Source organism: Pristiophorus japonicus, chromosome 2 (genome assembly GCF_044704955.1).
Source record: "Pristiophorus japonicus isolate sPriJap1 chromosome 2, sPriJap1.hap1, whole genome shotgun sequence".
In the NCBI taxonomy this organism is placed as follows: domain Eukaryota; kingdom Metazoa; phylum Chordata; class Chondrichthyes; family Pristiophoridae; genus Pristiophorus; species Pristiophorus japonicus.
The window spans coordinates 227,327,161-227,464,735 of record NC_091978.1 but is presented as its reverse complement, the minus strand read 5'-3'; the positions used below and the strand labels follow the sequence as shown (position 1 = coordinate 227,464,735).

The 137,575-nt window shown below is 44.9% G+C and overlaps 1 protein-coding gene across 1 annotated transcript; it reads left to right on the top strand.

Moving 5' to 3' along the window:
* The first annotated feature begins 31,535 nt into the window (after positions 1 to 31,535).
* On the top strand, positions 31,536 to 134,154 carry sdad1 (SDA1 domain containing 1). The gene is made up of 22 exons (XM_070871049.1): positions 31,536 to 31,707; positions 37,755 to 37,859; positions 44,096 to 44,194; positions 46,424 to 46,534; positions 46,623 to 46,694; positions 63,728 to 63,828; positions 66,794 to 66,851; positions 71,125 to 71,199; positions 72,883 to 72,984; positions 73,876 to 73,945; positions 80,334 to 80,437; positions 87,101 to 87,158; positions 87,242 to 87,300; positions 88,474 to 88,550; positions 90,409 to 90,506; positions 96,666 to 96,742; positions 102,951 to 103,065; positions 117,604 to 117,698; positions 120,532 to 120,722; positions 123,166 to 123,250; positions 129,661 to 129,822; positions 133,922 to 134,154. Exons 1-22 carry the CDS (start codon positions 31,618 to 31,620, stop codon positions 133,970 to 133,972), a joined length of 2,055 nt encoding a protein of 684 aa, XP_070727150.1. The 5' UTR covers positions 31,536 to 31,617; the 3' UTR covers positions 133,973 to 134,154.
* The last annotated feature ends 3,421 nt before the right edge of the window (positions 134,155 to 137,575 follow it).

Sequence of the window (137,575 nt, the reverse complement as noted above, 5' to 3'; positions counted from 1 at the left end):
GGAGCACTGCAGTCAGTTTGCTGTGAGATAAATGACCAGATAATCTATTTTAATGATGCTAAATATTGATATATAAATATTAGCTATGACACCTGGGAAAACTTCACTGTTCCTTTTCAAAATGTGCCATGGGATTTTTTATATCCAGCTGAGAGGGCAGACAACGTCTTGGTTGATCTCTGATAGTGCAGCACTCCCTTCTTACTGCACTGAGGTGTTAAGCTAGAAAAGGAATCCCACTGCGAGGCTCTTTCTCCATTGTCCTTTATTTCAATTGCCCAAATATTTATCTAATTTTCCCCTAAAATATAAAAAGCTCACCACCCCAATCAATCTGTGGCAAATAATTCCATTCTCCAACAGCCCTCAACATTAAAAAAATCTTCTAACCAATTTCCTCACTCTCAGTGACAATTTTAAATGAATGGCCCTTTGTCACTAACTCCCTAACTCGAAGATGTAGGCCAGGATATTCTATGGAGCTGCTCCCACTCTGCCACCTTTACATTGCCGGAAGTGCAGTGGAAACCCCGTTTATGCATAAATGGTGGCGGAGTGGGAGCAACACTCAGGAATTTCCTGGCTATAGTCTTTCCCTATTCACTCCATAAAAACATTTCATAATTTATTTTTAAAATCAATTACATTTCCTCCTAGCTTTCTCTGCTCCAGTGGAAATAATCCCAGAAATTCAAATTTCTCCTTATAAATGTAGTTTCACATCCTGGCGAATCTGTACTGTAAGCTCTCATTGCCTTTAATGCCCTTTCTATAATGGGCATCCAAAACTGTACACAGTCCTCTATCTCTTTACTTTTGTACTCTAAGTCCTCTTTAAAAAAAACAAAAATTCTATTGTCCTTTTTAATGGCTTTATCTACAAGCACTTGAATCCTTAAATTATATATTGGAAAAAGTTGTTGGCCTTTGATATAGTCACAGAACATTTTAGCTTATGTGCATGTGATTGTTGTAAAAAGTAAATCATGTGAAATGTGTTTAATGTTAAAGTATAAAATCTGTCATAGATATCCATGTGATGTGATAAGTATCTCCACGAGTGACAAAGTCACAAGAATAACATTTCTGTTCAGAACAAAGATTTAGCACATTGCTGATGACAGAAACTCGGTTTAGCTGTTAACAGATGGATCAGAATCCACCGTAATTTGTATACGATCTGGTCGAGTGTGGGATCATCTTAGCAATGCTTTCTAGATCAATATGTGTTATGTCTTTAATACTCTTATGAATGACCCCACAAGGTCTAGTATTGTACTTGAGCTGTTGTGACCTTAGTCCCATTTATTGTAACTCCAGAGTGAGGCATAAGCATGGTGGGCAGCCTTTTATACTGGGCCCTGCACACCTATGCAGGTGACCCTCAGGTCTCCCACCGCAGTGTCCTCTGGTGGCACACCTTATGTGACTATACAGTTAGTATACATGGCCTACATATATGACATCACTTCCCCCAAGTCTTTAATGCAAATTGACTCGTACATTGATGGTGACCTGGGCTTTGCTCTTCCTGGTTGACCATTGGAGGGTCGCATCTAGCTTGGGTAGGTTGGTAGTGAGATTTGTTGCCAGTAGAGGTCCCCGTGGTTTCTGGTTGTGAGTCCATGACTACTCCATTCTCCCCCCCCACACAGAGATCAGGCTAATGGCCCGTTACATGCAAGTTGCATTCAAGTTCATCACATGGGTTTTACACTTACATCTTGGTACATTTGTTGGGTGGATTACAGTTGCATTTCTTTTTGTGTGGTACATTTACATGATCAGTACAGGCATATCAGTACAGGTACACAAGGAGAGTCTAGTTCCAGCACGGCCGGATGAGATCCGGGTCGTCTGGTGGCAGCGCAACGCTCCATGCTCATGGGTCTGTGGGTGAGGTGAGCTCATTTCGCTCGAGTTGCCGGAGCTCAGGGCTCTTGCCGTTACTCCTAGTGCCGGGCAGGCCCAAAGACAGCTGATGTGTCTGTGACCTCCATGTCCTCTTCGTTTGCACAGTGTCACTGCTGCTCCCTGGGAATCAGTCTGAGCGAGTGAGCATTTCATCTAAGCGACGGTGGGGCTGCCTCGTCTTGTCTAGCAGTTCGCAGGGGACTGCTGACTCACTTTCCTTGAGGGGACCATTGTGAGCACTCTCTAGTTTGGGATCCTGGCTGGTCCAGGTCCCATTCGGAGGAGCCGTTGCGGATGACCCTTCGCTCTTGGGCATTGCCGTGGTGGCGAGTGCTTTTGTGGGCTGCGCCTTTTCCACCCGGGTGGTGGGCGACGGTAGCCGACTGCGAGCATAGGCGCAGTTTACTGTTTCTGGCCCGTGGCGGTTCATGCCATCGGGTGCCTGCAATGTTAAACAAATCTGAGGCAGGGTATCACTACCGGTGCCTCTGCTCTCAGGGGATCGTTTACTCTGCGGCTTGTCTACTTCTTTCAGCTGTGGGGACACTTTATGATACATCATTCTGGTCCCGGGGATGCAAGCTACAGCATTGGGTAGCCCGTTGGACCTGTATACAACCGCTAGGTGTTCGCCCGCTACATTGGCTGATTGAAATTTGCACCCGACATCGCTCAACAACATTTTGCTCATTACAGCTGGATTTTTACATTGGTTACCAACTTCAAGAGTTCATTCAAAAATGGTGGGTTGCTGGCCTCCTTTAAAATGGCCTTACTACTTTTACCCCAATCGTCTTCCTTGCGTGGAACCACGTGTCGTTGCTCCATTAGCGCTGCACCTCATGGTTTGGACGCCATCTTTCCCCTGTCCATGATGTCGACTGACGCAATCTTCTTTCCCAGGGATTCTGCCACTGAAGCTGGGAAGGCATCCTCGGATCCAATCTACCTCTCCAGGAGTCCTGCCATTGAAACCGGGATGGTACGTTCGGGTCGTCTCGGCCGGATCATCGCCACGCAGTCGTGATGAGCAGACTGTGCCTCAGGGGCTGCGCGGATCTGCTCTCCGGTGCCTGGTCCAACCAAAGGTGGGAGCTTGCTCTGCCTCTGAGCATGGGTGACATCAATTGCTGGAGGGATGAAGTCTTCCCAGTCCCAATAAATCTTCCCCATCCATCTTCTTCCAAGTAGCGTTAGTCCATCACCTGAAACAATCCACAATGGTAAATTATGCACTGTGCCATCATGGGATACACTTAGGTCCGCACTACCAACAACTGATATCAGTTCCTTGGTGTAGGTGCGCAGCTTTGCCTGAACCGGGACCAGCTTGGGTCGATCAGCTTGATCGTTCTATAGCCTCTCAAAGGCTTCCTGGCTCATTACTGACTGACTCGCCCCCATGTCCATTTCCATGAAGACTGGAACGCCATTTAAATCAACTTCCATTATCACTGGAGGACAATCTATGGTGCAGGTATATACTCCATACACTTCGTCCTGGTACTGAGCTGCCTCTCTAGCTATCTCCTCATAATCCACGCTGGATTCACAGCCATCTGCTGACACCTCTTCCATGTGGTGAGTCACAGCTCTTTTGCACATTCGCTGGAGGTGGCCCTTTGTGCTACAGCCTTTGCACACATAGTCTCTGAACCAACACTGATGAGCCCTGTGATTACCTCCGCAACGCCAGCATGGTGCTACTCGACTTACGTTTGCACCCCTCGGCGGACTCTGAGTTAAAGGACTCGGGGGCCTGTACGCTCTGCGCTGGGCAGATTCACGTTCAACAGTTCTGCCTGTGAAAGGCGCCATTCTATTTACAATACTTGCCGGGTTTGAGTCCTGAGAGTGAGTCATCATCTGCTTGGAGCTGCAGCTTGAGGTCATGAATGACTGGCTGATGCTGATGGCCTTCTGCAGAGTGACGGTGGTTTCGGCAGAGGGTTGTCTGTGAAGAAGGGCCTCATAACCGATGCCAATTACGAAGACGTCCCGCAACACATCTGCAAGGGATGGGCCGAATTCACACGGTCCTGCCAGCCTCCTGATGTCGGCAGCGTACTTCCTTTTCAGAATGGCAGACAGTGACTAGTGGGGTACTGCAAGGTTCAGTGCTGGGACTCCAGCTATTTACAATATACATTAATGATTTAGACAAAGGAATTGAATGTAATATCTCCAAGTTTGTAGATGACACTAAGCTGGGTGGTAGTGTGAGCTGTGAGGAGGACGCTAAGAGGCTGCAGGTTGACTTGGACAGGTTAGGTGAGTGGGCAAATGCATGGCAGAAGCAATAAAATGTAGATAAATGTGAGGTTATCCACTTTGGTGGCAAAAACAGGAAGGCAGAATAGTATCTGAATGGTGACAGATTAGGAAAAGGGGAGGTGCAACGAGACCTGGGTGTCATGGTACATCAGTCATTGAAAGTTGGCATGCAGGTACAGCAGGTGGTGAAGAAGGCAAATGGCATGTTGGCCTTCTTAGCTCGAGTATTTGAGTATAGGAGCAGGGAGGTCTTACAGTAGTTGTACAGGGCCTTGGTGAGGCCACACCTTGAATATTGTGTTGAGTTTTGGTCTCCTAATCTGAGGAAGGACATTCTTGCTATTGAGGGAGTGCAGCGAAGGTTCACCAGACTGATTCCCGGGATGGCAGGACTGACATATGAAGAAAGACTGGATCGACTAGGCTTATATGCACTGGAATTTAGAAGAATGAGAGGGGATCTCATAGAAACGTATAAAATTCTGACTGGACCGGACAGGTTAGATTCAGGAAGAATGTTCCCGATGTTGGGGAAGTCCAGAACCAGGGGACACAGTCTAAGGATAAGGGGTAAGCCATTTAGGACTGAGATGAGGAGAAACTTCTTCACTCAGAGAATTGTGAACCTGTGGAATTCTCTACCAAAGAAAGTTGTTGAGGCCAGTTCATTAGATATATTCAAAAGGGAGTTAAATGTGACGGCTAAAGGGATCAAGGGGTATGGAGAAAGCAGGAATGGGATACTGAAGTTGCATGATCAGCCATGATCATATTGAAAGGTGGTGCAGGCTCGAAGGGCCGAATGACCTACACCTGCACCTATTTTCTATGTTTCTATGTTTTGCGATTTCCTGGCCCTCGGGACAGAGGTGTGTATAAAATCGATGCCTGGCCGTGAGGATGCTCTCCTTCGGTTTGAGTTGGTCCCGAATTAGCACTTTCAGCTCCTCGTATGACTTAGTCATTGTTTTCTCTGGTGCAAGCAAGGCCCTGATGAGGCCATAGACTGCGGCCCACAACTGGTCAACAGGATAGCTCTGCGCTATTCTGCCAGCGTGGCCGGATCATCGCCTACCAGGTCGTTTGCTATGAAATATTGGTCGAGCCGCTCCATAAATGCTTTTCCAATCTTCACCGTCTGAGAATTCTTCTAATGCACCAATTTTTGCGTGAAAGTTTGTAATCTCGTCGCTAGTTGTTATGTCTTTAATACTCTTATGAATGACTCCACAAGGTCTAGTTTTGTACTTGAGCTGTTGTGACCTTAGTCCCATTTATTGTAACTCCAGAGTGAGGCTCAAGCATGGTGGGCAGCCTTTTATACTGGGCCCTCAGGTCTCCCACCACAGTGCCCTCTGGTGGCACACCTTATGTGACTATACAGTTAGTATACATGGTCTACATACATGACAATATATTTCTAGTTCAACAATGCATTACTTCGTCTTCTAGCATCAACATTGACTTTAACAACTTCACACCTTTTAACTACAGCTCCTATTTTCTCTCTGGCTCTAAGTGCTGGCAATGTGGGATGGATGTGTTAGCATTTCTGGGGATGGGGGGAGGAAATGGGCTACTACTTGGGCTGGGGACCTCTCCGTTGGAACACTATGAGCAGAGAGGTCTGCACCTTTGGTGTCGACATGGTCTTTTTATTCTTCCACCAGACTCCTAGACCACTGGAACTTGCTCCACCTTGCCAGTTTTAATGTTTCCCTTTCTACCAATCTCCCTTTAGCTATTCATATACTTTTTGTGTCTTGCATATATCGTTCATTTCTCTCATTATGCCTCCTTTGGTCTTCTGCTACTATCACTCCTGCCATTTAACCACCTAAGCACTTCACAAGACACTCAATCTCTTTTCCTGTGTGTGAGCTTTTTCCTTTCTCCCATTCCCTTATTCTATTCCTTTTGAAATCTGGTTCTTATGTAATATCCTCCATTCTCAAGGAAGGGTTCAAGACCTGAAACATTGACTTCTGCTTCTCCACAGATACTGCCTTATCTGCTGAATATTTCTATCGTGTTCTGTTCATATTTTAAGGAAAGAAGTATTGTGTGATTTAGTTCTGGGAACAAAGAGATTTGGGAGTAAGAGAACAGCTGAGAAATAGTGACCCCTAGCTGGGTTGAATGTAAAAATAGCAAATGGTAATGAAAAGTTAAAGGTAAGGATTCTGGACTGGAAACGGGCAAAATTCAGTGAGATAAGAGTTCTGGCCCAAACTAACTGAGCAGAAAATCAGCAAATGGGTCAACTGATTAGTAGTGAGGAATCTTCAATTCTGAGATAGATATAATGCAAATTAAATATATTCCTATAAGGCAAAAAGAGGGTGAATCGCAGGATAGATTCTGTGCCTAAATAGAGTGATCAAAACTAAAATGATGCGAAAGGGAAGCATATGATAAAGGGAGAAGGGGAGAGTATCCTGGCCTGGGGAAGAGAGCTGTTATGGGAAGGGGTTGGGGGGTTTTATACGTTCATGGGATGTGGGCTTCACTGGCAAAGCCAGCATTTATTGCCCATCCCTAATTGCCCTTGAGAAGGTGATGGTGAGTCACATTCTTGAACCGCTGCAGTCCGTGTGGTGAAGGTACTCCCACAGTGCTGTTGGGGAGTTCCAGGATTTTGACCTTGCAACGATGAAGGAAAGGCGATATATTTCCAAATTAGAAGGGGAACTTGAAGGGGAACTTGCAGGTGATGGTGTTCCCGTACTCATGCTGCCCTTGTCCTTCTAGGTAGTGGAGGTCGCGGGTTTTGGAGGTGCTGCCGAATAAGCCTTGGCGAGTTGCTGCAAAACATCTTGTAGATGGTACACACTGCAGCCAGGGTGCACAGGTGGTGGAGGGAGTGAATGCTTAAGGTGGTGGATGAGGTGCCAATCAAGCGGGCTGCTTTGTCCTGGATGGTGTCAAGCTTCTTGAGTGTTACAGGAGCTGCACTCATCCAGGCAAGTGGAGAGTATTCCATCACACTCCTGACTTGTGTCTTGTAGATGGTGGAAAGGGTTTGGGGAGTCAGGAGGTGAGACATTTGCCACAGAATACCCAGCCTTTGATTTGTTCTTGTAGCCACAGTATTTATGTGGCTAGTCCAGTTAAGTTTCTGGTCAATGGTGATCCCCATCATCATCCAGGATGTTGAGTGTAATGAATGTAATGACTCACAAGACTTGTTACTGTAAACTGCCTCAGGTGTAAACCTGATCCAACTTTATTCGCACCCAAAGCAACCCGCATGACATGGTACCCACGCTTATATACCAGTGACCGCGCACGTCCGCCAGTGGCGCCCCCTGGTGTCTGGTGACTCCAAGCATAAATACATAACAGTTTCCTTTCAAGATCTTAATATCAGTCTTTTTACAAATTAAGACGGTCTGGGACTTTCCGCTCACAAGTTGATCGTCTTAGTTCAACTTCAGTTCTAGGCGAGCGTTCTGAGTCAGTTGTGACCGAAGGCTGAGTAACCGATCTGATGGGAGTGGTAATGACCACATCAGAGACTGGAGGTCCAGTTTCAATAATGACAGCAAAGTCCTCTGATGAATGAACATTGGTTGGTTGGTTGGTCACTGACTGCATCTTCCTCAAACGGTTCCAGTTCATTCGTGTGCCGCAGTTTTACCTGATCAACATGTTTCCTGCATGTTTGCCCATTCTTGAGCACGACAATAAACACTCTATTACCCTTCTTGGCTGTAACAGTACCGGTGATCCACTTTGGACCTTGACCATAGTTCAGTACATAAACCGGATCGTTGACAGAGATGTCACGTGACACAGCAGCACGATCATGATACCCTTGCTGACTTTGACGCCTGTTTTCAACACAACCATTCAAATCGGGATGAACAAGAGAGAGCTTGGTCTTGAGACTTCTCTTCATCAGTAGTTCAGCAGGGGAGACCCCTGTATGAGGTCAGGTCCTGTAACTGAGCAGTATACAGGACAAGCGAGTCGGCAGTGAACCCTGAGTTACACGTTTCATACTCTGCTTGATCATTTGAACAACACGTTCTGCTTGACCATTAGAAGCAGATTTGAATGGTGCTGACCTCACATGTTTTAATACCATTGAGTTTCATGAACTCTTGAAACTCCAGACTTGTGAAGCAAGATCCGCTGTCGCTCACAACAATGTCAGGCAAACCATGCGTAGCAAACATGACACGAAGGCTCTCAATAGTAGCTGTAGACGTACTGGATGACATGATAATACACTCTATCCCCACTTTGAATATGCATCCACCACAACAAAAAACATCTTTCCCAGGAAAGGGCCCGTAAAGTCAATGTGGATCCTCGACCATGGTTTAGATGGCCACGACCAAAGACTCAGCGGAGATTCCGCTGGTACTTTACTTAGTTGCATGTAAGTATTGCACTAATGCACACATGATTCCAGATCAGAGTCAATTCCAGGCCACCATACATGAGCTTTCATCATGACAATACTGGGATGAGTGCTATGTAAATCACGTACAAATTTCTCTCTGCCTTTCTTCGGCATAACAACACGATTACCCCACAGTAAACAATGTTCATCTTTGTGAAGGTTGTAAGGTTTGGTCTCATCACACATTTCCATAGGTATTGCAGACCAATCATCACTCAGGACACAACGTTTCACAACTGATAAAATAGGGTCATGGCCGGTCCAGATCCTAACTTGTTGAGCAGTGACAGGTGTTCCTACACTCTCAAAAGCATCCATTACTAACAGTAGATCTGCAGGTTGAAGCGTCTCCACCTCAGGTGTGGGCAACGGCAGACGACTCAGTGCATCGGCACAATTCTCAGTGCCAGGTCGATGACGAATAACATAAGCATAGGCAGACAATGTCAATGCCCACCTCTGGATATGGGACGATGCATTGGTATTAATCCCTTTGTTTTCTGAAAACAATGAAATGAGTGGCTTGTGATCCGTTTCAAGTCCAAAACGAAGACTAAACAGGTACTGATGCATCTTTTTGACCCCATAGACCCAGGCCAAAGCTTCTTTTTCTACCATGCTGTAAGCTCTTTCCACCTTTGACATACTTCTCGAAGCATACGCAACAGGTTGTAGCTTACCCGACTCATTTGCTTGTTAAGTACACAGCCAACCCCATACGATGAAGCATCACAGGCCAATACAAGACGCTTACATGGATCAGAATAAACAAGCAACTTGTTTGAACAGAGCAGATTCTTAGCTTTCTCAAAGGCTCTATCTTGAGACACACCCCAGACCCAGTTGTCGCCTTTTCTGAGTAGCATGTGCAGTGGCTCTAACAAAGTGCTTAATCTGAGTAAGAAATTACCAAAGTAGTTGAGTAGCCCAAGGAATGAACGCAACTCTATCGCATTCTGAGGCCTGGGTGTATTTTTGATTGCCTTGGTTTTCGAATCAGTAGGCCTGATGCCATCAGCAGCAATCTTCCTCCTCGGGAATTCTACTTCAGGTGCCATGAGACACACTTCAAACGTTTCAGCCTGAGCTCCGCTTTGTCCAGGTGATGTAAGACTTCTTCAAGATTGTTCAGATGTTCAGTAGTGTCGCGACCTGTGACCAGAATGTCATCTTGAAACATGACAGTTCTAGGAACGGACTTCAGTAGACTCTCCATATTCCTTTGAAATATGGCTGCAGCTGAACGAATTCCAAAAGGAAACCTGTTGTAGACAAACAGTCCTTTATGGGTGTTGATGCAGGTGAGTTTCTTTGAAGTGTCGACAAACTCCTGTGTCATATAGGCCAATGTCAGATCCAGTTTAGTGAACGACTTTCCACCAGCTAGCAAGGCGAACAGGTCATCAGTCTTCGGTAACGGATACTGATTCTGTTTCAAAAATCGGTTAATCATAACCTTGTAGTCTCCACAAATCCTGACAGTGCCATCACTCTTCAACACAGGAACAATAGGACTGACCCACTCGTTAAACTTGACCGGTGCTATGACCCTGTCACATTGGAGTTTGTCAAGCTCAATTTCAATCTTCTCCCTCATCATGTAGGGAACAGACCGAGCCTTATGATAGACAGGCCTTGCATCCGAATCCAGGTGAATCTGCACATTGGCTCCAGTAAAATTACCAATGCCCGGTTCAAACAAAGAATGAAACTTCTTCAACACTTGAGCACACGAAGTGTCATCCACCGATGACAACGCTTTGATATCATTCCAATTCCACTTGATTTTGTCGAGCCAATTCCTGCCAAACAGATTTGGACCATTACCTGGGACGATCCATAATGGTAGATCATGAACCACACCATCATATGACACCTTGACTACTGCACTGCCAATCACCGGTATGAGTTCCTTAGTGTAAGTACGCAACTTGGCATTAAGAACATAAGAACATAAGAAATAGGAACAGGAGTAGGCCATACGGCCCCTCGAGCCTGCTCCGCCATTCAATAAGATCATGGCTGATTTGATCATGGACTCAGCTCCACATCCCCGCCCACTCCCCATAACCCCTTATCGTTTAAGAAACTGTCTATTTCTGTCTTACATTTATTCAATGTCCCCGCTTCCACAGCTCTCCGAGGCAGCAAATTCCACAGATTTACAACCCTGGACTCAGCTTAGGCTTCACAGCCTCAGTGTCCCACATCTTGTCGAACGGCAAGGAAGAGGCATATAAATTGGCCAGAAAAGGCAGCAAACCTGAGGACTGGGAGAAATTTAGAATTCAGCAGAGGAGGACAAAGGGTTTAATTAGGAGGTGGAAAATAGAGTATGAGAGGAAGCTTGCTGGGAACATAAAACTGACTGCAAAAGCTTCTATAGATATGTGAAGAGAAAAAGATTAGTGAAGACAAATGTAGGTCACTTGCAGTCAGAATCAGGTGGATTTATAATGAGAAACAAAGAAATGGCAGACCAATTGAACAAATACTTTGTACGAAGGAAGACACAAATAACCTTCCGGAAATACTAGGGCACCGAGGGTCTAGTGAGAAGGAGGAACTGAAGGAAATCCTTATTAGTCAGGAAATTGTGTTAGGGAAATTGATGGGATTGAAAGCCGATAAATCCCACAGCCTGATAGTCTGCATCCCAGAGTACTTAAGGAAGTGGCCCTAGAAATAGTGGATGCATTGGTGATCATTTTCCAACAGTCTATCGACTCTGGAGCAGTTCCTATGGACTGGAGGGTAGCTAATGTAACACCACTTTTTAAAAAAGGAGGGAGAGAGAAAACGGGTAATTATAGACCGGTTAGCCTGACATCAGTAGTAGGGAAAATGTTGGAATCAATTATTAAAGATGAAATAGCAGCGCATTTGGAAAGCAGTGACAGGATCGGTCCAAGTCAGCATGGATTTATGAAAGGGAAATCGCTTGACAAATCTTCTAGAATTTTTTGAGGATGTAACGAGTAGAGTGGACAAGGGAGAACCAGTGGATGTCGTTTATTTGGACTTTCAAAAGGCTTTTGATAAGGTCCCACACAAGAGATTAGTGTGCAAAATTAAAGCACATGGTATTGGGGATAATGTATTGATGTGGATAGAGAACTCATTGGCAGACAGGAAGCAGAGAGTAGGGATAAACGGGTCCTTTTCAGAATGGCAGGCAGTGACTAGTGGGGTGGCGCAGGGCTCAGTGCTGGGACCCCAGCTATTTACAATATACATCAATGATTTAGATGAAGGAATTGAGTGTAATATCTCCAAATTTGCAGACGACACTAAGCTGGGTGGCGGTGTGAGCTGTGAGGAGGATACTAAGAGGCTGCAGGGTGACTTGGACAGGTTAGGTGAGTGGGAAAATGCATGGCAGATGCAGTATAATGTGGATAAATGTGAGGTTATCCACTTTGGTGACAAAAACATGAAGGTAGAATATTATCTGAATGGCGGCAGATTAGGAAAAGGGGAGGTGCAATGAGACCTGGGTATCATGGTACATCAGTCATTGAAAGTTGGCATGCAGGTACAGCAGGTGGTGAAGAAGGCAAATGGCATGTTGGCCTTCATAGCTAGGGGATTTGAGTATAGAAGCAGGGAGGTCTTACTGCAGTTGTACAGGGCCTTGTTGAGGCCTCACCTGGAATATTGTGTTCAGTTTTGGTCTCCTAATCTGAGGAAGGACGTTCTTGCTATTGAGGGAGTGCAGAGAAGATACACGAGACTGATTCCTGGGATGGCAGGACTGACATATGAGGAGAGACTGGATTGACTGGGCCTGTATTCACTGGAGTTTAGAAGAATGGGAGGGGATCTCATAGAAACATATAACATTCTGATGGGACTGGACAGGTTAGATGCAGGAAGAATGTTCCCAATGTTGGGAAAGTCCAGAACCAGGGGTCACAGTCTAAGGATAAGTGGTAAGCCATTTAGGACCGAGATGAGGAGAAATGTCTTCACTCAGAGAGTTGTTAGCCTGTGGAATTCTCTACTGCAGAGAGTTGTTGAGGCCAGTTCGTTGGATATATTCAAGAAGGAGTTAGATATGGCCCTTACGGCTAAAGGGATCAAGGGGTATGGAGAGAAAACAGGAAAGGGGTACTGAGGTGAATGATCAGCCATGATCTTATTGAGTGATGGTGCAGGCTCGAAGGGCTGAATGGTCTACTTCTGCACCTATTTTCTATGTTTCTATGTTTCTATGGATGTCCTTTGGCTCATTTTCGACTGACTCGCACCCGTGTCCAGCTCCATTGATACAGGCATGCCATTCAGCTTCACATTAATGATTATCGGCTGGCTCTTTCCCAAGAACGAATACAGACCATACATTTCCTCCTCAGGTTGTGTATTTGGGCCAGCACTGGACTGATCATCATCAGCAATGTGATGAGCGGCAGCATGCTTGCTCAGTTGTGGGCACATTCTCTGAAGATGCTCCACTTTCGAACAGCCATTACAGGAGTACTGTTTAAACCAACACTGATGAGGCCGATGATTGCCCCCACAACGCCAACAGGGTGAAATCGGATTCGTACCAGTTGGCGGACTTTGAGCAGCTACAGGTTTCACATAAGCAGTGGAGTAGGCCCTGCCATAAGCAGCTCTGCCAGACGACACAATCTTGTTTACAGTACTTGCTGTGGAGCTCCGACTCTTCGATGATATCTGCCTCAAATTATCATCAGTCATCATGCATGCCTGGGCAGTCGCGATGGCCTTTCTCAAATCCAGCTTCTCTTTGGCCAATAACTTCCGAAGAATCACATCATGGTTGATGCCTATCACGAAGAAATCTCGCAGCATGTCTTCCAACATGTTCCCGAGCTTACACGGCTCAGAAAGACGTCACAGGTTGGTGACGAATCCCGACACATCCTGGCCCTCAGTGCAAACATGTGTGTAGAAGCGATAGCGTGAGATGATGATCCACTCTTTTGGTTAAAGATGGTCACGCACAAAAGCACACAAATCCCCATATTCTTTGTCCGTTGGACGTAAAGGCGAGAGGAGATTCTTCATGAGGCCATAAATTTTTGGACCCCAAACGGCGAGGAAAACTGCCCTGCGCCAAACTGCATCAGTGTCTTCCTCCATTTTGTTGGCCACAAAATACTAATCCAGGCAGTCGATAAAATCCGCCCAATCCTCGCCATCTGCGAATCTCTCCAGAATTCCAATAGTGCCCATTGTACATGCGAAGGTTCTTAAATTACCTCGTCGCCAAATGTAATGAATGTAATGACTCACAAGACTTGTTGCTGTAAACTGCCTCAGATGTAAATCTGATCCAACTTTATTCACGCCCAAAGTAACCCGCATGACATGGTACCCACGCTTATATACCAGTGACCGCGCACACGCGCGTACAGCCCGATAACCTCTGACAGTGGTGCCCCTTGGTGTCTGGTGACCCTAAGCATAAATACATAACATTGATGGTTGGGGATTCGGTGATGGTAATGCTGTTGAATGTCATGGGTTGATGGTTAGACTCTCAGTTGTTGGAGATAGTCATTGCCTGGCACTTGTGTGGCGCAAATGTTACTTGCCACTTATCAGCCCAAGCCTGAATGTCATCCACATCTTGCTGCATGTGGGCATGGACTGCTTCATTATCTGAGAAGTTACGAATGGCACTGAACACAGTGCAGTGATCAGCAAACATCCCCACTTCTGACTTTATGATGGACGGAAAGCCATTGACGAAGCAGCTGAAGATGGTTGGGCCTAGGACACTGCCCTGAAGATCTCCTGCAGCGATATCCTGGGGCTGTGATGATTGATCTCCAACTACCACAACCATCTTTCATTGTGCTGGTGTGACTCCAGCCTGTGGGAAGTTTTCCCCCTAAATCCAATTCACTTTTACTAGGGCTCCTTGATGCCACACTTGGTCAAATGTTGCCTTGATGTCTAGGGCAGTCACTCTCACTTCACCTCTGGAATTCAGCTCTTTTCTCCATGTTGGACTTAGGCTGTAATGAGGTCTGTTCCCGAGTGGTCCTGGCGGAAACCAAACTGCACGTCGGTGAGCAGGTTATTGGTGAGTAAGTGGTGCTTGATAGCACTGTTGACAACACCTTCCATCACTTTGCTGATGATTGAGAGCAGACTGATGGGGCAGCAATTGGCCAGATTGGATTTGTCCTGCTTTTTATAGACAGAACATACCTGGGCAGTTTTCCACATTGTCAGGTAGATGCCAGTGTTGTAGCTGTACTAGAACAGCTTGGCTTGAGGCACAGCTAGTTCTGGAACACAAGTCTTCAGCACGACAGCTGAGATATTATCAGGGCCTTTGCTGTATCCAGTGAGCTCAGCCGTTTCTTGATATCATGTGGAATGAATTGAATTGGCTGAAGACTGCCTTTTGTGATGGTGGGAACCTCAGGAGGCGGCCGATATGGATCATCCACTCGGCACTTCTGGCTGAAGATGATTGCAAACGCTTGAGCCTTGTCTTTTGCACTCGCATGCTGGGCTCCGCCATCATTGAGGATGGGGATATTCATGGAGCCTCCACCTTCCGTTAGTTGTTTAATTGTCCACCATCATTCATGACTGGATGTGGCAGTTCTTGAGCACAGTTTGGAGAAAGAGCTGGGATATTCGCAAATGGATTGATTCGCAAGCAGAGTGAGGAATTTTGTGAGTGCAGGAAGTTGGTGGAGAGGAGGAAGGCAGTGAAGACATCTGAAAAGTAGGAGTGAAGCCACAGAAGCCAAGGTCTCTAAGTTAATAGACACAAGAGCAGACCTGCGGGATAGCGAGAGGAGCGGCCGCAGATAAAGGTAGGCCCGAGAGCCTGGAGAGGGCGCGAGTGTCAGGGAGCGAGGTAAGTGTCAGTACAAGGGAAGGAGCTGATTGGTGAATAGTTGGTGATTGTTTTTTTTTTTTAAGACTTGAGTTTATTTCTGTTTAGATACTTAAAAAAAGAAGTTAGTTAATAGTCGAATAAATAAAGGCATGGCAGGGCAGCTCAGTCCAGTGGAATGCACATCCTGTGCCATGTGGGATCTCCAGGACTCTTCCCGTGTCCTGAACAACCACGTGTGCAGGAGGTGTCATCAGCTGGAGGAGCTCGAGTTCCAGGTTTCGGAACTTGAACAGCAGCTGCCATCACTGCGGTGCATCTGTGAGGATGAGAGCGACATGGATTGCACATTTCAGGAGGTGGTCACCCCGCAGCTAAGGAGTGCGCAGGCAGAGAGGGAATGGGTGACTGCCAAACAGAAGAGGAGGACTCGGCAGATAGTGCAGGAGTCCCTCGAGTGCATCTCGCTCTCCAACCAGTATTCTGTTCTGAGTACTGGTGAGGGCGATGGTTCCTCTGGGAAGTACAGCCAGAGCCATTGGTATCTCAGCTGTACAGTGGGGGAGGAGTAATAATGGAAAGCAATAATGGTAGGGGATTTGCTAGTTAGGGGAGCAGATAGGCCTTTCTGTGACCACAGATGTGACTCCAGGATGGTATGTTGCCTCCCAGGGTTAAGGATGTCACTGAGCGGCTCCAGAACATTGAGGGTGGAGGGTGACCAGTCAGAGGCCGTGGTCCATATTGGTACCAACAACATAAGTAGAAAGAGGGGTGAGGTCCTGTAGGCAAATTTTAGGGAGCTAGGAAAGAGATTAAAAAGCAGGACCTCAAAGGTAGGTAATCTCTGGATTACTCCCAGTGCCATGCACAAGTGAATATAGAAATAGGAGGATAGCGCAGATGAATGCTTGGCTGGAGAGATGCTGCACGAGGGAGGGGTTCAGATTCCTGGGGCATTGGGGACATTTCTGGGGAAGGTGGGACCTATACAGGCTGGACGGGTTGCACCTCAACAGAGCCGGTACCAATATCCTCGCTAGTGCTGTTGGGGAGGTTTTAAACTAAGTTGGCAGGAGGATGGGCACCAGGATGTAGCATTAGAAAGGAGAAACAAAGGACACAAAGGATTGGGAGAGATGGATAGCACTGAAGCAAGAAATAGTAAGGTATTAGGTGGGGTCAGACAAAGAGATAACACAGGATGGTCCAAGATAGGTTTAAAGTTTATGTATGTAAACACACAAAGTGTAGTAAACAAAGTTGGTGAGCTGCAGGCACAAATAGCCACATGGGAATATGATGTTGTGGCAAAAACTGAGACATGGCTCAAAAAAGGTCAGGATTGCGTATTTAATATTCTTGGATATAGGGTGTTCAGGAAAGATAGGGAAAGAAATATAGGAGGTGGTGTAGCAGTATTGATTAAGGAATATGTTACAGTGCTGGAGAGAGGGGATGTCCTGGAGGGGTCAAGAGCAGAATCTATGTGGCTAGAGTTAAGAAATAATAGATATGTCATTACACTACTAGGTGTATTCTATAGGCCATCAACTAGTGGGAAAAATATGGAGGAGCAAATTTGCAGAGAAATTACAGAGAGATGCAAGAACTATAGAGTAGTGATAATGGGGACCTTCAACTATCCTAATATTGACTGGGATAATAATAGTGTAATTGGTGGGGGTGGGGGGGTGAATTTCTGAAGTGCGTTCAGGAGAACTTTCTTGATCAGTATGTTTCCAGTCCAACGAGGGAGGAGGCATTGCTGGATCTGGTTCTGGGAAATGAGGTATGTCAAGTGGTGCAAGTGTCAGTAGGTGAACATTTAGGGAGCAGTGATCGCAGTATCGTAAGGTTTAGACGAGCAGTAGAAAAGGACAGGGACCAATCTAGATTAAGAATACTTAATTGGAGGAAGGCAAATTTCAGTGGGTTGAGAATGGATCTGGCCCGGGTAAATTGGAATCAAAGATTGCCGGGCAAAACTGTTGTGGAACAATGGACTGCCTTTAAAGAGGAAATAGTTCGGGTGCAGTCGCAGTACATTCCCACTAGGGGGAAAGATAGGGCAACTAAAGTCAGAGCTCCTTGGATGACGAAAGAGATAGTGAGTAAGATGAAGCAGAAAAAGAGCATGTTTCTATGTATGACAGATGTCAAGTCGAGAATGCATCTGAGAATCAGGCTAAATATAGAAAGTTCAGAGGAGAAGTGAAAAAGAAAATAAGAGGGGCAAAGGTATGAGAATAGAATGGCAGCGAACATAAAAGGAACTCAAAAATCTTCTATAGACATATAAATAGTAAACGGGTAGTAAGAGGAGGGGTGGGGCCGATTAGGCACCAAAAAGGAGACCTATGCTTGGAGGCAGAGGGTATGGCTGAGGTACTAAATGAGTACTTTGCATCTGTCTTCAACAATAAGAATATGCTGCCATAGACATAGTAAAGGAAGAGGTAGACGAGATACTGAATGGGAATGGAATTGATAAAGAGGAGGTACTATAAAGGCTGGCTGTACTTAAAGTAGATAAGTCACCAGGATTGGATGGGATGCATCCTAGGATGCTAAGGGAAGTTAAGGAGGAAATCCCTGAGGTACTTAGATAACGGAGGTGGTGCCAAAGGACTGGAGAATTGCAAATGTTACACCCTTGTTCAAAAAAGGGTGTATAATAAAACCAACAACTATAGGCCGGTCAGTTTAACTTCGGCAGAGGGGAAGCTTTTAGAAACAATAATCAGGGACAAAATTAACAGTCACTTGGATAGGGGTGGATTAATTAAGGAAAGCCAGCGCGGACTTGTTAAAGGCAAATTGTGTTTAATCAACTTGATAGAGTTTTTTTGATGAGGTAACAGAGAGGGTTGATGAGGGCAATGCGGGTGATGTGGCATACATGGATTTTCAAAAAGCGTTGATAAGATGCCACATAATAGGCACGCCCGCAAAGTTGAAGCCCATGGAATAAAATAGATACAAAATTGGCTGAGTGACAGGAAACAGAGTAGTGGGGAGTGATTGTTCTCCGGACTGGAAGAAGATATACAGTGGTGTTCCCCAGGAGTCAGTACAAGGACCACTGCTTTTCTTGATATATATTAATGACTTGGATGTGGGTGTACAGGGTACAATTTCAAAATTTGCAGATGACACAAAACTTGGAAGCATAGTGAACAGTGAGGAGGATACTGATAGACTTCAAGAGGACATAGACAGGCTGGACGAATGGGCGGACATGTGGCAGATGAAATTTAATGCAGAAAAGTGTGGTAATACATTTTGGTAGAAAGAATAAGAAGAGGAAATATAAACTAACGGGTACAATCCTAAAGGGGGTGCATGATCAGAGAGACCTAGGGTTTATGTGCACAAATCGTTGAAGGTGGCAGGACATGTTGAGAAAGCGGTTAAAAAAGCTTACGGGATCCTGGGCTTCATGAATAGAGGTATAGAGTACAAAAGTGTGCAAATTCTGGGCACCACACTTTAGGAAGGATGTGAAGGCCTTAGAGAGGGTGTATTAAACATTTGCGAGAATGATTCCAGGGATGAGGGACTGCAGTTACGGGGATAGACGGGAGAAGCTGGGGTTGTTCTCCTTAGAGCAGAGAAGATTGAGAGGAGATTTGATAGAGGTGTTCAAAATCATGAGGTATAGACAGAATAGATAGAGAGAAACTGTTCCTGTTGGCAGAAGGGTCGAGAACCAGAGGACACAGATTTAAGGTGATTGGCAAAAGAATCAACGACGACATAAGAAAAAACTTTTTTTGCATGGCGAGTGGTCAGGATTTGGAATGCATTACATGAAAGGGTGGTGGGGCAGACTCAATCACAGCTTTCAAAAGGGAGTTGTATAAGTACCTGAAAGAAAACAATTTCAGGGCTACAGGGAAAGGGTGGGGGAGTGGGACTAGCTGAGTAGCTCTTGCAGACAGCCGGCACGGGCTTAACGCACTGAATGGCCATCTTCCATGCTATATCCATACTATGAGCCCAAGTTTCGGGCCGTGCCTAAAACGGCGCAGCCCGGACCTGGATGCCCGTTTTTCATGCCACAAAGTGCGCCTAAAAAAAATGTACCTATTTTCCGGCTCCTTGCAGGCCCTCTGGAGCTGGGCGCAGCGCAGCACGAGCTGTAGGGGGCGGGGCTAGATCCCTGCGCTGAAAACAGTGCCGGGACCTCTGCACATGCGCGCTACAGTGGCCGCGCATGTGCAGTAGCTCCAGGCGCCCAAAACTGTGGGAAAGGCCCGAAGCACGCAGCCCCTAGCCCTGGCCGAATGGCCTCACTGGGGCTGCGTGAATAAGGCTCCTCCCACCCGACCCGTCCCGACCCAATCTCCGCTCCCCCAACACCCCCCCGACCCGACCCGACCTCCCCCCCCCGGACCTCCGCAACTCCCCCCCCTCCGCGACTCTTCCTCCCCCCCCCGGACCTCCGCGACTCACTCCCGCCACCCCCCCCGGACCTCCGCGACTCCCCCCCCTCCGCGTCTCTTCCCCCCCACCGACCTCCGCGACTCTCCCCCGCCCCGGGACCTCCACGACCCCACCCCACATCCCCCCCCCACCCCCCGAGACCCGACGCCAGCTACCTGTAAATCCAGCCCGGTTCCCCCCCCACTCCCTCCTCTCTCTCTCTCCCTCCCTCCCTCCTCTCTCTCCCTCCCTCCTCTCTCCCTCCCTCCCTCCTCTCTCCCTCCCTCCCTCCCCCTTCTTTCTCCTTCCCTCCCTCCCTCCCTCCTCTCTCCTTCCCTCCCTCCCTCCTCTCTCCTTCCCTCCCTCCTCTCTCCTTCCCTCCTCCCTCCTCCCCCTCTCTCCTTCCCACCCTCCTCCTCCTTCCCCACCCCACCCCTTCTCCTCCTCCACCCCCCTTCTTTCCCCCCCCACTCCCCTTCTCCCCCTCCCCCTCCCCTCGCTGTCAGAAACACAGACACTGACAGACAGAGAGTGAGAGACACACACACAGACAAACAGAGAGATAGAGACACTGACATAGACACACTGGGGGGGGGGCCATCCCAGTACGGTGTTGGAGGACTCTCGGTGCTGCAGTCGGTAAGTAGAAAATGTTTTATTTATTGATTTTTTAAATTTATTTTTTATTTTTTATTAACTTTTTTGATTGATTTATTGGTTGATTTATTGATGTATTTATCATTTATTATTGATGATGGCTCTTTATTTGTAAAACGGAAGTATTTAATGTTTGTAAACTTCCCTTTAAACCCGCCCCCCATTCCCTACATCTAATTTGTAACCTACGCCTGATTTTCTAAAGTGTAGACAAGGTTTTTTCGAACGTACAAAAATCTTCACTTACTCCATTCTAAGTTAGTTTGGAGTAAGTTTTCACTGCCTAAACTTTGAAAACAGGCGTAAGTGGCCGGATACGCCCCCTTTTGAAAACAAAATTCTGTTCCAAAGTGAAACTGTTCTAACTGACTAGAACTGGAGCAAACTAAATGCCGAGAATTCAAATTTCTAAGATACTCTATTCTAAACCAGTTGCTCCAAAAAACAGGAGCTACTCAGGCCGAAACTTGGCCCCTATGATTCTATGACTGCAGAGCTTTGATCTTATCCGTTGATTGTGGGATTGCTTAGCCCTGTTTATAGCATAATGCTTCCATTGTTCAGCATGCATGTAGTCCTGTGTTGCAGTTTCCCCAGGTTGGCATCTCATTTTTAGGTATGCCTCGTGCTGCTCCTGGCATGTGCTTTTACGCTCCTTATTGAATCAGGGTTGGTCCCCTGGCTTGATGGTAATGGTAGAGTTAGGGATATGTTGGGCGATGAGGTTACAGATTGTGGTGGAACACAATTCTGCTGCTGCTGATGGCCCACAGCCTCTCATGGATGCCCAGTTTTGAGCTGCTAGGTCTGCTCTGAATCTATCAACACGTTTGAAGGAGGAAGGGACACAATGGAAAGGAGGGGATGAAGTGGATGGTGCGTATGTGAGACAGATGAGTGCAATGATTCTCTGCCATCTTGCCTACGATGCCAGATGCTGGGATTACCCTCCCAGTGCTGTTAGCCTCCGGGTTTGCCGAAACTCATAATACAAAATTTTGGGCACCCACCCACCCTCTGCTGCCAGATCCCAGAACATCCCCTTTTACGACAGTCATATCTTGGGGTTCCCTACAGTATCCAGATCCTACAATCCTTCCTCTGTCCTGAGCTTTCACATACCCTGGACTCACCTCCCAGTGATGCCAAATCACAAGAGCTCCCATGAGTTATTCCAAATCCCAGGAGCCCCTCTGCAGTCGTACCAATCACAGGGCTCTCATTCAACTTCTCCAAACTACAGCACCACTCCTTTTAAGTTGCCAAATTCATCTCTCCTCATATCGTCTCTGAGCTCATCTTGTCAAAGACATCTACCTCCTGTTCCCTGACCCCATTCCCACGAACACCCAACTTCCCTTTCTGGCCCCTATTCTAATTAACATTGTAAATGGTTCCCTCTTCTCAGGAACTGTTCTCCTCTCTTTCAAAACTGCCATCATCACTCCCTCCTCAAAAATGCAATGGTTTTACTTTCCACCTCTGCACCGTTAGCTCCGGAACCCCCGGGTCAATCCTTGGTCCATCCTCTTCCTTATCAGCATGCTGCCTCTTAGCAACATCATCTGCAGACATGGGACAACCTCCACATATACACTGATGACTACTTCTCTTGATCTCTCCACTGCCACTGTGATGTCTGACTACTTGTTCACAATTTACCACCTGTCCTTGCACCATACTGTCCCATTTGCAATCACCCTTTCCTCTCCAAAGTTCTTGAACAAGTTGTCGCCTCCCAAATCCATGTTCATCTTTTCCGCAACTACATGTTTGAATTGCTCCAATCAGGTTTCTGCCCTGCCACAGTACTTAAACGACCCTAACCAAAGTCACAAATTGTACCCTCTGTGAAAGTGACCATAAGAACATAAAAAACAGGAGTAGGGGTAGTCCATAGGGCCCTCAAGTCTGCTCCGCCATTCAATCAGATCATGGCTGATCTTTGATCTCAACTTAACTTTCCCCCCTAAACTCCATATCCCTTGATTCCCCTGGAGTCCACAAAACTATCTATCTCTGCCTTGAAGATTCACAATCCTCTGAGTGAAAAAATTTCTCCTCATCTCAGTCCTAAATGGCAAACCCTTATCCTGAGATATGCGTCCTAGTTCTAGACTCTCCAGCCAGGGGAACCAACTTCTCAGCATCTACCCTGTCAAGCCCCATCAGAATCTTTTATGTTTCAATGAAATCATCTCTCATTCTTCTAAACACCAGAGAGTATAGGCCCAATCTACTCAATCTATCTACATAAAAGGTTACTGCACAAGATGTTGCCTCCCTGGTGCCAGGATCAAGGATATCACCAAGCGGCTGCAGGGCATTCTGGGGGGAGAGGGTGAACAGCCAGAGACCATGGTCCATTTCTGAACCAATGACACAGGTAGAAAGAGGGATGAGGTCTGCAGCCAGAGTTTAGGGAGCTAGGAGAGAGATTAAAAAGCAGGACCTCAAAAGGTAGTAATTTCCGGTGCCACAAGCTAGTGAGTACAGAAATAGGAGGATAGAGCAGATGAATGCCTGGCTGGCGAGATGGTGCAGGAGGGAGGGCTTTAGATTCTTGAGGCATTGGGACCGCTTCTGGGGGAGGTGGGACCTGTACAAGCCGGATGAGTTGCACCTCAACATAGCCGGGACCAATATCCTCGCGGGGGGGGCTTGCTAATGCTGTTGGGGAGGGTTTAAACTAACTTGGCAGGGGGCTTGGCAGGGGAATGGGAACCTGAGAACAGATTCAGTAGGGAGGGGAGTAAAGCTGGAATTAGAAAGCAAAAATGTAGAACGTGAGTTTGAAGGACAGAGGAAACAAGCAGGAAAAAAGTGTAAAAAAACAAATTTAAAAGCTCTTTGTCTAAATGCACGAAGCATTCGTAACAAAATAGATGAGCTGACGGCACAAATAGGTACAAATGGGTATGATCTGATAGCCATTACAGAGACGTGGTTTGCAAGCTGACCAGGACTGGGAACTAAATATTCAGGGGTATTTGACAATTTGGAAGGACAGACAGAAAGGAAAATGAGGTGAGATAGCTCTGTTAATAAAGGATGGGATCAATGCATTAGTGAGAAATGATATTGGCTCAGAGGATCAAGATGTTGAATCAGTTTGGGTGGAGATAGGAATAATAAAGGGAAAAAGCCACTGGTGGGCATAGTCTATAGGCCCCCTAACAGTAGCTACGCTGTTGGACGGAGTATAAATCAAGAAATAATGGAGGCTTGTAATAAAGGTACGGCAATAATCATGAGTGATTTTAACCTTCATATTGATTGGACAAAGCAAATTGGCTAGGATAGCATTGAGGAGGAGTTCATAGATTCTTGAACAGTATGTTGCGGAACCACCAGGGAGCAGGCTATCTTAGATCTAGTACTGAGTAATGAGGCAGGATTAATAAATGATCTCGTAGTAAAAGATCCTCTAGGAATGAGTGACATAATATGGTTGAATTTCAAATTCAGTTGGAGGGTGAGAAAGTTGGTTCTCAAACCAAGGTCCTAAGCTTAAATAAAGGAGACTACAAAGGTATGAGCGAAGAGTTGGCTAAAGTGGACTGGGAAAATAGACTAAAGAATGGGGCAGTTGATGAGCAGTGGCAGACATTTAAGGAGATATTTCATAACTCGCAACAAAAATAATGAGAAGGAAAGACTATAACAGAAGGGATAACCATCCGTGGCTAACTAAGGAAATAAGGGAGGGTATCAAACTGAAAACAAAGGCATAAAATGTGGCCAAGACTAGTGGGAGGCTAAAGGATTGGGATATTTTTAAAAGCCAGCAGAGAATGACTAAAAAAATGATTAAGGGAGGAAGATAGATTATGAAAGTAAACTAGCGCAACATATAAAAACAGATAGTAAGCGTTTCTACAGATACATAAAAAGGAAAAGAGTGGCTAAAGTAAATGTTGGTCCCCTGGAGGATAAGACTGAGGAATTAATAATGGAGAACAGGGAAATGGCAGAGACGTTGAACAAATATTTTGTATCGGTCTTCACGGTAGAAGACACTAAGAACATCCCAATAGTGAATAATCAAGGGGCTATAGATAGGGAGGAACTTAATACAATCACTATCACTAATAAAGTAGTACTAGGTAAAATAGTACTAAAGGCAGACAAGTCCCTTGGACCTGATGGCTTACATCCTAGGGTCTTAAAAGAAATGGCTGCAGAGATAGTGGATGCATTGGTTGTAATCTACCAAAATTCCCTGCATTCTGGGGAGGTCCCAGCATATTGGAAAACCGCAAATGTAAAGCTCCTATTTAAAAAAGGAGGCAGACAGAAAGCAGGAAACTATAGACCAATTAGCCTAACATCTATCGTTGGGAAAATGTTGGAGTCCATTATTAAGGAAGCAGTAGCGAGACATTTGGAAAAGCATAATTCAATCAAGCAGAGTCTGCATGGTTTTATGAAAGGGAAATCATGTTTGACAAATTTGCTGGAATTCTTTGAAGGTGTAACGAGCAAGGTGGATAAGGGGGAACCAATGGATGTGGTGTATTTGGATTTTTAGAAGGCATTTGATAAGATGCCACACAAGAGGTTACTGCACAAGATAACAGCTCACGGGGTTAGGGGTACTATATTAGCATGGATAGAGGATTGGCTAACTAACAGGAAACAGAGAGTCGGGATAAATGGGTCATTTTCCGGTTGGCAAACAGTGACTTGTGGGGTGCCGCAGGAATTGGTGCTGGGTCCTCAACTATTTACAATCTATATTAATGACGTGGATGAAGGGACCGAGTGTAATGTAGCCAAGTTTGCTGATGATACAAAGGTGGGTGGGAAAGTAAATTGTGAGGAGGACACAAAAAATCTGCAAAGGGATATAGACAGGCTAATTGAGTGGGCAAAAATTTGGCAGATGGAATATAGGGCCCAAGTTTCCACATGATAAAAAACTGGCGCCCCTCTGAGCTGGGCACCCGTTTTTCGCGCCTAAAACGGCGCCGGAAAAAGAACTCGCAATTCTGGAGCGTTCTGCAGCTCTTTGTCTGTTTGGCGCGGCGCCCAGGGGGCGGAACCTACACTCGCGCCGATTTTGTAAGTGGGAGGGGGCGGGTACTATTTAAATTAGTTTTTTTCCTGCCGGCAACGCTGCGCGTGCGCGTTGGAGCGTTCGCACACGCGCAGTGTGAAAAAAACATTGGCACTCGGCCATTTTTGTAGTTCTTTGTAGCTGTTTAATTTTTGAACATTTTTTAATAAAAGCACATTGCCATCAGCACATCAGCACTTGCAGCCTTCTCGCTGTCTCCTTCCCCCCTCTCCCGCGGGAAAGAACGGGCGCCTCCTCCCCCCTCCGCGGGAAAGAACGGGCGCCTCCTCCCCCCCCCCGCGGGAAGAACGGGCGCCTCCTCTCCCCCCCGCAGGAAGAACGGGCGCCTCCTCCCCCCCCCCGCGGGAAAGAACGGGCACCTCCTCCCCCCCCGCGGGAAGAACGGGCGCCTCCTCTCCCCCCCGCAGGAAGAACGGGCGCCTCCTCCCCCCCCCGCGGGAAAGAACGGGCACCTCCTCCCCCCCCCCCCCCGCGGGAAGAACGGGCGCCTCAGGCTGACTGCAGCATTCTCCGTGTCTGAAGCACTTTCACACAGGTAGGAAGATGGTTTATTTAATCTTTTCTTTGCTTATAAATGTTTATTCAGGTTGGATTTATTTGTATAATATTTGTAGAAGTATAAATAAGGATTTATTGTAGAATTTAATGACTTCCCTTCCCCCCCCCCTCGTTCTGAACGCCTAATTTGCCTGATTTTTTAATGTGTAGAACAGGTTTTTTCAGTTCTACAAAAATCTTCACTTGCTCCATTCTAAGTTAGTTTGGAGTACGTTTTCACTGTGGAAACTTTGAAATCAGGCGTCAGTGGCCGGACACGCCCCCTTTTGAAGAAAAAATTCTGTTCCAAAGTAGAACTGTTCTACCTGACTAGAACTGCAGAAAAAAAAATGTGGAGAATTGCGATTTCTAAGATAGTCCGTTCTCCACCAGTTGCTCCTAAAAATCAGGCGCAAATCATGTGGAAACTTGGGCCCATAATGTTGGAAAATGTGAGGTTATCCACTTTGGCAGAAAGAATAGAAAAGGAAATTATAATTTAAATGGAGAAAAATTGCAAAGTGCTGCAGTACAGAGAGACCTGAGGATCTTTGTGCATGAATCACAAAAAGTTAGTATGCAGGTACAGCAACTAATCAGGAAGGCAAATGGAATGTTGTCCTTTATTGAAAGAGGGATAGAGTATAAAAGCAGAGAAGCCCTGCTACAATTGTACATGGTATTGGTGAGGCCTCACCTGGAGTACTGCGTACAATGTTGGCCTCCGTATTTAAGGAAGGATATACTTGCATTGGAGGCTGTTCAGAGAAGGTTCACTAGGTTGATTCCGGTGATGAGGGGGTTGACTTATGAGGATAGATTGAGTAGGTTGGGCCTATACACATTGGAGTTCAGAAGAATGAGAGGTGATCTTATTGAAACATATAAAATAATGAGAAGGCTCGACAAGATGGATGCAGAGAGGATATTTCCACTTATAGGGGAAACTAAAACTATGGGGCATAGTCTCAGAATAAGGGGCCACCCATTTAAAACTGAGATGAGGAGTAATGTCTTCTCTCAGGATGGTTGTAAATCTGTAGAATTCTCTGCCCCTGATTGCTGTGGAGGCTCGTCCATTGAATATATTTAAGGCAGTGTGGCTGTGAGGAGGATGCTAAGTGGCTGCAAGGTGACTTGGACAGGTTAGGTGAGTGGGCAAATGCATGGCAGATACAGTATAATGTAGATAAATGTGAGGTTATCCACTTTGGGGGCAAATACACAAAGGCAGAATATTATCTGAATGGTGACAGATTAGGAAAAGGGGAGGTGCAACGAGACCTGGGTGTCATGGTTCATCAGTCATTGAAAGTTGGCATGCAGGTATAGCAGGCGGTGAAGAAGGCAAATGGCATGTTGACCTTCATAGCGAGAAGATTTGTGTATAGGAGCAGGGAGGGCCTTGGTGAAGCCACGCCTTGAATATTGTGTACAGTTTTGGTCTCCTAATCTGAGGAAGGACATTCTTGCAATTGAGGGAATGCAGTGAAGGTTCACCAGACTGATTCCTGGGATGGCAGGACTGACATATGAAGAAAGACTGGATCGACTAGGCTTATATTCACTGGAATTTAGAAGAATGAGAGGGGCTCTCATAGAAATATATAAAATTCTGACAGGATTGGGCAGGTTAGATGCAGGAAGAATGTTCCCGATGTTGTGGAAGTCCAGAACCAAGGGTCACAGTCTAAGGATAAGGGGTAAGCCATTTAGGACCGAGATGAGGAGGAACTTCTTCACCCAGAGAGTGGTGAACCTGTGGAATTCTCTACCACAGAAAGTTGTTGAGGCCAGTTCGTTAGATATATTCAAAAGGGAGTTAGATGTGGCCCTTACGGCTAAGGGGATGAAGGGGTATGGAGAGAAAGCAGGAAAGGGGTACTGAGGGAATGATCGGCCATGATCTTATTGAATGGTGGTGCAGGGTCGAAGGGCCAAATGGTCTACTCCTGCACCTATTTTCTATGTTTCTATGTTTCAGAGGTAGACAGATTTTTGAGCAATAAGGGAATAAAAGATTATGGGACGCGTGCAGTTGAGTCTATGATCAGATCAGCTATGATCTTATTAAATGGTGGAGCAAGCTCGAGGGGCCAAATGGCCTTCCCTTGCTCCTATTTCTTATGTTCTTATAGCACAATCCTCTCATCTCAGTAATTAATCTATTGAATCTTCATTGCACCGCCTCCAATGCAAGTATATCGTTCCTTAGATAAGGGGACCAGAACTGTGCACAGTATTCCTGGTGTGGACTTACCAAAGCCCTGTGTAACTGAAGAAAGACGTTCTTACTCTTGTACTCCAACCCGCTTTCAATAAAGGCCAACATGCCTTTTGCCTCCCTAATTGCTTGCTGTACCTGCATGGTAACTTTCTGTGTTTCTTGTACAAGAACACCCAAATCTCTCTGAACATCAAAAATGTAAAGTTTCTCACCATTTAAAAAATATTCTGTTTTTCTATTCTTCCTACCAAAGTGAATAACTTCACATTTCCCCACATTATACTCCATTTGCCACCTTATTGCCCAATCACTGAATCTGTCTATATCCCTTTGCAGACACTTTGTGTTCTCCTCACAGCTTACTGTCCCACCTAGCTTTGTATGGTCAGTGAACGTGGGTACATTACACTTGGTTGCTTCATCCAAGTCATGAATATAGTTTGTAAGTAGCTGAGACCCAAGCACTGATCCTTGCGGCATTCCACTAGTTACAACCTCCCAACCTGAAAATGACCTGTTTATCCCTACTCTCTATTTTTTGTCCGTTAACCAATCCTTTATCCATCCTAATATATTACAGGTTGAACCTCCCGTATTCAGAATGCTCTGGACCTGGCCTCTTTTGGATAAGGGATTTTTCTGGATGAGTGGTGGTCACGTTAAATTGGATGGTACAGGTACTGAGCAAGGGGATATCGGAGCTGGCTGGCTGGCTTGGGGCTGGGAGTATGGCAGAGAGATCATGGGAGGGGGTGAGCGGTGGATCGCAGGGTCAGGCCAGCGATTACAGGAGTCAGCAGCGAGAAAAGACTTCAATTTGTTCATGTCAGAATTCTGCACATGTGCCACCCGGGTGGTCGGGAATGGTTCTGGACAAGGGATGGTTCTGGATAAGGGAGTAATGGATAAGGGAGGTTCAACCTGTTCCTCCAACCCATGAGCCCTTAATTTGCATAACAATCTTTTATATGGCACCTATCGAATGCCATTTGGAAATCCAAATATACTGCATCCACTGGTTCCCCTTTATCTACCCTGCTGGTTACATTCTCAAAAACCCTAATAAATTTATCAAACATGATTTCCATTTCATAAAAACATGTTGACTCTGCCTAATCATTTCATGATTTTCTAAATGCCCTTCCTTCATAATAGATTCGAACATTTTCCCCGACGACTGATGTCAGGCTAACTGGCCTGTAGTTCCCGGTTTTCTCTCTACCCCACTTTCTTGAATAGATGTGTTATGTTTGCTACCTTCCGATCCCCTGGGACCGTTCTAGAATCTAGGGAATTTTGGAAGATCGCAACCAATGTTTCCATCAAGCTGCAGCCACCTCTTTTAGAATCCTAGGATGTAGGCCATCAGGGCTAGGAGATTTGTTGGCTTTTAGTCCCATTAGTTTCTCTAGTACTTTTTCCTCAACTGATATTAATTACTTTAAGTTCCTCACTTTCATTAACCCCTTATTTCTGCACTATGTTAGTATGCCTTTTGTGTCTGCTACTGTGAAGACAGATACAAAATATTTGTTTAACGTCTCTGCCATTTCATAATTCCCCATTATAATTTCTCTTGCTTGAAGGGACCAATGTTTACTTTTGCTACTCTCTTCCTTTTAACATACTTGTAGAAGCTCTTAGTCGTTTTTTATATATCTTGCTAGTTTACTCCCATATTCTGTTTTTTTCATTTATCATTTTTTTGGTCATAAAAAATTACCTTGACCATGCTGCACTATCCCTCCTTGTCCTCCTGAATCTCTCTGTAGCCTTTGACATGGTTGACCGTACAATCCTCCTTTAACACCTCTTCTCTTTTGGCCATCTTAGTGGGACTTCCCTGGTTTGATTCCACTCTTACCTGTTTGATTGCAGCCACAGCATCTCCAGGAATGGCTTTACTTCCCCTTTCCACACCAGTCCCCTGATCTATCCTTTGTCCTTCCTCTTCCTCATTGGTGTGCTGCCTCTTGGCAACATCATCTGCAGACATGGGTCAGCTTCCACATATGCACTGATGACACCCATCTCTATCTCTCCACCACCTCTCTCGATCTCTCCATTCATCATCATCATAGGCAGTCCCTCGGAATCAAGGAAGACTTGTTTCCACTCTTAACATGAGTTCTTAGGTGGCTGTACTGTCCAATACGAGAACCACAGTCTCTGTCACAGGTGGGACAGATAGTCGTTGAGGGAAGGGGTGGGTGGGACTGGTTTGCCGCACGCTCTTTCTGCTGCTTGATTTCTGCATGCTCTCGGCGACGAGACTCGAGGTGCTCAGCGCCCTCCCGGATGCACTTCCTCCACTTAGGGCGAACTTTAGCCAGGGACTCCCAGGTGTCAGTGGAGATGTTGCACTTTATCAGGGAGACTTTGACGGTGTCCTTGCAACGTTTCCACTGCCCATCTTTGGCTTATTTGCCGTGAAGGAGTTCCGAGTAGAGCGTTTGCTTTGGGAGTCTCGTGTCTGGCATGCGAACTACGTGGCTTGCCCAGCGGACCTGTGGTCAGTGCTTCAATGCTGGGGATGTTGGCCTGGACGAGGACGCTAATGTTGGTGCGTCTGTCCTCCCAGGGGATTTGTAGGATCTTGCGAAGATATCGTTGGTGGTATTTCTCCAGTGACTTGAGGTGTCTACTGTATATGGTCTATGTTTCTGAGCCACACAGGAGGGCGGGTATTACTACAGCCCTGTATACCATGAGCTTGGTGACAGTTTTGAGAGCCTGGTCTTCAAACATTCTTTTCCTCAGGCGGCTCTCATCGTCAATGTCTGCTCTTGTTGATCGGAGGCTACCAACTCTCCACTGCCACTGTGATGTCTGACTACTTGTACAACATCCAATCATGGATGAGCAGCAATTTCTCCAGCTGAACATCAGAAACTCTGCACCCGTTTCACTGATTACTGCTTAGATTTTTCTCCTCGGGAGGTTTTATCTTTTGTTGTATAATTCAACGTTCCAAAAATAAAAAGCCCACAAACTAATTGGAATAAAGTTTAAAACCAGAACAAAGTTCTGACTCAAATTCCCATTGGGATCTGCTCATGATAATAACCAACGTTGAAAAATATTATGCTATTATTGTGAAATACAAGGACAACAATTTAACAATGAAATTCCCGCATTTGCACTTTTTTTCTTTCTAGCTTGTGATTTCGAAATCGTTTGCTTTTTGTCCCTTCGCGGTGACGGTCAGAGCGTTGCCGGGTCGGGCACATTGCCGAAGGATCGGAGCCATTGCCGCGACCATGTCCGCAAGGAACAACAACAAGTTGCCCAGTAACTTGCCCCAGCTGCAGAACCTGATTAAAAGGGACCCGCGCTCTTATACAGAGGAGGTGAGTGACGATCGAGCAGCCCGGACTCTCGCCTTGTCTTATTTACAATCAGCTGTTATTCAATTGAGTTCAGTGCAAGGCCAATGGATCCTCGTGCTCCCGGCACTCATTGTAAATCCGCAGTTTTTAATTCGTTACTGTATCTCCATCAACGTCAATCAAGCCGTTATTATTAAAGGCTGCCACTTTTTCGGAAATATTAGGACTAAGCTTTATAATTTCATAAAGTGAAAAGTGATTCTCAATTGCAAATCCTTTTAAATTAGTGGAATGCTATCTGCTGTAAAGTGAGCGGGGGATGGGCTGAGCTGAGCTTCCATGATGTTTTGAGGTATTGTCTTGGATCAAAATGGCCCTTTTAGCGCTTCTCAGTCCCTTCAGCAGGCAAAGTCACCACTTCAGGTGTGGGCATCTTGGTCCTATATCCAGACACCCACATGAGCAGGCATCTGAGGAAGCTGGCTGGCAAGGTCACATGATCTGTCACAGGAAAAGAGGATTGCATTATGAAGGCAGACTCTAGAATTATAGAATCGATACAGCACAGGAGGCCATTTGACCCATTGAATACGTGCCAACCTTCTGCAAGAGCATTTCAGCTAGTCCTACTCCCCTTCCCATTCCCTGTAGCCCTGCAAAAGAAACATAAAAATGTTTCTCCTCATGTTGCCTTTGGTTCTTGTCTAGACCCCTCATGATTTTGAACACCTATATCAAATCTCTCAACCTTCTCTGCTCTGAGGAGAACAACCCCAGCTTCTCCAGTCTATCCATGTAACTGAAGTCTCTCATCCCTGGAATCGTTCTTGTAAATCTTTTCTACACCCTCTCGAGGGCCTTTAAAGCCTTCCTAAAATGTGGTGCCCAGAATTGGATACAATACTCCAGTTGAGGCCGAACCAGTATTTTATAAAGGTTCTTCATGTTACTGGCTTTTGTACTCTATGCCTCTATGAAGCCCAGAATCACGTAAGCTTTTTTAACCGCTTTCTAAACCTGCTCTGCCACCTTCAATGATTTGTGCACATATACCCCAGGTCTCTCTGTTCATACACCCCCTTTAGGATTGTACCCTTTAGTTTATATTGCCTCTCCTCGTTCTTCCTACCAAAATTTCACTTCACGCTTTTTTGCGTTAAGGTTAAATTTCATCTGCCACGTGTCCGCCCATTCACCAACTTGTCTATGTCTTCTTGAAGTTTATCACTATCCTCCTCACTGTTCACTGTGCTTCCAAGTTTTGTGTCATCTACAAATTTTGAAATTGTGTCCTATACGTCCAAGTCATTAATATATATCAAGAAAAGCAGTCGTCTTAGTACTGACCTCTGGGGAACACTACTGTATACCACCTTCTCGTCTGAAAAATAACCATTCACCACTGCAGTTACTCTGTTTCCTGTCACTCAGCCAATTTTGTATCCATACTGGCACTGTCTCTTTTATTATATGGGCTTCAACTTTGCTGGCAAGTCTATTAAGTGGCACTTTATCAAATGCCTTTTTTAAGTTCATGTATACCACGTCAACGGCATTGCCCTCATCAACCCTCTCTGTTAGCTCACCAAAAAATTCAAGCAAGTTCGTTCAACACGATTTGCAGTTAACAAATCCATGCTGGCTTTCCTTAATTAATCCACACTTGTCCAAGTGACTACGAACTTTGTCCCTGAATAGCATTTCTAAAAGCTTCCCCACTGCCGAGGTTAAAGTGACTGGCCTGTAGTTGCTGGTTTTATCCTTACACCCTTTTTTGAACAAGGGTGTAAGAATAAAACAAGCAAAAAATGTTTTAACATTTGCAATTCTCTAATCTTCTGGCAGCACCCCCATATCTAAGGCGGATTGGAAGATTATGGCCAGTACCTCCACAATTTCCTCCTTAACTTCCCTCAGCATCTGAGGACGCATCCCATCCGGTCCTGATGACTTATCAACTTTAAGTACAGACAGCCTTTCTAGTACCTCTTTATCAATTTTTTTTTTCTTATCCACTATCTCCACTGCCTCCTCTTTCATTATGATTTTGGCAGCATTTTTTTCCTTGGTGAAGATAGATGCAAAGTAATTTAGTACCTCAGCCATGCCCTCTACCTCCATGCGTAGGTCTCCTTTTTGGTCCCTAATCGGCCCCATCCCTATTGCTCCCCATTTACTACATAAATGCCTACAGAAGACTTTTGAATTCCCTTTTATGTTAGCTGCCAATCTATTCTCATACTCTCTTTTCCCCTCACTTCCCCTCTGAATTTTCTATATTCGGCCTGATTATCACTTGTATTCTCAACCTGACATCTGTTATACGTGATCATTTTCTGCTTCATCTTATTGTCTATCTCTTTCGTCATCCAGGAAGCTTTGGCTTTAGTGGCCCTATCTTTCCCACTCGTGGGAATGTACCTCACCTGTACCCAAACCATCTCCTCTTTAAAGGCAACCCATTGTTTGAATACATTTTTGTCTGCCAATCTTTGATTCCAATTTACCTGGGCCAGATCCGTTCTCAACCCACTGAAATTTGCCTTCCTCCAATTAAGTATTTTTACTCTGGATTGCTCCCTGTTCTTTTCCGTAGCTAATCTAAACCTTATGATACTATGATCACTGTTCCCTAAATGTTCCCCTATTGACGCTTGCTCTACTTGACCCACCTCGTTCCCCAGAACCAGATCCAGCAATGCCTCCTTCCTCGTTGGGCCAGAAACGCACCGATCAAGAAAGTTCTCTTGAACACACTTCAGAAATTCTTCCCCCTTTCTGCCCTTTACACTATTATTGTTCCAGTTTATATTGGTTAATTTAAGTTCTCCAATTATAACTACTCTATAGTTCTTGCACCTCTCTGTAATTTCCCTGCAAATTTGCTTCTCTATATCTTTCCCACTAGTTGGTGGCCTATAGAATGCACCGAGTAGTGTAATGGCACCTCCTATTATTTCTTAACTCTAACCAAATCCTTGATCTCTCCAGCACTGTAACATTCTCCTTAACCAATACTGCCAACCCACCTCCTTTCTTTCCTTCCCTATCTTTCTGAACAGCTTGCATCCAGGAATATTTAAAACCCAACCCAGGTCTCGCCACTAAATCATATACCCATGTGGCTCTAGCCATCGTACGTGTGTTGGGTATAAGATCTGACCAGTGGGAGGGCTGATCTGATGCTGCAGACCTTGAGAGATTGCACTCCAAAGCTCTCAGAAGCTGGTTGCTACCATTCTCTCCAAATCATCCCCCAAAGTCTGAAGACCAATAGTGAAAGTATTTGCATCGGATGCACTAACTGGTTTGGGAGCTTCTTTGTTGGGGAGAGACCGATGCAGTTGTTTATGGTGTGTCCACTTACTCCAGGTAGTGTTGCTTGTGTCAAAGTGAGGAGATGTGTTCCCTGCCATCTGTCTCAGGTCCTCCAAATGGTCCCCAGTGCTTTCATATGCGTGGTCCTTAACCAGGACCCTTTTTAGAGCAGGCTCTTGAAGATCAGAGCCCACAGATTGGGAGCCAGGAGCTGACTCTGCTCCCTATGGTCAGATCCCACTTTCATCTCATTACTCCAACATCTTTTGTCTCATCCAGTGAAAAACACTCATTGGAACGACCTACAATGCTCCCCGGCGTATTTGTTTGGGCTGTGAAAAAGGGTGAATGATGATGTGAGTGAGGATGTGGTTGATAGGGCAGGGGTTGGAAGCCCATTTCCTTCTTTCTTCCCTGTTCTCAGTAGCATTTTGCTTTAGGTTATCTGGAAGGAAAGAAAATGAAGCAATGTTATAATATTAAGTGGCTATGATGACCGTTCCTCTGCATCTTTCAAAAAAGTTGCCCGATTACGTTGCTTTCTACTATGTTTGCACTCCCAAACCATTATACACCAAAACTGCAGAAAGACCAGACAAACCGTTGGCCCTCCAACATCTCAGTTTCCAACAGATTTTACTGCATGGCTCCTCAGGATTTTTGAAGCTTCTACCTCGTGAGGGGTAAAGAGGTCTAATGTTGGGGGAACCAGCACACGTTACCAGAGATTCCTGGATCACTTGCTACTGTGAGTGAGAAAGGAAGAAAACATGAGTACAGCTGTGAAGGCTGGCTCATACAACTGTTGTCTTCCCCATCCCCATTTGCCAACAATTGGTGCCTTAACTCTCCACTCTTTACGTGCTCTCTCACCTGCCTCCACTGCCGGCGTATCTGAGATGTTGTGGCCTATATTTGTACAGCCTCCACACTTCTCAGTGTTTAAAATAATCGTATCTCGTCATTTATGGCAAGGACAGTGATGCGAGTTCATGGCAGGTGGAAGCCCCTTCCTGTCTCACGTCTGGTGGCATAAGGGCGCCATCAGAATTTCGGATGTACAAACTGTAGCTTCGTGTGACCTTCAAACTCTGGCAATCCAACCTTTGAAGCCTAGACAATTCTATTCTACTCATGCCATCTATTTCTTATTTGCTGGTTTGTCCTATTTGAATTTTGTGGGCCTCGAGGTTTGGATAGGGCTGTTGCCTCATTGGTGCATAAATCCTAAATCAGAACAAGAACCTGCTAAAGTGCCACATAATAGGCTTGCCAGCAAAGTTGAAGCCCATGGAATAAAAGGACGGTGGCAGCATGGATATGAAATTGGTAAGTGATGAGAAACAGAGTAGTGATGAATGGTTGCTTTTCGGACTGGAGAAAGGTGTTGTTCCCCAAGGGTCTGGACTAGGATGACTGCTTTTCTTGATATATATTACTGACTTGGACTTGGTGTACAGGGCACAATTTTTAAATTTGCAGATGACACAAAACTTGGAAGTATAGTGAACAGTAACAAGGTTAGTGATAGACGTCAAGAGAACATAGGCTGGTCAAATGGACAGACACGTGGCAGATGAAATTTAACGCAGAAAAGTGCAAAATTATACATTTTGGTAGAAAGAATGAGGAAGGGCAATATAAACTAAAGGGTACAATCCTAAAGGGGGTGCATGAACAGAGGGACCTGGGGGTATATGTGCACAAATCGTTGAAGCTGGCAGGGCAGGTTGAGAAAGCAGTTAAAAAAGCATACAGAATCCTGGGCTTTATGAATAGAGGTATAGAGTACAAAATTGTGCTAATTATGATGAACCTTTACAAAATACTGGTTCGGCCTCAACTGGAGTACTGTGTCCAATTCTAGGCACCGTACTTTAGGAAGGATGTGAAGGCCTTCGAGAGGGCGCAGAAAAGATTTACAAGACCGGTTCCAGGGATGAGGTACTGCAGTTACATGGATAGACCGGAGAAGCTGCGATTGTTCGCCTTAGAGCAGAGAAGGTTGAGAGAAGATTTGATCAAGATGTTCAAAATCATGAGGGGTCGAGACTGAGTAGATAGAGAGAAACTATTCTCATTGGTGGAAGGGTTGAGAACCAGAGGGCACCGATTTAAGGTGATTGGCAGAAGAACCAAAGGAGACATGAGGAAAAACCTTTTTACGTAGTGAGTGTTTATGATCTGGAATACACTGCCTGAAAGGATGGTGGAAGCAGATTCAATCTTGCTTTTCAAAAGGGAATTGGATAAGTAACTGAAGGAAAATAATTTGCAGTGTTGCGGGGAAAGCGCGGAGGAGTGGGACTAACTGAAATGCTCTTGCAGAGAGTCTGTTTAAGTAACATTTTTAATAAAGGTATTAAAAGACAGAGGATAAATTGAATAATGTTATTGTGAAATATGTAATTTTATGAATTATTTTATTGTATAAACCCATATTTTGGATATTAGAAACTCCAGTTACTGAAACAAATGGTAATTAAAAAAAAAAGTCATAAAGCATTTGATTGATTTATAGGAACCAGATGACCAGACTGCGCAATCACATGGTCATGTACTCTAACTATAAAATAGCATGTCACACAGTATGATGCTCTTCACTTATCATGGTGCCACCTATGGGAGTAATGGGTACTGCAGTTATTTATAAAGCTTTTTACAATTAACCACGTATCCTGAATGGAAAATAAAACTTGTTTGTTAATGATTTAAGCTGTATTTATAAACCTTTTTCTTGCCACCCACAGTTTGTACAGCAGTATCATCACTACCAGTCAAATGTACGGATTTTCAAGCTACAGCCTGACAAGCCAAGTAAAGAGCTTTCTGAACTGGTGATGTTTCTGGCACAAGTAAGCACTGTTAACAGGATGTGTCTGCAGTGAAATATATGTGGGACTAAGAACCATGTGAACATGTTCTCTTGTGAAAGTTGAATAGAAGCCTTGTATAATGTATCATAGGGATAAAGCTTTTTGTAGGCTTTCCTGTTGTACTGTAGTACTCTAACTTTAAAGATTTGAATCAAACTTTATATGCATTTCTCATTATTGGACATATTTCTTTTCCTCAAGAATTTACATTCAACTTCCATTACTGGTCCACTCAAATCATTGAGAATGATTTGAGGGAGTTTTATTTGTTTTTTGATAGTTTTCTCTGCTCGCTGCAAACATCGACTTCTTGCGTGGTCATCATCATAAGCAGTCCCTCAAAATCAAGGAAGACTTGCTTCCACTCTAAAAGTGAGTTCTCAAGTGACTACAGTCCAATACGGGAATTACAGTCTCTGTCACAGGTGGGACAGACAGCTGTTGAAGGAAAAGGTGGCTGGGGAGCCTGGTTTGCCGCACGCTATTCCGCTGCCTGCGGTGTAGAGACTCGAGGTGCTCAGCGCTCTCCCGGAAACTCTTCCTCCTCTTAGGGTGGTCTTTGGCCAGGGATTCCCAGGTGTCGGTGGGGATGTTGCACTTTATCAAGGAGGAGTTGAGGGTGTCCTTGAAACGTTTCCTCTGCCCACCTGGGGATTGCCTGCCGTGTAGGAGTTCCAAGTAGAGTGCTTGCTTTGGGCATCTTGTGTCGGGCATGCGAACAATGTGGCCCACCCAAAGGAGCTGGTTGAATGTGGTCAGTGCTTCGATGCTGGCAATGTTGGCCTGATCGAGAACACTGAAGTTGGTGCGTCTATCCTCCCAGGGGATTTGTAGGATCTTGCGACGACATCATTGGTGGTATTTCTCCAGCGATTTGAGGTGTCTACTGTATATGGTCCACATCTCTGAGCCATACAGGAGGGTGATTATCACTACAGCCCTGTAGACCATAAGCTTGGTGCCAGATTTGAGGGCCTAATCTTCAAACACTCTCTTCCTCAGGCGACCGAAGGCTGCGCTGGCGCACTGGAGGTAATGTTGGACCTCGTCATCGATGTCTGCCCTTGCTGATAGTAGGCTCCAGAGGTATGGAAAGTTGTCCAAGGCCCCGCCGTGGATCTTGATGACTGGGGGGGCAGTGCTGTGTGGCGGGGTCAAGTTGGTGGAGGACCTTTGTTTTACAGATGTTTAGTGTAAGGCTTTTGTACGCCTCGGTGAAGATGGTTTGGAGTTCAGCCTCTGAATCTGCACCGATGCAAGCGTCGTCCGCGTTCTTTGTTTGACGACAGAGGATGGGATGGTCTTGGGTGTAGCCTGAAGGCGACGAAGATTGAACAGGTTCCTGCTAGTTCTATAGTTTGGTTCCACTCCAGCGGGGAGCTTGTTGACCATGAGTTGGGGCATTGCAGCGAGGAAGATCGAGAAGAGGGTTGGCGCGATGACGCAGTCCTGCTTGACTCCGGTCCGGACGTCGATTTGGGTCTTTGGTGGATCTGTTGGTCAGGATCACGGCTTGTATGTCGTTATGGAGCAGGCGGAGGATGGTGACAAACTTTTGGGGGCAGCCGAAATGGAGAAGGACGCTCCATAGTCCTTTGCGGTTAACAGTGTCAAACGCTTTTGTGAGGTCAAAGAAGGCCATGTACAGGGGTTGGTGCTATTCCCTGAATTTCTCTTGCAATTGTCGCGCCGTGAAGATCATGTCCGTTGTACCCCGTAGTGGACGGAATCCGCACCGTGACTCCGGGAACAGGTTCAGTTGATCCCCAATACCTTGTCCAACTGCCCGATATTGATGCACGAGCCTTGGCAATGAGTGTTGACAAACTGTTTGACCAGGGGGAGTAGTACAGCAGAACCCAATCCTGTCCTCACCCAAAATCTGCCCACCCGTACTTCCAGCAAGGATTCCTGAATAGCAATCAGAAGTGGGAACCTTAGGGCCCAAGTTTCCCCATGAGTTGCACCGTTTTTTTTGGTGTAACTTTATTTTTCTAGTGTATCTTTTTAGTTGCAAATATAGCCATTTAGTTTGTGCCAGTGTAAGTGAGTTAGTTAGGTTTTTTGTTTGGTCGATTTTTTTTTCAAAAGTGGGCCGTCCCAGCCACTTACACCATTTATGCCAATTTGGCCAGAAAAAAGTTGTACTAAACTAACTTAGGGCAGCGTATGTGTCCACTTTTGTCTGCACAGAAAGACCTTGCTTATAGTTAAGGAATCGGCGCAAGTAACAACATTTCAAGCACTACCAAGCACCAAACAAAGCATAAGCAGTAATAACAATTCAATAAAAAAATAAAGAAGTTAAGTAAAGAATTAAATTAACAAATAAAAGTACTGAATCAAATCCTACCTTAAATGGAACTATGTAGCGGCTGGCCGTGCGGGAGTCCGTTCGGCCAGGTCAAGGTGCGGGACACTGGCAAGCCCTTCGGCCAGGGCAAGAATCGGGAGAATACGGCATACCGGGGCTGTAGGAGGGAGGAGTATCAACGGAGAACGCGGCACGCTGGTGGGGGTGGGGGGGGGAAGTATCAACGGAGAACGCGGCTGTAGGGGGGTGGGTGCGGGGAGAGAGTATCAATGGAGAATGCGGCAGGCTATTGGGGGGGGGCGGGGGGGGGGTGCTAACGATGAGGGATAGAGAAGTCACATGACTGAAGGGGGGAGGGGTGGGGGAAGAACAAAAGACCTTTGGGTTTCTTGCCTTGTTTGGGGAGTGAGAAGAGCTGGGTTATGCTGCCATTTTGCACCACCTTTAATCTTTGAAAGTTTTAATTTTACTTTAAGGATGGGTGCATCAATCTCAGTGCCGCGGATTATTCAATGGTTATGCGCCACTGTGCTACGTAGGAGAGAATTTATTAGAGCTCATCGCATCGGGAACATCAGAACCCGTAGGCTGCTGGGCAGGAGGCGTTACACACCTCCGAGATTTTGAGTCAAACGTTCCTACCTGGACCTGAGTGAGGCAGATTGTGTCAGAAGGCTGCGTTTCTGCAGAGATGTTGTCCATGAGATCTGTAAGTTGGTGAGACCACAGTTAGCCGAGAAGCAGCAGGTGGATTTCCTTGTCTGTTGAAGTGAAGGTTACAGCTGCACTTTCCTTCTATGCCTCGGGATCGTTTCAAGGTACAACTGGAGATGTGTGCGCCATCTCTCAAGGTGCAATACAGATTTCCATTCGCCAGGTCACGGCTGCACTGTTTGCGCAGAGGAATGACTTCATCAAGTTCCCAATGACCGCACAAGAAATGCGTGACAGGGCTGTGGGCTTCTGCAGGATTGCTGGCTTCCCAAAGGTACAGGGCTGCATTGATTGTACCCACATTGCCTTGCGAGCACCTGTGGAGTATGCCGAGCAGTTCAGGAATAGAAAAGGCTTCCACTCCATTAATGTGCAGCTCGTGTGTGACAAGTATCGCATCATGTCAGTCGATGCAAGGTACTCTGGCAGCACCCATGATGCGTTCATCCTACACGACAGCGCTATATCTGACATGTTTGAGCAGCAGCAGCCAGAAGGGCAGAGCTGGCTACTGGGAGACAGGGTACGGCCTCGCCATCTGGCTCATGACACCCCTACGCGTAACCCGGACGGAAGTTGACCATCAATACAACATGTCGCACAGTAAGACATGCAGCATCATAGAGAGGACCATTGGCATCTTGAAACAGCGTTTCCGATGCCTGGACCATTTCGGAGGCAACTTGCAATATTCCCCTGAGATGGTCAGTCAGTTCACTGTTGTGTGCTGCATGCTGCATAACTTAGCCATCATGAGGCAGCAGCAGCTGGTAGTGGAAGACCCACCTGCGGTGAGAGTGCCTGATAATAATGATGTGGAAGATGCAGGTGACGAGCAGGAGGAGGGGGAGCTGGAGGAGGACGATGACGAGGATCAGGAGATCATGCAAGTGCCTGAGGCCGGAGCACGACGTCGTGACTGTCGTGTTCCTTTAACGATTGCTCGAGTCTTGCACGAGCAGCTCATCCGTGATCGCTTTACTGATGCTCAGCGACAACTGTTCCGCTTTGACATGTTTATCTTTTGCAGCTGTTCCTAAATGTTGTGTTGTGTTAATGGAACGTGATTCAGTTTCAATGTAAAAAATATTTGTTGAAAATTTTAGAATGTACTTCACTTTAAGTGTAATAAAATAATTTTGCACCCTCCATCTCAGGACATGGTACATTTCTCCTTGGCCTCGCCCTGGGTCTGTCTCACGGAACCCCTGAGGCACCGGTTGGGATGGTGTGGCCATGGGTGTTGCAGGCTGCATTCCACCAGCACTGGGACCCGGAACCTTAGATGGCAGGGCATTGAGTGTTCCATACTGCATTCCAGCAGCACTGGGAGGTGCAGGCTTGGATATTGGGGTACTGAATGATCCATACTGCATTCCAACAGCACTGGGAGGCACAGGCTGGGATATTGGGACACTGAATGATCCATACTGCATTCCAGCAGCACTGGGAGGCGCAGGCTGGGATATTGGGCCACTGAATGATCCAGACTGCATTCCAGCAGCACTGGGATGCACAGGCTGGGATATTGGGACACTGAATGATCCATACTGCATTCCAGCAGCACTGGGAGGCACAGGCTGGGATATTGGGACACTGAATGATCCATACTGCATTCCAGCAGCACTCGAACCCACAACCTCTGGACTTTCGAAAGCATCCAATGCAGGGACTAGGACGAGCTGAAACCATGGAATGTCGAAGCAGACCCTAAACCACTATGCAGGGACTGGGCTGCGCTCAAACCACGGAATGACGAATCAGAAATCATGGAAGTGCTTGGCAACGCAAGTTCAAGATTCTCCCCTTCATACCTCTCCATGGCCACCCCCTTCCCCCTACAAAGTTGGTGTGGCTCGCCTGCGTCTGAATCATCTTCTGTATCTTCAGGATTGGCATCAGGTTCTGCAAAATATAACAGAACAGTCAAATGGTTAGCAGCAGAGGAGGGGGCAGGATGGGTGGTATGAGTAGGCTCACATGTAGCAGACCAGGTAACAGGTTGATTTGAAGGGCCACGAGTAATTTTCAGTACTTACCCTCTCCCTTGCGTGTGGGCCCAGCTTGTGCAGTACTGATTGCTTTTCTCCAGCTAGGACCCATCAAAGCAGCGACCCTCTGTTCCAAGGGTGTCAGTGGGTGCAGATTTGGCGGGCCTCCTCCTGTTCGAGTTCTTTCCCTTTTCTTGTGGGCCAATTTCTTCTGCAAACATGAAAACAAAACTTGTTAAAGAGGGTGTCTTTCTGCCGGGTGGGACATACAGATGCAATTCATTGACAAATGAAAATATTACTTGCACTATCTGCTTGACCAAGGTCCTGCCATTTCTTTTTACACTGCCTTCCATTTCTCGTGGTATTCACCACTGCGCAGTAATCTTCTGCAACTTTGTTCGAGCGTTTATTAATTTCTTTGGGTGGCACTTTTGTGCGACCTCTGTTGCTCATATCCAGCTCCTGCCACCTTTCCTCGATTACATTCACTAGTACCTCCACTTCTTGATGCGTGAAATTCTTCGTTCTTGGCGCACAGTGTTGCATTGCTCTATTGAATTGACACTCAGTGATTTTTCAAAACACAAAGTCCTTATTTTGCTTGCAGCAATGAATGATTCTCACCTATGCAGTACTCCTTGTGGGTTTTAGCAGCTGATTTCTTGCAGAGTACTCCAAACAACACTCTTATAGCTTTCAAAACATCAAGCAGGCATCCAAAACTAAGTGAGAAGTTCTCCCTTTAAAAATGTCTGATTGCTAATGTTATTGCCCTACTGAGCATGTGCGAACGCTGCAACACGCATGCTTGTGCTGCCGGCACTCTCACAGGCACTCCGATCACGCCCCGCCCCCCTGTCGGCTCTGCGCAGCCAGCTCAGACCTAGCTCCACCTCCCTCTCTGCGCCACGCCACCTCGACAGACGGCCCGAGAATCAGCCATAATTGCAAGTATTTTTTTTGGCGCTGCTTTTGCTCTATAATGTAGACGGGGGGGTCGGAGGTGTATCCAAAAAAACCGGAGGGACAAATTTGGGCCCTTCATCCTTAACCAAGGTGCATCAAGGCTATGATAGCCTGCCCGACTGCCACCCTGTAAAATTGTCACATACTAATTCACTGTTGGAAAGGTGAGCATATTATTTATCATAAAAAGTAAGTGCTTGATGTCTTCCTTTCATTTAATTGAACAGGTTGCTCATTGTTACCCAGCTGAGCTAGCTAACTTTGCCCAGGAATTGAAAGAGCTTCTTTTCTCTCACCACACAATTCTGGACTCCAATCTGCGAATGGTAAACTATTCCTGATACAATTTATTTGTCACGTGTCAATTAAAAACCTTTTTTTTTCTTTTTATGTGGTGGATAATTGGTCCCCAATTGCTATGTGACATCAGAGTAAGATGTTTTGTAACAATTAATAGGGGGCTAAAAGAATTTCAGGATTTGTTGTTCATTATGGTCATAATTCAGGAGATGTGTAATGTGCAGGATGAGCAAGCAATGCGTATTATTTAATTAGGCATGTGAGGTATTCAGGATTTTAAGTTTTCTACTTTGAGTTTATGTTTAAAACTCTAGATATCTTGGGAATAGATTCCTTTTGGTGCTGATCAGATCATGTAGGTTGAGTAAAATAGTCCAATACTTAACAATTTAGTGTAAAATTTTTAAAGTATAAAACAATTTGCCAAATAACTTTTTTTTGAATTTAAAGACTTGTTTATATCTGCATCTTAAATATTTGAAATACCTGAATTATACTTTTATTCAGTTTGAATAATATTAATTAAGATCTGTACTGTTTAATTCACATTATTAGTATTGAGATTAATCAGATAGTCTAACCCGTTCAGTAGTACAGTATTGGCTATCATAATGCATTAATGTTCCGATGTACAGTAGCTGCAGAATGACCAGGGATGGGGGCTGCATTTTATGGCCATAATTCATCATACAATGGAGGAGAAATTCAATTTCAGCAGCAGTACAAAACGAGCAATAGCAAATCAGCAACCTGTTTTACACCAGGCCCGGTTACCGCTGAAGTTGAATATCACTCCCAATGAGTTTTATACAGCTGGTTTGGAGAAATGCAGCAGAGTCCTGGTGCTCTTTCAGAGGGCGGGTGAGCCACTCTGCCACATCTAGCAGCTGGTTACTGACTGGAAAAGGACACCTACCTACTTTCTTGGCTGCTGAAAATGTAGAAAGAACACGGGAGGCAGTTAGTGATCCAAGTGTGGGACTGGAGTCACCTGTAGGCCCAGACTGGGGCAGGGCGGACGGTTTCCTTTGGTAAAGGATATTGGGGAATCAGTTGGGTTTTAACAACAATCCCATAACCCGTGCTCACTTTTACTGAGAGCAGCTTGTGCAAACTGAATTCAAATTCTCAAACTGCAAGGGTGGGATTTAACTGGTGTTCTCTGGATTATTGATCCAGTAATGGAACCAGAACAGCACGTGATCAGACCGGGGGTGGGAAGGATCAGACTGGGGAGAGAGAAAGGGCAGGTGGGGCACAAGGGATCAGACTGGGGTGGAGAGGGATGTGTGCCCTGGGGACGGGATGGTGGAGCGTGGGGGAGCTATAACGTGTGTCCTGGGTTGGTGCAGGACGACAGTGAGGTAATGCATTTGGGGAGGTCTAACGAAGCGAGGGAATACACATTAAATTGTACAACACTGAAAAGTGTAGAGGAACAAAGGGACCTTGGAGTGCAGGTCCACAGATCCCTGAAAGTAACAAGCCAGGTAGATAAGGTGGTTAAGAAGGCATACGGAATGCTTGCCTTTATTAGTTCAGGCATGGAATACGTGAGCAGGGAGGTTATGCTTGAACTGTATAAAACACTGGTTAGGCCGCAACTGGAGTACTGTGTGCAGTTCTGGTCACCACGTTACAGAAAAGATGTGATTGCACTGGAAAAGGTGCAGAGGAGATTTACAAGAATGTTGCCTGGACTGGAGAATTTTGGCTATGAGGAAAGATTGGAGATGCTGAGTCTGTTTTCTTTGGAACAGAGGAGGCTAAGGGGAGACCTGATTGAGGTGTATACAATTATGTGGGGCCTCGATAGAGTGGATAGGAAGGACCTGTTTCCCTTAGCAGAGGGGTTAACAACCAGGGGCATAGATTGAAAGTAATTGTGGGAGGTTTAGAGGGGATTGGAGGGGACATTTCTTCACCCAGCGGGTGTTGGGGATCTGGAACTCACTGCCTGATAGGGTGGTAGAGGCAGAAACCCTCACCACATTTAAAAAAAATGCTTGAATGTGCACTTGAAGTGCCATTACCTCCAGGGCTACGGACCGAGAGCTGGAAAGTGGGATTAGGCCGGATAGCTCTTTGTCAGCCGGCACGGACATGATGGGCCAAAATGGCCTCCTTCCTTGCTGTAAATTTCTAACACATGAATCAAGGGATCAAAAGCTCCAAATACCTTATTTAATCGTTTTAATGTTGCACTATAGTTTTGATCTTAGTGCATTAATTATTTTTCTTGAAATCTTGTTTAGACATTTTGTAAAGCTTTGATTTTGTTGAGAAATAAGAACCTCCTGAATCCTACGGGTTTGCTGGAATTATTCTTTGAACTCCTGAGATGTCGTGACAAACTCCTCCGAAAGGTATGCTACTTGAACAATTTCAGAAGCAAAAAAGTGCAGGTGTTTTGGTGTTCCTGAATTTTAAAATGTTTAATTTTTATATTATTAGACCCTATACATGCATATTGTGACTGATATTAAGAATATCAACGCCAAACACAAAAACAACAAAGTGAACACGGTAAGTTTAAAAAAAAAACGTTATAAACCAGGATCGGTATTGGTTTTCAATTTATGTAGGACAAGATAAAATTTTTGTAGTGAATTTTCTATCTTGAAAGGATTCCTCATCCATGGGTTATAGAATGGTGTCACGTTTTGGCAGCTCTCGGGTTAAATGGTTGTGGTTTTGAATTAAAAACTATAAAATCATCTTAAAAGGTTACAAGTCATCAGATGTTAATATGGAAATATTGCTCAAGTTGTTAATCATGCCAGAGAATCTTATAAATAAGACTCCATGTGAGTATTGTCCTTCCCCTGCCTCCCATGAATGAATTATGCAGTGTGTTTTACATATTTGTAACTGTCAATAATTTAACACACATGTCCCTGCAAACCATTGTCTGAATTGGATGTATCACAATTGAATCATCAATGTTTACCTTCAAAATTAAAAAAAAAGCGTTCAAGTTATATTATACAGGTGCGACGTCCAAAATCCGGAGTTACGGACACTGGGTCGATCTGTGGCGAGGTCATCCGGAAACCAGAAAATGTTCCGAAATCCGGACTCCCCCGCCTCAGCGGCCCGACCTCACCCCGCCTCGGCCTGACCTTGCCTGGCCTTCCCCCGCCACAGCCCGACCTCCGGCCGCCCGATCTCCCCCGACCTCGGCCCTACCAACCTTCCCCGGCCTAGGCCTGCCCGGCCTTGACCCGATCTCCGGCCTCCCCCCTCCTCCGTCCTTGGCCTGCCCGACCTCCCCCAGCTTCGGCCCGGCCGACCTCCCCCGGTTCAAACTCCGGCCGCCCGATCTCCCCCGGCCTGAGCTCAGCCGACACGCCCCGGCCCGACTGACACCCCGCCCCCCCCCCCCCCCCCAACTTCTGGCGGACCAACTGACCCCCCCCCCACCCCGACCTCCGGCGGCCCGACTGAGCCCCCCCCCCTCCCCCGACCTCCGGCGCCCGACCGACCTCCCCTACCTACCTTACTTGGTCCAGGCAAAGATGTTCCGAAATCCGTAAATACCCGGAATCCGGAACAGCCGAGGTTCCGAGGTTTCCTGATCTAGGACGTCACACCTGTAACATTAAAATGCAAGACTCATAAGTGGAGAAACATGGAAGTTGTAACATTGAGCTTGTAGCATAGCCCTGTGAACTTTCCTGTCAGAATTGCAGAATCCTTACTAGAAGTACCAGCAGCAACTAGCTGGAATTTGCAGATTGCCTGAAAAAGGCTAGGGATCTTTGAGTACAATTGTTCCCTCTTTTTATATAGTAGTGGGGAAAATGTTGGAATCAATTTATTAAAGATGAAATAGCAGCGCATTTGGAAAGCAGTGATGGGATCGGTCCAAGTCAGCATGGATTTATGAAAGGGAAATCCTGCTTGACAAATCTTCTAGAATTCTTTGAGGATATAACTGGTAGAGTGGACAAGGGAGAACCAATGGTTGTGATGTATTTGGACTTTCAAAAGGCTTTTGACAAGGTCACACACAAGAGATTGGTGTGCAAAATTAAAGCACATGGTATTGGGGGTAATGTACTGACGTGGATAGAGAACTGGTTGGCAGACAGGAAGCAGAGAATCGGGATAAACAGGTCCTTTTCAGAATGGCAGGCAGTGACTAGTGGGGTGCCGCAGGGCTCAGTGCTGGGACCCCAGCTATTTACAATATACATTAATGATTTGGATGAGGGAATTGAGTGTAATATCTCCAAGTTTGCAGATGACACTAAACTGGATGGCGGTGTGAGCTGTGAGGAGGACGCTAAAAGACTGCAGGGTGACTTGGACAGGTTAGGTGAGTGGGCAAACGCGTGGCAGATGCAGAATAATGTGGATAAATGTGAGGTTATCCATTTTGGTGGCAAAAACACGAGGGAAGAATATTATCTGAATGGTGACAGATTAGGAAAAGGGGAGGTGCAACGAGACCTGGGTGTCATGGTACATCAGTCATTGAAAGTTGGCATGCAGGTACAGCAGGTGGCGAAGAAAGCAAATGGTATGTTGGCCTTCATAGTGTAGAGTCTCTTATATTCTTAGCAGTTGACGAGACTCGAGTCCGGTGATAGTATCCAGACAAACTTTATTGGCTTAGTTACATCTTGCAGTTACTAAGAATAAAGCGCACGCTACCGCGTGTTACAGCTTCAGTTATAATCGTGAACGGGGGGTGTCCCATCCTTCTCTACACGGGCTATTCCCTGATTGGACCCCCTGCTGTTACTGGGGTCAGTTTGTCGACTCCGGACTGGTCGTTGGTTATGACCCAGCTGTCCATTGCAGATAGCAATCGCCTTGGTCATGATGATGTGATTACCACATCATGCCCCCTCCTCCTGCTGTTCACTGTTTCGCAGCATGTTCCTGTTATCTGGTCGGAACAGCACTTAACCCTGTGATTGTGCTTTGGCCCCAACCACGCTGCAACCATTTCCATTGTTAGTGAGCACGTACACAGCACACAGCTACTCTATAATTATAAATTAATCAGGTCCCACAATAGTTAATCAGGTCCCACAATCCCCCCTTTGATTCCCACCTTAGCCGGAATCATAACGCCCCGATTATATATCTTAAGGTGCAGAAGTGGGTGGCGAAAGCCCCCTTCCACATTCCTTATTCCGGGGTTAGTCGTTGTCATCATACGCATAGCCAAACATCTAATCAAAGCAAACAAGCAGTATAATGCTACTATTACAGCAAATACAAATATAATTCCCTTTACCAATGAGCTGCCCATGGAGCCTAGCCATCCTGTGGCCCAGCTGCACAGTGTGGTAGCTGGGGGTTGTTTCAGTAGTTCTATCTCCTTTTTGATGTGATCTGCTAGGTTGTTGATATCCTCGGAACTATTCGGGATATACGGACAACACTTGGTGCCGATCAAGGCACATGTCCCCTCCCCTCTCCGCCAGGATAAAGTCTAAGGCCATTTGGTTTTGTAGGCCACTGTACGAATGGCCACCATTTCGGCGTTTATTTTAAGTAGGGCTCCCGCGGTATCATTCGCCACCTTTTCCAGGACGGATGCCATGTTAATGGACTCCCTTGCTAATTTACCAGTTCCATACCAAGGAACCAGAATGGCGAAGAACCTTTCAGTCTCCGTAATCGCCTGTTTACTCCTCTGTGGAGAAAACAACCCTGGAAGGGAAGTGGAGTGGCGAACATAACCCAAATAACAAGATCCTGTCCAGTTCTGTGGCAGCCAGGAATAAGCCCTGTGGCCGCAAAAAAAGTAGGTACCATTGTATGTGGAATATCGGCCACCTCCTATCACTACCTAAACTTATGTACAGTTCTGGCCCGGGGTGGTCTTATTTGGGAAATGCAGGAAGCTCTGCTTGCTTCCTTTCGTCATATTCATGTTTTGCCTACACATACTATTCCCCATTTCCTGCCCTCCGGTTTGGTTTCTGATCAGACATACCAACCCTTGTGGCCTGAGGTGTTAGTGAGGACCAAGAACGTGGGCTTTAGGGTCTGGTTATAATTGGGCTGATACCACCCCAAAAAGGTGTTTAACCCATAACCCGCCGAACGCCATTTGGCCTTTGGTAATTCTACGTCTTCTCCCAGACTATTGGTCCTGTTTCCGTTCGTATAGTTCTGGCTAAAAAACCATTCCGCCATCTCAGATTCATTGAAGGGGACCAGTCTCAAAGGAATTCCTCCCTTTGAATGGATCGGTACCTGTGTACATACCTAACAACTGGAGATGTTGGCTTCCTTAGCATAGCTATATGACATGTACATAAAAGTATTTACATGTAGCTCCATGTTACACAGGGGTAGGGTCAGACCCATGAGTACAATCAATCCAAACATTTTGTTGAGTTCAAAAGTTCAGTTCTTTTAGTCTGTTTCCGATACGGGTGCCCGTTTAACGTGCAAGGCGTGGATCCAAGCCTTCTTCCCTTGGATTTTAACCGCCGATCGGGTCGTCAGTAATACTTGGTACAGTCCTTCCCGCTTAGCTCCCAGCGATTCTTTGTGTATTTTCTTTACGTATACCCAAATTCCTGGGACGATATCGTGTCCTCGCTCCGGGGGTTCCCTCCAAGCCACTTTTACCTGTTGGGAAGCAGAACTGATAGCATTTGTTAAATTCTGGCAATATTCCAACAATGTGTCACTCATCAGGTGACCGTCTGCTTTTCGCAGATCGATGGTCCCCGGGAGAGATATTGGTCTCCCGGTGATCACCTCAAAAGGGCTTAAGCCTGTGGTTCGGTTTGGGGTGACCCTGATGCTACACAAGACCATTGGGAGTGCTTGAGGCCACAGGATCCCCCCTTGGTGGTACTTGGCCGGTCATTGTTTCAAAGTTCGATTCATACGCTGCACTTGGCCTGATGACTGTGGGTGATAAGGGCAATGTAGATTCCATGTGATGTTGAGCAATCTGCAGACCTCTTGGCACACGGCTCCAGTAAAATGGGTCCCCTAATCAGAGTCAATACTTGCGGGGACTCCCCATCTAGGTATATAGTCTTTGCACAGCACCTTAGCCGTGTGTGTGACGGTGCTCCTTCGGGTGAGTACGGCTTCCACCCACCTAGAGAATCGATCCACAATCACTAAGACGTCCGTATACCCCTGACATGGGGGCAATGAGATGTAATCTACTTGTAAATCTCGGAAGGCCCTGCCGGGGCCAGAGATCGGAGAAGGGGCATTGTAGTGGAGGGCCCGGTGTTATTTTTCTGGCAAGTGACGCACCTGTCCACCATGGCCTGAGCATGTTTCCTAAAACCCCAGCCCCACCAGCTCTTCTGGAATCGAGCCATCATTTGTTGGGGGGCTAAGTGCCCCCAGGAGTGTATTTGTTGGGCCAGAAAGGGCATTAGCGCTTGTGGTGCCACTGGTTTCCCTGTCTCAGGCTGCCTCCACATTCCATCCGCCCATAGCTTTATCCCTTCGCTTAGTCGTCCGGAGACATTCCTCCTGCATTTTTGCCAGGTCCTGTGTCGGCGTTTGGGTCCCCAGTTGACATACAAGGGTGCCCTTCTCTGGTTCCATTAAGGCGGCTTCCTTAGCTGCCTGGTCGGTCCGTACGTTCCCTTTAGCCTCATCTGTATTCTCCTTCGTATGGGCCTTGCATTTCAGGATAGATACCTCCTCTGGCAGCTTCATGTAGGTCGCGGACTTCCGCCCCATTCTGTATTGGGGTTCCTGCTGCAGTCAAGACTCCTCTCTTCTGCCATAACTGGCCGAAATCATGTGCCACCCCAAAAGCGTACCTGGAATCCGTGTATATATATTAGCTGTTTGTCCCTCGGCTACCCTGCAGGCTTCGGCCAGCGCTCTCAATTCGGCCTGCTGAACGGAGGTTCCGGCCGGGAGCCTCCCCTTCCTTACTACCTCATGCAGCTCCACAGATGAGGATCCGTCTGTAAATAGGATCAAGTCCGGATTGGGTAATGGCTCTTCAGCTGCCGCAGCGGCTCCTTCTGCTTCTTCTAACATGCCCTCACAGTTGTGCTGGTCTTCATATCCTTCTTCAGGCAGAGGGAGCATGGTGGCCGGATTAACCGGGCTAGCTCGCACAATATGCAGGTTTGGAGCTTCCAGGACTGACGTCCATCTGGCTGAGGTCACCTGGGTGACCCGGTTCATGGATAGCATAGCATGTACTGTATGGGGACACTTGATGATCAGTTTCTGATCCCGCTGTTACCATTACTGCTCGGCATGTAGCTTCCATGGCCCTCGGGCAACTTCCCCATCCGAGAGCCACTGTGTCCAGTTTGGCCGAGTAGTATCTGATGGGCCTCTGTTGGTCCCCATGTTCTTGAGTCAGAATAGCAGTCATGTATCCTTTTTCATGCACGAATAGGGTGAAGGGCTTCCTGGTGTCCGGGATCCCCAGGGCAGGTGCCATGCACAGGGCCTGTTTCAGTTTTTCCTCCTCAGCCAGGCTGACAGCTTCTTTTGAGGTCCGGTTTCCTTTCAGCAGGTCATTCAATGGTTGTGCCAATTGCGTGTAGGAGTCCACCCAGTTCCTATTAAAATTGCACAGACCCAAGAAGGATCGAAGTTCCTGGATCATGGTGGGCTGTTTAGCTGCGCAAATAGCCTCGGTCCTATCCTGGGTCAGTCCCCGCTCTCCCATTGAGATCTTTTGTCCGAGGTAAATTACTTCTTCCTGGGCTATCTGGGCCTTGGCCATACTGGCCTTGTATCCCTTTTCGACAAGGTGGTCCAATAAGGTCAGCACGTCTCGTTCATGCTGTTCTTCCGTGGTGGACGCCAGTAGGATATCATCGACATATTGTATGACCGTAGATCCCATCGGGGGTAGCTCCCTTAAGTGACCCTGGAGGGCCATGTGGAACATTGTTGGGCTGTTATGGAACCCTTGAGGTAGACAGGTCCAGGTGTATTGCTGTCCCTGGATGGTAAAGGCAAACCACGGCTGCACCTCCGGGGCCAACGGAATTGCCCAGAATCCGTAGACCATATCAATAACAGAGAAGTACTTGTCTTCCGGCATCAGAGCCCAAAATATAGTGGAGGGGTCCGATACCAACGGGGCTTTTTGGTCAATTCACTGCTTGGCCTTCCGGTAGTCCACCATCATGTGCCAGGCATCTTTACCCTTATACACTGGCCACACGGGGCTGTTGGATGAGCTGTGGGTCTTAACCCTTGTTCTTCTAACTGCCGGATGATGGGTAATATTCCTTGGATTGATGTCGGGCTGATCTGGTACTGTTTGGTGCAAGGAGATCGGGTCCCGGTGAAGGTAACCGGGTCCATTTTAAGCAAGCCACAGTCATGTTTGTCCTTGGCCCATATCGGGTGGTCCCTCAGTTCTTTCCTCTGCAGGGATCGGATCGACCATGTGACTTGGCCGTCCACAAAATCCAGGGAGGAGTCTATTTTCGTCAAGACGTCCATCCCGAGTAGGGGTTGTCCCACCGGTCCCACCCAGACCGATGCGGTTACTTCATGTGGTCCCAGAACCAAACACATCGGCTGGGTTCGGTGGAGTATCAGCTTATGGCCTCCGACACCATGTGCCACACGGGTTGTCCCGTCGAGGGGGAATTTATAAGTTTCAGGCATGCACGTCAATTCTGCCCCTGTGTCCAATAAACAATCAATCTCTTGGTCACCCACTCCCACACTGACATATAGTCCTTCCCTGCGCTGATGTATTAATGCTAACAGGGATCCTGCTGGGGAGGGGGTGGGCTCTACGAGTTTTTTGCACACTCCAGCAACTGCAGCTGCTGGTCGAGGGTAAGTTCTTTAAACCGCTCCATCACTGGCCGCCCGTCGGCCTGTTACTGGCCCGTCCCCGAGCTTCCCTGGTTGTTCTGTTTCTTCGCTCGGCACGATCGGGCCCAATGTCCCTCTTTACCGCAATAGTGGCATTTTCCCGGCAGTCTTCCGGACGTCTGTCCCTTTCAACCTTTGGTTTCCATCCAGTCTGCATTACTCGGACCTTTGAAGTTAAATCCCGATCTAAATGGCTACACCGTCTACCAACTGCGTGAAGGAGGTTCCCCGACCATCCCAATCTGCCAGGGTCGCCTTCACTAATTTAGATAGTTCTGGTTTTAACCCCGCCATAAAGGTAGCCTTCAAGGGTCCGACTCTTTCGTCATCCACCTGCTCCGCATCCTGATGCAGACCCGAATGTTCCAGCCACGTGGACTTGAATCGCTCCTCATATTCGAGTACCTCCTCTCTGCCTTTTTGCTGGCACACTGCAATCTTACTCCAATCCGTCCATGCAGACCCGTACTTTCTTAACCACCCTTTCACTTCTCCCCAGGCTGCGTCAATCCCCTGTCCAGTGTCTCCAAGTGCCTCTTTTACTGCCCTCTGGAGTTTACGTGTCGATCGTCCCGGCACCATGACGGTCAGAATCTGGACTCCGTCCAAAGGATGGAGTGTGCAAATACTTTGCAATCGATCTAATTGTTCCCAAGTTCTCGCCCTCCCCCCCTTTTCGGGTGTTGGAGTTCTTTCAGCCATTTATATATTTTTTCGGGTTCCGCGGCTACGTGAACTATCATATTCTCGTAGCTTTGTTTGCGTTTCTTAGTTCCGCCTTCCGTCTTGGTCGTCGTCTCTACTTTAACTCTCGTTGTTTTTAGTGGGGCTAATATAGGGCGAATATCGCGCTGTCCGAGTCCTCGTCGAATGACGAGGAACCCGAATCCGACGTCAATACTCCCGCCTGTTGCCTTTCCAGTTGTCGGTGTTCTTTCCCTACTTGTGCCAGACTTGGATAGACGGCTTTGTACCCCAGACACAGCCCCTGCGTACTGGCTGCGACCGAATCTTTAATCTCACCCTACAGTTTAGTTATCTCTTTCCCTTTCTTCTCTGTTTCCGAATTTTTCTTGGTCACTTGTTCCCCAAGTGCCTTGATTTGATCTTTAGCAGCTTTCAGATCCCAGTCGAATTGGGACTGGGTCATGATTTCTTTTCTCTGTCGAACTTGGCTCATGACGGCCAGGGACCAGCAGGTCCTTTCTTTATCTTTCATGCGCGTGGTTTTCCCCCCATACCCTTTTTATATCGTCCAGGGTCCACTGACCCTTAGAGGTTCCATACTGTTATTCAATTTCGGCACATGTCTTTCGTAAATCAAACCGCTGTTCGATGTATTCCCTAAGACTTTCTAACACTTCCTCGTCTGTGACCTCTGGTGGGGTCAGCCCTCCTTTTTCAGTCGCGAGACGGTTTTTGTTTCCGCCTTCAGCCATTGTGCCGATTTAGAACCCTTAGTTGCGGCGGGTCGAGACGTTGACCATAAGTCCGGAACAGGACCTTATGTACTGTCGAGTGGAGAGCTCTCAGTTACGAGGGTCTCGACCCTAATACTACCCACAGACGGTTCTTTTAAAGATTGCGTGAATGAGGCCTACCGCGAAAAACTTCGGACGAGGACTTTATTTAACAGGTGTCCTTACCCTCGTGTCGACGTGGGTCCTAGGGTCTCCCAGCGGCTGACATTCTGCGATCTTGCCGACTTCGTCAGAATGTAGGGTCTCTTATTTCTTAGCAGTTGACGAGACTCCAGTCCGGTGGTAGTATCCAGGCAAACTTTATTGGCTCAGTTACATCTTGCAGTTACTAAGAATAAAGCGCACGCTACTGCGTGTTACAGCTTCAGTTATAGTCGTGAACAGGGGGTGTCCCATCCTTCTCTACACGGGCTATTCCCTGATTGGACCCCCTGCTGTTACTGGGGTCAGTTTGTCGACTCCGGACTGGCCGCTGGTTATGACCCAGCTATCCATTGCAGATAGCAATCGCCTTGGTCATGATGTGATTATCACGTCATGCCCCTTCCTCCTGCTGTTCACTGTTTCGCAGCATGTTCCTGTTATCTAGTCGGAACAGCGCTTAATCCGGTGACTGTGCTTTGGCCCCAAACCACGCTGCAACCTTTTCCATTGTTAGTGAGCACGTACACTGCACACAGCTACTCTATAATTATAAATTAATCAGGTCCCAGTTAATCAGGTCCCACAATAGCTAGGGGGATTGAGTGTAGGAGCAGGGAGGTCTTACTGTAGTTGTACAGGGCCTTAGTGAGGCCTCACCTGGAATATTGTGTTCAGTTTTGGTCTCTTAATCTGAGGAAGGACGTTCTTGCTATTGAGTGAGTGCAGCAAAGGTTCACCAGACTGATTCCAGGGATGGCAGAACTGACAAATGAGGAGAGACTGGATCGATTGGGCCTGTATTCACTGGAGTCTAGAAGGATTTCGTAGAAACATATAAAATTCTGACGGGACTGGACAGGTTAGATGCAGGAAGAATGTTCCCGATGTTGGGGAAGTCCAGAACCAGGGGACATAGTCTAAGGATAAGGGGTAAGCCATTTAGGAGCAGGATGAGGAGAAACTTCTTCACTCAGAGAGTTGTTAACCTGTAGAATTCCCTACCGCAGAGAGTTGTTGATGCCAGTTCATTGGATATATTCAAAAATGAGTTAGATATGGCCCTTATGGCTAAAGGGGATCAAGGGGTATGGAGAGAAAGCAGAAAAGGGGTACTGAGGGAATGATCAGCCATGATCTTATTGAATGGTGGTGCAGACTCGAAGTGCCGAATGGCCTACTCCTGCACCTATTTTCTATGTTACTATGTTTCTATATACACATACAGCAGGAGCGTTCCATTCCCCAGCCTGTAGATTTCAAGAAAATCGCACAGCTTTGCTGGCAGTCTCATGAGGAGTGCACCAGGTTAATATCTGCCTACCCCTTCCTACAGCCTACTCACTTCATTCAGTTGGATTCTGCAGTACTGTAGATTCCTGAGCCGGATGCTGACTGAAGGAGAGCAGAATTATGAGGTTTGGAATATGCGTGCCAACCCAATCCCCTCTTTCTGAGAAAGCCAGCGATGCTGGATATAATTTAATTTAAAAAAATTCTCTCCAACACACTTGTAGGTTTTTCAGAGGTGAGCACTTTTCATTACAAGGGCTCTTCTCGTGTCACATCCTTATTGCCCTGCTTAGACTGGTAGTGGGACGGAGAATATCCCACTTTGGAGAAACTGACTGACCCAGGCCCACAAATCCTGAGTCTCCAGCATTGCTTCCCATCGTAGTCTCAGATGCAGTGGCCAACGATGCTGCTGCTGCTTTGTTCCCAATTACAGTTGCAGAGTCAAAAAAAGGGAAAAAGAAAAAAGGTTGTGAAAAGCTGAAAGAAAGGGAAAAGATAGAAGTGAAGGAGCAGAAAAAGAGACAGACAGAACTGAAGGGGAGAAGAAAGAGAGGGTTGGAAGTGAATAAGCTATAAATGGGTACAGTCCAAGGATTCTGATGAATGGAAGTTAGGTTGGGAGAGGATATATAGTTTGGTCGTGATTTTATCAGAATCAGCCCGCTCACTAATTATGTCACAAGGCTTGTCCCACTCTTGCTAAGATGGGTCTTCAGTGGTGAGTTACTTCTGTGGCAAATCTCTAGTATGAAAAACATTACGCCGTTGTTGTAGGAGACAGCAACAACCTCCTGGAATGTACTTTTCACTTGCGGTCTCCAACCCAAACTGTTAGCAGTGTAAATGCGAACAACTCACAGTTAGCCGTGTAGGATGGGTCTGTATGTGAGCTAAGATTCCAGCATCGCTGGCCTATGTAGACCTTCTGCTGACAGACTGTAAAAGTTTCTAAAAAGGAAAAGATTAACGAAAGTTATTATATATATAAACCTGTATATACCTTGTGTAGCCACCAGAGGGAGGGCTCATTCCCTGGAGTCCCAAGGGATCCCACAATCCCTTGGGAGCACCAGTACTTAAGGAGGCCTCACAGGCTGGAGAGGCACTCTGGAGACCTGCAATAAAAGACTACGGTCACACTTTACTTTGAGCTCACAGTATCTAGTCAGACTCTTTATTCATACATAACAAAAGTAAATGTGGGTCCCTTACAGACTGAGACAGGAGAAATTATAATGATAAATAAGGAAATGGCAGTGAAATTAAACAAATACTTTGTGTCTGTCTTCACAGAAGAAGACGCAAAAAACCTTCCGGAAATAGTGGAGAACCAAGGGTCTAGCGAGAATGAGGAACTGAAAGAAATTAGTAAAGAAAAAATACTGAAGAAATTAATGAGACTGAAAGCCGATAAATCCCCTGGACCTGATGGCCTTCATCCCAGCGTTTTGAAAGAGGTGGCTATAGAGATAGTGGATGTATTGGTTGTCATCTTCTAAAATTCCATAGACTCAAGAATGGTTCCCGCGGATTGGAAGGCAGCAAATGTAACCCCGCTATTTAAGAAAGAAGAGAAAGAGAAAACGGGGAACCACAGACCAGTTAGCCTGACATCAGTAGCAGGGAAATTGCTGGAATCTATTATTAAGGATGTGGTAACAGGCCACTTAGAAAATAATAATAGGATTGGGCAGAGTCAACATGGATTTATGAACGGGAAATCCTGTTTGACAAAGGTTGTAACTAGCAGAATAGATAAAGGGGAGCCACTGGATGTGGTGTATTTGGATTTTCAGAAGACATTCGATAAGGTGCCACACAAGAGGTTATTAAACAAAATGAGGAATCATGGGATTGGGGGTAATATACTAGCATGGATTGAGGATTGGTTAATGACAAAAACAGGAATAAACGGGTCATTTTCGGATTGGCAGACGAACTAGTTGGGTAGAGCAAGGACCAGTGCTTCGGCCTCAGCTATTCATAATCTATCAATGATTTGGATGAGGGAACTAAATGTAATATATCCAAGTTTTCTGATGATCCAAAGCTAGGTGGAAATGTAAGTTGTGAGGTGGATGCAAAGAGGCTTCAAGAGAATATAGACAGGCTAAGTGAGTGGGCAAGAACATGGAAAATGGAATATAATGTGGAGAAAAATGAACTTATCCACTTTGGTAGGAAAAATAGAAAAGCAGTGTATTTTTTAAACATTGAGAGAACATAAGAAATAGGAGCAGGAGTAGGCCATTTGACCCCCTCGAGCCTGCTCCGCCATTTAATAAGATCATGGCTGATCTGATCATGGACTCCGTTCCACTTCCCTGCCCGCTCCCCATAACCTTTTATTCCCTTATCACTCAAAAATCTGTCTATCGCCACCTTAAATATATTCAATGACCCAGCCTCCACTGCTCTCTGGGGCAGAGAATTCCACAGATTTACAACCCTCTGAGAGAAGAAATTCCTCCTCAGCTCAGTTTTAAATGGGCAGCCCCTTATTCTGTGACTATGCCCCTAGTTTTAGTTTCACCTATGAGTGGACATATCCTCTCTGCATCCAACTTGTCAAGCCCTCTCATTATTTTATATGTTTCGATAAGATCACCTCTCATTCTTCTGAACTCCAATGAGTATAGGCCCAACGTACTCAAATTATCTTCATAAGTCAACCCCCTCATCTCCGGAATCAACCAAGTGAACCTTCTCTGAACAGCTTCCAATATAAGTATATCCTTCCTTAAATACGGAGACCAAAAATGCACGCAGTACTCCAGGTGTGGCCTCACCAATACCATGTACAGTTGTAGCAGGACTTCTCTGCTTTTATACTCTATCCCCCTTGCGATTAAAGGCCAACATTCCATTTGCTTTCCTGATTACTTGTTGTACCTGCATACTAACTTTTTTGTGTTTCATGCGCAAGGACCTCCAGGTCCCTCTGTACTAAAGCACTTTGCAATTTTTCTCTATTTAAATTATAATTTGCTTTTCTATTTTTTCTGCCAAAGTGGATAACCTCACATTTTCCCACATTATACTCCATCTGCCAAATGTTTGCCCACTCAATTAGCCTGTCGATATCCCTTTGCAGATTTTTTGTGTCTTCCTCACAATTTGCTTTCTCACCCATCTTTGTATCATCAGCAAACTTGGCTACATTACACTTGGTCCCTTCATGCAAGTCATTACTATAGATTGTAAATAGTTAAGGCCCCAGCACTGATCCCTGTGGCACCCTACTAGTCACAGTTTGCCAACTGGAAAATGACCCGTTTATCCCGATTCTATTTTCTGTTAGTTAGCCAATCCTCAACCCATGTAATAGATTACTCCCAATCCCATTAATTTTTATCTTGTGCAGTGACCTTTTACGTAGCATCTTATCAAATGCCTTCTGGAAATCCAAATACACCACATCCACTGGTTCCCCTTTATCCACCCTGCTCGTTGCATCCTCTACGAACTCCAGCAAATTTGTCAAACATGATTTCCCTTTCATAAAACCATGCTGACTCTTGCTTGCTTGAATTATGCTTTTCCAAATGTCCTGCTACTGCTTCCTTAATAATGGAATCCAGCATTTTTCCAATGACAGACGTTAGGCAAACTGGTCTATAGTTTCCTGCTTTCTGTTTGCCTCCTTTTTTAAATAGGGATGTTACATTTGTGATTTTCCAATCCGCTGGGACCTCCTCAGAATCCAGGAAATTTTGGTAGATTACAACCAATGCATCCACTATCTCTGCAGCCACTTCTTTTAGGACTCTAGGTTGCAAGCCATTAGTTCCAGGGAACTTGCCCGCCTTTAGTCCCATTATTTTACCGAGTACTACTTCTTTAGTGATCGTATTAAGTTCCTCCCTCCCTCTAGTCCCTTGCTTATCCCCTATTGGGATGTTTTTAGTGTCTTCTACCGTGAAGACGGATACAAAATATTTGTTCAAAGTCTGTGCTATTTCCCTGTTCCCCATTATTAATTCCCCAGTCTCATCCTCTAGGGGACCAACATTTACTTTAGCCACTCTTTTCTTGTACCTGTAGAATCTCTTACTATCTGTTTTTATATTTCATCCTAGTTTACTTTCATCATCTATCTTCACTCTTTATTTTTTTTTCATCGTTGTTTGCTGGCGTTTAAAAATTTCCCAATCCTCTGGCCTCCCACAAGTCTTGGCCACATTGTATGCCCTTGTTTTCAATTTGATACCATCCCTTATTTCCTCAGTTAGCCACAGATGGTTATCCCTTCTCTTACAGCCTTTCCTTTTCATTGGGATATATTTTTGTTGAGAGTTATGAAATATCTCCTTAAATGTCTGCCACTGCTCATCAACCCTCCCACTCTTTAATCTATTTTCCCAGTCCACTATAGGCAACTCTGCCTTCATACCTTTGTAGTGTCCTTTATTTAAGCTTAGTACACTGGTTAGAGATCCAACTTTCTCACGCTCCAACTGAATTTGAAATTCAACCACGTTATGGTCACTCTTTCATAGAGGATCCTTTGCTAGGAGATCGTTTATTAATCCTGTCTCATTACACAGTACTAGATCTAAGAGAGCCTGCTCCCTGGTTGGTTCCGCAAAGTACTGTTCAAGGAAACTATCCCGGCTACATTCTATGAACTCTTCCTCAAGGCTACCCTGGCCAATTTGCTTTGTCCAATCAATATGAAGGTTAAAATTGCCCATGATTATTGCCGTTCCTTTTTTACAAGCCTCCATTTTTCTTGATTTATACTCCGTCCAACAGTGTAGCTACTGTTAGGGGGCCTATAGACTACACCCACCAGCGACATTTTCCCTTTATTATTCCTTATCTCCACCCAAACTGATTCAACATCTTGATCTTCTGAGCCAATATCGTCTCTCATTAACACACTGATCTCATCCTTTATTAATGGAGCTACCCCACCTCCTTTTCAGTCTGTCCTTCCGAATTGTCAAATAGCCCAGAATATTTAGTTCCCAGCCTTGGTCACCTTGCAGCCACGTCTCTGTAATGGCTATCAGATCATACCCATTTGTATCTATTTGGTGATTTTGTTACGAATGCTGCGTGCATTCAGATAAAGAGCTTTTAAATTTGATTTTTTTTACTCTTTTTTTTTCCTGCTTTGACCCCACTTTCTAATTCACTTTTATGTTTATACATTCTGTCCCTTCCTGTCAAGCTCTGGTTTTCATTTCATTTTTATTTCCCCCAGTGCTACCCTACTCTATTGCCTTCTCCTTATTCTTTGACTTTTTAAATTTTTGCTCAGCTGAACCCTCCCCCCCCCCCTCCCCCCCCCCACTAATTAGTTTAAAGCCCTCTCTGCAGCCCTAGTTATTTGTTTTGCCAGGACCCTAGACCCAGCACAATCTAAGAGATTGGGAAATGTTGGTGTTCAGAGGGACCAGGGTGTCCTTGTACACGAATCACTGAAAGTTAACATGCAGATACAGAAAGCAAATGGTATGTTGGCCTTTATTACATGAGGATTTGAGTATAAGAGTAAAGATGTCTTACTGCAATTATATAGGGCCCTGGGGAGAACACACCTAGAGTATTGTGTGCAGTTTTGGTCTCCTTACCTAAGGAAATATGTAGTTGCCATAAAGGAAGTGCAATGAAGGTTCACCAGACCGATTCCTGGGATGGGGGGATTGTCCTATGAGGAGAGATTGAGTAGATTAGGCCTATATTCTCTTGAATTTATAAGAATGAGAGATTATCTAATTGAAATATACAAAATTCTTGCAGTGCTTGACAGGCTAGATGCAGTGAGGATGTTTCCCCTGGCTGGGGAGTCTAGAACCAGGGGTCACAGTCTCAGAATAAGGGGTCGGCCATTTAGGACTGAGATGAGGTGAAACTTCTCTCAGAGGGTGGTGAATCTTTGAAATTCTCTACCCCGGAGGGCTATGGAAGCTCAGTCTTTGAGTATATTCAAGGTAGAGATCGATAGATTTTCGAATATTAAGGGGATCAAGGGATATGTGGCTAGTGCAGGAAAGTGGAGTTGAGGTAGAAGATCAGCCATGATCTTATTGAATGGCGGAGCAGGCTTGAGGGGCCGAATGGGCTTCTGCAACTGTTTCTTATGCTCTTTTCGGGAAGATCCAGGGAGCAAGCGTTGTCGAGCAACTTGGCACTAACTGCACATGCACAAAATTTGAGTATGTGCAGTTGCGTTAGTTGTAATTACAACAAAGGATGAACTACACAAGTGAATCTTGTGTGACCTTTACATGGATAGTAGAGTCAAATTTCACCATAGTACATGCATACTAAAATGTAGTATACTAAAATGCATCATACTGTGGGAATAGTTTTCATTAACCTCCCTCCTTTAAGTTTTGCTGTAGTTTCACGTGTCGTAATACTGGGGCTAACCCAGAAGTTTCCCCATTGAATCTTCAGATCTTGCATATTGCAAGGAGCATGTAGGAATCTAATTTGCTGAAGGTGTAGCTCTTTACTTCTAGACAATAGTGTAACTTTCTGGAGTTTCATGACTCTAGATTGGTTCTTGTACCGGGTGGTAGTCGTGACCCTTGCTGCTTCTATGAAGTAATCTGGGGGACACAAGAACGCTCCCCATCAAGAAATGGTGTAGCAGGGAGGGAGGCTTAACCTTGCATGCCTCCAAGGTGGTAGGAATCGTGGTGTTTCTTTTCTTCTTTTTTTAAAAAAAAAACCCTCCTGATTTTAATTTTTTTCCCCCGCATAAAATGTACAAGTATTTTGAATGAAATTTACCTCACTGTAGACTTTTTTAAAAAAAATGATGTTGAATGCTACTGTGGGATAAGATGATCATTTGTGTTTTTTTATTCTCAGATTTTACAAAATTTTATGTACACCATGTTGAGGGACAGCAATCCTACCGCAGCCAAGATGTCCCTGGATGTAATGATAGAACTGTATAAGAGGAACATTTGGTAAGTTTAGGTGTTCTGGTTCATGAATAGTTACTTATCAATTAGGTTATTTAACTTCCAACTTAATATTTAACATTTGCTTAAAGTGCATTGAAATTTAATCATTAGTTGTGCTTCTCAAATAATTAACATTAGAACCTCAGTCTTAAACCATGTTCATGCGAAGGTCCAATTTCAATATTGAGAGTTTGGCATTAAATGCATTTGGAAAGGTTTCGAATCAGATTGGGAAGCTGCACGTTTGGTCCCAGGGTTACTTGGTGTTAGAAGCTGCTTTCTTTTTGAGCTGCTTGTTTTTTGAGCAAGAGGTATTGTTTCCTGGGAAGTATAAACCACAATCTTTCAATCCTCCTTGAACACGGGAGTGTTGCTAGAGGACTGGAGGATTGCAAATGTTACACCTCTGTTCGAAAAAGAGAGAGGGATAAACCTGGTAACTAAAAGCCAATCAGTCTAACATCAGTGGTGGGAAAACTACGAGAGATCATTGTCAAGGACAAAATTAATTCTCATTTGGAGAAGCATGGGTAAATAAAGGACAGCCAGCACGGATTTATTAAAGGCAAATCGTGTCTGACTAACCTGATGGAGTTCTTTGGTGAAGTAACAGAGAGGGTTGATGAAGGTAGCGCAGTAGTTGTATATATGGACTTTCAAAAGCCATTTGTTAAAGTACCACTTAAGAGACTTATTGGAAAATAGAAGCAGATGGTGTTAAAGGGACAGAAGTAATTGGCTAAGGGATAGGATGCAGAGAGTAGTGGTGAACGGATGTTTTTCTGACTAGATAGAAGTATGCAGTGGGGTCCCCCAGGGGTCAGTATTAGGACCATTGCCTTTCTTGTTTTTTATAAATGACCTGGACTTGGGTATAGGAGTACAATTTTGACGTTTACAGATGATGCAAAACTTGGCAATGTTGTAACTTGTGAGAAGGTAGCAGCAGACTTCAGGAGGACATAGACTGGTGAAATGGGCAGACATAAGTGTGAAATGATGCACTTTGGGAGGAACGACATGGAGAAACAGTATAATCTAAATTGTGCTATTTTAAGGGTGGTGCAAGAGCAGAGGGACCTGGAGTGCATATACACAAATCCTTGAAGGTGGGCAGGGCAAGTTGATAAGGTGGTTAAGAAAGCGTATGGGATACTTGGCTTTGTAAATCGGAATATTGAATAAAAAAACAAGGAAGTCATGCTAAACTTTTATAAATTACTGGTTAGGCCTCAGCTGGAATATTGTGTACAGTTCTGGGCAACGCACATCAAGAAGGATGTCAAGGCCTTGAAGCGGGTACAAAGGATGTTTACCAAGATGATAGAATGTTTCTAGGGCTGAGGGACTTCAGTTATGGGAAGCTGGGATTGTTCTCCTTAGAGCAGACAAGGTTAAGAGGAGACCTAATAGAAGTATTCAAAATTATGAGGGATTTTGATAGAGCAAAACTGTTTCCTCTGATAAATGGGTCAAGTAACCAGTGGTCATAGATTTAAAATAATTTAGCAAAATAACTAGAAGGGAAATGAAGAGAAATTATTTCACACGGAGTTGTTAAGATCTGGAACGCACTACCTGAAAGGGTGATGGAATCAAATTCCATAGGAACTTTCAAAAAGCAATTGGACATGTACTTAAAGAGGACTAATTTGCAGGGTTATGGGAAAAAAACAGGAGCTAAATTGGACAGCTTTTTCAAAGAGTTGGCACAGGGCTGATGGGCTGAATGGCCTCTTTTGTTCTGTAAGATTCTATACTGCCTTGTCTAATTTTAACAAATTACACCTATTGTCCAGTCTACACATTAATTTCAGCCAAGGAGATGTTCATCACCCAGATCATCTGCCTTTCCTGACTGGCAATAAGCAACTTATAAATTAAAAATAGAGGGGGGCAGGATGACTCCAACATATATAATTTAAAATATGCTTTTTATAGATTATCAAAATCAGCTCAAATAATGCAGTTTAAGGAATTAATCAAATGTTTGATTAGAATTTATAATTTGTATCCTTGAATATGTGTTGTATCGGAGACCTGCCTGAGTCATACAGTTGTATCCCTGTGTATTTTTCATGATATTTGGCTCGCTATCAGTTTTCATCAGTGCTTTTGCGAGAGAAGTATTTTGTCAATGTAGCTCACATTTTTACTGAAGGCACAATTGTCAACAAAAGTGACAGGATTAATGTTCCAAGATATATTGATTGTTTCACTGTAGCAGGGGAGGAATTATGTGCAGTTTTGAAAAAAATTTTGAGGCTTCCCACCAACAATGAGGTCCCAAAATTATTCCGCTGTCTTTTTCAACATCTTAGTTTGCAGATGTTTTGCAGGTGAAGCTCCAGCCCCAGTGCCTTAATGAGTAAATGTACTGTGTTTCTTTTTGGTTTACCCCCAACACCATATTTAATCGTCTTTAAACCAACCGATTAAGAAATTCACATAAATAGAGACTCTCTTTGCCTCAAGTTGGATAAGACACACCCAATTTACTTAACCTTGGAGAACTTCAACATAGTCAGGCAAGAGACATGGTTGGGGGAGCACCAGTTGTGTTTTAGTGTATAGACTCCTAGTTTTCATATCTGGTCTGTGCTGAATTAGCTGATCCCATCCAGACCATTGGTGGGGATTTTACAATTGGCTTCAGTGTCCCTCCAGCTAGAAAGTAGAGAGGTTAGGGTTCCTGTTCCTGAGCACTATTCAGTGACCTTTTCTGGATAGTGGGTATGGGTGGATTTGTGAAAATAAGATCAGGCTCAAATGTGATAATTTCCCACGATAGAATAGCCCGCTGATACTCGCTGTTCAGACTCAAACATGAAGAATGACATATTTGACGAATATTGGAAAGCTGGCACTGCTCATGAATCCGTGTCTGTAGAATGAAACAAAATATGTCCAGAATGAGGAAAATCATTAGGCTGAACCTTACTGAAGCAAAGATATGATTTACTTACAGGAATGATGCAAAAACTGTGAATGTCATTACAACAGCTTGCTTCTCAAAAATCACCAAGGTAAGAAGGAATTGACAACTAAACTGTCATGGGGCAGGATAGTTTACTGATGGGAAGTCGGAAGAATTGAGCCATATCCATGAGATTTATCAATTCAATAAATACAGCAGTTAGTTACTGCAATGGGCTTTCTCCAAAATTATTATAAATAAAATAGAAGCAGTGGCCATTTAATCGAACAATGTGCCAATGAGGCGAAAGGAATAAATACAATATGGTTCCCCAAAATTTATGAATGAGCATTGTTAAATGAATTATGCAGCAGTGGGGAGAGGAGCCAAGATAATTTTTTAAACATTAACCTTGTACATGCAACCAGGATTGAGGCTGCAAATATTTTTTAATTAATTTACATTGCAGCTGAGAGTGGGACTGGGAAATATTTTTAAATTAATGTTTATTTCATTCGGGAGTAGTGCTCTCTGTAGAGTCTGGCCTGAGGAAAAGAGCTGGTCTGGGAAGATTTTGCAGCCATTAGTGGGGTCTAAACAACAGAGCTAGTTAAAACAATTTATTAATCGTGAGGAGCTACAATTAACCTTTTTTTAAATTGTTCCCCGGAATGGGGCTGGTCTGGTGGTCTGGCCAGATAAATAAGTTTTATTTTATTCTTGAGAATACGACCAGGTAACTAATATTTTTTGTTCTCTGAAATGGGGACAGACTTGGCATGAGAGCCAGGAAAATATTTTTTTTGTTCTTAGGAAGGCTGGTCCCAGAAAATTTGCAGCCATAGCACATACAGAAGAGGATTTTTTTTTGTTAAATACAGATGGTTTGTTCCAGTTTGTCTTGTAACTTCCAATATTAGTCAATTGGCTGAGAAGAGGAGATTTTGAGCCCTGAGGTCAACTGCAACAGCACTACCTAGGGGTACAATTACAGTGTGACAGACAATCTTAACATAAGAGCCTGGATTTTGAAACTGACCGCAATTTCAGGATTTAGTGCATGCGCATCTAAACGGAAAAATCCTGAAGTTGCGATCGGTCATTCACTACTTCGACACAGGCTGTGCTGTGGATCCCTACCCATAGCCGGCTATCAGTGGAACTAATTTCTCTGTTATACCCCATTAAATATTAAGCCTTGTTGGAAAAGGTGTAACTGGGATTTTGACAGAGTATTGACTGCTAAACAACTGTTCTGGCCCTGAAAAACTAATTTTATATTTGTGAACTGTCAAATTTTTCCATTATGATAAAAATGTTTTTAAAAATTAAAAGGTTTGTTCATGGCATTTCAGCTTCTATCTTATCTCCATTTAAAAGTTCCAATCTTTATTTTGCTTGCTAACAGTTTTTAAAAGTGAGAACAAAGGCTGTTTTTTTATTTCCTGGTTTGCTGCCTATGAGAATTCTTCAATATGACATCACTGCTGCATTACACTAAGAATCCCCTATTCACAGCGCTACAATTAATTATATGTTGATAAACCTCAAGTTTTTGCCACAGAGATCGCATGATCTCTTGTGGATAGTTTTCTTCGAGGTCAACGGCAAACTGCAAATTACATGCCATAGCTTTCCCATTATATACTGTCGCTGAAGTGATTTGCAATATAAATGTTGACACAAAGGAGGGCAAATATTGATGGGCGGATTTTCCAAGCAGCGGGACGGAGTTTTTCGACAGGAAATCCAGAGGTCCGGGTTTCCCTGCATGCTGCGCAGTTACTCCACAGTGTGTGTGTTTTTTTTTAAACAGGATCCCACCCAGAAGCCAACCTAATTGACAGTCTTGGCTCCCAGCCAGACGGGCAGACCGCAATTGCAATTGGGGAGCCTGCAGCTGTTAGTGGAGGTTGGAGGTGGTGGAGCGGGGTGTGATGCTAGGGAAGCAGGTAAGTTTGGGGGCCGAGAGAAGCACTCCTGCTCCTCTTGGCCCACAAGAAGTGCTGCAAAGGCACTTGCATTTTTCCCAAAGCTGTCCTTGCCTCCCTTGAGCTGCTGGGTTTGCCGAGGCCCAGTAAACCCGGCCAACCAGGGTTAAACCTGTAAAACAAGTTAAATATGATGCTCCTAGCCTCGCTATAATATTTAATTGGCCAACCTGCCTCCTGGGACCAGGTTGGCTGCCCGCCCCCTGTCCCGCCTCCGTTAAGTGGGCGCATTGGGGTTGGGTTTGAGATTTTTAAAATGTTTACATCTCACCTGATCCCAAGCCACCTGTTTTTGGGGGTTAAAATGTGTGTACTATATGCAAGACTTGGAATATATTATATGGGTCTGACAAGCCTGTGCACTTGTTTCCAATATATAATGCTTTATGAAAGATTAAAGTTTCTTATAGTATACTCAAATTTATTGTAATTGCAAATAATTTTAGCTAAAGGTTTATAATCACTATTGTATGCAACCTTTACAGAATGCTCACAGTAAGTATTAAACACAGTAACAATTTCATAATTACCTGCAGCACAATTTATCAATAAGTCTCAAATAGGTTATAATGTTTGTAGTGTCACCTACAATCCTAATGCCTTTCAATTGTCTGGAATCCTTTCCAGTTCTCCTTTTTCCTCTTGCTGGTCGGCACATTTTTCCTTTTCATCCTAGTTTAACTGTGTCCTTCTATCTTGCAGCTTTACAGTTCTTTTATGTTTCTTGATTCTTTTAATTGATTTTAAGGAATCTTCTTCTTTCTATTAATTTTCTCCACATCTTGGCCCCAAGTTTCCACATGATTTGCTCCTGATTTTTAGGAGCAACTGGTGGAGAACGGAGTATCTTAGAAATCGGAATTCTCCACATTTAAGTTTTCTGCAGTTCTAGTCAGGTAGAACAGTTTCACTTTTGAACAGAATTTTTTTTTCAAAAGGGGGCGTGTCCAGCCACTGACGCCGGATTTGAAAGTTTCCACAGTGAAAACGTACTCCAAACTAACTTAGAATGGAGCAAGTGAAGATTTTTGTAGGCTTGAAAAAACCTTGTCTACACATTAAAAAATCAGGCGCAGGTTACAAATTAGGCGTCGGGAACGAGGTGGGGAGGGGGGGGCGGGGAAGGGAAGTCATTAAATTCTACAATAAATCCTTAGTTATACTTATACAAATATTATACAAATAAATCTAACCTGAATAAAAATTTATAAGCAAAGAAAAGATTAAATAAACCATGTTCCTACCTGTGTGAAAGTGCTTCAGGCAGGCCTTTCAGGCAGCGGTTTGCCGTCGGGACCGACCAAAGGCAGGGGGAGGGAGGGAGAAAGCTGCAGGAAGCCTCAGTACTTGAGGCAGCCGTTTGCCGTCGGGCCCGACGGACGGCAGGGGCAGAAAGCTGCAAGAAGCCTCAGTGCTGATCATGGAAGGGCAATGTGGTTTTATTAAAAAATGTTAAAAATTGAACAGCTACAAAGAATTTGAATAGTCTCAAACAAGTGCATGTGTCCCATTTATCACAGTCTATCTTTAATTACAGAATGCACTCCCTCACCCTCACACACAGAAATATCAAGAAAATTAAAATACAAGCCTTTGCAAGGGTTCAATAAACAAATTTTCACTTTTTCTGCAGCACTTTTTAAAATGGCCGAGTGCCAATGTTTCCTTCACACTGCGGGTATGCGAACGCTCCAACGCGCACGCGCAGGGAAACCGGCACGAAAAAAACTCATTTAAATTGTACCCGCCCCCTCCTACTTACAAAATTGACGCGAGTGGTAGGCTCCGCCCCCTGTGCACCGCGCCAAGCAGACATCGAGCTGCAAAGCACTCGAGAATAGCGCGTTTTTTTTCAGGCGCCGTTTTCGGCGCGAAAAACGGGCGCCCAGCTCGGAGGGGCGCCTGTTTTGCCACGTGTGGAAACATGGGGCCCTTGTGTTTTATCTTTCTTTTAGCCTGACTAATTTTAAAAGTTTTGGGTTTGCCTCAGCTTTGCGAGTGGTTTCTTTCTTTCAGTTTGTTTGGCTTACATCTTTTTCCAACTGGATCCCTTTAGCTCCACTTCATCATTCATTCATACTTCATATTCTAGAACTTGATAATCTCAAATGTCATTGTTCTGGCCTTTTGAGTGTATCCAACGTTCCCTCTAAGGTCTCCCGCACAGCCCAGGACCGGCTTTTCCGATGTTAAATTCCGCGCACGCACGAAACAGTGAGCACCCAAAAAGAAATTAGGGGGAACATTGGTGGTGACTGTCTTTTTTATGGAACAATTGTTTGTAAACAACCTGCTGTACAATGTATATAAATTATACACTTTATAGTATTGTATTTCATGCTGCCATCTTAATTTTGTAATACAGAGAGACTTTTGTTTCTAAACATTCAGATTTTGGTTGGTGCTCTGAAATTCTTTCTGGGTAAAGATGTAGATGAGAAAAACGATAGCGATTTGGAATCTGAGGTAAGTCTGAAAATGTAATTCTTGAAACAGAGAAGGAGTTAAGGACAGTATTTCAGAATGATTGGAGATGGACAGGGCTCTATTCTGGAACTACTTCTGCTCAATATGTACATCAATGATTTGGATATAGGGCTAGAGGGAGTGGTGCTCTAATTTGCAGACAATACTAAAATCGGAGGCATAGTAAATAATTAAGAGGACCAAAGAATGATGTGGAAGAGCAGAGGAATTTGGGGGTTCAGGTTCACAAGACATTGGGGGAGACTTGCCCCTTCATTTTCAGTGGTTTTCTAAGCGGTACAGCTGTTTTTGTGAGAGAAACCACCTGGCGAAAGTTTCCCCCAGGTAAAACCTTGGGTGGATAATGCCATAAACTAGGTTTTATGACACGAGGTATAGAATATAAAAGTTGTGAAGTAATGAATCTATATAAAACCTTAGTAAGACACAGTTAGGAGTACTGTGTGCAGTTTTAGACTCCATGCTATGGGCTCAATTTTGTCCAGGAGTTGCTCTTTTTTTTGGAGCAACTTGATTTTTTTTGGAGTATCTTAAAAATCCCCATTTTGCACATTCAATTTGCGCCAGTGTAAGTGAGTTAGTTAGGATTTTTCTCTCAAAAGGGGGCGTTACCAGCCACCTACGCCAGTTTTGGCCATTTAAGTCACTTTGGCCAGCTAATAGTTACTCCAAATCTACCTAGGCCAGCCTATGTGGCCACTTCAAAAAAAGGCCATTCGGCCTGGGATGGGGCTGGAAGGGAAGCGGAGAGGATCTTGCACCAAGACTTACAAAGCACTAAACAAGTGCCTGGGATAGGTGCGGGATGACCGGAAGACCAGTCGGCCCGGGATAAGGGCAGGACGACCGGGAGACCACTCGGCCAGGGATAGGGGCGGGAACTGCGCATGCGCGGACATCGTGATCCGACTCCACTGCGCATGTGCAGACGTCCCGGCACTTTTTAGCGCAGAACGCTGGCTCCGCCCCCAACTCGACTGGCCACGCTGTCCGAAGACCGAGGAGAGGCCGGACAGCAGCCAAAGTGGGGAGCGATTTATTTTTTTTTTCAGTGCACTTATCAACTGGGAAAAGCGACATATCTCCGGTAAGTGCGCCGAAAAAAGGGGTTTGGCCAAATTTGAGACCTGTAAGAGAGATGTTGAGGCAATAGAGAAGAAGGTACATCGCAGATTCACTAGAATGCTGTCTGGTATGAGGAAATACAAATATGAGAAAAGACTTGAAACATTGAGGCTATTTTCTTCAGAACAGGAGGTAAGGGATGATTTGATAGAGGTATTTAAATAATAATTTACCTAATGGGACAGACTGTTTCCAGTTTTTGAGGAGTCTAGTACGAGGGCACATAAACATATTAAATGTAAAAGACTTGGGCTAGAGAGCAGTGGAAACATTTTTTTACAGCGAGGATTGTGAGGTATTATCAGTTGGTGAGAAAAGCAGAGACCATGCCAACATTTATGAATAGGTTAGATAGGTGATTGAAGGGAGGGGGACAGGGTATGCACATGGGATTAGGACTACTGCTTATGTGGAGGATAAACATCAACATGGACGGATTGGGCCAAACAGCCTGTTTCCATGTTAGAATTTTTGTGTAATCCTATGTAAAAAGCAAGGGCTATCTGTTTAATGATCTTGTGGACAATTGCGTTTAAGGATGAAGGACCAACGACACGAGATATAACCATAAAGTACGCAACTGGAAAGAAATCTACAAAGAACAAAAAGAAACTAGAAAGGGCTCTGAAAGTCCTAAAAGTAAGCAATTATTTTTCAGCAATGAAGTCATTTTGTTGTTGATTAATAGACAACATGGAGTCTAGTAGCACAAGCAGTTAAAATTGGATATATTGTGTAAAGAATGAGGAGACACGTATTTATTAAACCAATGTGACATGTCCCACCAACAATACTGTGGCCGTTGTGGGTGAAGTTGGCAGTTTGTCTAACAATCTATTCCCCTCATCTGCCACTCTAAGGTTTTTTTTTAGCAATGAATTGACTCAAAATAAAACAGATTGAGTTGTGCTATGAGCTAGACACTGCCTTTCACCTTTGAAAACGAGGTTCAGTTCCAGCCCAGACTTGTGGGAAGAAAGTCTTTGTTTGCTGGCTTAAAGGGGGACTTACAAGAAATGAATCTGGTCTGTATCAGCCCAATTCTTGATGGTTCACTGGTTTTTAGCACAACACTGCCCATAATTTAGTGCCAATTGACACTAAATTGGCAGCCACATTCAGATATGCCAAAGGTGTAGGGAAATGGAGAATGTCACAGTGCTGCAATACTCTTGAAGGTGGGGATAATGCACCTTGTTAAGAGAGAGTTGACTGTTTAATACTGACACAGGTTACCTAATGGGAAAGTGTTAGATTTTTGAAGACTTAACATTCCTCACCATAATGAGCACAAAAAGCTTCTAACTCAATACAAGAAATAAGGAAAATTGTGTAAACATTCTAATTCGACCATATTTTGATTATGATTACAAAAGAACAATAAGCGTCCACAACGTATTTATACTTGTGTCTGGGTTCCTTTTTAAAGGCCCATTGCCTTGATCTTAGCCTTGCCAATAACTAAATAAGTTTCCTGATTCTAGCCACAATGACTTACTGTGCATGTTTATATATACTTTTTTAATACAGAAACATAAGAACAAGAAAAAAGCAGAAGTATTTAATTTTTCAGCTATTCACCTAATTCACGATCCACAAGGTATGAAATTAGCTTGTCTTTTGTTTACTGTAAACAGTTCCCAATTAAGATTTTTTCCCTTTATCACTTGTGAAATTATTGATTCTCTCATTTTGATGCAATCCAAATGGCCAGTGGTTATCATCTGGTAGCATACTCTAAGTATACATTGGCCTGGATTTTATGGTGGGTGGCGTATCATAGAATGGTTAAAGCACGGAAGAAGGCTCTTTGCAAGAGCACCTCGGCTAGTCCCACTCCCCCGCCTTTCCCCGTAGCCCAGTAATTTTTTTTCTTTCAAGGACTTATCCAACTCCCTTTTGCGGAAGTATACCTGGGATCACATGGACCAGCTGCTCCAATCAGCAAACAGAAGGTTTCCTATTATTTATAACATGGATGTTTACGCACATTAAATCCTGGAAGGCAATAGTAATGAGGGTTTTATTTCCCTTTCTCTTTCTGTATGTTTTTTTAAGCTTATGCCCCACGTAGATGCAAACAAAATAAATAAAACCCTCAATGTATCAACTGATAAGAACATAAGAAATAGGAGCAGGATTAGGCCATTTGGCCCCTCAAGCCTCCACCGCCATTCAATAAGATCATGGCTGATCTGATCTTGGCCTCAACTCCACTTCCCTGCCCGCTCCCCATAACCCTTGACTCCCTTATCCTTCCAAAATCTGTCTATCTCCATCTTTTAAAAATATTCATTGACCCAGCCTCCACAGCTCTCTGGGGTAGAGAATTCCAAAGATTCATGACCCTCTGAGAGAAGAAATTCCTCCTCATTTCCGTTTTAAATGGGCGACTCCTTATTCTGAAACTATACCCCCTAGTTTTAGATTTCCCCACGAGGGGCTATTGGGAGGGGAAAACTTAAAACAATCACTATCACTAAAGAAAAAGTACTAAGCAAACTAATGGGACTAAAGGTGGACAAGTCCCCTGGACCTGATGGCCTCCATCCTAGGGTCTTTAAAAAAGTGGCTGCAGAGATAGTGGATGCATTGGTTGTAATCTGCCAAAATTCCCTAGATTCTGGAGAGGTTCCAGCTAATGTAATGCCCCTATTTAACAAAGGAGGGAGACAGAAAGCAGGAAACTATAGACCAGGTAGCCTAACATCTGTCATTGGGAAAATGCTATAGTCCATTATTAAAGACGTAGCAGTAGAACATTTAGAAAATCATAATACAGTCAAGCAGAGTCAGCATGGTTTTATGAAAGGGAAATTACGTTTGACAAATTTGCTGGAGCTCTTTGAGGATGTAACAAGCAGGGTGGATAAAGGGGAACCAGTAGATGTCATGTATTTAGATTTCCTGAAGGCATTCAATAAGGTGCCATAATAAAAGGATACTGCACAAGATAAGAGCTCACGGGGTTGGGGGTAGTATATTAGCATGGATAGAGGATTGGCTAACTAACAGAAAACAGAGAGTCGGGATAAATGGGTCATTTTCAGGTTGGCAAACTGTAACTAGTGGGGTGCCACAGGGATCAGTGCTGGGGCCTCAACTATTTACAATCTATATTAATGACTTGGATGAAAGGACCGAGTGTAATGTAGCCAAATTTGCTGATGATATAAAGATAGGTGGGAAAGCAAGTTGTGAGGAGAATGTAAAGAATCTGCAAATGGATACAGATAGGCTACGTGAGTGTGCAAAAATTTGACAAATGGATAATGTGGGAAAATGTGAGGTTATCCACTTTGGTAGGAAAAATAAAAAAGCAAATTATTATTTAAATGGGGAGAGATTACAAAATGCTGAGGTACAGAGGGATCTGGGGGTCCTTGTACATGAAACACAAAAGGTTAGTATGCAGGTACAGCAAGTAATTAGGCAGGCAAATGAAATGTTGGCCTTTATTGCAAGGGGGATGGAGTATAAAAGTAGGGAAGTTCTGCTGCAACTGTACAGGGTTTTGGTGAGACCACATCTGGAGTACTGCGTACAGTTTTGGTCTCCTTATTTAAGAAGGGATTGAAACATAGAAAATAGTTGCAAGATTAGGCCATTCGGTCCTTCGAGCCTGCACCACCATTCAATAAGATCATGGCTGATCATTCCCTCAGTACCCCTTTTCTGCTTTCTCTCCATGCCCCTTGATCCCCTTAGCTGTAAGGGCCATATCTAACTCCTTTTTGAATATATCTAATGAACTGGCATTAACAACTCTCTGCGGCAGGGAGTTCCACAGGTTAACAACTCTCTGAGTGAAGAAGTTTCTCCTCATTTCTGTCCTAAATGGCCTACTCCTTATCCTTAGACTGTGTTCCCTGGTTCTGGACTTCCCCAACATTGGGAACATTCTACCCGCATCTAATCTGTCCCGTCTCGTCAGAATCTTGTATGTTTCTATGAGATCCCCTCTCATCCTTCTAAACTCCAATGTATGAAGGCCCAGTTGATACTTGCATTGGAGGCAGTTCAGAGAAGGTTCGTAAGGTTGATTCCTGAGATGAAGGGGTTCTCTTACGAAGAAAGGTTGAGCAGGTTGGGCCTCAAACTCTCATTTGAGTTTAAAAAATGAGAGGTGATCTTATTGAAATGTATATGACTCTGAAGGGGCTTGACAGGGTAGATGTAGAATGTGCAACTCGTTGTCGACCACCAGTAAATTATTATGGCAGTGAATGCTAAATTTCCGGGCAGCATCCATGATGCTCACATCCTGCGTGAGAGCACTGTATCTGACTTGTTTAACAATCAGCCACAAGCTCAATGCTGGATGCTTGGTGACAAAGGATATAGCCTCGCCACCTGGCTGATGACACCCCTGCGTGACACCCACATCGAAGCCGAGAGGCGATACAACGAGAGCCACAGAGCTACTCGCAATATCGCAGAGAAAACCATTGGACTGCTTAAGCAGCGCTTTAGATGCCTGGACCACTCTGGAGGCAAGCTCTAATACCACCCTGAGCAGGTAGCTCAATTCGTGGTGGTGTGCTCCATGCTGCACAACTTGGCAATCAGGAGGGGACAAGAATTGCCAGAAGGGTCTGACAGTTCACCTCAGCAGGGAGAGAAGGATGAGGAGTTGGACGCTGACCTCGGGCCACACAATTTGGCTGACGTTGAAGCCATGCCCCCGTCCCCCCTGTAGACCGCATTAAAGGGCCCGTAGTGGCATGATAGCTGCAAGACTTTTACGTCAGGATCTCATCAATGAGCGCTTTGCCTGAAAGAACGTCGGTGGTATTTACAAGGCTGACGCACTGCTGGGTGTGCAGGTCATACATCAATGGTGGACATCTCCTTGATGACAGTTAAAGTTGAAGTTGATTGAAGTTAAGTGTAAATATACCCTTTGATAAGGAATCACCAGTGTGTAACGGTGCAGCTATCTGAGCCAATGCGCGACAAGGTTTGTTAAATAAAAAACATTTAAACTGAACATTTGTCTGAAATCATAAGTATTTCTGTAAAAAAAAAAAAACAACCCTCCCCCCCACCCCCGCTTCTCCTCCCCACCTCTATCCCTTCCTCTTCTGATTCCAAGCCGCTTGGCCGAGGAGCTCCTCGGGCAATGCTTCATGGGAGGTGGAGGGGAGATGACGGCCGAACCACTGCTTGGACGGATACGGGAGGGGACGGTCCCAAGATGGAAACGTGCTCCGAGCCAGAAGCAAGATGTTGCTCCTGGCTCTCATGTGTCGTTGGCAATGGGGGTGCGGCACCTTGGGTTGCAGTGCCGTGCTCTGGGACCACTGGGAGCCCTCTGCCGCTAGTGTTCCTGGCTACTAGTTTCAGGGCCTCCTCCATGCCTTCCATGTTATATATTTGTTGGACAAAAACTCGGTGCCAACTATGTTCTTGGTGCTTAGTAGGCTTTTTGAAGCTGGTGAATCTCCCTCATGCCTCCCACAACAGCCAAACAAGCACACACCACACCCACACACGCTTTCAGTCCTCTCTGCTCCCTCTGTCTCTGTCTCCTCTTCTGCGCACGTAATGATGACCCCTGACCTCCTGAATTGCAGGAAACGAGCATTGCCATGCCGTTGCTAAGGACGGCAACACTTTACGGCAGAAGATCAAAGAGATTTAACGCTATCGCCCATTTCATATCGCTCGTGATAACGCCCAATTTCAAAAATGGAGACTAGCGGCTTTGAGAATGGGCGACAAGCCGGCAGTCTGAAAACCCATTTTTACCGCCCATGCCGGAAATAACGCCCAATCTGCATAAAAGTGTAAAATCTAGCCCATGACCTCTGCCCCATCAGGTTTCTGTTATTTTCTTTGCTTCCTGGGATTTTAACAATTGGATAACTGCAAAAGTGTCTTTTTTACTAAAATGTGCAATTATGTACGTAGGAGCACAACACTTTTCGAAATAGGGAAAGATCATTACCGCCAACAAGTTTGTCCCTTTTGCTAAAAATCAGTGGGCCCTATATACTGGGCCCTATGTGCTATACCCTATGTGCTATAATTTTCCCCAAAATACCTATTCTAGCTTTCATATATAGTCATTGTCAGATGATGGAGCACTCAGATACTTGCCTCACGCCTTTTGTGGTTGTGAGTTGAGAACCCGTTAGATGCTAATGCCACAAATCAGCTACTGCCCATGTAATGGCTTTCATGAATTCAAACTGTTGGTAATGTTGTTCCTTTTATAATTCAAACTGTTGGTAATGTTGTTCCTTTTTATAGAGAGAAGTCGGCCAAAATTGCTCACCGCCCGAAACCGGGTGCACCCTCCGTTTCTTAAAGTTTTTCTCTGTCGCAGCCCATGCGGCAGAGATTCCATCGATATTCAGCACTTGGAAGTTTTCTTTTGGTCCGGGCTGATGTCGTGGCGGCTGAGAGACGGAAGTGCCCATACAGCGGGTCGGCCGCCCCAACCAGTCATCAGCGCGCGCTGATGATGTCCGCGCATGCGGACATGCCGTATCACGCTGACACGTTACAACGTCTATCCCCTTCAGTTAAACGGGAGGGCCGCTGCGAGCCCTGCATACTTTTAAGTTAGGGCCACTGGGCCACCAGGGAGGGTTTTGGCAGGGCCAGCAGCCCGGCACCCACGAGGGGGTGCCAGGATGCCTGTTGGCAGCCCGGCTGAACCTGGGGGCATAATTGTCATCCGACCTGGCAGTAGGCCGACAAAAAAAAAATAACAGGCTGGCCGCGGCAGTGCGCCCTCCCCTTTAAGGGCGGCCGGGCTTCCATGCCACAGGGAGTGCACCGACACAAAAAGCTGTCGAGGGCACTGACCGGCGGCGGGGCCGCTCCCACGGGGCAATACCGGGAAAGGAGCCATTTCCTGAGGGGCAATTCTGTGAGGGGATCCCCACCAGTCGGTAAGGGTGCATGCCTCGGTGGGAAACTGGGCGGAGCGATCCCAGGCACCGCTCCAAAACACAAGAAGGGCAATTTACAAACTGTCGGCCACTCAGCGGAGAGTCGCCGGCCATTCCATGTTGCCCCATGGCCGACGCTTTCAGGCGGTCAGAGGCCTTATCGGTGGGGTGGGGGGGGGTGTGGGTAGGGGATGCAATTTTGGCCCCAAAGACTTTGGACTAGAATTTCCCCAAAGTCTGTCATCGCCGGATTGCCACCCAAAATACTGCTAAGATTCTCAAATTATCGCTGGCGCAAAATTCCATTTACACAAGAAATTAAAAATCCACCCAGTGGAAAAAAAATGGATCTTACACCCTGATTCTCAGCAGAAAATGGAATCTTCGGCCGATTGGGCGGTTCTTAAAAGAAAAAATGGGCAATAATTACTAAAATTTACACCGAGGCTGCGGGTTGGGCCTAGGAGGAGATAAACACGAAAAGTATATTTTTTTAAAAACGTAAAATAAAAAACCAGAAAAACATTCTCGGGACCCTTTTCACTTCAATCATGGCAAGTGAATTAAAAAAAATTAGTAAAAACCCATTTACTTACCTTTTATCGCAGGGCTACTTACCTACCGCCCAGCTCCGCTGCTTCTCATGGGCGTTTTTTTTTATACTTACCTATGGGTCACCGCTGAGCCAAAAATCGAGCGATGGAGATCCATGGACGGTACACGCCGGCAGTCCGCTCCCCAAAGATACTTCGAAACCGTCTGCAGAACTCAGCTGTGGAAATTTTCGCCGACCCGGTTCTCACTCAAAATGACCAATCCCGCTGAGAAACCGGGCGGCAATGCAATGGAACTTCTAGCCCTTTAACTTCTAGCTGATTTACATTATAGGTACTGAAGTTGTAAAGAAGCCTCTAGGTCGGTGCAATGGTTCTTTTGAGTGGAATTCATGGAAATTGAAGCTTTGTCTAGTTACTTTGGTCTACATGATATAGAAACAAGTCTACATCTTTTCCCTATTGGTAGAAGTTTACTTTAACCTGTATCACTTGACAAAACTTTAATGGCATATGATTCACTTTGCTACAGGTTTTGCAGAGAAACTTTTCAAACAGTTGGAAGATTCTAAGGAAAGATTTGAAGTTAAGATGATGATGATGGATCTAATATCAAGATTAATTGGAATTCATGAGGTGAATTTTTTAAAAACATTTTTTATACAAATATTTTGTAATAATTATTTTGCAATACTGTTCAAATTTTATATAGATTACACAGGAAATCAAGGTGGAATAGTGTTAAATAACCAAATATGCAACACTAGAGATCATTATGTGGTACCATCAGGCCAGTATCAGTGGTTATTTATCAGGCTTCAATAAGTGAAGCACTTTGGGACATCCTGGGGATAGGAAAGGCACGATACAATTTGCATTTATATAGCACCTTTAACATAATAAAACATCCCAAGGCACTTCACAGGAGCGTTTTAAAACAAAATTTGACACCGAATCATAGAGATTGGAGCAGATGAGGTAGGTTTTAAGGAGCGTCTTAAAGGAGGAAAAAAAGGTGGAGACGATTAGGGAGGGAATTGCAGAGCTTAGGGCCTAGGCAGCTGAAGACACGGCCACCAATGGTGGAGCGATTAAAATTGGGGATGTACAACAATAACAATAACAACTTGTATTTATATAGTGCCTTTAATGTAGTACAGCATCCCAAGGTACTTCACAGGAGTGTTATAAGACAAAAATTTGGCGCCGAGCCACATAAGATGAAATTATGGCAGATGACCAAAAGCTTGGTCAAAGAGGTAGGTTTTAAGGAGCATCTTAAAGGAGGTAGAGAGGGGAGTTCCAGAGCTTAGGCCTAGGAAAAGAAGCCGGAATTGGAGGAGCGCAGAGGTCCTGGATGGTTGCAGGATTGGAGGAAGCTACAGGGATAGGGAGGGGAAAGCTCTTTCTCAGTGGACTGTTGCCCAACAAGACATTCATAACAGAGATTTAAAAGGCTTTTGTAAAAGGAGTTCGAGCTTTTATTCGGGCTTACGGATCAGGAGTTCAAAAGCTACAATTTCTAACAGTAGAAACTTTGAGAAACCGAGTGGCAAAGTTGTGTTGAATCCAGAGCCTTCCATGTGCAAATGTACATTTTCTAGTCATCTTTGAAACATAGAAAATAGATGCAGGAGTAGGTCTTTCAGCCCTTCGAGTCTGCACCACCATTCAATATGATCATGGCTGATCATTTTTGCAACTTTAGTACCCCATTCCTCCTTTCTCTCCATACCCCTTGATCCCTTTAGCTGTAAGAGCCACATCTAACTCCCTTTTGAATGTATCTAATGAACTGGCCTCAACAACTTTCTATGGTAGAGAATTCCACAGGTTCACAATTCTCTGAGTGAAGAAGTTTCTCCTCATCTCAGTCCTAAATGGCTTACGCCTTACCCTTAGACTGTGACCCCTGGTTCTGGACTTTCCCAACATCGGGAACATTTTTCCTGCATCTAACCTGTCCAATCCCGTCAGAATTTTATATATTTCTATGAGATCCCCTCTCATTCTTCTAAATTCCAGTGAATATAAGCCTAGTCGATCCAGTCTTTCTTCATATGTCAGTCCTGTCAACCCGGGAATCAGTCACTGCACTCCTTCAATAGCAAGAATGTCCTTCCTCAGATTAGGAGACCAAAACTGTGCACAATGTTCGAGGTGTGGCCTCACCAAGGCCCTGTACAACTGCAGTAAGACCGCCTTGCTCCTATACTCAAATCCTCTCGCTATGAAGGCTAACATGCCATTTGCCTTTTTCACCACCTGCTGTACCTGCCTGTCACCATTCAGATAATATTCTGCCTTCCTGTTTTTGCCACCAAAGTGGATAACCTCACATTTTATCTACATTATACTGCATCTGCCATGCATTTGCCCACTCACCTGATCTGTCCAAGTCACTCTGCAGCCTCTTAGCATCCTCCTCACAGCTCACACTGCCACTCAGCTTAGTGTCATCTGCAAACTTGGAGATATTACATTCAATTCCTTTGTCTAAATCATTAATGTACATTGTAAATAGCTGGGGTTCCATCACTGAACCTTGCGGTACCCCGCTAGTCACTGCCTGCCATTCTGAAAAGGACCCGTTTATTCCTACTCTTTGCTTCCTGTCTGCCAACCAGTTCTCTATCCACGTCAATACATTACACCCAATCATGTGCTTTAATTTTGCACACTAATCTCTTGTGTGGGACCTTGTCAAAAGCCTTTTGAAAGTCCAAATACACCACATCCACTGGTTCTCCCTTGTCCACTCTATTAGTTACATTCTCAAAAAATTCTCGAAGATTTGTCAAGCATGATTTCCCTTTCATAAATCCATGCTGACTTGGACCGATCCTATCACTGCTTTCCAAATGCGCTGCTATTAAATCTTTAATAATTGATTCCAACATTTTCCTCACTACCGATGTCAGGCCAACTGGTCTATAATTCCCCGCTTTCTCTCTCCCTCCCCTTTTAAAAAGTGGTGTTACATTAGCTACCCTCCAATCCATAGGAACTGATCCAGAGTCGATAGACTGTTGGAAAATGATCACCATTGCATCCACTATTTCTAGGGCCACTTCCTTAAGTACTCTGGGATGCAGACTATCAGGCCCGGGGATTTATCGGCCTTCAGTCCCATCAATATCCCTAACAATTTCCCGCTTAATAAGGATATCCTTCAGTTCCTCCTTCTCACTAGACACTTGGTCCCCTAGTACTTCCAGAAGGTTGTTTGTGTCTTCCTTAGTGAAGACAGAACCAAAGTATTTGTTCAGTTGGACTGCCATTTCTTTGTTCCCCATTATAAATTCACCTGATTCTGAGTGCAAGGGACCTACGTTTGTCTTCACTAATCTTTTTCTCTTCACATATCTACAGATGCTTTTGCAGTCAGTTTTTATGTTCCCTGCAAGCTTCCTCTCATACTCTATTTTCCCCCTCCTAATTAAACCCTTAGTCCTCCTCTGCTGAATTCTAAATTTCTCCCAGTCCTCCCAAAGCTGCTTTTTCTGGCTAATTTATATGCCTCTTCCTTGGATTTAACACTATCCCTAATTTCCCTTGTGAGCCACCTTCCCTGTTTTATTTTTACGCCAGATAGGGATATACAATTGTTGAAGTTCATCCATGTGATCTATAAATGTCTGCCATTACCTATCCAATCCTTTAAGTATCATTCGCCAGTCTATCCTAGCCAATTCATGTCTCATACCATCGAAGTTACCTTTCTTTAAGTTCAGGACTCTAGTCTCTGAATTAACTGTGTCACTCTCCTTCTTAATGAAGAATTCTACCATATTATGGTCACACTTCCCCAAGGAGCCTCGCACAATAAGATTGCTAATTAATCCTCTCTCATTACACAATAGCCAGTCTAGGATGGCCTGCTCTCTAGTTGGTTCCTCGATGTATTGGTCTAGAAAACCATCCCTTATACACTTCAGGAAATCCTCCTCCACCGTATTGCTACCAGTTAGGTTAGCCCAATCTATATGCAGATTAAAGTCATGCATGATAACTGCTGTACCTTTATTGCACGCATCCCTAATTTCCTGTTTCCGAAGCCACAAGATCAAAGCTCGGCACCTGTTCTATATGTTATAAAGGCAGGGTGCCCCAAAAACATGCTGAAGAAATCTAAAGGTTATTCTTTTCAATCTTTATTAAGCCAAGAATCTCTGAGCTTGAATAGTGAAGCTTTACATTTTACCTCAGTTTAGACATAGAACCACAGAGGTTTACAGCACAGAAGGAAGCCATTCAGTCCATTGTGTCTATTTGCTAGAGAAATCCAAAACTAATCCCTTTTCTTTGCTGCGTCTCCCTCCTTCCTAATATTTTTCTCTACTTCAAATATTTTTCCAACTTTCCATTGAAAGATGCAATGGTCTCTGTCTCGAGCATTTCCCGTGGATAAGCAGTCCATACTCCCAACAATCGTCTATGTAAAAAAATTTATCTTAACCGCTCTCCTTGCTCTCCTAGTGACAATTTTAAATTGCTGTTTCCTCGTCACTGACTCCCCAACCAAAATAAATAGTCTTACCCTATTCACTCTTTCAAAGCTATTAATTTTTAAAAGCTCAATTAATACTCATCTTGGCCTACTCCTAATTGCTACACTGTGTCCAAAGGAGAAACAATAGAGACAAAGTTTTGTTCTTCTTTGTAAGCAGTACTTTTATGATAAAATAGCAATATCACTGTTAAAACCATCAACAGGGTGCAAATTCTATATGTAGGCTTTCAATTGTGGGAGACTAATTTTGTCCACAAAAGTACTTTCCAGTATAGGTCACTGAATAACAATCAGAGCGGGAACTATGGCTAACTGATTCACCACACCCCGGCCCTATTTCTAGCGCAGGTAACTTTGCTCTTTAATGATTTTGGAAAAGTAGTTCAGCTCAATCTGCTTTTGCACTATAACCCAGGATTTACATGAATCCGTGCCGGTAGGGATAAAGTGATAAAGTGCAACATCCCCAGTGGCACCTGGGAATCCCTGGCCCAAGACTGCCCAAAGTGGAGGAAGAGCATCCGGGAGGGCGCTGAGAGCATGCAGAAATCAAGCACAGACAGCAGAAGGAGCGTGCGGCAAACCAGGCTCCCCACCCACCCTTTCCTTCAACCGCTGTCTGCCCCACCTGCTACAGAGATTATATTTCCCGTAATGGACTGTACAGTCACCTGAGAACTCACTTTTAGAGTGGAAGCAAGTATTCCTCGATTTCGAGGGACTGCCTATGATGATGACATAAATCGGTGTAGTAACCTATTTGTACAGCGAGATACAGGACACACTCTAGAAAGTAAAGTGCAACAGTTTTTATGAAAGAGCTTAAGCATACATAAATACATAATTCATCCACATTTATACAATACATTTCAACAGCAATTACGCCAAACATATTTCATTGGTTGTAAAGCACTTTGGACATCCTAAGGTCATGAAAGGTAATGTATAAGTGTAAATTCTTTCTTTTTATACTTAATTTGATTGAGAGTTATCCTGGTCTCCTGTTGAGTGCACAAAGCCTGTTTCTAAGGCATATAAAGGAGATTGAATTTAGATTGCACCCATCCTATAAACCCATTTGTATTTGCGTTCCACATACATTTATATTTTAAGTTGTACTGTATGATATAGCAAAAAAAAAAGGAATTGTGGTGCACTAATGGTCAAACAGTCTTTTTAATATATAGAAGCAATTTTACAACAACAACAACTTGTATTTATATAACGCCTTTAACGTCCCAAGGCGCTTCAGAGGAGTATTATGAAATGAAAAAATTTGACACCAAGCTGCATAAGTAGAAATTAGTGCAGGTGATCAAAAGTTTTGTCAAAGAGGTAGGTTTTAAGGAACATCTTGAAGGAGAAAAGAGAAGTGGAGAGGTTTAGGCAGGGAGTTTCAGAGCTTGGGGCCTGGGCAACAGAAGGCACTACCACCAATGGTTGAGCGATTATAATCAGGGATGCTTAAAAGGGCAGAATTAGAGGAGCGCAGACATCTCCGGGGGGTTGGGGTTGTGGGGCTAGAGGAGTTAGGAAGGTGCAAGGCCATGGAAGGATTTGAAAATAAGGATGAGAATTTTGAAATCAAGGCGGTGCTTAACCAGAAGCCAGTGTAGGTCAACGATCACAGGAGTGATTGGTGAACAGGACTTGGTACGAGTTGGGACACGGGCAGCCGAGTTTTGGATCACCTCTAGTTTACGTAGGGTAGAATGTGGGAGGCCAGCCAGGAGTGCGTTGTAATAGTCAAGTCTAGAAGTAACAAAGGCATGGATGAGGGCTTCAGCACGCACGCGCCCGAAGAGGCTCCGCAAGTTCCGGGTTTAGGCACGCGAAGCGCATGCACCTAGAAGACCCGGGACTTGCTATCTGTCAAAATGACATCAGATCACACATCAGATCAAATGCATCCCCGGGAGAAGGGCCTTCACGGGCGGAGATTTGGACTATTTGTCCAACTCTTGCCCAGTGAAAGTCCTTCAAACTCTTACGCTTGGACCTGTTTTTGCCAGTGTGTAAGAGTTTAAAAAATAGAAAAAATTACTTATTTTTATATTTAAAATCCTGCCCATGAAGGTAAGTTTATGTTTAACACTATTAAAACATTTTTTTTTTATTTCAAAAAAATACATTTTTCTCAAACATTTAATAACATCTTTATTAATTTTTTAAAAGTGAAGTTTTTTTAATGTTTGTATTTTATTTGTTTTTAGGGGTCTCCCCATTCATAGTAATGGGAGCTCAAAGCTCCCATTACTATGAATAAGAATACTACATTTTCATTGATGGTCCAAGCCCACATGATCCCAGGAAGTGTTTATGCTCCTAGGATGTGTGAGCCTCTGCACTGGGCTGCGCAGCTAGGCCTGGGACCCAAAGTGGGACCAACAGGTATTTTCATTTTTTTTTTGTGTGTGTGGTTGGAGGTGTCCGCCTGCAGGAAACTTCCGACTGCAATTTTTGGCCCAATAAAATTATAGGACAGCAGCCTGTTAATTACAGTTCTCTCTTTGTGATGAGATTGGCTACTTTTTATTCCAAAGAATAATACTTGACAGCATACTATATTGTATTGATCATGTGGTAATCTATATAGCTTAGGGGCCAGATTGTCGAGACATTGCCATTATCTGGAACATTTGTGTTCCTGGGCTGGTGACATTTATAGCCACTTCACAAGATTAAATACTTTTTCACATACAGGAAATATAGTTAATGAGGCTTTTAGTCTGTGCAGTCAGCCTTGTGCACTGTTGCTTCACTTGAATTTTCTTTTTCCTTAACAGTTATTCCTCTTTAACTTCTACCCATTCACACAACGTTTCCTTCAGCCGCATCAGAGAGGTGAGTCTATCTCCCGTATTATCTATTTGAAACTGTGCCATTTAATGCAGTTACATATGATCCTTCAATATCGCCCTTTTTAGATGTGACCAAGATTCTTCTCTATGCTGCACAGGCCGCTCATCAGCTGGTTCCACCAGAGGTAATGATCAAATATCTAAAATGTTCCCTATTTTAAAGCAAGAGGAAACAGTTTCTCCCTACTTTCTCTATCAAAACCCCTCATAATTTTGAATACCTCTATTGGGTCTCTCCTTAACCTTCTCTGCTTGGACAACAATCCCAGCTTCTCCAATCTTTCCACATAACTGAAGTCTCTCAATCCTGGTATCATTCTGATAAACCTCTTCTCTATCCTCTAAGGCCTTGAGATCCCTCCTAATGTATGGTGCCCAGAATTGGCCACAATACTCCAGTTGAGGCCTAACCAATGATTTATAAAGGTTTAGCATAACTTCCTTGTTTCTGTATTCAATGCTTCTATTTACAAAGCCAAGTATTCCATACGCTTTCTTAACTGCCTTATCAACTTGCCACATTCATTGATTTGTGGATATGATCCCCCACCCTGGGTCCCTCTAGTCTTGCACTGCTCAAAATAGTACCATTTAAATTATACTGCCTCTCCATGTTGTTTCTCTCAATGCATCACTTCACACTTATCTGCATTAAATTGCATCTGCCATGTGTCTGCCCATTTCACCAGTCTGTCTCTGTCCTCCTAAAGTCTGCTACTAACCTGCTCACTATTTACTATGTTTCCAATTTTTGTATCATCTGCAAACTTCTAAATTGTACTCCCTTTACCCAAGTCCAGGTCTTTTATATATAACAAGAAAAGCAATGATCCGAATACCGAGCCCTGGGGGACCTCACTGCATACTTCTCTCCAGTCAGAAAGATATCCATTCACCACTATTGTATGCCTCCTATCCCTTAGCCATTGACGTACCCAAGCACCTTCCCTTTAAAACCATGTGCTTCTATTTTGCTAACAAGTCAGTTATGTGGTACTTTATCAAATGCCTTTTGAAAGTCCACATACAGAACATAAACTGCACTACCTTCAACCCGCTGTTACTTCATCAAAGAACTCTTTAGTCATACATGCTATACCTTTAGCAAATCTCTGCTGGCTGTCCCTTATTAACCCATGCTTTTCTAAGTGAGAATTCATTTTGTCCTTGACAATGGTCTCTAATAGTTGGAGTACCTATATCCGTCATTAGTGGAGGACGTATGTCACCAAATCAACAAGTATTGTGAGCATTACTATGATTAAAAATGTTACAAATAATTTTTTGGGGTTTTCTAGATTATTCAAACAATGGTGATGACTATAGCAAACAACTTTGTTACAGACAGAAATTCTGGTGAAGTTATGACTGTCGGGTATGTATAACAAACATTAAATTATTAGTTCTTCGGTTAAGTATATACACTTAATACAATGAACTCCATTTTGCTAAAGAGCAAGTTATTGCTAAAGTAATAGTATGTTCTATTTTTAAAGAAGCTTCCGATGGCTTCGTGGTCAATGCATTGCCTGCTGTGATACTGAGGCATACAGATCAGAAGTTCCTAAATTTGATCTCTGGTCCTTGTTGTTAGCTGACCTGATCTGAAAGAGAATGATTGGCCTCCGTTCACCAGAGCTAGGGAGGGGCAAGAATCAGTCAGGGCCTCTGCTTCTGGTGATCCCTCCTGGCGTGTGGATTTTGGGTGAGGTCAGAGTGGGCTTGGCTATGATGCCCTGCAAAATCAAATAGAATTACATAGGATATACAACACAGAAACAGGCCATTCGGCCCAACCAGTCCATGCCGGCGTTTATGCTCCATTCGAGCCTCCTCCCATCTTTCCCCATCTAAATCTATCAGCATTACCCTCTATTCCCTTCTCCCCCATATGCTTGTCTAGTCTCCCCTTAAATGCATGTATACTATTCGCTTCAACCACTCCCTGTGGTAACGAGTTCCACATTCTCACCACTCTTTGGGTAAAGGATTTTCCTATGAATTCCTTATTGGATTTCTTGGTGACTATCTTACATTGATGGCCTCCAGTTATGCTCTTCCCCACAAGTGGCAACATTCTCTCTCTATCCACTTTATCAAAACCTTTCATAATTTTAAAGACCTCTTATAGGTCACTCCTCAGCCTTTTTTCAAGAGAAGAGAGACCCAGCCTGTTCATCCTTTCCTGATGTGTATACCCTTGCTTTTCTGGTATCATTCTTGTAAATCTTCTGTGCACCCTCTCCAGTGCCTTTATATCCTTTTTATAATATGGCGACCAGAACTGTATGCAGTACTCCAAGTGTGTTCTAACCAAGGTTCGATATGAATAGGCCGCCAATGTTTCTGGTTTTAGCTCGCCCATAAAGAGTGACTCTTTGAATGAGGACTTAGGGCAACACAAACAATCCTGGCATCCTCATTTTAACTCTCAAGACAATGTTGCTACCTGAAGGAAAATAGTGATATCTTTGCAGAACATGTATTTATTCGTATACAGCAACAGAAATAAGGGACAACTAAATCAATAAATACAGAAATGTTCAGAATTCTGAAGTTTAGCAAAGATCTGATGACTTTGCAGACCCCTCCATCATCATCATCATCATAGGCAGTCCCTCGAATCGAGGATGACTTGCTTCCACGTCAGAAAGTTCAATGAAGCACCTAATTAGGTGGCGAACTAAATCTTGAAGGGTGGAAGATGCCTGTGCATGGATTTTTTTAACGTGTGGTGACCGTTGCACACCAGCCACTACACAGGCTTGACAGAGCTCGGTCTTGGTCCAGTGGCAAGGATTAACCAAGACAACTGGAGACCAGCTCTGCTACACGGGCCTAGTGCACACACATATCGCAGTGTAGGCCCGTCTGTGCTGCCCCTAGGCCCTCGCCTCTCCTGGGCCCCGATCACGTCGCTCCACGATCACTCGCCGCTCCTGCTGTACCTGTCCACACTCCAATCACCAACCTGGATCTTGGTGACCCCTCTTCATTGCCGTTGCTCTCCTGCTCCAGCACGTGCTGCTCCCTGGAGTGATATGCCGCCATGCTGCTCCTTCTGCTCCCCGGCCTGCTCCGATGGTGCTCGCAGGCCGGGAACAACTCGGCCTGCTGGGCCAGGCCGCCACGCTGCTCCTTCCGCTCCCCGACCCACTAAGCTCCAGGTAACCTAGTTTGAAAACCTGCAGATTAGTGGACTAACATCTTAAAACAAATCTATTCACAAATAGGATTAACACCATTAAAGAAGTGAGTGCGCGATGTCCTCTTGCCATCACAGAAGATCTTCTCCAGGACCTTGCTCAGTACAAGATGCACAAAGACAAAAGTGAGTGGCCAAATTTAAACATTTACTTTTAACGGATTATTTCATAATGGTGTTGCCATTGTCAGTAACAATAACAAACAGTGTGTGTGTTTATTGAACACTATTTCTCTCTTCGAATGGTAATATGTTAAGTGTTCTGTACAAATCTCCAATTCTAATTGAATTGAGCACAGAAACATTTACAAATGGGTTTTGCAGAAAATGTGTATTCCATAACTATATCCAAGATTAATCTGTCACATGGTGATACAAATTCTTGTTTATACCGACATTGTTTAGCTATATGAGCATGCCAATCCATTTCAAAAAGTATTTTATTGTTCCTTTCCAATGAAGGATAGAAACATACGTTTCATTGGTGAAGGGGAACAAAAGGGAAGAAAGTAATCAATCCACAGTGGCTGTTGTTGTTACTGTAGGGATCAAATTCTTCTCTCTTTTTGCCGAGGTTGAAGAATGACAGTGCTGGATATTGGAACACTTTCCACTTCCAGTGCCCATTGTCGGCATCAAGTGCTCCCAGAATAGCTATTAGGCAAGACACAGAGTAAAGATCTTTCTGCTCTACCCAATATTGTCCCTCAGATGAACACCATCTGCATCTGTGTGAAATTTTGCCATTTCTCACACCAACAATCGTTAGGCCTGTCTGAGTGATGTTGTCGATTGGTGACAAATTTATGGCAGTTTTGTTCTTTTTATCTTCGGCCAACAGGATCTGGAGGGCTCTTAAAAACAATAGACAGAGGAGACATTTATGCCATCGGTCTGCATGGGATTTGAACCCAGGACCCAGAGTCAAAGCCAGTTGTCATCAATGATTCCTCATAACGGAAACAGGAGAATTTTTTTTTTCTCCATAATTGGTGACCTACTAACAAATTGTGGGAATTACAGCTTTTAAAATGTGTGATTTCTGAAAATACAGTTTTGTTAATAGATCATAAATTACGAATACTTCTGTTTTGTGTTGAAGATGTTCAGCTATATACAACCATTTGGTCAATATCTGCATGCACTCTGTCTGTGGGTGTTGGTCGTGTGTGATTATGGATATATTGTATTTGAGCTTCTTTATTTATTCCTCACTTTAATAAAAGCCTTGTCAACAACAACAAGAATATGTGAAACTTCCCAAGGCACTTCACAGGAGCGTTAGAAAACAAAATTTGATACCGAGCCACGTAAGGAGAAATTAGGACTGATGATCAAAAGCTTGGTCAAAGAGATAGGTTTTAAGGAGCATCGTAAAGCAGGAGAGAGCAGTAGAGAGGTTTAGGAAGGGAATTCCAGAGCTGAAGGCATGGTCATCAATGATTGAACGATTAAAATCAGGGATGCTCAAGAGGCCAGAATTAAAGGAGCGCAGCTATCTCGGGGGGGGGGGGGGGGGGGCGGCGGAGGTTGTGGGGTCTGGAGGAGATTACAGAGATAGGGAGGGGCGAGGCCATGGAGGAATTTGAAAACAAGGATGAGAATTTTAAAATTGAGGTGTTGTTTAACTGGGAACCAATGTAGGTCAGCGAGCACAGGGCTGAACAGGACTTGATGCGAGTTAGGACATAAGCAGCAGAGTTTTGGATGACCTTAAATTTGCGGAAGGTAGAACATGGGGAGGCCGGCTAGTAGTGCGTTGAACTAGTCAAGTCTAGAGCTAACAACAGCATGAATGAGGGTTTCAGCAACAGTTGAGCTGAGGCCGAGGCCGAGTCTTAGATGGCATTAATATGAGGTTGCAAGCTCATTTCAGGGTCACATATGACACCAAGGTTGTGAACAGTCTGATTCAGCTTTAGTCAGATGTCAGGGAAAGGGATGGAGTCAGTGGCTAGGGAATGGAGTTTGTGGCAGGGACTGAAGACAATGGCTTTGGTCTTCCCAATATTTAATTGAAGGAAATTTCTGCACATCCAGTACTGATGTCGGATAAGCAATCTGACAATTTAGGGACAGTAGAGGGGTCAAGAGAAGTGGTGGTGAGGTCGAGCTTGGTGTCATCAGCGTACATGTGGAAACAGACCGTGTGTTTTTGGATCATGTGGCCGAGCGGCAGCATGTAGATGAGAAATAGGAGGGGACCAAGAATAGATCCTTGGGGGACACGCGAGGTAACGGTGCAGGAGTGGGAAAAGAAGCCAGCAAGTGATTCTCTTGCTGTGATTGGATAGATATGAATGGAACCAGGAGAGTGTTGTCCCACCAAGCTGGATGACGATGGAGAGGCATTGGAGGAGGATGATACGGTCAGCTGTGTCAAAGGCTGCATACTGGTTGAGAAGGATAATTTACCTTTGTCACAGTCACATATGATTTCATTTGTGACTTTGATAAGAGCGGTTTAGTACTGTAGCGGGGCGGAAACCTGATTGGAGGGATTCAAACATGGAGTTCCGGGAAAGATGGGCTTGGATTTGAGAGACAACAACACATTCAAGGACTTTGGAAAAGAATTAGAGGTTGGAGATGGGGCGGTAGGTTTCAAGGGCGGAGTGGTCAAGGGTTGTTTTTTTTGAAGAGCGGGATGATGATGGCAGATTTGAAGGAAAAGGGGACAGTACCTGAGGAGTGAGGACTGTTAACAATATCAGCTAACATGAGAGCCAGGAAAAGAAGTTGGGTGGTCAGCGGTTTAGTGGTAATAGGGTCGAGGGAGCAAGAAGTGGGTTTCATGGACAAGCTGAGCTCGGAGAGGGCATGAGGGGAGATTGGAAAGATGAGAGTTTAGGGCTGGGGCAGGGGGGGAACCTTGGAGGAAATGTGGCTCGGTGAGCATGGGGAAGGAAGAGAAGTGGTAGAGGCAGCCGATCGGATGATCTCAATCTTAGTGACAAAGAAGTCCATGAGCTCCTCGCACTTATTGTTGGCAATTTCACTCTGCAGAATTTGTGTTTTCAATAAAATATTAAACTACTCTGTTAAATAGTATTAGGTAGTGGTCAAGTCCATAATTCATATTCTGATTGAGTCTGGAATGGGGTAACTGTCCCTTGTAGTATCAAATAGACATAATGTATTTTTTATAAAGGCAAAAAAATATTATTTTGCTAGAAGATCATCTGCATTCATTCCAAATAGAATCAGCTGATTCATAGGTATATTTTCAGTAATTATTTTTAATTAAGGGCAATAGGTCTAAGATGGGGCATTTAATAGGCTGATAAATTCGAGCTGCTTGATACATGAATTCAGTTGAGATAGCTAATAGCATAAACCATGATCTTTTAATTTCACCCTGATCTAAATTGATTACATTTTCTACAGTGGTGACCGAGTAGCACAATTTTGGAGACCTTACTGAGCACGGATTTCTGAACAACATTCCATTGATTGACTTCAGACTTTGGCCGAGGATTGCAGCTGCTTGGCATCACACATAGGATGCCTTTTTAACAACTCTTTGATTGTTAACTTGATGTTCTTCGATTATCTATCATCTGAAACTGTGTTGTCAGAACTATCTCGCACTATGCTGTCTTGATACTCAACTAGTTAATACAATGACTACCTGAGAAATGGACACGGTTCCTACTCTTGCTATCCAGCAACCCCGCTTAGAAGTGCACATGTGTAGATATCAGATGAGGACAATTGATCTTGTCTGTGGTGTTCTGAGTGGTCAAATACTTGCTGACACTACTTTTAAGTAGGAACAGGTGTAGACCATTCAACCCCTCGAGTTTGTTCATTCAATTAGATCATGACTGATCTGTACCTCAAATCCATTTACCTGCCTTTGATCCATATCCCTTGATGCCTTTACTTAACAAAAATATATCGATCTTAATCTTGAAAATTTCAATTGTCCCGGCATCCGCAGCTTTTTGGGGGAAATAATTCCAGATTTCCATTCCTCTTTGTGTTGGAAAGTGCTTCCTGATTTCACCCCTGAACGTCCTAGCTCTAATTTTAAGATCATGTCCTCGTGTTCTGGATATCCCACCAGAGGAAATAGCTTCTCTGTATCTACTCTATCAAATCCTTTTATCATTTTAAACACATCAATTAGAGCATTCCTTATTTTTCTTAAACGCAAGGGAATACAAGCTAAGTTATGCAACTTGTCCTCAAAATGTAACCCTTTATGTTCTTAACTGAGTTATAGTTATTAACGTAATTTAACATTCCCCTCTCTCTTTATTTCCCTCCTTAATTCACAATTAATACAGGTAGTTAAAATCTAATCTAAAACCTAGGCGATGGCCCCTCAATACCCACCCCTCTCTTTTCCCCCCCCAATGTAACATTTCAGAATTAATATTAATTATATGGCCATCTGTCACATTTAAGCTTATGTTTATTCTGGGGTACTGTTGTGATCTTTAGCAGCTACCCTGCCCTTTAAGACCTCTGCTTAAATACTCCCTGTGGGAATCCAGGTAATTATAGCTGCTTTTAAATTCTTGGGGACGGAGGGGAAGGAAATAGAAAACAAGTTTCATTAGAGTAAATTTCAGAAGAATCCAGAGAGAACTATCCAGCTTTCTTTCTGTTTTGAAATTATTTTGCATCTGTAATAAAGTGACTTTTATTTATGTAATACACTGGTGGGTCTCACATTGCATTGCTCACTGGAAGTCAGTTGATAAGGACAAGAATTTTAAACCATGTAATGCACAATTCTGCTACGTTAGAGCTGTGTCCTTTTCAGGCAGAAAAGTATAATGGTCATTAAGTCGCGAGGTTGAGATCAGTCATGTTTTATTATTGCTGGACCAGGGAACTCAAAGTTGTAAATTACTGGTCAGATTTGGCTTCCGAGTAGGCGAAGCAGCAGCGTTTTAAAATTGTTTTACATCCGTAATGATGTGTGACTTCAGTGTGTGCTAACATACCACTTTTGACATGTTATTAGCAAATCTTCTGTGGCATAGATAATAGTAAGTCAGAGCATACACTGTTCAATAAGTCCTGAAATGTTACATCAGGTAAATCACGCGTATTTTTCTGGTAAAGTGGTCAACAACAACAACTTGTATTTATATAGCGCCTTTAACGTAGTGAAATGTTCCAAAGCGCTTCATAGGAGTATTATGAGATAAAAAATTTGACACCGAGCCGCATAAGTAGAAATGAGCGAAGGTGACCAATAGCTTGGTCAAAGAGGTAGGGTGTAAGGAGCGTCTTGAGGAAAGAGAGCTAGAGAGGTGGCGAGGTTTAGGCAGGGAGTTCCAGAGCTTGGGGCCTAGGCAACAGAAGGCACGGCCACCAATGATTGAGCAATTATAATCAGGGATGCTCAAGAGGGCAGAATTAGAGGAGTGCAGACATCTTGGGGAGGGTGGATGGTGGGGGGTTCTGGGGCTCGAGGATGGGGAGGGGCGAGACCATGGAGAGATTTAAAAATAAGGATGAGAATTTGAAATCGAGGTGTTGCTTAACCGGAAGCCATTGTAGGTCAGCGAGCACATGGGTGATAGGTGAGTGGGACTTGGTGGGAGTTAGGACACGGGCAGCCAAGTTTTGGATCACCTCTAGTTTATGTAGGGTAGAATGTGGGAGGCCAGCCAGGAGTACGTTGGAATAGACAAGTCTAGAGGCAACCGGCATGGATGAGGGCTTCAGCAGCGGATGAACTGAGGCAAGGGCGGAGACGGGCGATATTACGGAGGTGGAAATAGGCGGTCTTAGTTAACCAAGAGACTTGTTAAGTAAACGTTTGGGTGGGTTCATGGAAATGTCCTAGCTCTGGCATTTTTTGTTTCTGGAGAATTCCTCCGTTTCTTCTTTTTGATGGAAATTATGCTCATCAACGTGAGGGATATGAGTGCTGGAGAAGGGAACATTTTCATTTCAGGTACCGAGTCAGCACCAAGCATTCTCAGATCTGATATAGCACAGCCCATACTCGACTTACAATACACTAAATCTGTTTCCTTCCCCTTCTACATCTCCATCTTTTTAAGTGTTTTTGACTTGCTTGTCAACAGGGCACCATGCTTCCTTACTGCTGAGAACCTGCCAGGATCACATGGTGAAGATGCATTCTCTGACCTTTTACTTGATTACTTTTGGGAATGTGGGTATTTATGCAGAATTTGCTGTTGAGATTTAAGTGAATGTGGTAGAGCCCATAATCAAGTGGGCTGTACATGTGGATTTTATGGGATGAATGTCTTTTTCTGAGTCTGTACATTCTTAACTACTTTTCTTTCCCTTTAGATGTAATGATGTCTGCCAGATCCTTGATTCAGCTTTTTAGAACAATGAACCCTCAGATGTTGCACAAGAAAGATAGGGTAAGAATACAACAGACGTGAAGGCTTTGGAGAGGCTACAGAAGAGATTTACTAGAATGGTTCCAGGGATGAGAAATTACAGTTACGTGGATAACTGGAGAAGCTGGGGTTGTTCTCCTTACAGCAGAAAGGCCAAGAGGAGATTTGATGGAGATGTTTAACATCATGAAGGATTTAGACAGAGTAGATAGAGAGAAACTGTTCCCAATGGCTAAAGGGTCAGTAATGAGAGGGCACATATTTAAGGTGATTGGTTAAAGAACCAGAAGCAACATGAGGGGAAAACTTTTTTACGTCATGAGTGGTTAGGATTTGGAATAGAGTGGTGGAAACAGATTTGTTAGTAATACAAAAGCAAAATACTGTGGATGCTGGAAATCTGAAATAAAAACAGAAAATGCAAGAAATACTCAGCAGGTCAGGCAGCATCTGTGGAGAGAAACAGAATTAACATTTCAGGTCGATGATCTTTTGTCAGAACAGATTTAATAGTAACTTTCAAAAGAGAATTGGATCAATAATTGAAGGAGAAAAAATGACAGGGATATGGAGAATGGGCCGGAGAGTGGAGCTAACTGGATAGCTCTTCGAAAGAGCCGGTGCAGACTCGATGGGCCAAATGGCCTCCTGTGCTGTAGTATTCTATGATTCTAATGTGTGTAATGTGCAGAGAAGTTCTCTTGTTAATACGGATTCTTTTTCCCTCAATCTGTTTCAGCGAATACACTGACTCGAACACCCTTGTTGTCTTTTCTGTAAAAGACCTTTATTGAAGATTCTCCGGCCGGGACTTGTCAAGACAAAGGAACACTCTCAATCAGAGCTTGTTCAACTTCCTCTGGACAAGCCCCTATACAATGCAAAAAGCTCAACAGTTATACATTTTCAGAACATAACACATTTGATTAGCACTTGGTCCATCCAATCCCTTTCTACCTCCCCCCGAGTACATCCAATGGCAGGCCGACAAGTCCCCTAATCAGGGCGGGCGCTAATGTTAGCTTGTTTATAGTTTCACTTCATCGTTCTTCCCTATTTTAGGGCTTGTTATAGCAGTCTTTCGTCTGACTCATGCCTGACTTTGCTTTTCGCGTAACTCGTGTTTGACCACAACTCTGAGTAACCCGTTTTTGTGTCGACACTGCAAGTATTGCGCTATTGCAACTTGACATTTCTTTCAGCTATCTTCCCATGAGACACATTCACAATCCCTCTATTCACATTCTCACTCTCACACAGAGTAGTAAATTACATTATTGTTGTGAATTTACATTTTTATTGTGTATGCAATAACTGTTCAACTGAGTACTGTTTAACTCCAAGAGGTATGGCCTTGGCTCTGCTTTATTAAGGCCCAAAGTGACTAATATACAAAATGGCTGGCCTTTTATATTTGGCTGCACACACGTGCGTGCAGCCCAGTGGCCTCCAACAGTGACACCATCTAGTGGCTAGTGATCCCAAAAGTACATACATGACAATACCCCCCTCTGAGATATTAACAGTCTTTTACAAATTAAGACAGTCCGGTGTTTTACGCTCCCAGGTTGACCATCTCAGTTCAACTCCAGCCTTGGGTGAGTGTTCAGAGTCTGTTATGACTGGTGGCTGGGTGGCTGACCTGGTGGGAGTGGCAATGGCCATGTCAGGGATTGAAAGTCCATTTTCATTGAACATGTCAGTGATTGAAAGTCCCGATGACCACTGAGGCCTCTGATGACTGGTGGTAGGTTGGTTGGTTGGTCGTCGATTGTCTCTTCCACCGACTGTTCCAGTTCGTCTGTGTGCCGCAGCTTTGTCTGATCCATATGTTTCCTGCATGCTTGCCCATTTTTGAGCTTGACAATAAATACTCTGTTGCCCTCCTTGGCCATGACAGTATCAGCGATCCACTTGGCCATAATTCAGAACATATACAGGATCATTTACAGAAATATCGCGTGACACAGCTGCGTGATTGTGATACCCTTGCTGACTGTCTTCTATATTCAACATGATTATTCAAGTCAGGGTTTACAAGAGATAGCTTGGTTTTAAGATCTCTCTTTATCATTAGTTCAGCAGGCGAGACCCCGGTAAGCATGTGTGGTCTTGTCCTGTAACTCAGCAGTATGCATGACAGGCGGGTCTGCAGTGACCCTTGGGTTACTCGCTTCATACTCTGCTTTATGATTTGGACAGCGCATTCTGCTTGCCCATTGGATGTAGGTTTGAACGGTGCTGACCTTACATGTTTGATACCATTGAGTTTCATGAACTTTTGAAACTCCTGACTGGTGAAGCACGATCCGTTGTCGCAAACAACACTGTCAGGCAGACCATGTGTTGTGAACATGACAGAGATTCTCAATGGTAGCTATGGATGTGCTGGGTGACATGAATATACACTCTATCCACTTCGAATATGCATCCACCACAACTAAAAACATCTTCCCCAGGAAGGGACCTGCAAAGTCTATGTGGATCCTGGACCATGCTTTGCTGAGCTGCATGCAAGTGTTGCACTGATGCACACATGATTCCAGCTCAGAGTCAATTCCCGGCCACCATACATGAAACCTGGCGATGGCTTTCATTATTACAATGCCGGGATGTGTGCTATGTGGCTCACATACAAATTTCTCTCTCCCTTTCTTGGGCATAACAACACGATTGCCCCACAGTATACAGTCCGACTGAATAGACAGTTCGTGTTTGCGACGAATGTAAGGTTTGGTCTCCTCGCACATTTGCTTGGGTATGGCAGACCAATCACCTTTGAGAATGCAACTATTCACCACCGATAAAATCGGATCCTGACTGGTCCAGGTCTTAACTTGTTGAGCCGTGACAGGGGTTTCTTCACTCTCTAAAGCATCCAGAACTAATAATAGGTCCGGCGGTTGTGGCGTTTCCACTTCCGGTGTGGGCAACGGCAAATGGCTCAAAGCATCGGCACAATTCTTGGTGCCAGGTCTATGGCGAATGACATAATCATAAGCAGATAATGTCAGCGCCTACCTCTGGATGTGGGATGAAGCATTGGTATCGATACCTTTGTTTTCAGAGAACAGTGAAATGAACGGCTTGTGATCTGTCTCCAGTTCAAACCGAAGACCAAACAGGGATTGATGCATCTTTTTAATCCCATACACACAGGCTAGTGCTTCTTTCTCTACCATGCTGTAGGCTCTTTCAGCTTTGGACAAACTTTTTGAAGCATACACGACTGGTTGAAGTTTACCCGACTCATTAGCTTGTTGGAGTACGCAACCAATTCCATATGACGAAGCATCACAGGCCAATACTAAATGTTTACATAGGTCATAATGTGCCAGCAGCTTGTTCGAGCAAAGCAGATTAGTGGCTTTCTCAAAAGCTCTGTCTTGAGACGCACCCCACACCCAGTTGTCGCTTTTTCTTAGCAGCATGTGCAGTGGTTCTAATAAGGTGCTCAATTTAGGTAGGAAGTTACCAAAGTAGTTGAGTAGACTCAGGAATGAACGCAGCTCCGTCACATTCTGCGGCTTGTGTACATTCTTGATGGCCTTCGTTTTCGTGTCCGTGGGCCTGATGCCGTCGGCAGCAATTTTCCTCCCCAGGAATTTGACCTCTGGTGCCATGAAGACGCACTTTGAGCGTTTCAGTCTGAGTCCCTCTGTCCAGGCGATGTAGAACCTCTTCCAGGTTGTTCAGATGTTCCTCGGAGTCACGACCTGTGATCAGGATGTCATCTTGGCCCTGTGATAAAGAGCACCTGTGATTAATAAACAGTCCTTTATGCATGTTAATGCTCGTAAATCTCTTTGACATCTCGACCAGCTCCTGTGTTATGTAGGCCTACGTCAAGTCCAGTTTGGTGAACGACTTCCCCCCCCCAGCTAGCATTGCAAACCAGTCATCAGCCTCGGTAATGGGTACTGATCCTGTTTCGAAACCCTGTTGATCGTAGCCTTGTAGTCTCCACAGATTCTGATTGTGCCATCACTTTTCAGCACAGGAACAATGGGGCGGGCTCATTCATTTAAATTCAACCGGTGATATCATACCTTCACGCTGGAGTCTGTCCAGTTCGATTTCGACCGTCTCCCTCATCATACACTGAACTGCCAGAGCTTTATGATGGACGGGTCTTGCATCCGAATCCACGTGGATCTGCACCCTGGCCCCCGTGAAGTTGCCGATGCCTACTTCGAACAGCGAGGGGAACTTGCTCAGTACTTGGGCACATGTATCTTTCTCCGACGACAACGCCTTGATGTCGTTCCAATCGCATCTGATTTTCTCAAGCCTGTTCCTACCGAACAGTGTTGGGCCATTGCCTGGGACAATCCATAGCAGTAACTCGTGAACTGCACCGTCATACGACACTTTAATTGTGGCACTGCCAATCATCGTTATGAGTTGTTTGGTGTACGAGCGCAACTTGGCATTGACTGGACTCAGCCTGGGCCACACAGTCTTAGTATCCCACAGCTTGTTGAATGCCCTCTGGCTCATTATCGATTGACTCGCCCTCGTGTCCAGTTTCATCGATACCGGCACCCCATTAAATTTCACTGATCATTATCGATTTGCTCTTAGTTGCACTTCTTCCTCTGGTATCTCGGATTGCGTATCCGGATCCGCGCTAGTCTGACCATCATCCTCCGCGTGGTGTGTCGCAGCACGCTTGCTCATCCGCGGACACTTGCGCTGGTGATGCCCCACTCTCAGCCATTGCATCTATATTGCTTAAATCGGCACTGCTGGTGCTGGTGATTTCCCCCACACGCCAACACGGAGAAATCGGATGCATTCCCGTTGGCAGACTTTGGGCAGCCACAGGTTACGCGTACGCAGTCGGGTAGGCCCTGCCATGTGCTGCTCTGCTGAATGCCAAACCAATCATAATTACAGTACTTGCCGAGTTTCGATTTTTCACTGATATCTGCTTTAGACTTCTATCCGTCGTCATGCATGACTGAGCGATTGTAATGGCCCTGTTCAAGTCCAACGTCTCCACCGCCAGTAGTTTACACAGGATCATTTCGTGGTTGATGCCGATTACAAAGAAGTCCCGCATCATGTCTGCCAACACAGCCCTGAACTTACACGATCCCGCTAGACGTCTCAGGTCAGCAACGATTTCCGCTGCATTCTGGCCCTCTGAGTGAACGTGCGTGTAAAATCTGTATCTCGAGATGGTGATGCCTTCGTCTGGCTTAAGGTGGTCCTGTACCAGTGTGCACAATTCTTCATACGTCTTCTCTGTTGGACTCACAGGCAGGAGTAGATTCTTTATCAGACCATAAATTTTTGGACCGCAAACCGTGAGGAACACTGCCCGGCGCCGATCTCCATTTTGTTGGCCAAGAAGAACTGGCTCAAACGGCTCACAAAGTCTGCCCAATCTTCTCCTTCCACGAATCACTCCAACAATCCAATTGTGCTCATTTTTGCATGCAAAGGTTCTTGTTGCCTCGTCGCCAAATGTTGTGTATGCAATAACTGTTAGACTGAGTACTGTTTAACTCCAAGAGGTATGACCTTGGCTCTGCTTTATTAAGGCCCAAAGTGACTAATATACAAAATGGCTGGCCTTTTATACTTGGGTTGCACACACATGCGTGCAGCCCAATGGCCTCCAACAGTGATGCCATCTAGTGGCTAGTGATTCCAAAAGTACATACATGACCGTTTTACTGCAGACTGACTTTGCAGCCCACTAAACTTGTTTCACCACTTTCTTCAGTTCTCGGGCAGGTAATCAGCGTTAGCTACCTCACCAATCCAGGGACCAATCTAAGAACCAGAGTTTGAAATTTAAAGAAACAGGCTCCTGAGTGAAAGTACGTAGTGGTTGAGGTGATCTAGTGAGGCACTTTGTTTCTAAAGAAATTAAAACAACTGGTGTCATTATAGCAGGGCGCCGAGATCATGGTTTAAGGTACTCTGAGCACTTGCAAGATGTGATGGTGTCAAAAAAAAACTTGACTAGTCTGTTCCATGTATCTGTCTCTATTCCCTGTCCAGAACAATGTCTCTGCTGGGGGAAAGAAGCAAACCTGTGAAGCAGAGAGTCCAGGCTATTCTGGACCATAAAGGTGGGAAGTAGGTAAAGAACAAAGGCAGACTTAAAGGGCACATATTGAACTCAGTGTTGAAGTCTACTTAATGGTACTTGGCATAACCATAAGAATAACTTGTTTGAAATTGTTTTCAAACTGCAAATGTATATTTACAATAGGGTAAACCTACAGAAGCCTCAAAGGATGCCAAATGTCATGAATATGGTGAACTGGATTCTAAAGACTACATCCCAGGAGCAGAAGTGCTGGAAGAGGAGGGTGAAGAGGATGATGGTAAGTCTCTCCTATCTCACCCCACATTTGTCTGATAATGCTAATTGGCTGCCACCATCTCCAACTAGGTAGGGATGTGAAGCTGTCTGGTCATCAATATCTGGCTGATAGTGTTGTTCAGTGAATTTGTACACCAGATGTACAACTGAAGATGAACTACTAGTTGGTTTCTGTTTCGCTTGGCAAGTACAACACTGCACTAGTAAGGATCAGGGGCTAGACTTTCGGCACATCATCATCCATTTAGCGCCCATATGAGCACTGAGATTCAGGCTATCGCTCATACTTGCGGAAAAATGGAAACTAGCGCCCGATTATAGCCCATTTATAACTTTTGGCACACAGGAATGAGCTGCATCGCCCGGCCTATTTTTTAAAAAATATGACGTCATCCTCATGCAAGGCCGAGAATACTGTTTGTTTATAATGGAAACTAGCACCCGATTATCGGCCAGATTATCGCCGAGCGCTACTTTCGGTATTTCGTCCAAATGAGCACTGGCCCAAAAAGACGCTCAAGAAAAGCTGCCCTCACCTGACCTTAACTCGGCACTATGGATGCCATTTTGTAACTCGGAGGATCTTTAATAAAAGGTTGCTTGAAGTGGTTGTCAGGAGAAGCAATTTGAGAGTGATTTTAAGGGCGTTTTTGACTCTTGCTAATCATGTAATCACATTTGTATTTGTTGAGGCCAAATTAAGAAGAGAGATTAAGGGCATTTATAGTGATGGGGCCTATAATTTCTCAACCAGTATTGATGACCAATCACATGCTGCACAATAGAGATGGGAGAAGATTTATTGAAGAGCATTATGTGCCCAATCAAAGAGATGGCAGATTGCTCATGAGGAGGAGACGTTACACCCAATGCATTTACAGGGATAAGTGATCATACCTGGACTTGTCCGATAACACGTGCATTAGAAGGCTGCGATTCTGAAATGAGGTAATCACTGAGATATGACAGCTAATTAAGGGAGATCTGCCTACCAGCACCATCAGGACCGCACTACCCATTGAGGTTAAGGTGACTGCGGCACTTTCCTTCTACACATTGGACTCCTTTCAGTCCTCAGCTGCTGACATTTGCGGTATCTCTCAGCACGCCACACATTGCTGCATTCGACAGGTGACTGAAGCCCTTTACGCATGCAGGATGGACTTTATAAACTTTCCTATGACCAGGGAGGCACCGAGTGAGAGGGCTTTTGGTTTTTCGAGAATAGCAAACCCCCAAGGTACAGGGAGCAATACACAGTATGCACATCGCCCTGCGAGCACCTATACAGGATGCAGAGGTTTTTCAGAACCAAAAGAGATTTCACTCCCTGTGCAGCTCGTTGTCGATCACAAGCAAATAATCATGGCAGTAAATGCAAATTTTCCAGGGAGCATCCATGATGCGCACATCTTGCGTGAGAGTACTGCTTCTGACCTGTTTAAGAGTCAGCTACAAGGTCACGGTTGGATGCTAGGGGATAAAGGATATGGCCTTGCCAGCTGGCTCATGACCCCGCTGCGTAAGCCCCAGACAGAATCCAAGAAGCGCTACAATGAAAACCAGATAGCTACACGCAATATCATCGAAAAGACAATTGGAGTTCTGAAGCAGCGCTTCAGATGCCTGGACCACTCAGGAGGCAACCTACAATACCACCCTGACCAGGTCGCTGAGTTCATTGGTGTGCTGCATGTTGCATAACCTAGCTATCAGGAGAGGACAACAATTGCCAGATGGGAATGCCGATCCACCTCAGGAGAGAGGGGAGGCGTAAGAGGAGGACAAGGACCTCGAGAAGGACAATCAGCCTGGCGATGAACCCATGGCCTACACTCCCCCACACCATTGGAAAAGCCCTGTGATAGTTACGCAACTGCAAAACTCTTGCATCAGCAGCTCATAAATGAACGCTTTGTGTGAAGTTACGTTGGTGACAGTTACAGTTGCATTACGTTGCATCCTTGCCTGGCCATGGCCATTGTTTGCAACCCTTGTATTGATGTTTTACCGTACGTTATTAGAAGAGATAAGAACATAAGAATTAGGAACAGGAGTAGGCCATCTAGCCCTTCGAGCCTGCTCCGCCATTCAATAAGATCATGGCTGATCTGGTCGTGGACTCAGCTCCACTTACCCGCCCTCTCCCCGTAACCCTTAATTCCCTTATTGCTTAAAAATCTATCTATCTTTGACTTGAAAACATTCAATGAGCCAGCCTCAACTGCTTCCTTGGGCAGAGAATTCCACAGATTCACAACCTTCTGGGAGAAGAAATTCTTTCTCAACTTGGTTTTAAATTGGCTCCTCCGTATTTTGAGGCTGTGCCCCCTAGTTCTAGTCTCCCCCACCAATGGAAACAACCTCTCTGCCTCTATCTTATCTATCCCTTTCATGATTTTAAATGTTTCTATAAGATCACCCCTCATCCTTCTGAACTCCAAGGAGTAAAGACCCAGTCTACTCAATCTATCATCATAAGGTAACCCCCTCATTTCTCGAATCAGCCTAGTGAATCGTCTCTGTACCCCTTCCAAAGCTAGTATATCCTTCCTTAAGTAAGGTGACCAAAACTGCACGCAGTACTCCAGGTGCAGCCTTACCAATACCTTATACAGTTGCAGCAACACCTCCCTGCTTTTGTACTCCATCCCTTTCGTAATGAAGGCCAACATTCCATTTGCCTTCCTGATTACCTGCTGCACCTGCAAACTAACCTTTTGGGATTCATGCACAAGGACCCCCAGGTCCCTCTGCACCACAGCATGTTGTAATTTCTCCCCATTCAAATAATATTCCCTTTTACTGTTTTTTTTCCCAAGGTGGATGACCTCACACTTTCCGACATTGTATTCCATCTGCCAAACCTTAGCCCATTCGCTTAACCTATCCAAATCTCCTTGCAGCCTCTCTGAGTCCTCTACACAACCCGCTTTCCCACTAATCTTAGTGTCATCTGCAAATTTTGTTGCACTACACTCTGTCCCCTCTTCTAGGGCATCTATATATATTGTAAACAGTTGTGGTCCCAGTACTGATCCCTGTGGCACACCACTAACCACTGATTTCCAACCGGAAAAGGACCCATTTATCCCGACTCTCTGCTTTCTGTTCGCCAGCCAATTCTCTATCCATGCTAATACATTTCCTCTGACTCCGCGTACCTTTATCTTCTGCAGTAACCTTTTGTGTGGCACCTTATCGAATGCCTTTTGGAAATCTAAATACACCACATCCATTGGTACACCTCTATCCACCATGCTCGTTATATCCTCAAAGAATTCCAGTAAGTTAGTGAAACATGATTTCCCTTTCATGAATCCATGCTGCGTCTGCTTGATTGCACTATTCCTATCCAGATGTCCCGCTATTTCTTCCTTAATGATAGTTTCAAGCATTTTCCCCACTACAGATGTTAAACTAACCGGCCTATAGTTACCTGCCTTTTGCCTGCCCCCTTTTTTAAACAGGCGTTACATTAGCTGCTCTCCAATTCGCTGGTACCTCCCCAGAGTCCAGAGAATTTTGGTAGATTATAACAAATGCATCTGCTATAACTTCCGCCATCTCTTTTAATACCCTGGGATGCATTTCATCAGGACCAGGGGACTTGTCTCCCTTCAGTCCCATTAGTCTGTCCAGCACTACCTTCCTAGTGATAGTGATCATCTCAAGGTCCTCCCTTCCCACATTCCTATGACCAGCAATTTTTGGCATGGTTTTCGTGTCTTCCACTGTGAAGACGGAAGCAAAATAATTGTTTACGGTCTCAGCCATTTCCACATTTCCCATGATTAAATCCCCCTTTTCATCTTCTAAGGGACCAACATTTACTTTAGTCACTCTTTTCCGTTTTATATATCTGTAAAAGCTTTTACTATCTGTTTTTATGTTTTGCGCAAGTTTACCTTCATAATCTATCTTCCCTTTCTTTATTGCTTTTTTAGTCATTCTTTGCTGTTGCTTAAAATCTTCCCAATCCTCTAGTTTCCCACTAACCTTGGCCACCTTATACGCATTGGTCTTTGATTTGATACTTTCCTTTATTTCCTTGGTTATCCACGGCTGGTTATTTCTTCTCTTGCCGCCCTTCTTTTTCACTGGAATATATTTTTGTTGCGCATTATGAAAGAGCTCCTTAAAAGTCCTCCACTATTCCTCAATTGTGCCACCGTTTAGTCCTTGTTTCCAGTCTACTTTAGCCAACTCTGCCCTCATCCCACTGTAGTCCCCTTTGTTTAAGCATAGTACGCTCGTTTCTGACACAACTTCCTCATCCTCAATCTGTATTACAAATTCAACCATATTGTGATCACTCATTCCAAGAGGATCTTTTACGAGGAGATCGTTTATTTTTCTTGTCTCGTTACACAGGACCAGATCCAAAATGGCTTGCTCCCTTGTAGGCTCTGTTACATACTGTTCTAAGAAACAATCCCGTATGCATTCTATGAATTCCTCCTCCAGGCTACCCCCTGCGATTTGATTTGACCAATCGATATGTAGGTTAAAATCCCCCATAACTACTGCCGTTCCTTTTTCACATGCCTCCATTATTCCCTTGATTATTGCCCGTCCCACCATGAAGTTATTATTTGGGGGCCTATAAACTACGCCGACCAGTGACTTTTTCCCCTTACTATCTCTAATCTCCACCCACAATGATTCAACATTTTATTCATTGGAGCCAATATCATCCCTCACAACTGCCCTGATATCATCCTTTATTAACAGAGCTACCCCACCTCCTTTCCCTTCTTGCCTATCTTTCTGAATCGTCAGATACCCCTGTATGTTTAATTCCCAGTCTTGGCCACCTTGCAACCATGTTTCTGTAATGGCCACCAAATCATACCCATTTGTAATGATTTGTGCCGTCAACTCATTTACTTTATTTCTAATGCTGCGTGCATTTAGGTAGAGTGTTTTCATCCTAGTTTTTAAATCATGATTTTTAGTTTTTACCCCTCCTGCAGCCCTTTTATATTCAGTGGCCCTTTTTGTTTCTTGCTTTTGGTTTCTCTGCCCTCCACTTTTACTCATCTCTTTTCTGTCTTTTGTTTTTGTCTCCTTTTTATTTCCCTCTGTCTCCCTGTATTGGTTCCCATCCCCCTGCCATATTAGTTTAACTCCTCACCAACAGCACTAGCAAACACCCCCCCCCCTAGGTTCCGTTCCTGCCCATGTGCAGACCGTCCGGTTTGTACTGGTCCCACCTCCCCCAGAACCTGTTCCAATGCCCCACGAATTTGAATCCCTCCCTGCTGCACCACTGCTCAAGCCACGTATTCATCTGTACTATCCTGCGATTCCTACTCTGACTAGCATGTGGCACTGGTAGCAATCCCGAGATTACTACTTTTGAGGTCCTACTTTTTAATTTAACTCCTAGCTCCTTAAATTCGTCTCGTAGGACCTTATCCCTTTTTTTACCTATGTCGTTGGTACCAATGTGCACCACGACAACTGGCTGTTCTCCCTCCCTTTTCAGAATGTCCTGCACTTGCTCGGAGACATCCTTGACCCTTGCACCAGGGAGGCAACATACCATCCTGGAGTCTCGATTGCGGCCGCAGAAACGCCTATCTATTCCCCTTATGATTGAATCCCCTATCACTATCGCTCTCTCACTCTTTTTTATGCCCTCCTGTACAACAGAGCCAGCCACGGTGCCATGAACTTGGCTGCTGTTGCTCTCCCCTAATGAGTCATCTCCCTCAACAGCACTCAAAACAGTGTATCTGTTTTGCAGGGGGATGACCAGATGGGACCCCTGCACTACCTTCTTTGTACTACTCTTCCTGCTGGTCTTCCATTCCCTAGCTGGCTGTGGATCCTTCTCATGCGGTAAGACCAACTCACTACACGTGCCACTTATGTCATTCTCAGCATCGTGGATGCTCCAGAGTGAATCCACCCTCAGCTCCAATTCCGCAACGCGGTTCATCAGGAGATGGAGGCGGATACACTTCTTACACACGTAGTCGTCAGGGACACCAGAAGCGTCCCTGAGTTCCCACATGGCACAGGAGGAGCATATCACGTGACCGAGCTCTCCTGCCATGCCTTAACCCTTAGATACCCTTAAATTGGTAATAACAATGTTACAGTTTACTTACTGATATAAAAAGAAAAAGAAAAGCTACTCACCAATCACCAGCCAATCACTTACCCCATTGGCTGTGACGTCACCTTTTGATTCTTTTCTACTTTTTTTGCTTTCTCTCCCGCTGTAGCTGCACCAGTACACCTTTTATAGGCCGCTCCGACGCTGCTCCCACCTCTCGCCAACTGCCGCTGACTCTCGAGCTCCCGCTGGGCCTTTTATAGGCTGCTCTCGCCAACTGCCACTGACTCTCGAGCTCCCGCTGGGCCTTTTATAGGCTGCTCCCATCTCTCGCCAACTGCCACTGACTCTCGAGCTCCCGCTGGGCCTTTTATAGGCTGCTCCCACCTCTCGCCAACTGCCACTGACTCTCGAGCTCCCGCTGGGCCTTTTATAGGCCGCTCCGACGCTGCTCCCACCTCTCGCCAACTGCCGCTGACTCTCGAGCTCCCGCTGGGCCTTTTATAGGCCGCTCCGACGCTGCTCCCACCTCTCGCCAACTGCCGCTCTTCACAAGACACTTCACAACAATTGTAAACTTAAATAAAAAATTTTAATTTAACAGCTACTTTAAAAAAAATGTAACACATATATATAAAACATGTCCCCCAGCCCCCAACAGTGAACAATTTTTAACAACAATATAACAAGAACACCCTCCCACCATCCCCAACAGTCAATATTCAACAATTTAAAAAAAATAACAAAACAATAATATACGCCCCCCCACCCACCTGCGACCATGCTTCCCCCCCCCCCCCCTTTGTTGTAACCCCCTTTAGTTTTCCACGTAATCCCCGAGTAACGGGACCAAGACATCTTGCATCAGTGCACCTCAAGGGCTGTTGCTGTGGGGGATGTGACGTCGCTAGAATTACCTCAGTGGATGGAGGAGAAGGCGTTTGCGAAGAAACGTCTTCCGAGTCAGAAAAATGTTCTTCCTCCTGTCTTGCATCCGTTGTGCTGGTTGGTGGTACGGTACCTTGGGGTGCAGTGCTGTATTCCGAAACTATCGCGTGCCACAAGGCATCAACAGAGTCGGTCGTTGGCCCATTGCCGCAATTATCTGCCCCATGCTCTCCGATATTCTGGCAGACAATGTGCAATGTTGCCGGTCAACCCACCAACCGCCTGGAGAAGCTCTCGACCTATGTCGATGCTCGCCCTCGTCAGTGACACCATGTCCTCGTTGACATCTGCCCGTCGCAGCATGTGCCTACCTCGCCGACCCAACCTCCGTGGGGACGACTTTAAGTGGCCTGCTGTAAGCCGCTTGGCCCCGCTACTTCATCCGTTGAGGATAAAGTGGCCGCAGGTACCACAAATGACACTTCTGGCTCAGAATCGTCGTCCTCCTCCGGGTTTGCTGTTCGTCACCCATGGTGAGCGCGACCTGCAGCAGTACAGGTGCTGCAGAGGCCTCCCGTTGCGCCTGGGGTGCCTGTGGAGTTGGAAAGCATAATTGAGTTAGTAGAAGAGAAGGGGAAACATGAGAATGCTTGCGCTGCGCAGGCATATGTACGAGGAGCAACACTACTGCAATAAATATGAACGAGAGACGTTACATATAATTAACATGAGAGTACAGAAGAGTACAGAAACTGCATGCATAACATTACATCATTCATATATTATAATCAAATGCCATTAAATGACTTTAAATTACCACTGCTTTACACATTACTCACATGGTGTAACAACAGGGTCTGCACCACCACGGGTGGCAGAACGATTATGGGTGCCCACTAAGGCTGCGGCACATTCCTCGAGATCGGTTAGAGGGTGCAGCTCAGCAGGCCCTCCTCTGGTCCACCTCTGCTCTGCATGATTCTGAGATATCTGCAAACATGACAAGAGCATGGCATAAGCTACTTGACTAGGTCTTGGTAGTCTGTCGTATCCAACAAAGACGTTGATGTGCTGATCATCAATGGCATGTGTCTCCAAGTGGCTGTTTCGGCCAATTCTGGATGCATATAGTCTCTTGCACGTCAGACAAGGGAAGTTCGATGTGCCTGATGCTGACAGTACTGCCACCTGATGTCATCTATCTCTAGTGTCCCGCAGGCGTTGACATCGGCTTTCTTCGAAGGTCTGGCAGGCAGTCCTCGTGAGGGTTCGCCATTGGATTTTATTAGCTGCTGTATTCTCGAGGTCCTTTGGTCCGATACCACAGTACTGGAGGTTAGCTTTGATGCAATCTTTGTAGCGCTTGCGGGGACGCCCCTGGTGTCTTTGACCTTCACAGAGCTCGCCGTGAAGAAGCTGACGAGGGATCCTTGACTCATCCATACGGATGACATGTCCAGCCCACCGGAACTGGGCTCGCATGATCATCACCTCGATGCTAGTTGATTGTGCTCTCTCCAGAACCTTTGACACCCGGTCTTGCCAGCGTATGTGGAGTATAGATCGGAGACTGCGCATATGGAAAGCTTCCAACTTTTTGATGTGACACCTGTAGGGTGTCCAGGACTCACATCCATAAAGGAGAGATGAGGGAACGACTGCTCTATGCATCAACAGTTTAGTTGACAGTCGGATGTGGTGGTGACTCAACACCTTAGTGCGCAAGCGACCAAGTGCCTGGCTGACTTTACAGACCCTTGCAACAATCTTCTTGTCCAAGGGCCCATCACTTGATATGGTGCTGCCAAGGTACTTGAAGCTGTCCACTGACTTTAGTTGCATACTGCCGATGAAGACTGGGAGCAGGTGCTGTGGTGCCAGGGGCAGGTTGATAGACAACCTCGGTTTTACTAAGGCTGATGGTTAGGCCAAACAATTCTGTTGCCTCAGCAAATTTGCTGAGTATGAATTGTAGGTCACTCTCCTTGTGTGCCATAAGGGCGCAGTCGTCAGCAAAGAGTGCCTCTAGGATGAGTCGTTTCCGTACTTTGGTCTTTGCAGCAAGGCAGCGGAGGTCGAAGAGTGAACCATCTAATCGATATTTCAGGTAGACCCCAAACTCTAAGTCTTTTATGGCATAGTTCAAGACGCAGGTAAAGAATAGGTTGAACAGAACTGGAGCGAGTACACAACCTTGTTTCACTCCATTTGAGATGGCAAATGGGATCATGGTTGTGCCGTCTGAGAGCACTTCACCTGTCATGTTGTCATGAAACAGTTCAATGATGTGGACAAACTTCCTTGGGCACCCAAGTTTCGTCAAGATTGACCACAGCACTGCTCTGTTGACGGTATCAAAGGCCTTGGTGAGGTCAATAAATACAGCGTACAGGTCCTTGTTCTACTCAATGCACTTCTCCTGCACTTGTCTGATTGCAATGATCATGTCTGCTGTGCTCCGACCAGGTCGAAAGCCACATTGTGTTTCTGGAAGATTTACTTCTGAGACACTAGCTATGAGTCGGTTCAATACTATGCGGGCAATGATATTCCCAGCAATGATCAGAAGCGATATTCCCCTGTAGTTGCCACAATCTGCTTTGTTGTCCTTGTTCTTGTAGAGGGAAACTTTCAGAGCGTATTGGAAGTCCTATGGCATGTCTTCATCTTCCCAGATGCTAGTTATTATGTCATGAAAGGCCTCGAGAGTTGCTGGGCCTACTGCCTTGTAGATTTCGGCAGGGATTCCATCCTTTCCTGGAGTCTTTCCAGTACTCATCTGGTTGATGGCTTTCTTTACTTCGTCCATGCTGGGAGGAAGATCAAGATTTGATAGGTTGCTGGGGTGATTTCAACGCACGAGTTGGAAAAGACAGCAAGCACTGGAAGGGAGTCATTGGACAGCACGGCACAGGAAAATTAAATAGTAATGGCCTCCTCCTCTTGAGTATGTGCACGGAGAATGACTTGACTATCACAAATACTCTATTCAGGCAGGCCGACAAGTACAAAACAACTTGGATGCACCCCAGGTCTAAGCAATGGCACATGATAGACCATGCCATTGTAAGAAGGTGAGACATCAAGGATGTAAAAATCACAAGAGCCATGCGGGGAGCAGAATTCTGGACAGATCACCGTCTCGTCAGATCCACTCTCCAGCTGTACATTGCTCCACTTCAGCGCAAGCGTCCAAAACCGAGCAGAAGTGCCTTTAACACAGCTAGGCTGAAACATCAGTGCTACCGTGAGCAGTTCCAGGATGACCTCGATAACAGGCTGATGTCTCGCGGACCGCTCATCGGCAACACCACACAGAAGTGGACAAAGCTCAAACAGATGGTGACAGACTCAGCAAAAACAACTCTTGGACTTAAAAAGAAGGTACACCAAGACTGGTTCGATGAAAACAACGTTGAGATCTGCAAGACGCTGGATGAAAAGAAAAAAGCATACCTAGAATGGCAAAATGACCCTTCCTCAATTTCCAAGAGGGACCGCTACAGACACATGCAGAGCAAAGCACAAAGAGACCTTCGCCAGATGTAAGCTAAATGGTGGCAGACGAAAGCAGAGGAAGTGGAACATTATGCTGAAACTCACAATACCAAGATGTTCTTCAGCGCCATCAAGTCAGTCTATGGACCATCAAAACCCAGCACTACTCCACTCCTTTCAGCAGATGACAGCACTTTGATCAAAGACAGGACTGGAATAAATGAGAGGTGGAGAGAACACTTCAGTAATCTTCTTAATCGACCATCAACAGTGAATGAAGAAGCATTTGACTCCATACCCCAGCAACCTATCAAAGAAAATCTTGCTATTACGGAAACACAACAGATATTGTAATTCACAATTATTCACCTCACATGCTATTCATCGTTAACGTTATATGCTAATACGGTTTGTATCCAATGGATGCATGGTTATAACAAATAAGTTCAGAGAAAATATTTATTCAGATTGTGTTTAGGAACTAATGCTTGATAACCAAACATCTCGCATACAGCTACAGGAAAGGCCCCATCCACGGGCTATGCCATTCGGCGCCTGAGGGGAGGTAAATGGTTTATTTGAATCGATGGAGGTCCCCCGGGGGGGAATCAGAACCATTGGTGAGATCTGCAATGACAGGAGTGTAATGCGAGGGGGCACTGTGTCCATGTGCTCGGAGACCTCCGTGTGGCCGAAGCTAATGTCCAAAGTGTCCCAGGACAGACAGTGAGCCAGGGCAGCTTTCCCCCAGTCCAGGCTGGGTCACTGTGTGAGTGACAGCAGCCGGAGAAACTCACAGTCTGGGTAAAGCTGATCATACCCCTCAGTGCTCAGTCGTGCCCCATCCACCAGCGTAACCAAAAAGAAGACTGTGCCAAAGAGTTGCTCGCAGCACAGTAGCAACGATATAATTTAATAATTCTCCTTCTAAACTAAAGTGGTAGAAATGCGCGGTCTGTCTGTTTCCAGTCATTCCTTTGGCCACAATTTTAGATCAAAGCTTTTAAATAATAATTAATACTGTTGATTAAATTTAAGGCATCTCTGCAAAATTAGACTTAAAAGGGCGCAGGTTCTGACCCCAGTCCAAATTTTAACAGGGAAGCTACCCAAAATTACCCAGCTTAATTACAATCTGGCAGATTTACATTCTAATTAATGAGTCAGTGCATCATTACAATTTAAAATGTAATAATTTAATACTTACTCTTGCCGATGCAACAAGACTGTTCCAGCACTTGCGGCACTGGTCTACCTCACGACTATTGTGGGCCACCGATGATACGAGGGCGGCAATATCGGCCCATATTTTTTGAAAAATCCGGGGTGGAGGTTTCCCACGCTCACCCCGGGTTAATTGGCCCCACCGATTCTCCACCTCATTAAGGCCTCATTAGCCTCATCTGAAAAGGCTTTCACCCTCCTTCTCCCTGAAACCTCCTGCATACTATCTCCCGAATCTTCCTGCAACATCTTGAGAACTCCTTCAAAAATCAACTTCCTTCAAAATCTTCCTTCTCTCTCTCCCTCCCTTTGCGTTCTGAGCACGCACAGATGACACCTGATCTCCCAAATCGCAGGAAAAGTTCTTTGCTGAAAAAAAAATGCGCTTGCGCAGAACGGTCGTTGCTATGGACGCCAGCCTTACATGACTGAATACATTGCTAAGGCCCATTTCACATCGCTAAGGCTATCGCCCAAATTAAAAAATACTAAACTAGCGGTTTTTAAAATGGGCGATATTCCAGCGATCCTGAAAAACAAAAAAAGCACTAAGGCCGGAAATATCGCCCAAAAAGATAATAGTGGAAAGTCTAGCCCCAAGTTTTTAAATGGCATTAACAAAAACGTTAATTTATATAGCACCTTGTAATGTAGAGAAAGGTACCCAAGGCATTTCACAGGCATAATCTGACAGAAATGAATGCTAAACCATAGAAGGAGATTTGGGGCCCAAGTTTCCACATGATTTGCGCCTGATTTTTAGGAGCAACTGGTGGAGAACGGACTATTTTAGAAATTGCAATTCTCCACATTTTTTTTTCTGCAGTTCCAGTCAGGTAGAACAGTTCTACTTTAGAACAGAATTTTTTCTTCAAAAGGGGGCGTGTCCGGCCACTGACGCCTGATTTGAAAGTTTCCACAGTGAAAATGTACTCCAAACTAAAGTAGAATGGAGCCAGTGAAGATTTTTGTAGAACTGAAAAAACCTGTTCTACACATTAAAAAATCAGGCGCAGGTTACAAATTAGGCGTCCAGGTGGGGGGGAGGGGGGGGGGAAGGGAACTCATTAAATTCTACAATAAATCCTTATTTATACTTATACAAATAAATCCAACCTGAATAAACATTTATAAGCAAAGAAAAGATTAAATAAACCATCTTCCTACCTGTGTGAAAATGCTTCAGGCAGCTCAGCGATGTTCCCGCGAACGGGGGAGAGGGAGGGGCAGGCAGTAACGAGGCCGCTAACAGCTTTCCACTTGAAGTGGAAGCCTTAGTCAACTCAGCGATGTTCCTGCGAACGAGGGAGGGAGGGAGGGAGAGAGAGGGAGGGGCAGGCAGGCAGCCAAAGATACAGCAGCAGGCTTCGAGCTGTGAGGGGGACTGAGGCCATTTGGACAGGGAGAGGCAGCCACATCGACAGTTTTATATTTACATTTGCAGAATGGATGCTGCATTGTCAACAAGCCTTTGCAGGGGTCCAAGAACAAATCTTCACGTTTTCTGCAGCACTTTCTAAAATGGCCGAGTGCCAATGATTTTTTCACACTGCGCGTGCGTGAACGCTCCAACGCGCGCGCGCACACGCTCCAACGCGCATGCGCAGCGTTGCCGGCAGGGAAAACAACTAATTTAAATAGTACCCGCCCCCTCCCACGTACAAAATCGGCGCGAGTGTAGGCTCCGCCCCCCTGCACGCCGCGCCAGGCAGACAAGGAACTGCAGAACGCTCGAGAATCGCGATTTTTTCTGGGCGCCCGTTTTTTTTCTTGTGGAAACTTGGGCCCTTGGAGAGGTGATCAAAAGCTTGGGCAAAGAGGTGGGATTTAAGGAGGGTCATAAATGAGGAGAGGCCAGTGGGGAGGTGGCAGGGGTAGAATGTAGATGAGGAAGAGAAATGGGCCAAGGGGGAAAAGAAGCCATTGCTGGAGGTGCTCTAGCTGTGATTTGGATATGTAAGGGTAGCAACAAGGAAGGAGAATCTCCTTGAGCTGGAGAACTCAGGAGCGGCATGGAGGAGCGCAGTGTGATCAATTGTATCAAAGGCTGCAGAGAGGTTGAGAAGAGAGAGCGCATCACAGTCATGAGGGAGTGGTTGAACTGATCGAAGCTGCAGAAGTATCAAGGTGAATGAAAGGCCAAAGGCGAGGCAGTTGGCAGCCTGAAAGGTGTGATTTTAAGTGATTTGGGAGAGAGTTCTTTCCAGGGACAGATGCAGATTGCTAGGGTGTAAGGTAATGTGGTCTGTGAGGGATACAAGGCGTTTCAGCCATTGAAAGAGCATAGTAAAAACACAGAACAAGCAGGGTTGGGAGATGGACAATGTGCTGTGTACAGGTAGCTTTAGACTTGTAGGTTGAGCTAAAATGCACCCACTATTTGGGGCATAGGATCTTAAGTAGTGGAAGAGAGGAGATTTGTGGGAAAAAGTCAACAGTTGGCAATGGATGGGCATGGAGAAAGTTGCAAAGGAAAGGAACTCATTGGGAAGTTGCCAGCCTGGAAGCCATCTTCCTTCAAGTTAAGCTCAAATGTTCATTCCTTTTTTTAATAAGAAACATTATTTTTACTTTGAAGGCAAGCTGCTGCTCAGTACAATTTCTGATTAATGCTGTGACTTTCAAAACTGAGGATGTTCTCCTGTTGTGCTGCAGCTCCCAGTAAAACAATAACTAGCCATCTAAATGCATTGATCAACTGTGTCGTGAGTTGTTAAATTAAAAAGAGGATGCCTTATCTCTTTTTATGCTAAAGTAAATTGACCAGTTTTACTTTCTGACTGCAATTCTTTCTAAGCGTTTGAAATTTCAGCATTGTCAGCTCTACCAACTAGAGATTATGAATCCATCTTTCAATTGCAGATGGATGGGAGAGTGCAAGTATAGATGAGGATGAAGATGATGATGGGTGGATTGATGTTCATCATTCTTCAGATGAAGAGCAGCAAAAGGAAGTGGTAAGTCTGAAACTTGCCTTGTAAACATAACTGATATGTTTTTATATTAAATCAACTCACCTTAAAGCTGCAGTACAGAATCCTTTCCTTTCTTTAATTGCCATTAATGTATTTACATTTTTATTTTCTTTGAATGGATATTGTGGCACTTATAAGAACATAAGAAAAAGGAGCAGGAGTAGGCCATACGGCCCCTAAAGCCTGCTCCGCCATTTAATACGATCATGGCTGATCCGATCATAGACTCTGGTTCACTTCCCTGCCTGCACTGCATAACCCCTTCTTCCCTTATCATTTAATAAACTGTCTATTTCTGGCTTAAATTTATTCAATGTCCCAGCTTCCATAGCTCTCTGAGGCAGCGAATTCCACAGATCCACAACCCTCTGAGAGAAGAAATTTCTCCTCATCTCAGTTTTAAATGGGCGACCCTTTATTCTAAGATTATGCCCCCTAGTTCTAGTCTCCCCTATCAGTGGAAACATCCTCTCTGCATCCACCTTGTCAAGCCCCCTCACAATCTTATATGTTTCGATAAGATCACCTCACATTCTTCTGAATTCCAATGAGTAGAGGCCCAACCTACTCAAACTTTCCTCATAAGTCAACCCCCTCATCTCCAGAATCAACCTAGTGAATCTTCTCTGAACTGCCTCCAAAGCAAGTATATCCTTTTGCAAATATGGAAACTAAAACTGCACGCAGTATTCCAGGTGTGGCCTCACCAATACCCTGTACAACTGTAGCAAGACTTCCTTGCTTTTATACTCCATCCCCTTTGCAATAAAGGCCAAGATTCAATTGGCCTTCCTGATCACTTGCTGTACCTGCATAGTATCCTTTTGTGTTTCATGCACAAGTACCCCCAGGTCCCGCTGTACTGCATCACTTTGCAATCTTTCTCCATTTAAATAATAACTTGCTCTTTGATTTTTTTCTGCCAAAGTGCATGACCTCACACTTTCCAAAATTATACTCCATCTGCCAAATTTTTTTCCCACTCACTTAGCCTGTCTATGTCCTTTTGCAGATTTTTTGTGACCTCCTCACATATTGCTTTTCCCCCATCTTTGTATCGTCAGCAAACGTGGCTACATTATACTCGGTCCCGTCCTCCAAGTCGTTAATATAGATTGTAAATAGTTGGGGTCACAGCACTGATCCCTGCGGCACCCCACTAGTTACTGATTGCCAATTCAAGAATGAACCATTTATCCCGACTCTCTGTTTACTGTTTGTTAGCTAATCCTCTGTCCATGCTAATATATTACCCCCAACCCCGTGAACTTCTATCTTGTGCAGTAACCTTTTACATGGCACCTTGTCAAATGCCTTCTGGAAGTCCAAATACACCATATCCACTGTTTCCCCTTATAGGGTTGCGTACCCACCCCAAACTGCTCCTACTTCCTCCCCCCCACCGTCGCCCTGCCGATCTCAGGGTTTGTGTTTGGGATGGGGTCTCTCCATCGGAACACTTCCAGCAAGGTGTCGGCCTGTATCTTTTGTTCTACAAGGCTCCTGGAGTGGAGCCTGCTCTGCTTTGCCAGTTTTTTTACGCTCCCCTCTCAACCTGGCTTACCCCAACCTCCTTAAGCTATTCACCCGTTCTGTGTCTCGTATATGTCTTTTAGTGTTTCCAGCATTTTCTGTTGTTATAAAGTAATTTGATTTTGAAGTGTGCTTGCGGTAACATAAATGTATTTAATCGTTGACCAGAGGTATCTGTAGATAATGGAAAATCCAAACTGTTTCAGTGCGTTTATCAGAGTAACTGGCTATCAGGCATTAACAAAATAGAAATGGAAGAAATACCACTGAGGTAAGACAAGAGGTTTCCAAATGGAGGGAAAAAATTGTCTGGAAACAAATTCAGAGAATTATCATGTGTGAAGGAACAGGCTGAAAGTCTGCAGAGTTCTCAAAAGTCTCAGTATGCGGTCATAACGCCCTTTAAATAGACAGTAAGTTCGGGATTTCTGCATGCGAAGGCACTAAATCCTGAACTTGCGATCTGCAGCATATGCTGCAGCTTAAAATATGCACCCGCATGATAAAAAATCTTCAAAATAAATATCTATATCCACCTAACTATCTCCTGATCCCAACACAACTCTTCCAAGAATGAGAGACTGATTTTTGTTTTTAAATTAATTTACTGGGGTAAATTAAAGATTGGTTTATTAATTTACTGAGGTGAGTTAGACTAAAAAATCATGAATGGGTATCGGAGATTTCTGATTCCTGATTGGCACACTGCCCCATGTGATCCCAGGTACGTACATGCACACAATGCGTCCCTGGGATCCATGGGCTACTGTGCTGCGATCAACGCCACAGCGAAACAGTGCAAGTTTTCGAAGGAGGCCCCCCCACCAGGTATGTGCGGATTTCTTTTGGAGGTTGGCAGCGTATTCCTTAGCTATACCACCAACCGCAATTTCAGGGCCAACATAAACTATATGCCTATTTACGCAAGGCTTGTGCAATATTTTTAAAATGTGCAAAAGAAAAGAAAATATGTTTAATCAAATTATGTATGGTGACCTAGTAGCTCAGATCACTATTGAGTGAGAGGACTAAAGATATTTGCTAGCCAGATAGTAAGTTCAGAGGTAAATGGAGGGGTGGGGGGGAATGCTGGATTATACCGGTGGCCTATTGGTATCTGAAAAGAGAAAAGGCAGCTTTACATCTCGAGTAGAGACCTTTTTTGTCTGAACACATTCCATTAAGGTTGACTCCTTTTCACATTGATTGACAGATGCAAGTTTTCAAAATAAAACTCTGGTTAGGTGAAATGTGTTTTCAACAAAGGTTTGTATTTCAAAAGGTGGAGAAGTTGAGGAATATGCCAACAGAAGCACGGAAAGCAAAAGCAGCAGTTGTCAGTGTGAGCCGTCTCCTAACGCAGGAAGACTTCAAGAAAATCCGTCTGGCCCAAATGGCCAAAGAAATTGACGCTGCCCCTGGCAAAAATCAGAAGAGGAAAATTATTGAGGATGCCAGTGATGATGAAAGCAAGTATGTACATTTTTATGCATAGTTAATGTGAAAATCTCATTACTTTGTGCTCCTAAATTGTTTTGATGTAACAACATAAGAAAAAAGCAAGAATGAGAAAAGGCCATTCAGCATAAGTATTGCAATTTGTACATCCTAGCATACAGTTGCATCTTAAACTCCCTACGAAATGCATGAAAAGAAAGGTATGAAAAGTATCAGGCACGTCAATGCTGAAACTATCCATTTTGTAGTGTAACCTCGCGCATCTCCCCCACCGCCTCCCACCTCCACTGCTAGTAATGCTAAGGAGATACAAAAAAACTGTGGCCTGTTTCAGAAAAAGCTCTCTATGACAATCAGACAAGTTCCAGGAGATCCAGGGTCAATGTGACGCATTACTAAGACCTACTTAAACTACTCCTCCCCTTGATGGGCCTAAGTTTCGGCTCGAGTTGCTCCTATTTTTTTTGAGCAACTAGTTTAGTATGGAGTATCTTAGAAATCGCAATTCTTGGTATTTAGTTTGCTCCAGTTCTAGTTAGTTAGATTAGTTTCGTTTTAGTTCAGTTTTTTTTCCAAAAGAGGGTGTTATCGGCCACTTACGCTTGTTTTGCAAGTTTAGGCAGCGAAAAGTTACTCCAAACTAACTTAGAACAGAGTAAGTGTCGATTTTTGTACGCTCAGAAAAACCTTACCTGCACTTTATAAATTAGGCGCAGATAGCGAGAGATGAGGGGGGGTGGGAGGGAAGTTAGGGGATTTTACAAAACATGAAACACTTCACTTTTACCAATAAAGAGCCATCATCGATAATAAATAATAAATAAATCAATAAATCAACCAATAAATCAATCAAAAAACACAAAAAAATATAAAATAAAAAAAATAATAAAACTTCAATCAATAAATAAAAAATTAAAAGTTTTTACTCACCTACTGCAGCACCGGGAGCCCTCCAACAGCCTGCTGAAGAGCTGGTCGGGCGGGCCCCGCCCCCGACGAGATGCTCGGGCGGGCCCCGCCGCCAAGGAGGTAAGGACAGGCAGGCGACTCGGCCAGTGATAGAGGCAACGTCCCTTCGGCCAGGGATAGGCTCGCCTGGAGACAGGATGAGGGCCAGGAGCTACTGCGCATGTGCGCAGCCTCCACTGCGCACACGCGTGCAGCTGCCGGCACTCTTTTTGGCGCAGGGCTGTAGCTCCGCCCCCAGCAGCTCCTGCTGCGCCGCGCTGAGCTGCAAACGGGCCTACAGATATCAGAATATCGCAAGGTAAGATTTGGTGCTTTTTCAGTTCTAGAAATTAGGCAGGCCTCTCCGAGGTGCGCCGTTGTACCGGGGATCCGAAACTTGGGCCCAATATGTCAGTTTCCTGATAACATAAAATCATTGTTAGAAGCGTCAGGTCTGCATTAGATACTCTCCGATAAGCAGATCACACATCCCCCTACCATCTAGAGTACTTTTACTTCATAATGTTTGCTCATATGATCATATTATGCCATAAAATCATAAAATCCCTTCCCCCCCCTAATTAGAGTATTGAAGGAATGCTGCATTGTTGAAGGAGCTACTGCTAGCCCCACCTCTTACCCCCCCCTCCTCCCTGGGCCTGTTACTTTCTCCTCACTGATTTCCAAGTTCAGTAGACACATTCATTATCAGTATAGTGAGTACTTTAAAAAGCAAACTGCCAAGACCTGAGGAAGCAACGAGGCAGCAAGCAGTAGTTGAGGCCCAGTGCAGTAAGCCGGAAGTGGCAGTCAAGACAGTGGCAAGGACGTGTGCCTAAGTGCAAAGTGGTGGTAGAGGAGGTAAACAGGCAAGAAAGTGTGAATGGGTGGATGGCAGCATCAGGAAGTGCAAGTTGATTGGGCCAGGTTTATCAAGCACGTGGCACATAGCACTATCAAGCTCCTTGAAGACTGAAAGCTAGGTATAATGGTGAGTATACATGTTTACAGTTTAAAACTTACTTCCAGTGTGTTGGAAATAGCATGGCATGATCTTCCTCTAAGCATAGCGTGCTGTATGTAAAATGTTTAACATATAATATATATATTGGCATGGAATTTGCGGTCCTGATGCCGTCATTCCGCCTTGTGGAAAACTTACTTCGGGGCCAGTGGCGAATGCCTTTGCTTTGTCGCTGACCACAAATTCCGGGCCAATATCTTATTTCTTTGTTTGTTTCTTTGCTTTAACATAATCAACATGAGCCAGGATAGCATCCAACTTGTCCCAGAGATGAGGGGACAAGGGAAATTTTTTGTGGTCAGTCAGCTGTGTGTTGTTGGTGGTATCTGGTTCATTGTACGATCTGTTCTACAAGCCAATTGTTAGACTACTTTTTGATCTTGCTGAAAGCATCAAATACCTTGGGATTGATCACTGCCTTCCCCCTTCTAAGGAATCTGTCTTTACAATATTCCAAATTTAATTGTAAAACTCTTAAACTTTCAGAGGAGAGCTGCTTTCACTGCGAAATATAGAACGATTGCATAAAAAACCTAAATCGGATAAAGAAACTCGACTAGCAACAGTAATGGTAAGAAATTGTTCGTGAATATTCATAAAAAGAAAAAAAAACTGCATTTACAACCAATGAAATAATTTTTGAAGTGCAGTCACTGTTGTAATGTATTGTTGTAATGTAGGAAACACGGCAGCCAATTTGCACATAGCAAACAGCAATGCGATAATGACCAGATAATCTGTTTTAGTGATTGAGCATTAAATATTGGCTTGGACACCGAGAATAACTCCCCTGCTCTTCAAAATAGTGCCGTGGGACCTTTTACATCCACCTGAGAGGGCAGACTGGGCCTCGGTTTAACATTTCATCCGAAAGATGACACTCCCTCAGTGCTGCACTGGAGTGCCAGCCTAGATTTTTGTGCCGGAGTGGGACTTGAACCCCCAACCTTTTGACTCAGGGGCGAGGGTGCTACCCACTGAGGCATGGCTGACACTTAATCATAGATACTGCCATTGAAGTTTATGTTTATAGTCTTAGCTTCACCGTATTCTAATATTTTTTGTGTCTCAAAAAAAGAACGCTTTGCTACTCTGACAATCTTTTTTCTTATTTTCTCCCTGGGTTATGCATCTCCTGGGGATGCTTTAAATTTAAGAATTATATATGTACATATGTTTTGCATTTTGGCATGGTGTTGACACGCCATTTTAAAGAACCACTGTGCCTAAAGTGTACTAAAATATAAATTCAGCAATTTTAAAAAGCCACAAGCAGCTAATAATTCACTTTTTGTCCTATTTCTTTTTGGCCATTAAAGACCTTGAAGAACATGGATTCTCGAGGATTTAATTTCCTTTAGTCGTTATGCCAACAAATTGTATTTGTGACCAACCCTTGTTCATTATAGGTAATCCTGGCGAACGTGGAGAATAACAAAAGCTGTTCTGTTATAATTGCTAGTTTCTGTTGTGTAAATTTAACATATTTAATAAATGTATCAGAATGTTTTCAAACATAAACCTCTATGGCAGTATTTATAATGGCGTTCAGCTGAAACTGATCATCAATCTTTCTCTCCCGTTAACCCTCCTAAATTGACCACTTTTGACAAGTGCCTTAGCTGGTTGACTTACTGAAGTTCTGTTGTATAGCATTTGACTGTTCTATGGCACAGTGTGGCACACTTATCAGTGTGTTGTCCTGATGACACTTAATTGTGTAAAATTTTAATTTTATGCATTTTTTCTATCCCCCGCCCCCTCCAATTTTCTTTGCTCTTCAATCCTGAAGTGATGGCTTGTATCTGGTACAGTTCTACAGGTGATGAAAAAACTCTGGTACTTTGCAAAACTAGCCATTCTTATGTGAGCCTAATCTGTAAGAGATAACAGGTTATTTGACTGTGGAGCATCACAGTCAAGTGTAATTAATCTTCTCGCCTAGGGGGTATATTTTCCTCTGCACAAAGTTAAAGAAAAATTATTTGATTGACATCATAAGAAGGAATTTGCATTTATATAGCACCTTTCACATCACCAGGAGGTCCCAAAGCACTTCACAGCCAGTGATTTACTTCTGACGTGTACTCATTGTTGTTTTGTAGGTAAACTCAGCAGTGTTTGTAGGTGCATATACATAGGGCTGGATTTTCAGCTCTTTTGCACCTCTGCTTGCACACTGGAGGCGGTAAATGCTGTTTTTGGGCATTACACCAGGCATCCAGGTTTTAGCGCCCGGCCAGTAAATTCGGCTCCTGATTTGTGGCGGTGAAAAACGGCGGATGGAAAATTATGCCTCATTTAACGCCTCACCCCAGGAAACGTCAGAAACAATCGGGTGTTCCCAGGGTGCAGCAGGCGGTATGGGTGGTGTATTTAAATGGAGGGTGGAGGATTAGACATCGCAGTTGACATTGACTGCAATGGTTGCGCACAGCACACTGCATGAAGCTCCGACTTGCAAATGGCACTTTTATGTGCCATTACAGTTTCCTTACAAGGTCAGTGAGAGATTTGAATGGGGGCATTACTAGTTCGTCAGCGTATCATGCTGGTTGCTATTGGTAGATGGTTTCAAGCTAGAAGAAGGGCTCTTGTCCATGTTGGCCCACGGATGAGGAGAGGTTGATGACCTCTGTGGAGGAGGCGTTACCGCTCCCACGGGTTTACAGCGACGATCGCTCATACCTCGAGCTCTCTGAGGCGCAGTGCATGAGAAGGCTGCGCTTCCAAAAGGAAGTGCTGACTGAGATATCCCAGCTCCTACAGGCAGATCTACAGCCTACCAGTGCCAACAAGACTGCGCTGCCCGTTGCAGTGAAGGTGACTGTGGTGATTGCCTTCTATGCCTCCAGTTCGTTCCAGGCAGCAGCAGGGGACATATGCAGCATCGCTCAACACTTTGCACATCGTTGCACTCGCAACTAACAAAGGCTCTGCACGCCCGCAGAATGGACTTCATAAAGCTCCCAATGAGCAGGGGCAGCCAGAATGAGAGGGCTTTAGGGTTCGGCAGAATTGCGGGTTTCCCGAGGGTTCAAGGAGTCATTGACTGCACACACGTCGCCTTGCGAGCACCATTACACAACCCAGAGGTATTCCGAAACCGAAAGGGATACCACTCCCTAAACATGCAGCTGGTGTGCGACCACAAGCAACGCATCCTCGCAGTGAATGCCCGCTATCCAGGGAGCGCACATGATGCTTTCATCTTGCATGAGAGCAGTGTCTCACGAATGTTTGAGCGACAAAGGCAAGGGTAGAGATGGCTGATCGGGGACAAAGATTAAGGCTTGGCCATCTGTCTCATGACCCCCCCCCTCCGCAACCACACCACAGAAGCCGAGCAACGCTACAATGACAGCCATGCAGCCACCCGCAACGTCGTTGAACAGACAATTGGAGTGCTCAAGCAGCGTTTTCGATGCCTGGACCGCTCTGGAGGCAGCCTTCAATACTCCCCTCAACAGGTCTCTGAATTCATTGTGGTATGGTGCATGCTACACAACTTGGCCATCATGAGGGGCCAGGTATTGCCTGTGGGGATTGCAGGCCCACCTCAGGATAAGGTGGTCAACGCAGAGGAACCTGGCGAGGCATCGATTGCAAAGCCACCCAATCCATGGGGGAGGCAGCGTGGAGATGATGGAGCAAGAGCCGCACGTCGCCAACTCATAATGGACCGGTTTGCTTGAATGGAGAAGCTAAGGGATGCAGCTAAGACTTGTGTGCCACCATAAAGGCTCTTTTACAGTGAATTTGGGAATGATGCACACAACACCAATGGCAAAGGGTCAAAGTTAAATTTTTATCCAACAAAATAAGAAACAGTCCCCCCCCCGCACCCCCCCCCCAACAAAACAAAACCATTCAATAAACAGCATTCCGCTGCAAGTAACTCAACAACAGTGAAGTGCATTAATGAACATTAACTATTTACATGCGTACTCATAATATATCCGACCATTTACACAACGTTGTCCCACCCTTTAATGGGACTTCACCTCACATTTCTACCCCCCCCCCCCCTCCCCTTCCCTTCATCCCCCTCACACACCTGCTGCTGCTCCTCAATGAGGTGACAGTGCCTACAGCAAGGCTGCTTGAGGACTGCTGTGTTAGGGGGTCAGACAGTGCAGACAGCGTATGACGACATCTGGACCAGCTCTAGGCCTGGAAGGCCCGGCTGCGGACTGCTGTGCCTCATCATCGCCGGAAGCAGTCACTGGTGGCTGGGATTTGTACCGTGTACGGTGCATGGTTGGTTGGAGAGTCAGTGGTGGGAGCTGGAATGCTGTCATCATGAGAAAGGACAGCACCTTCCATTTCCTGGAAGCCACTGAGAATCCGACGAAGCTGGGCCTCAACATCCGGAGCACGATGTGTCTCCACAATTTGTTGGTCTGTTTCAGCATTGTTCCTTCCCTGTTGGGACAGTGGGGAACACAGCAAGGATGGCACCAGTCATCGACCGCATCACATCAAGCAGCAGTATAGCTTGTGTCTGCGATTCGCTCGATGCAGCGTGTGATCAAGGGCAAGTGCCGCACGCTCTGGATAGCCACTATCACTTCTGGAGGCCACCTGCCTCTGAGTGGGCAATGATGGCCTCGCTGGAGTCCTGAGTTGCACCGACAATTTGTGACACTGCCTCCGCAACATTGGACATGTACATTTGAAAGCCCCCCGCCACTTCATAATACGTCTCATGGAAGTCACATCAGTCGAGCAATCCATTTACATACCCTCACTACCCGAAGGGTGCTCAGCATCGTCCCTAGCAGCTGCCCAAGCTGGTGCTCCAATGACGGCAGAAACCCATTCCTCGACATCGGTCAATTCTAGGATTTGAGGTGGACTCCGCCTGTGCGCAGCTGCTCACGCCTGTTGTGAGTGCTTCGACTGCAAAGAGAAAAATAAGATGGGTTCAGAAAGGGTACATCTCCTGTTGTGCCACACATGCCTACCACATTTCAATCGGTGAGACTGTGTGGATGTTCTAATGTCTTCACTTCAATATGTGCTGATGTTGCATGAGCTTTGTGAATGATTGTTAGGAGGTGAGAGAGATGTAACATAGGGGCTGCAGGTGATCTTTATGCAACCTATATCAGGAGTTGGAGTGTATTGTGAGGAAGTTCTCAATGATTAGGGAACAAGAGTGTATGTGCATCCTTAATTAAGAGGCAATGGCTGGAGAAGTCATTCTTGAGTTTTGTGAAGCATTCTGAAACCCACCCCACAGGCTGTAAGACTTTGAGAATGGGCATATGCATGAGATACTTCAGATAGTGTCTGACATTCATGTTGGGAGGATAGCAGGTATAAATAAATGTGAATGGTACCTCAATGAGTCTGGTAAGGTTGTTGAACTTTTTGCAGCATTGTGTGCCAGTTCTGACAACTGTGTCTGCCGCAAACATCTCCTGGGCAGTTTCATGCCAAATTATTTTAAATATAGCTGGCAGCGGTCTCACTCCCCCAGCCAGATGGAGTAATGACCATCCCCTCTACTGGGTGGACTAAGACCTCAGCAGCCTCATTGGAGAAACACCTGGCACACTGCCTACCCTCCTGCTGCTCCATCTCTCTAGAAGTGCCAGAAGTTGGGTGGATCATATGCACACGCGCGCAGGAAGCTGCCACGCCCAGAAATAACGTCTGCGCCCGGGGGGGGAGGGAAACGTGATGGTGCAGGCGCAAAATGGCTGCCTCTTTTACTGCCGCGGGTTTTGGCTCGGGCACACAAAGTCCGTTGTGTAGTGCCTAATTTAACGGCCACAATCGTGGATCCTCATTTTTTTGCCAAAATTTCCAGTTGAAGGCGCAAACTTTTTTCAGGCGATTAGCACCCCAAACTCGGGAAAGCTGAAAATCCAGCCCTATAGAATTAGGCAATGTTACAGCATAGAAAGAGGCCATTAGGCCTATCATCTGTACCACTTTTTTTTACCACAAGAGCTACCAAGTCTAATCCCACTCTGCTGCTTGCTTCCTATGCCCTTTAATTTCAAGCAACTATCTTAATTCCCTTTTAAAAGAATTGATGGACTTTGCTTCCACAACAGATTGTGCTGCAGAATTCCACATTCTAAGAATTCCCTGTGTTGAGATAATTTTTCAAACTTCTCCTTTAATTCTTTTTATGATTATTGTAAATTAGTGCTCCTTTGTTTCACGATCTGTATCAGATCACCCTTCACCTTGAAATTGGAGGTTTACAACACAGAAGGCCTTTCAGCTCATTATGTGTGTGTCGGCTCCAGTGAAAAAACCCTAGAGTCTTAAGTGGAACTCTAATCCCCTCATCTCTGGCAACATCCTGATATGCACATCGCTTTTGGCAAAGTAGAAAAGGGAACTTGTGTGATTTTTTTTTTCCTCCACCACCCCAGCTAGTATAATCTAGCGCAGCATAAGCCAGTGATCAAACGGGGGACCCAACTGGATAAATATCTGATTAAAATAGTATTGAAAGTTGTACGGATAGGTCTGAGACAGTATGGCTCTAGTTATGTCTGGTTTTTCATGAGACGAGCTTTGGGCTGTGTTTTACAAATACTTTGTGTTCATTTTTGCTCACTGACAACAGTTAGAACACCCTAGTAGAGCAGTCAACTGAAAGTGTCCATTGGTCCCTGATTAGATGTTAGTAAATTAATGGATAAATAACAGTTGTTAGCAACTGATTAAAATGTGTTACAGCAGCAGATTGGGTACTTATTACTCCTCTAACAACTCCGCAGCAGCAAACTACAGAATTGGGTGCCAGACATGGAAATTTGTGAAGCCTAACTTTATAAAGAATTGTCAGCAGTAATTTCTATGGAAGAGCTATCATAACTTTGGCAGAAGATCGGCAGAAATGTTAGCCCTATGACTCCTGTGTGGTATGTGAAGTGAATGGCTTTTCTTTGGTGATTAGGATGCTCTGTAGTGTTCCTCGTGTGATTTACCTCTTTTTTTTTTTAAATCGGCCAGGCTGGGAGATCTGAGAGAAATGAATTTGTGAGAAAGAGAACCAAGCTAAATCCATATGCAAGCACAACCAACCAGGACAAGAAAAAGAAAAAGAACTTTATGATGATGAGATACAGTCGCAATGTGAGATCAAAAGGCAAACGTTCCTTCAGAGACAAGCAGGTAATTAATTATTCTTGGGTCACAAGATCGGAAAATGCGAGAAACACTCAGCAGGGCTAGGTTGCATCTGCGGCGACAACAGGCAAGTGAGTGTTTCGGGTATGGAGCCTTCGTCAGAATGGGAAGTTTGTGGAGAGGAACAGCATTTAAAAAGAAACCAAACAAAGGGGAAGGAGAAAATAAAACAACTACACAAAGGAAAGGAAGTAGAGTCATCTGCAAAGTGCTTATGTGGAGAACAGGAAATGATTAAATAGCAGAAGTGATATTAGGATGGATGTCTGACTGTTATTTACTTAATTACATGAATAGTATGTTGAAAGAGCTATTTCTAATACCTGTTTTTTGCAATGGTTTCATCATTGCCTATTACTCATGAAAAGGGCCCTATAACTGGCTAATAACTGGTTAAGAACAGTATTGAAGGTTATAAGGCTAGTTACAGAAATAAGTTGCTGAACACAGATAGTATGGCTCTAGTTATATCCATGGTTTCTCATCAGATTAAATAAATTGGTTAGGTGCAAATTATACGTGACTCCATTTGAAAATAATAGGATTGATCGGCTGATTGGCTGCTTATTTCATTCTTTTGTTCTTCAGTATAATCTGAATGTGTTTATGTGCAACTGATGCTCAGTTGTAAAACAATTTGTGTTTGGAATGGCGGACAAGGTGTTTTTGCCAGCGTGGGGCAGGAATTTAGGGCGTAACCTGGATCTGCGGGGTTTCCACTGTGTCCAAAGTTCTGGTTGCGGAGGGGGGAATATTCTGCTCACTCCCATCTATCTGATAGAGACTTGAGGACATGTCTTTGCTCGTTTCCGAGCTATCCTAGGAATTCCGGCCAGGGTGCCAGCTGATAGGTTTAGCAGGACCTACCCTCCTATCGTCTTCAGAGGCCCCAAGATTGCTCAAGAGTAAGGTAGTTCCCAGAGGGCATTGATTATCTTGGAAATGTTTCCTGTTTGCTCCCTTAGCAAGAAATATTGGCTTCCTTTTTTCTTCCGCCTTTCCCAAGCCTTGGTGTCACTCTTTTGGAGTTCCGATAACAGCGGCCACATTGGGTATTGTACAGCTGTTCACCCCGACAATGGATTTGGGTCAGGATCAATGCCTGGGTCCAGTGGCGACCAGTGTTCCCTGTAAGGTGCACAGCCACGCACTGCTTCAAGGAACCCGTGCAGCCAGCATTTCAATGTGCATGTGCGGTATTTTGAAAGGCCCGCGCAACCCCTTAAAGGGTCCTCGCATGGCCAAAAGAAATTACAGGGAACATAGGTGGCGACCAGGACTCTTGTTCCGCTGTACTTTGGGTGGCAGAGTAGGGAACTTGGAATTCCGGGGTGTGTTTATTTCAGTGACAAACTCCATGTTGCCTACACATTTGGCTTGCAAATACTTTGGGCCCGAAATTCATCGACATACCGCCCACTACTGCCCGCTTACCGCACAAAATTGCAATTTTGGTGAAAAAAACACCGATATAACCGCTCGGCAGAAAACTCATCAGTGACATACCGCCGGGTCATGCAGACCACCGACATACCACCCAAAAGTGCAAAATCCATGACATAGCACCGACATACCATCAGGAATGCTTACCATCCTGGAGAAGCTGCATTTAAGTGGATCTTAAGTGGGCGGTGTTTACACACGCTGACAGGTTTGTTTGATATTGCACACATCTTTATAGTTCTCCATAGTTTGATGTATTTTTAAATGGATGAAAGTATTTTATAGTGTTAGGCAATAATATAAATGGTCTAAAAAAGCCTTATTTACTCCTTTATTAATGAACTATAATAAACATTTTATTAGTCTCTCTCACCCCCAGTCTCTTCCAGACCCCAGCCTCTCCCGCCGCCCCCCCCCCCCCCTCAGCCTCTGCCGCCCCCCTCCCCCACCCCCGGCCTCTCCCACCACCCTCTCTCCTCCCCGCCCCCCACCCCCCCAGGCCTCTCCTGTCCGCCCCGATCTTCTCCTCTTCCCCCCCCCCCCACCCCATCTTCTCCTCCCCTCCCCACCCCACCCCGTCTTCTTCTCCTCCTCCCCCCCCCCCCCGTTTTCTCCACCCCTCCCCCCCCCGACCCCGTCTTCTCCCCCCCCACCCTGTCTTCTCCTCCTCCCCCCACCCCGTCTTCTCCTCCCCCCACCCCGTCTTCTCCTCCCCCCACCCCGTCTTCTCCTCCCCCCACCCCGTCTTCTCCTCCTCCCCCCCACCCCGTCTTCTCCTCCTCCCCCCCCCCACCCCGTCTTCTCCTCCTCCCCCCCACCCCGTCTTCTCCTCCCCCCCCCCCCACCCCGTCTTCTCCTCCCCCCCCACCCCGTCTTCTTCCCTCCCCACCCCCCCCCGTCTTCTTCCCTCCCCACCCCCCGTCTCTCGCCCTCCCCTCCCCCAGTCTCTCTCGCCCCACTCCCCCAGTCTCTCTCGCCCCCCTCCCCCAGTCTCTTTCGTTTCCCCCCTGTCCCCCGTCTCTCACCCACCCCCCCACCCCCGTCTCTCTCACACACCCCACCACCTCCCATCTCTCTCACACACCCCCACCTCTCTTATTCACCCACCCATCCCCCCCCAGACACACTCACTCCCCAGTGTCTCTCGCTCTCTCTCCCACCCCTCAGTCCCTCTCTCTCTCTCTCTCTCTCTCACCCCCCAGTCTCTCTGTTTCACCCCCAGTGTCTGTCTCTCTCTCTCTTTCATCCCTTCCCCCATGGTCTCTCTCACCCCCCCCCCACCACCCAAGTCTCTCTCACCTCCTCCCTTTCACCCCCGCCCCCCACAGTCACTTCCGCCCCCACAGTGATCTCTCTCTCCCCCTCCACAACTCTCTCGGGCCAGCAGTCTCTAGCATCTCGTAGGTGCCTCTTGGGGGCGGAGCTTGAGAGCCGCTCACATGCGCGCACAACTAAGGACCCGAAGATTCCCTGGTCAAAAGGCCTTCTCCGCCGCCAACGTCGGCTGCACTTCGTTCTCGCCCGCTGCACTCTGCTCGGGAGAAAGGTGGGATGAAATTCCCGCCCACTCGTCAACAGCGGTACTGGGCAGTAAAAGATGACGCACCGCCCGGGGACCGCTGGAAAACGGGCAGGCCATATATTTCATCAAGTTCGGCCCCTATGTGTTTTTTATTCTGCTTTTGATGCAAGGAAAAGTACATACTATGTGTACAACGTCTACAAAAGAGAATCAAAATGCTTACTTTCGGTATAGAATCTATTATTTACTGAGAATTAACTTAATCCTTCAGTTTGGAAATCCGTATGCATCACCAATATTTAGCACATAACTTCATCGTTGGTCCAAAGTAATAATAACATCCCCTGTGAACTTTAGTGTTATATCTTGCAATAGATAGAAGATACCTTGAAGTAATTGCATAGATAATAGTAATGAATGACAATCCTGCAGTAATTTCACCTCTGGTTTGAGATGGTGACTGTAAACTATTTAATTTTATGCTTGTGGCTTAGAAATATAATAATGCCAAAATTACATTATTGTCTGGAAATCACTCGTGTCTGTACATTATTTTATATAACAAATGAGAAAGTGGTGGGAACAGGGTTTTTTTCCCCCTGCCTTTGGTGACTTTCATTGTGGACATTGATGAAAAGGACACTCCCTGTGCTGGGTGTATGATGTCCACATTGATGCATTAATAATTGTGAAGTAATAACTTTTAAGTTCATCAAGTGAAAATTGACCACCATTACTGCAATTTATTTTAGGTTAGGAATCTCCTGTCAGGGTTTCTAACATCTCAGTATCTTCATCAGATTGGTGCTTTGTTCCATCTCCTACAGGATCTATAACAAAAGGCATGTTTTAGAAGCACATGAATTATTTTAAGGACTAGCTAGTTTAAAGAAAATAAAAATTAAACTTGGAAATTAATCATTCAGAAAACCCGCACAAAACATTTTTACATTTCGCAGAATCTTTACCGAGGATAAGGTACGGAACATGCGGTGCATATTTAAATGTTGTATTTTTTGAAACAGTATAAAATGTTATTGCATGGCTCATAATGTTAGAGCAGGGAGACCACTGCACATGGACTGTCTGTATACTTAGAGGTTATATTTATTTTGACAGATTGCTCTGCGGGATGCCCTCTTGAAAAGAAAGAAACAGTTGATGAAGTGAGTCCAGGAATTATAGGACACTTGAGGGATTTTATTTTTCCCAATCAAAATAAGGATGGTACAACAACAAAAACCAACAGAAACAAAAAATCACAGCTGTGAAGGACATTTTTAAAGACTTCAGTATATTCTCATATTTTTTGTGCAGTAACTGATCTGTAAAATAAAAAAATCTATGCCAAATCACAACTGTGAACATAATCAATGTATGCTGTTCTTTTCCTATAACATTGTCTACAAAAGAAATGCAGCAGCTACAGAAGTATTGATCCATTACAGAGAGAAGTGGTGATGGGGACAGTGGACTTTCATCTTTGTACCAATTCCAACCCAGATTGCTTGGATGAAAGTGTCTGTTGGGCATAGGGGCCCAATGTAAAGTGAGTTTGGGGCAGTGTCCATCAAGTTTCTAGTGAGCACTTAAATGTGGCAATATTGCCACTAGGTGATCAGTGTCACTCGGGAGACCACAGAGAGGGAGTGATGGAAATGTCACACTGGTGTAACTTGGTGCTCTTCTGAACTTGCAATGGAGGTATGTTAGACCAGACTAGACAGTTTACCGTTCACCTTAGCAATGTATACCTGAACTTGATGCTGCCACCAATTACCTGAAATGCAAAAGTGTTACATTTCCTAGGGTTAACGCTACACCTTGAAAAACACCAAATTCACTATGGTTTGGGTTAAAAAAAGAAATGACAAGCAGCCCAGAAATGTCCGTCTGACTGGTCCAAAAGATCATAAACTATCCTCCTCTTGTCTTCCTCAAAAGCAAGATATTGGAAGGTGTCCTGATTGCTAGTGCCTGCGGAATTGGCGCCCAACAAAAACAATGCTTTGAAGAGAGGAGGAAATTGGGGGATTAAAAATGTAAATTAAAAAATTACTGAGGTCAAAGAAATTATGAAATATGAAATTTATGAACTGTTGCTGATGAGAATTAAACTCCCAACTGAAATTTGTGACAGAATTTCAAAACTTTCATTATTAGCTAACTAGCATTCTGATTAAAAAGCACTAATCAATTGAAACTAAGAGAGATTGCATTTAATTTAATTCTTACCATGTTGGTAGATAATCTCTGATCTTTATAGGAAGATAATGTGTGAAATCCAAGGATTAACCGCGGGATACACTTATTGAATCTCATCATCATCATCATGGGCGGTCCCTCGAACGAGGATTACTTGCTTCCATGAGTTCACAGGTGTTTCGATGAAGGCCCCGATCTTCCAGTCCTGAACTCCAATTGAGGGGGTGGAAGATGCCTGTGCATTAATTTTTTTAACATGTGGTGGACGTAGCACACCAGCCACCACACGGGCTTGACGGAGCTAGGTCTTGGTCCAGTGGCAAGGATTAACCAAGACAACTGGAGACCTGCTCTGCTGCACGGATCTAGCGCGCGCACATATCGCAGTGTGGGCTGGCCTGTGCTGCCCCTGGGCCCTCGGCTATCCTGGGCCTCGTATCCTCACCTGTTGCACCTCCGCCACGATTTCTCGCCGCTCCTCCGCCATAAACATTCACCGCATCTCGCCACAAACACTCACCGCTCATCCGCCCCGACCTTCCCACTCCTCTGTATCTGGGCCCTGCTGATGTTCCTGCCCACGCTCCAAAACGGCGACCAGGCTTTTGATGACGTCACCCAGTCGCCCATCTCAAAATCGTCGCACACTTGGAGCAGCTCGCACTGGAGGTTGAAGTGGTATGCCGCTCCAGCTCTTTTACTTCCCGACCTGCGGAGCTGTTCTCTCGCAGGTCGGAATCTAATAAGTAACTGACATATGTTAAATTTAGATTCATTTTTTTTTAATTCATTCGCGGGATGTGGATGTTGCCAGTATTTTTTGCCCATCCCTAATTGCCCTCAAGAAGGTGGTCAGCCGCTACCTTGGATTACTAGTACAGTAACATATCATTATGCTACCGTAACCTACTGTACAGTAGGTTTTGACATAGGTTGCTCAGAACTGAGTTGATTCCATTTTTATGTGAACTTGTTTATACTCTAGCATCTGTGAATTTGTACTTTAACTTATCCTAACACCCATGCAGCACAATTTCAGTACTTTATACTGTATTTGCTGCTCACCGAAACCTTTGTTTTTCATAAGGGCAATTGTTAAGATTTTTATGCTCCCTGCAGTTTACTCATTTTCAGAAGATTAAATTATCATTCTATTTAACTAACAAGGTTAATAAAAGTAGTTCACTTTCAAGTCAAATGGAGCTGGTACAGTTTAGATATTCAAGTGGCGATTAACTGTCCTCAAATTGCTATTAGATTTAACAGGGATTTTGACTGCAGTGAAATTGTGTTTGCCTATAATGAAGCATTTGAATAGAAAGGTGTTTGCATTATAAATGCAGGGCAACTATCTATTCATTTTTTTGCAGTATACTATCTCTTGGTTTCTCTCCCGCCCACAGAAAAGTGGTCGTTATTAGGCAACCAATTTGTGAACAATTTGTTTTGGCTGGGATGAGACGTTTGCTTTTTTTGGCAGCTTTTTAAAAATTCGTTCCTGGGATGTGGGCATTGCAGGCAAGGCCAGCATTTATTGCCCACCCCTAATTGCCCTTGAGAGCTGGAGGTGAGCCGCCGCCTTGAACCGCTGCAGTCCTTGTGGTGAAGGTACTCCCACAGTGCTGTTGGGGAGGAAGTTCCAGGATTTTGATCCAGCAATGATGAAGGAAAGAAGATATATTTCCAAGTCAAGAGGGTGTGTAAATTCATGGGGAACTTGCGGGTGATGGAGTTTTCCCATGCGCCTGCTACCCTTGTTCTTCGAGGTAGTAGAGGTCGCGGGTTTGGGAGGTGCTGCCAACGAAGCCTTGGTGAGTTGCTGCAGTGCATCTTGTATTTGGTGCACACTGCAGCCAATTGCTTGGTGGGGGAGAGAGTGAATGTTTAAGGTGGTGGATGGGATGTCAATCAAGCAGATGATGTTGAGCTTCTTGAGTGGTGTTGGAGCTGCACTCATCCAGGCAAGTGGAGATTATTCCATGACACTCCTAACTTGTGCCTTGTAGATAGTGGAAAGGCTTTGGAGAGTCAGGAGGTAAGACACTCTTCGCAGAATACACAGCCTCTGACCCACTCTTGTTGCCACAGTATTTATGTGGTTGGTCAGATTAATTTTCTGGTCAATGGTAACCCCCAGGATGTTGTTGATGGGGGTTTCAGCGATGGTAATACTGTTGAATGTCAAGGGGCGGTGGTTAGATTCTCACTTGTTGGAGATAGTCATTGTCTGGCACTTGTGTCGCATGAATGTTACTTGATGAATGCTGTTGCCTTTCTTTTTGTCCGCTTCCCAGCAATTACTATGAAGCTGATTCAAACCACAAAAACACCCCTGGTGAGTAAATTACTTCTGAATGTTGGTCAAGACTGGGATTCAAGGCAGTGTCTATCAAGGAGAACCACTAAGTATTGGATTATCACAGATTGACCATACATCATATAGTCATGGGGCTAGAACTTCCACTTTTTTTGCATGCTTAATGCCCATTTTACCGCTGAAAAGGCGTATAACGCCCATGTATCGCCCATTTTGGCACAAAATAGAAACTGACGGGCATTTTGAGGAAA

What these genes read in the sequence shown, in the direction of transcription:
- sdad1 (XM_070871049.1), top strand. Translation starts at nt 31,618, where the DNA reads ATGTCCGCAAGGAACAACAACAAGTTGCCCAGTAACTTGCCCCAGCTG. An exon ending in TGGTGATGTTTCTGGCACAA is followed by an intron (nt 37,860 to 44,095) that starts GTAAGCACTGTT and finishes TTAATTGAACAG; the next exon opens with GTTGCTCATTGTTACCCAGC. An exon ending in CAAGATGCACAAAGACAAAA is followed by an intron (nt 90,507 to 96,665) that starts GTGAGTGGCCAA and finishes CTTTCCCTTTAG; the next exon opens with ATGTAATGATGTCTGCCAGA.